Source organism: Zonotrichia leucophrys, chromosome Z (genome assembly GCF_028769735.1).
Source record: "Zonotrichia leucophrys gambelii isolate GWCS_2022_RI chromosome Z, RI_Zleu_2.0, whole genome shotgun sequence".
Classification (NCBI taxonomy): domain Eukaryota; kingdom Metazoa; phylum Chordata; class Aves; order Passeriformes; family Passerellidae; genus Zonotrichia; species Zonotrichia leucophrys.
The window spans coordinates 2,580,529-2,713,622 of NC_088200.1; the positions used below are offsets into that span (position 1 = coordinate 2,580,529).

At 45.6% G+C, this 133,094-nt stretch overlaps 5 protein-coding genes across 8 annotated transcripts; 3 read left to right on the forward strand and 2 right to left on the reverse strand.

Annotated features, from left to right (window-relative positions):
* Positions 1-2,637: 2,637 nt before the first annotated feature.
* HAUS1 (HAUS augmin like complex subunit 1) lies at positions 2,638-12,636 on the reverse strand. Its single transcript, XM_064735580.1, has 9 exons — positions 12,501-12,636; positions 11,291-11,465; positions 10,174-10,309; positions 8,715-8,849; positions 7,633-7,756; positions 7,010-7,075; positions 5,765-5,836; positions 4,644-4,691; positions 2,638-3,736 (listed from the first exon to the last, which is right to left on the reverse strand). The coding sequence occupies exons 1-9, from the start codon at positions 12,552-12,554 to the stop codon at positions 3,680-3,682; spliced, it is 867 nt and encodes a 288-aa protein (XP_064591650.1). The 5' UTR covers positions 12,555-12,636; the 3' UTR covers positions 2,638-3,679.
* A 4,233-nt stretch (positions 12,637-16,869) lies between these two features.
* On the forward strand, positions 16,870-24,358 carry ATP5F1A (ATP synthase F1 subunit alpha). The gene is made up of 12 exons (XM_064735857.1): positions 16,870-17,034; positions 18,144-18,222; positions 19,197-19,366; positions 20,118-20,291; positions 20,369-20,535; positions 20,665-20,813; positions 21,730-21,881; positions 22,011-22,235; positions 22,343-22,450; positions 22,978-23,122; positions 23,311-23,461; positions 24,125-24,358. The coding sequence occupies exons 1-12, from the start codon at positions 16,975-16,977 to the stop codon at positions 24,204-24,206; spliced, it is 1,662 nt and encodes a 553-aa protein (XP_064591927.1). The 5' UTR covers positions 16,870-16,974; the 3' UTR covers positions 24,207-24,358.
* Positions 24,359-27,142: 2,784 nt separating this feature from the next.
* Positions 27,143-50,020, forward strand: PSTPIP2 (proline-serine-threonine phosphatase interacting protein 2). The gene is made up of 15 exons (XM_064735704.1): positions 27,143-27,253; positions 35,744-35,844; positions 37,428-37,505; positions 38,416-38,450; positions 39,926-40,032; positions 40,690-40,752; positions 42,219-42,317; positions 43,194-43,239; positions 43,631-43,710; positions 45,463-45,561; positions 46,049-46,145; positions 46,445-46,526; positions 47,223-47,257; positions 47,555-47,612; positions 48,115-50,020. The coding sequence occupies exons 1-14, from the start codon at positions 27,221-27,223 to the stop codon at positions 47,602-47,604; spliced, it is 1,005 nt and encodes a 334-aa protein (XP_064591774.1). The 5' UTR covers positions 27,143-27,220; the 3' UTR covers positions 47,605-47,612; positions 48,115-50,020.
* Positions 50,021-51,945: 1,925 nt separating this feature from the next.
* EPG5 (ectopic P-granules 5 autophagy tethering factor) lies at positions 51,946-107,355 on the forward strand. 4 transcript variants are annotated; one of them, XM_064735574.1, is made up of 44 exons: positions 51,946-52,040; positions 55,626-56,543; positions 58,729-58,972; positions 59,781-59,917; positions 60,481-60,588; positions 61,561-61,634; positions 63,359-63,467; positions 63,776-63,890; positions 64,387-64,537; positions 65,407-65,562; positions 65,916-66,073; positions 69,538-69,692; positions 70,239-70,379; positions 70,571-70,735; positions 71,985-72,107; positions 73,902-74,164; positions 76,020-76,160; positions 76,564-76,708; positions 77,513-77,710; positions 78,446-78,556; positions 79,446-79,565; positions 80,978-81,144; positions 81,336-81,560; positions 83,403-83,526; positions 84,422-84,563; positions 85,623-85,794; positions 86,956-87,118; positions 87,713-87,855; positions 89,129-89,285; positions 90,299-90,493; positions 91,404-91,617; positions 92,407-92,567; positions 92,685-92,892; positions 93,650-93,725; positions 94,534-94,637; positions 94,836-95,011; positions 95,530-95,715; positions 97,201-97,410; positions 97,559-97,703; positions 98,692-98,934; positions 101,000-101,219; positions 102,797-103,012; positions 104,098-104,212; positions 105,291-107,355. In XM_064735574.1, the coding sequence occupies exons 1-44, from the start codon at positions 51,993-51,995 to the stop codon at positions 105,471-105,473; spliced, it is 7,725 nt and encodes a 2,574-aa protein (XP_064591644.1). In that variant the 5' UTR covers positions 51,946-51,992; the 3' UTR covers positions 105,474-107,355. The 4 variants fall into 4 exon arrangements, with proteins under 4 accessions (XP_064591644.1, XP_064591646.1, XP_064591645.1 ...); XM_064735576.1 differs by having other exon boundaries at positions 94,537-94,637; XM_064735575.1 differs by having other exon boundaries at positions 71,988-72,107.
* Positions 107,356-109,228: 1,873 nt separating this feature from the next.
* On the reverse strand, positions 109,229-117,571 carry SIGLEC15 (sialic acid binding Ig like lectin 15). The gene is made up of 5 exons (XM_064735940.1): positions 117,520-117,571; positions 115,151-115,534; positions 112,371-112,730; positions 111,345-111,375; positions 109,229-109,301 (listed from the first exon to the last, which is right to left on the reverse strand). Exons 1-5 carry the CDS (start codon positions 117,569-117,571, stop codon positions 109,229-109,231), a joined length of 900 nt encoding a protein of 299 aa, XP_064592010.1.
* Between the last annotated feature and the right edge of the window lie 15,523 nt (positions 117,572-133,094).

Consider the following 133,094-nt stretch of genomic DNA (forward strand, 5'->3'; position numbering starts at 1 on the left):
CTGGAGGTGGTACCAAATGCAACCAACTTACTTTTAAAATAAATCTTGAAACTTTTAATATTTTTAGCTATTTTTAATTAAGGTCCCATCTTACTATCCTACATCTACCAAAGGAATTATATAAATGAAAGGAGATTTCTGAATACTTTCAATCAAAGAAAGACTGGAAAGGAATCACCATGAAGTATTTGCAACAGATGGAGTATTTCTATGGTACTAGCTAAAAGATACAGCCAAAAGAGATTCCAGCCCCACCTTTTGATTCAATGCATTTGAAGTTAAAAGACACATATGTCAGCTCATAAGCCTTAAATTTGCCTGATGGATTCTGTATTTCTCCAGCATTTTACTTTAGTTATTCTGGGTTTAGTATCTGAATGTTTTCTTTTAAATAGATTCACAATACTATGCTAATCTGCAGATGATTCCTCTTTTTTTCCCAAATGAGTTATTAGTTTGCATATTGGCCTGACAAGAACAGTGCATCAATTTGTAGTAAAATGTGTATGAGTTTTCGCTTGAGGCTGATCCCCATTTTTCACATTGAATTCACAATTTTAATCACTCCCTTTTTTTTGTGTGTGTTTTTGGTGGGGTTTTTATGGTTTTTTGTTGTTGTTGTTGTTGTTGTTTTCTGGTGGAATTCCTCATGCTTTCCAGGAGGAGAAATGAAGCGCGCAGCAATAAAACACAAACACCTCCTGCACGTTGTTGGGAAAATGGAATGTCTGCAGCTCAGCCTGGCCCTGCAGCTGCTCCCCTCTTGCAGGTGTTAACACGGGTGTCTCCAAAGCTCAGTCTGGGAGCTCACAGGGGAGCAGCTGATGCGCCCTGCGGGGACAGTGAAGCAGCGGAGGCTCCCCAGTCCCTCTCACTTGGGTGATTGTTCCATACCCTCGACAGCCGAGGGTCCAGCTGGCACCCACCCGCTGTGACTCCCACGAGAACACCCAACAGCTGCCAGGGCACAGGGGGAAGCCCAGAATCAGGGGTTTTCTCAGCCAGCATGGTGTGCTGCTGTCTCAGCAGCAGTTCAGCGAGCCGTTCCTCCTCCAGCATCCCATCCCCACATGGGAAAAGCCAGTCTGTCCCCAAAGGAAAGGGTTCCCTTAAGGCACTCTGACCAAAGAGAGCTGAGAAACCTTCCCAAAGGGCTCCGCAAATCTCGTTTATTTGACTTTTCCCGATTTCCAACCGAGAGCTGAGCAGTCAGACCTGACAGCTGCCTGCTGATTTACGCTGCGTGCGCCAGGGACGGCTCAGCTGTGACACACGGCTCGGATGCAGCTGCTGGGGATTTTTTAATTTTTTTAATTTTCCTCCTTGAGTTTCCAGTGCTAGGAAGCAACACGTGGCTGTGTTTGGGCAGCTCTCCAGACAGTCTGGCCCTGCTGCTCTCTGGATTCAGGCTCTTCATGCGCTGTGAAGCAGCAGCAGCAGCCGGGGAGAGGCGCAGCTGCTCCGTGGGCGTGGGGAGGGGAGAACAGCCCCAGGCTCCACAACCGGTGCAGCATTTCATGGTGAGGTGGAGCTATGGAACTGCCACAGCCCCAAGCCTGGAGTCATGGTTACACGTGCGAGATTAAAAGTCTTCTCCTAATGTTAGCCAAGTAAGTCTTGAGGCTCTCGTTAAAAAGCAGGGCTGGCATCACCCTCAAGCCCTCATCTATCACATCTTTGTATCCCAAAGAGTGATTAACACTCTCTCACATTTTAAACACTTGAGCAAATAATTTGTAATTTGCTTTTAAGAGCTTCTAGTGATTAAGATTCCCTAATTGCCAGGCTATGACCTCCAGTGCCTTACACTGGCTTTCTTGTGAGATCATTCTTTGATGTCTACCCAGCCATGTTCTGATGTCTTCCAAGACTACAACTTCTTTCCCCTACCACAACAGGAAAATCAGATTATATTCTTGTTCTTTCCATGTTCAGATACCATTCCCATGGTTTCTTTTGTGTAGGTTTTATTGATAAGCAGTAGCTGTACCTGTAATCATCCCTGCACTATGCTGACTGCTCCAAATTTCACATCAATGACCCCTGAGGTGATTTCTCCTCAGCCAGTTTATCCTATGAACTTTCCACTTGCTTTTGCCCTCATTTCCTACCCCAGAAGGAGTGAAGATAAATAGCCCTAAAACTAAGGCAACTCCTGCTTGGAGGAACTAAACAGCCACTCCTTCTGCTCTATGAAAGAGACCGGAGATTCCCATGGGCAGTAGCTCTCTGGGCATTCCTCCCTTCTCCCCATCACAGCAAAAAAAAGGACAGGACAGAGGTTACACTTGTGCTGTTTTATTGACACCGGTGTAACTTTGAATGTCTCGTCCTGCAGATCAGTGGAAAATCAGCTTTTGCAGTGAAGCAACAGCTCTCATGGCCATATTCTCTTGCAACTCCAACTGCAAACAGATTATCACTGAAACCACTATTTGCCTGGTTGCCTCCCACAACAAACAGGCCCGTGCTCAATGTCCTCAGGTGCTAACACTTTTTCTAGGTATTGCTTTTTCCCTACTGTCCTGGTTTAGGGCAAATTTGTTAAAGAATCTGCAAAGGAGGGCCCCTCCAGAAAGCAAAACCCACATGGCCCCTCCCCACAACCGGTTCGGGAAAAAATTCCTTGGAGAGAGGTAGAAAGAACCTGTTTATTTGACTGGCCCAGCACACAAAATGAACAATATCAGATGACACCGCTCTGAGAAAGATGGCAAAATCAGAAAGTCTCTTTCGGGGGTGGTTGCTCTGTTCTCAGTCCCTCCGGCGCTGGGGCAGCCGCTGCAGCCGAACCCTTGGTGTTCCCGGGTCCCAGTCCGGAGCAGGTTCGAGATGGTCACAGGAACAGGAGAGGAGAAACAGTCCAGGAAGCAATGTGGACTGTTTAGCTAGAACTAGCTAATAAGCAGAGGCGAAAGCAGAGCAAAAACAAGAGCAGAAAAAGAGAGCAAGCAAAAGCAGCAAGTAAGCCAGAAGTGACAAAACAGCCTTATGTACCACTTGTCTCTGTGTCCCTGATAAGAGAAACCCAAACAAAACTTCCACTCTTCAGAGCCGGTCTTAAAAGCACAGAACAGGTGAATGGGGATACAAGCATCATAATGTCACCCCAGGACACATACCCACAGGAGATTTTCTGATTTTTGGCTTTTGGAATCAAACAGTTTCTAAAAGCTGGCATATGTAAAACACTTCTCAAAGTGTAGAAGGCTGGTGTGGTGATGGCATGGAAATAACAGAGCTCAGGGAACCCTCATGGAAGATGACGTTTGAGGTAGAATTGTTAAGGGCAATCTGACTTCAAAATCATCATGTCCCACAGGGGTTCTGCAAAAATACTGGTTTTAGACCTAGAAAGGTCTTACTGTGTGTTTTTGTTTGTTTGCTTGTTTTGTTAGAAAACTATGCCTGCCTGCACTATCCATAGAGCTGCTTTACAGGTGCGTATCACAGAGGGAAAAATAACTCATAAAGACAACAGCAAGTTTGGATGCTATTTAATTAAACACAGGTGAAGCTTAAAAATACAAGGCTGACAGAGAGAACACAGCAGGAAGCTGCCAGGGTACAGGTAAGAGTTCTGAAGTGCATTGCTAGTGCAAGTAGGTAGGCAACAGAAGGAGAATCATGTTCCAGGCAGGCAGGCCCCTCCAGGCGAGCTGGCGTTTGCTGGGCTATGTCAGCTGGAAAGACAGAGATCCTCAATCTCCTTTGTGAGCTCTTCATCCAAGGCTTTCTACCAGGAGAGAAAACCAAGAGGGATCAGGGACCACGAGACAGCCTCCACGTGCTGCTGACAAACAAACACATCTGCAGTGATCAAACCCTGGGAGCCTGTCAGCAGTGATGGAATAACTCTGGCGTTGAGCTGGATGGACTTGTCCTCCAAACGGAAGGCTGGACAAGCTCAGCTGCCTTCACGCTGTGCCCCAATGTGATTTTGAACACATCCCAGCTCACTGGTCCTCCCCAGAGGTGAGCATTCTGACCTCAGAACAGCTGCAGGCTGGTAAGGGGAGCCTGTACTCCCTGAATCAAAAACCCAGGCATTCTCACCTGAAAATGTGCAAAATGCTCTTACCTAGATGTGATTTTTGATCACAGGTTAAAGGCTTACCACTTGTGCTTTATGAGCAAGCAGGCAGTAGCCCAAAGGAACAAAAACATGTTTTATGGGGCTCAAACGTGGCTCAGCTCACTCAGGAAAGCCACATATGAACTTCCCAAACAGCTTTATGGTGTTTGGCTCAACAGATTACACCTGCATGGAGGACATGGGCACTGTGTTTTACAGGGGAACGTCCTCATTGCAGTCTACAAGGCAGATGTTGACTAAAACAAGCCTGGAGCCCTCTGAGAGTTCAGGAGGAGCAAGGAAGCTTCTGTAATATCCACTACCTACAGTGTAGTGGATAAACATCCCAATAGGCAAAATTCATGGGGCTACAGCCACCTAATCTGCACTGATATCACTGTGCCAAACTGCCTTTGCAGCTCAGACATCAGTCCACCAGTTCCCCTGATCAGTATCTACAACTTCTGCCTCACCACATCCCCCCATGAGAACATTCTGTAATAAATCTGTAAATAAATCTGTAATCAATTAATACATGTAGCTCCTGGAAAGATAAAAGATCTCTTACAAGTTCTCTTCTTGCTTCTTCAACCTTCACCTGTGCCAGGGGAATGCTCTAATGAGAGAAAATGGCATAAAAATCAGCATTTCATCAAGATACAAGAGTCCCTGCACCTTTACAAGAGTCTAATGATGAGCCTCAGGTAAATCAATGGACAATTAATGAAGTTTTGTGTAGGCACTTCACATGCAGGAGATATTGCCATTAAAGGTCATTGCCATTGGTTTAGTTGGGGCAATCACATATTTTTCAAAAGTCTAGTATGGCCTAAAGTCTAAAAAAACCCCTTCATTTTAAGCAATTTCCCAAATCTACCAACCAAGGGACTTGATTTCAACAGTATTTGTGCAAGACTTTTCCAAAGCACAGTACGTTTGCAGGGAAAAACCTCCTTCCCTTCCTCCTGCCTGCACCAGGGGCTCTCCCAGTCTCCACTGACAGCAAGGCTGGAGGTGGGAACTGGAGAACCTAATCAATCCCATGTGAATGTCCTGTTCCACCTGAGAGAAGGAGAAAGCTGCCTCTTGGAGGAAGATGGACTAAACACAGCAGCAGTCCCACATTTCTAGCCACAGCCTTTTATTTTCCCTAGGAGCAAGACATCAGTGTTTGTATGAGGGAGAAAACTGCATTTTCATAGAGCACACTCAAGAGAAATCAAAGAAAATGATGGAGCAGCCAGTTCAGGGGACAAAACCTACATTTGGCTATTTCTTCAGGATCCTTAAAATCCTGTTCAGAGCTCCAAGCTCTACAACACATGCTGTGTCCACCAATACGGCCTGACGAGCATTACAGCTAAAATAGTGGTAAATCTCAAAAAGTTGGTTATACTAGGGGATTCCTTTTCTTCCATATTTCTTTGTCCAATTTCTAGATAATTCACCCGAATACTAATTTACCCAGCAAATCTGTCTACTTTGCTAGAACACAGTTTGCCTGACAAGAAGCTTAATTTATTGGCTTTGATTAATAAATACAGATCAAGTCTTTGGTTTGCATCATTACCAGACCTGTAGGACATCTGCCTGTCCACCAAAGGCATCACAAGGATACCCCTTACATTCTGAAGGCCACTAAAATTAACCTGATGGTAAATACAACATAACAGTGGAACAAATAGTTACAAGAGGTAAATCAAGATAGGATGCCAGTTCCATCTTCAATGGCTCTATTTCTTCACGCAGTGCAGCCAGCTCCTGCAGAAAGAGAAAGGCAGATCATATTCTAGGGAATTATTTGCAGAATTGATGGAAATGGGTGAGATAGATCCACAGTTACCTACAACATTTCAGAATTTGAGAGATTTCATCCTCTATAAAACACATGGAAAACCAAAGTTTTGCACATGCAGCAGCAAAAAGACTCTCCCATATGCTTATCAAGTGGGAGTAATTTCTTTTTGGGACTGCAAACTGAGTACCTTCCACAGTCCCGAACTCTTTTCAAATAATCAAAGTTAAATAAAAAAGATAAATCCATTTGTGCTGCCCATTTTACTGATGTCCGGGCAAAGCAGTTCCATAAATGTCAAGGAGTCAAACCGTACCTTATGCTTGGGCTCTAGAAGATGACAAGCCCAGAAAATTTGCCTGTGGCTTTTTGGATGCAAAATTCCAACAAAAATTAGACCTGGTCAGTACCCTCGTCTAACACTGGGCAATGTGAGCACTGCCACCCAGTGCTGGTTGGTGAGAAGCACAGCAGAGAAACCAGGAAACCTGTTTTCACTGCTCCACTCGAAAACATAAAGGAAAAGGCAGCAAAAGTAATCAGGAGAAAGACTGAGTTCCCACGACAATAACAGCAAAAAATATGAAGATGTGTTGAATGCAGAGGACAAAGATGTAAAATCTGTAGTTACAAACTCAAGAAATGTGCTTTTTCTTTAAGATGTTCCACTAGGCTTACAATAAAGCTGAAAAATGTTATGTTTAAAGACACAGGGGAAAAAAAAAAAAAGCACACAGTGATTCTGAATTTGGGTTTCTTTTCACCTTATCTCCTTTTTTTTTAAGTGTTTGGAAGAGCTTTGCCTCACATAATACACAGGTAGCCAGGTAATGGGATACAGTCCACAGAATATCCACTCTGTTTATAACACAGATCAGAAATGAAGGAGGCAGATCTGTTTTCAGTGCCAGGCAATTTATTCTGTGGAAATTCTCCAGTGGATGCCTCTAGGAGAGACAAACCCACCCAAAAGAGCCCAGTTCATGGGAATCCACCTACAGGATTTTTATTTGTGCTTCCTTTGGCCATTAAGATTTGTTCAGGCAGCCAAAGAGCAAACTACTATTCCTGAAAGCACCCAACAAGCAAGCCTGGCCTGTCCCACTGTAGCAACATCCCTCCTGTATCCAAAAACCTACCTCAGATGATTTCACCAGTGCCTCATGTGTCAGGGATTGGTCCAACCCCCTGCCAACAAGCTCAGCCTGCAAACAGGAGAGAGCACAAAATGCAACAAGGAGAAAGATTTCACCACTTCCTTCTGTTTAAACAGGCAGGGAAGAACTCAGGTTGCCCATGGCAGAAACGTGTGCTATTGGAGCCACAGCGGTAGCTGGTGTACAAAATGAGGTGGTGCTAAAATTTGTATTAAGAATAACAAGTCTTTCCAGAAAAGCAGTGGGAGAAGGGCACATGGCAAGGCTGAAGAAAGGCTTCTCAGGAAAATGTCAATTGTAACACAACACTTTCCATCCCGTGCTTGTCAAGGCATCAGGTATGGCTTTACTTTAGCCATAAAGTAACCTGCCAGAGTTTCTCAGGGAATGAGGAGACAGCACTGTACTGATCACAGGATGCACTGAGGAGAGATCAGCACGGACAACTGAACTATATTCACATGTTGTCCTGTTAGCTCAAGAGTCCCCAGTACTGGAGTTCAGGAAGCTTATGGAATGTCTCTGTAACTACAAATTTGGGCTCAGCCAACCACGGCTGTGTCATCCTATCACAGTGTCATGTAAGAAAAACTCCTTCCACCTACCTGAGCATCCGAGATCCTTATTTTCAGATCCTTAGATTTGTTTTTCAGGAACTCCAGGTTCTTGAATTGAGTCTCTTCTTTGGCCTGTTGTATTCCTTGAGATTTCTTCAGGTCTTCAATATCCCTTAAAAAATAACACAGAAAGAAAAAGCTGTTACATTCAAAGATGTATCAGTACACAAATACTGTTACTTACCTATGCTCAAGCTAAACTCTGCAATACAACAAACACATGAAAGAAGAAAACTGAGAAAACCCTGCATTTCCCTGTGAGATTTTCCAATGGAAACCTATACAGTGTTACCTCCAGACGCCACAGACCAGGGAAAATAGAGGCAAAGAAGAAAGCCATATGCCTAAAGGCAAAGGGTAATAATCTTGTGCATAATTCCCTAACTCACTTAGAAACCTGTTACACGAGCTAAACCTCAGATCACGAGGAGGCAAACCTGCAGAAAGCACATGGGAATATCGTTTACAAGGCCAATTGCCACTTTAAAAGACAAAAAAAGAAAACATTCTAGAAATAATTAGACTGGAAGGGAGCTGTGGAGAGCATCTGGGCCAGCTCCCACCAAGGCTGGGGTTGATTGTGCTGTGCTTTGCAAACCTCTTCAGATTACATCCTCCAGGGAATGACTTGAGACTGATTTTTTTTAAAGTTATCACTATTATTACGTCTTCTCCATACTGGTTAAGAGAACTTCTTGCCTGAGAATGGCTTTTGTCTTGCCTCCCTTAGTCTGACTACAGAGGCCATGCTAAATGTGCTAAGAAAATCAGATTTGTCTTCAGCCTCAGACAAAAGTAACTGGTGGAAGATGGAAACTTGCATCTGAAAACAGCTTGTAGATCACTTTTGCTTTAAAATAATTGGTTTGATGCTTTGCCAGATCTGTTTTGACTACTGAAAGTATCCATAACACATGGGTTTTGATAGATACTTCCAAATACTTTGAATTGGAGATGTGTCAAACCCCTAAAAATTCAGTTTTCCTTGTTAGTTACCATAACCAACATTGCCCAAGATAGAAATCACCAGTATTACTTTAATCTTGTCCTCTTCTTCGTCCATTACTCACTTCTCTAACTGCTTTTCCACCATCAGCGCTGAAGTTAGCTTTTTCGTGAGGGTCCTCAATTTCTGTTCCATTTCTTTGTTTTTTGATTTTGTTTTATACAGTTCCAAGGTCATGTCATTGATGGCACTGTAGAAGCTGGTGAAGAGAGAATCAGTGGGAATGCTTAGGAGTCAGCTTTTCTAAAAGTCAGAGTTGTTGTTATTCTTTTCTCCGCACCTTAAATGAATGACTTAAGTTTCCTCTTGATGTTATGGCAGGAGTAAATTTAAGTAAGATATACTAAGGGAATTTGCTTTCCATAACTAACACAGATTTCCACGTGGAAGGGAAAACAGCCCAGCAACCTGAGTAAGAGCAAGTGAACAACACAACTGGCACTCTGGTGAATAAAACCACCACCTTCTCCCCTCCTGGCTTGCCTCACTGCCTTTGAGGGAAACTGTATTCAGTCCCTGAAAATGCACGGTCACAAGATGTGCCCGGCAGCATCTGAGTACCCTCCTCTTCCCAAGCGGCCCAAGGCTCTTCCCCCTCCAGCTCAGGAAGAGAGAAGTAAGGTGCAAAGATCCTAAAAATCACATAAAAATTGGTTTCAAAGTAGACTTTACCCCTTCTTTGCTGCAAGTGTTGCAGTGCCACGGGCCAAAGCCATGCTAGGGAGAGAGGCCCAAGGAGACCAGACTAACAGATGCCATTTCTCCATGGCAGAGGGAATCTCCTTGCATGAACTGAGGCCAGATGAGACAGACACGGATGAGGAGCTGAGGCTGGAGGAGCAGTCACAGTTCCCCAGTCCTTGCCTAAGCAGTGTGAACGCTCCTGTAGCCCGGGATACCTGGCACAACAATCCAACTGGCAGCAGCCTGCAGCCACTGACCACAAAAGCAGGAGAAAAAGGAGGGATTTAACTCCATCCCAGGCCCCTCTCAGGCTTCAGAGATTCCTGTGCTGGGATAACCTAGAGCTAGGAAATTCAAATGTAGTGTTCACTTCTTATCCGTCCTCACATAGTACACCCAAGACCTTGGAGCACAGGCGCACCTCTGCTTGCCAAAAGAAAAATTCCTCCCTCCCTAAATGACATTATTGCCACTTCCCTCCACTGTGCTGAAAAGGACCACAAGGCTCTCTGTAAGAGGGAGAAATTAATTCCAAGAGCATAAATGAAGCCTAAACAAGACTTATGAAATATATATCTATTGCAGATGGGTGGGGTTTTTTCCAAGTTCAGTTTTGGATTTTCACCCCTCTCCTCCTCCTATCACATGTTGCTTGTTTTGGTGGTTGGCAGGAGGGTGCTAGCACTTTGTGCTCAGTTCCTATGCACTCCAAAGCTGCCCAAGGGGTGAAAAATAAGCCTGACAAAGAAGATTCCTAGCGCCGAGTTTGGAGCTGCCGATGTGGAAAAGCAGAGGAAAACAGCACAGACCCTCACCACGAATGCAGTGTGAAGAATTACCTGGTAAGAGACGTGTCCTCCACGTTGAGTTCTTCTGCACTTTGTACCAGGTCAGTGAGGTCATCGTTGGCCTCTTTGGACATATTGCCTTCCAAACATCCCAGGCTTTCTCCAAGAATATTGCGCCAGTAGCGAGCTGGAAAATATACACGAAACAAAGCAGTGATTTTTTTAACATTACCACTCTTTTATGGAACTCTTCAAAGTTAGAACCCAATCCCACACTGGGAACTCAGCTACCTGCCTGTTGTTGGAGGAAAAAGACACTTTTAAAACAGGATCAAACATACAAAACTGCTGACATATCTCCATTTGTCACACAAATTCGGTGTATAAAGGGAGAAAGCACTGCTCCACTCTGTCCCTGATCAGTCTGTCTGACATCAGACAAACAAGAGCTCACCCTTGTGCTACAGCAATGAGCACATGCAGGTCACCTCCTCACAAAGCCCACAAGGCTGAGCCTTGCTCATGGCAAATCCAGGAAGTCTGTCTCCATCATTTTTTGTTTGGTGGCAAGGCACTTGATAGAACAAAAACATCTTCATGTGTACCATGCCAGCCTTTGCACAGAAAAGCAAAATTCCTTCCTGAGAAAAGCCTATGAAGTGACAGTCCTTTAGTATGTGTTTTAAAAACACACTATGGTCCCCTGAACCACTCACTTGCTCAAAAAAAAACCAAACAAATTAAGAAATAGTCACTCTAGGCAACTTCAGCACAAGATAAGTATCTCAATGTTGTTTCAGGCTCCCCCAGGGCTTTCCTTAACAGTGGCTTAGCACCAGCTCAGACTCTTGAATGAGCTGCAGGGATACTTCCCTCTCTATCCAGGCAATATTTCCATGCTGTGCTATCCAGCCCAGCAGACTAGGAGGTTTTAGCAATTAACCTGCTTGTCCACATTTATGGCCTGCTCAAGATGGCTTATAAAATTGTCCTTGAGCGACCTTATGTCGCTGTAAATTGTAATAAAAATCGCATTAAAAAAAAGCTGAGTCTGTTTCAATTACATGTATTTATATATATATTCCAAAGTTTTCAACAAATACAATCTTCAGGACCACTCAGAACAGCCTGACTCAGGTGGAACTGAGAAATGGAGCTTCAAACTCACTTTCTGCTTTATATTTGCTTGTTCTGTCCTTCATGTCCTCTATCAGCAACATAACATCCTTGTCTGCCTCTTCATTGCTCTCCATAATTTCATGTAAAATATCCACTGTCCTTTCATTCACCTCATATTCCGGAATAGGCACACTCCCATATAATTTCTTTAACCATAAAGTAACCTGCCAGAGAAGGGAGAGAAAAGAGCAAGCAATCATGTGAAATAACAGAAAAAAGCTGATAGACATGAAGAATGTAAACCACTGCAAACTCTGTATTCCTGAAGAGCAACTCCTACATCAGTCCAGGAGGCGTGGGTGGGAAAAGGGGAGACAAATTCCTTTCCCTCTTCTTTAAACACCCTCTGTGGTCTAGAAGACTATATTATATACTTTTTAATCTCCCTCATTTCTTGGAATACCTGCTCATCTCCATGTGATAAAATTTTACCTTTTTATTCACATGACCTCTTGGCTACAGACACAGTAACAACCCAATAGATGTTAAATAGGTGTTTGGAAAAATGGTGAACACTGTGTTAAAGTGTGTGGGACAAAAGTGCCTGAGCCATCACTAGGAGCAGTCTCTCTGCAGGAGAACAGGAGTCACCATAAAGCGAAGCCACAAGCCCTGCAAAGCAGTTGTACCATCAAAAACAAGGTCAGAAATAAAAGATCAACACAGTGCTCTCAGGCAGGGCTGTGATCGAGGAACCATGGAATTGCTTGGGCTGGAAAAGCCCTCCAGGATCATCCATTCCCCCAGCACTGCCCAGCCCAACAATGACCCACGTCCCCAGGTGACACATCCACACAGCTTTTAAATCCCTACAGGAATGGGGACTTCACCACTGCCCTGGGCAGCTCTGCCAGGCCTGGACAACTCTTTGAGTGAAAAAATTTTCCCTAAGATCCAACATAATTAGATTGGAAAGTTTAATTATGACCAGTAATAACTGAAGAACAAGGAAGTTCTACAGCATGTAACGAACCTAAACTCTTGCATAAGCCTGCCTAATAAATCTGACGGAGAATGGACGCAGCCGTATAATTTTAAGTGTATTTTTTCTCGCCCCTCATCCTGCTGCTGTACGCGTAGATGAGCAGCGATGGAGAAAACCACAGCAGCATAAGGCGCAAAAAGCACGAACTGTGTGTGTGTGTGTGCGCGGAGAACTGTGAAGAAAAGAGAAAGCGAGCCCTGCCGGCCCCCGTTACCCGTGTGAGCTTCTCCTGGAAGGAATCGCCACCCGGTGTTCCCGCCGCCGCCATCCTGCCCGGAGCCTGTCGGGAGTGGGCGGCTGAGGGGCGGCGCCGCCGCGGCTTACCCCGGAGCGGGGGGAAATAGCGATGGAAACGTGTTTTAACAGTTAATCGGAGCGTTAAACGCCGTCTGTCCGTTAAGGGAAGATGTTAAAAAAAAACGCCAAACGAACCCCAGCAACAGAAAAATGAAACAGAAGAGATGCAGGAGGAAGGCGTCGCTAAGTACAGCAGAAAGATGTCTGGGGGTGCGGCTGGACATGAGCCCACGGTGCCCGTGTGGGTAATGGTCCCTGGGCTGTCCCAGCCAGGATGTGACACAGCCCCAGGGTTAAAAATAGGTTAGAAACTGTTGTAAAATAGTTGATAGAGTGTTAAGCATGCACTGTTAGTTTGGTTATTGTAAAAGGGGTTAAGTTATAGGAAATACGGTACTCAGCGTACCATATTACACCTAAGTAAAGTGCACCAGGCAGGCCCCAGGCGAAACGAGCCAGCCTGGACAGAACTGTAATGGGTCAATTAAGCCATTAAACGTTCATGCAAGTGAAGGATCCAAACAGAAACCAATATAAAGGGGGAAAAAAAAAAAAAAGGTTAAAAAAGGGGGTTCTGACCCAGTGAACCTGTGCCGCCCCATCTGGGACATCGGGGCCATCGCTGCTGAGCAGCCCCAGCGCCGGCGCTGCAGCACCCCCGACGGGAGCGCTCCCGCTCAGCCCGCGGGCCCCCTGCTTTAGGCCTTTCTTTTTATTATAATAAATGCTAAAATCACTCTAGTACCAGGAGCTTGCTCTCGTTTTAACACCAGGGCAGGGCCTGTCCCCTGTGCCGGCACTGCTGAGGCACCTCCAGTGCTGGGGACAGCTCTGGGCCCTCAGCACAAGAGAGACACTGAGGGGCTGGAGCGTGTCCAGGGCAGGGAACGGAGCTGGGAAGGGGCTGGAGCCCCAGGAGAGGCTGAGGGAGCTGGGAAGGGGCTGAGCCTGGAGCAAAGGAGGCTCAGGGGGGCCCTTGTGGCTCTGCACAGCTCCTGACAGGAGGGGACAGCCGGGGAACAGGGCTGTGCTCCAGGGAACAGGGACAGGAGCTGAGGGAACGGCCTCAGGCTGGGCCAGGGTAGGTTTAGATGGGATAATCAGAAAGTTATCTTCTTAAAACGGGGTGTGAAGCCCTGGGGGTGTTAAGGCCAGGGGGAGTGGTGGTGTTAGTTCTTAACATCCATGTGGGTGGTTTTTTTTGGGTTTTTTTTGGGGTTTTTTTGTTTTTTTTTTTTTTTTTCCAGGAAGTTTTACAGAAATTTAAGTGATATCCGAAATAATCAGCATGGAAAGAATTGGTGAAGAATCACATTTGGTACAACATATGCCAAAGGAGCTGAGGATTTTTCACCTACCCTTTTCAATTCCCAAAAGGGGAATCCACTGGAATCTGTGGCTTTACCAACCTCTCTGGATTACCAGAGGGACCGATCACACTGTGCCTGAATTTCAGCACTTCACCACTGCAGACCAAATCCTGTTCCACATGTGAGACATAAAATCATCCCCAAGTGCAGACTGAGGGGTGTGGGGGAGGATTCTGCCCCTGGGCTCAGGTGAGAGCCCACCTGCAGAGCTGCCCCAGCCCTGGCTCCAACAGCACAAGGAGCTGGAGCTGCTGCAGCCAGTGCAGAGGAGGCCACGGAGATGCTGCCAGGGCTGGAGCCCCTCTGCTCTGGAGCCAGCCTGGCACAGCTGGGGCTGCTCAGCTGCACCAGAGAAGCTCCAGGGACACCTCAGAGCCCCTGCCAGGGCCTGCAGGGGCTCCAGGAGAGCTGCACAGCCCCTGGGGACAAGGCAGGGTTAGATGGGATATTGGGAAGGAATTCCTGACTGTGTGGGTGGGCAGGCCCTGGCACAGGGTGCCCAGAGAAGCTGTGGATGCCCCAGCCTTGGAAGTGTTCTGGCCCAAGTTGGACTGGGCTTGGTGTGGTGTCCAACCCTTTAGGGGAATGGAGCATCCAAGATTCAAACGTGCTTATGGTCAAAAGGAACAACAAAATTCAGAGTGTTCACAAAAGTTTTCCAAGTTAAAGTACACACTTGGCATGGAAATTAATGTTGGTCTTTGACCTCTTCATATAAGCCCAGGGCAGTGAGTTTTGGATAAAGGGGTAGGGTGAAAGGGAAGAAAGGATACAAGAGGGGAGAGAGGAAGAAAGACATCACCAGGCTTGGCTCCAGTGTTGATCTGGCTGGTGGAGTGTCTAGGGTCCTGGGGTGCCTGTACATAAGGTCTTGGTGGGGGCACCTTTAACAGATGACTTTCCCTGCCCTGGAGGTTACTTTCTCACTTTCTATGCAAATTTATAATCTGCAGTTCATTCTTCATTTCTTTCTGATAATGAATTGGAGGGCTTCAAGGGTCTCTGGTGGTCTTAATTCCCTGTACAGTCCTAGACTGTTTCTAGGCTTCATTGCTGGGCTGTGCTCTGTTTGTCTCCAGGAACTAGAACAAGGATGTTTGTCCCAGAAAAATGCTGCCCAATCTCGGAATGGCCCATTTTCCAGCCACATCCTGTTGTTCCTCACAGCTGTGTTTTTACCAACAAACATTGATTCTTGTTACCAACAATCTGTGGTTGGCTTTACAATTATCCAGCTATTGGTGTTTGAGGCACACAACCTCTAATCTTCTGGGCTTCTATACTCAGGCCAACCAGATTTAATCCATGAAACAGAGAGCAGCTAACAAGCAAGCTCTGAGTAATGTCCATGTGTTAGAGAAAACAAATTACTTGTTGGTGGAATTGCCTTGTCAAGCTTGATACACTTCAATAATCTCAGACCCAGAGGGAGATTAACAAGAAGAAAGGATGTAACACTGATGGCAGGCACAGAGAATGCAGAGTTTACAGGCCACAAGGACATCTGCTTGAACTTCCAAGATGAGAAAGAAACTAATAAAGTGAACCCAGCACCTGTGCTGAAACCAGCTCTGACTGGGTAAACAGTCATTCTGGCAGGGGGAATCTGTGACAACTGACCCAAGAAACCCACCGACCCAAAAGAAGAGAAAGACTGGGCATGAAAAACAGTAGAATCATTAACCAATACTAATTAATAAGAGAATTATGTAACATAGCCGGTGAACACTAGTTCCTTTGTATGCTAAAATGTATAAATTGTTAAGCATCTTGATTGTTCTAGAATACCACTAAGCACACAGTCTTGCACAACCCTGCAATAAATAATCAATGTCTCCCTGGTGTGTCTAATTACTGGCTTATTGCACAACAGGTAAGGAATCAAATTTTTGCAGACAGCATTGTCACTGTCCCATCCCTTTTCCTGCCCGATACTGAGCCCCACCGGCTTTGCACCCCTCAAGATTTAATCAGTAGCTGTAACAGGACAGCTATGATTAAGCAGCTGCATATTGTGAGCTTTGCTTTTTTAAGGAAATCAAGATGATTACAAGAGGAATGGCAGTTTGGATGAGAGCCACGAGGATTGAAGTCAGCAGGACTGAGCAGTCAGAACCTGGGAGAAGAGTAATTCTGGCAGCGGGAGATTGTGGCCAGCATCTCATTGACCACCAACTCAAAACAGACTAAATTGAAAAGTGAGAGGTTTAACTAGGAAAGTAGGGTAGCAGTGGTAATTAATTGAAATGGTAGTTAATAGAATAGTACTAACTAACCGAGAAGTTATGTAACTTGTAAGCAATGAATGCTGACGCCTTTGGTTGTAGAAATGTATAAACAGAGTAGCGTTTTGATGACGGATAACCTCGACATCCAACTACCTGCTTTCTGCCAACTAGAAAAAGACAGAAATACCTCGCCTCGGTGTGTGAAATGGTGCTGCACACCGGGGAACGAGCCCGTGGGGTAACACTTCTGTCCCTGCTCCTGTCCTTATCCCCGTTCTCTTCCGTGCCCGTGTCCCTACCCTTGTCTACGTCCCTTTCCGTGCTCCTGTCCTTGTCACTACCCGTGTCCCCGCCTCTGTTCCGGTCCGTTTTCCTTCTCGTGTGCCTGCCCTTGTCCCTATTCCTTCCCGTGTCCCTGCCCTTGTCCCATCTCCGGTCGCCCCTCACTCCCCGCCCCTTCCGCCCGCTCAGGGCCATTTCAAGGACACATCCTGCAGCGGTTTTTTTTCTAAAAGCCTCATTTAGTGTTTTACTTTGTTAATAAAAATTATTTCTATTATTTTTATTGATCATTCTACATATTCGTGTATAAACGGACAGACAGGTAGATATACACACACGCATCCAAACCAGGGGCACGGGAAGCAGTTCCCTAGCGCGCCCCGCCCCCTGGGCGCGGCCTCGGCGCCAAAAGGGGCGTGAGGCGCCGCGGCCATTTTGTGTGCAGAGCGCGCGGCCGGCAGCCCTCAGCGTCCGCCAGCCTCAGCCTCCCCCGGGACCTGCCGCCGCCGCGATGCTCTCCGCCCGCGTGGCCGCCGCCCTCGCCCGCTCCCTGCCGCGGCAGGCCGGCCTGGTGAGCGCCATGCCCGCCCCGGAGCCGGCGGGGCCGGGGGGACGCGGCGCCGCCGCCATCTTGGGGGCCGCTGTGACATTGAGGGTGTGAGGGGGTGACTTCGGAGTTTGGGGAGGGAAGCACGGGGTCTGCTGTCAGCGCTGTGGGACAGACCCCGCTGAGGAACAGGGTGTCCCTGCACGGGCTCGGGGTAGTGGTTTAAAACTGTCAGGGCAAGGTCAAGGTTGTGGGGGTGAGGGGTTTATCTCTCATGCCCTCAGTGTTTGTGAGGAAACGGAGGGTGGGAAGAGCCGTGAGGAACCAGTATTTCCAATGAATATGAATGGGGAAGAGGCCTGCTCGGGGTGCAGGTTAATAAATGTCATCACCGTTGCTGCATGCTTTTGCATTGGGAGCATTGCTTAAAATGCTAAAGCGTGATACAATGCATTATCACAGATTTTTTTTTCCTTCTTTAGTGTTCAAAGTCGGCCATGAGAAGAGTTTCTTCTCAGGGAAGGTGATTAGACATTGCAAGGGGCTGCCCAGAGGATGATGGAGATAGCAGGCTCAGTGGTGTTTAAGGATATAATGCACTTAGTGCCGTGTTCTAGTTGGCAAGGTGGTGCTTGGGCATACGTTGACCTAAGAGCTCTTTTCCAAAGTAATTGTGATTGTGAGGTATTTCTGTTGTAGTGCTTTGTGGGTTTTTTTTTTTCCATATGTGTTTTAACAATACCGAAATCACTGCAGTCAAATTTGTGTTAGGAGGCACAACCTTCTCTCTCTGCAGAGCACTGCAGTGCAGTGATTTCTTTATGCCCCAAGGTTCTCGTGTTCAGCACAGAAATGACAAGTATGAGGAGGTTTCTCTTTGGGAGCTGCTGCAGCGATTGATGGTGACATCAGTGCACTGCAGAAAAATGCAGCGAGATACTTGGAGCAATCTCCTTCATTATTTGTCCTTTCTTAGTGGTGCTGGAATTGGTTCCATAGCCGTGAATGGGGTGCTGTGGTGCTTAGCTCAAAGCTCTAATGCACGTAAGCAGCCCAAGATCAAAGATGTGTTAATCTCTCAGCGTTTTTTTGCACGGTTAAAGGAATCTTACTGAAACAATGGCTTATTTTAGGTTTCCAGAAACACCCTCGGCGCAGCATTTGTTGCTACAAGAAACCTCCATGCCTCCAAAACATGCTTTCAGAAAACTGGTGAGTCTGAGGAAGGTCTTGAGTGTGGTTTAAGAATTTGGTCTGTCAGACAAAAAAGGAATTTGAATATGATGAGTGTTAGTTGACAACACTTCGGGACATTTAAATGCTGAGCCGTTGCATCCAGCAAACTGCACTTTAATACCTTGAGAATGCCCCCGGAGCAGGGAGTGGCTGTGTGTCAGCTGGCTTACATAGACTACCTGCTTCACCTGCAGCATTATTTGAAAACTGTTTGAAAAAAAAAATAGCCCCAGACTGGAGTTGCCTGCAGCAGAATGAAGGACTAGATGAATTCCCCAGGCCTGCCTGGGTTTGACCTTGTGTCCTTGAGCACAACTTTATTTTGCTGCCAGCAGTCTGGTGTTTAGAGAAGACAGCTGCACTGTGTGGTATGTGTTTGGCAGTGCTTTATGCAAATTTTTTTTAAGTGGTTTAAGGTGATTAAGGACATTACTAATAAATAAATTTTACAGTGTTACTTACTGTTTCTTAGCTGAGGAAATAAGCTGTTGGAAGTCAAACTGAAGTATGGAGAATATGTTTCTATATCTTACATCAAACGACTTGCTCCTGAAACATAATGAGATTAATTTACATATGTGTGGATCTTGGATCACAAATCATTTGGCAGGGTGTTCTGGTGTATCCAAGGCTAAGTAGCTTCTCTGCCAGCAGGCCTGTTCTGCCTGGGCTTGGGCTGATTAATTAATCTAATTGCTTTCTAGGGAGCAAGAGCATAGGATGTAATCAGGGAAGTGGATAACTACCAGGCCTGTTTTGGTTGAAGCTGGCTGGGGATGATGAGTTGAAGCTGCTTTTATTTGCAGTACACAGACTGGTATTTATCTTAGCCTGAGTAAAGGTGTTGCTAGCTAGACTTGGGAGAAAAGGGCACCTTGTGAATTCGAGGCAAGCTTGCTGATTGCTTATTGTACCTTGCAATGCTAATCTGATTTCAAACATCTCCCCAGGTACTGCCGAGGTATCCTCCATCCTGGAGGAGCGCATCCTGGGAGCCGACACCTCGGCCGAGCTGGAGGAGACGGGCCGCGTGCTCTCCATCGGTGACGGCATTGCCCGCGTGTACGGCCTGAGGAACGTCCAGGCAGAGGAGATGGTTGAGTTCTCCTCTGGGCTGAAGGTAAGCTGCCACTCAGCACAGTGTCTCTTTAGCACAGATATTAAAAAGACAGCTTTTTAAGGAGAGCTTGAGAATATGCTTGGAGGCACCACCATGAACATTGCATTAGCTTCATTGCAACTTTAATATGTAGTAACTGGTGATTTATTTTTTAATTTATAACACTGCTTTTAGTATCAGCATCTGATTCTCAGCCAGCATTTGAACATTTGAGCTGTCTTTGTCTTCATTTAGAAAGTAAAAGGACTAGGTTGGCACTGGATTTTTTCTTTGGTTTCAGGGTGTCTTTACTGTTTGCTGTTCAATAATGACCTCCCTGCTTCAATACATTATGCAGCTTGCTGGTTTGTTGTAGTCCTATCATTGAGTTAGGGTTAAAACCTGTTTCAAGAATACTGTAACAGCTCTCTGAGCATTTTTAATGGCCCATTTCACCTTGAGCAGAGAAGAAGCCAGTCCTTTTCTCTTGTCTAGCTTCTAGGCAAGGGAGTAATGTACTTGCCTGTCTGTTCTTTTTAGAGAAACAATTGACTTGAGTGCTAGGCTGCTGGGGTATAACTACCTGGTAGGTTGAAAACTTAGGCAGGTTCTGTAGCCAATGTGGAAGGAAATAGACATTTGTACATAGCAGCAGAACATTGCCACAAGGTTGAGGTAGATCATGTAGGATTTGTGAAATGATCATGTCAATATGAAAGTTTTTATGCATGTCAGTATGGCTTTTCTCAGAGTGGTGTGATCTCTGTCCCAGGGCATGTCCTTGAATTTGGAGCCTGACAACGTCGGTGTTGTCGTGTTTGGTAACGACAGACTGATCAAGGAGGGGGATGTTGTGAAGCGGACCGGTGCCATTGTGGATGTTCCCGTGGGGGAGGAGCTGCTGGGCCGTGTTGTGGATGCCCTGGGCAATCCAATTGATGGGAAGGTAAGTGTAGCTGGGTGCTAAGGACCTCTGCTGTTATCTGTATGATACAGACCTCAGCAGTTTTTTCTCTCTTTTAGGGCGCTATTGCATCTAAGACACGTAGGAGAGTTGGCTTGAAGGCCCCTGGGATCATTCCCAGGATCTCTGTGCGTGAGCCCATGCAGACTGGGATTAAGGCTGTGGACAGCTTGGTGCCCATTGGCCGTGGCCAGCGTGAGCTGATCATTGGTGACAGACAGACCGGGTGAGTGTAGTGCTCAAGCCTAAAATGTTCCTTGAACAGAGACACAGGTGCAGCGGAGCTGGACACAGGGTTGGGGAAGGGCTGGGAGAACCTTGGGCAGCTTAACTCACCAGCCTCTCTATTGCACAGGAAAACTTCAATTGCAATTGACACCATAATCAACCAGAAACGATTCAACGATGGCACGGATGAGAAGAAGAAGCTGTACTGTATCTATGTTGCAATTGGCCAGAAGAGATCCACTGTTGCTCAGCTGGTGAAGAGGCTCACTGATGCAGGTATGGATTTTGGGAGATGGTTGAGCCTGGCACCGAGTGACATCCTGTTCTCATTGTAATGCTCTGACCTCTCCTGGCTGCACGTGTCGACAGACTTCATATTTCATGAGTGAATTACTTAATTTTATGAACAAGAAATCTCTATACCTGTCTAGTGGAAAAAACCTCATTTTTGCTGTATCACAATTAGGAGGACTATTTTGAGGTGCACAGACTGCTGAATTGCTTCTGGAAAAGTCGCCCTGTGGTTTTAGGTTGTTTTCAGCAGAGTTGAAAGCTTCATCTTGGCAGTCAGGCAGGCCTGGTGATAAGCTGTGGCCTTCAAATAGTCATTGACTTGGCATTTGTTCCATGTGCCAGTCAGTGTGAGTGGCAGCTGGAAATGCTGTGAAGAGCTTTTACTGCCCAAACGCAAGGCGTTAAATAATAGCATCTCATCAGTCAGTGATTTCTGTGACCGAGGCTCCACATTTAACAGAGCTTGCAGGAGATCAGGCACTTTGACCTCATGCCTGGTGGTCCTGGCAGCTGTCATGGAAGAACCCACATGTTAAGGACAGTAATTTGTTTGGGACTGTCACAGAGAGTTGTACTGTCTTACAGCAGCTAGGAAACTGTGGACTTTCAGTATGAGTTTTTTTAAGAAGAAAAAATTGTCTTCGTCTTAAGCTTTGTTTTAAATGGGGAAGAAGTCTGTGAGTGTTAGATGTTAGCTGCCACAAAGTTGCCCTTGAGACTTCCTGAGTCAGTTTTGCTGACAGGTGTGTTTAGCTACATCTGGTGTGCTGGGCTTTCCTGTAGCAACAGTGACACTGCCTGGCTGTGTTTCGGCACTGGTCCTTCACATGCTTGTTGTGTTTGCTGATTTTGGGCACGATGACACAAGGCACTCAGAGGTGTCTCCAATCCTTTGCAGATGCCATGAAGTACACTATTGTGGTGTCTGCCACAGCATCCGATGCGGCCCCCCTGCAGTACCTGGCTCCCTATTCGGGCTGCTCCATGGGGGAGTACTTCAGAGACAACGGGAAGCACGCACTCATCATCTATGATGACTTGTCCAAACAGGTCAGAAACTTTGGTTTTGGGCCTTGTGCTGTGGCATTGGTGTTTGTAGCCGTAAGAACACCTCAGGTTTAGAACTGTAAAATGTTGAGTGGCGTGCAGGGCTCTGAAGGCTGTCTCTGCTCCACGCAGGCCGTTGCCTACCGTCAGATGTCCCTGCTGCTGCGCCGCCCCCCTGGCCGCGAGGCCTACCCGGGGGATGTGTTCTACCTGCACTCCCGGCTGCTGGAGAGGGCAGCCAAAATGAACGACTCCTTCGGGGGCGGCTCCCTGACTGCCTTGCCTGTCATCGAGACTCAGGCTGGGGACGTGTCTGCTTACATTCCAACCAATGTCATCTCCATCACTGATGGACAGGTAGGGCTTCCTCACAGCCCAGCATCTCCGTGGAGCTTAGTGGCTGGTCTCTGTGGAGGCCTCCAGGCTTCTGAACAAGATAATGATACTGCAATTCTGTCCTGCAGATCTTCTTGGAAACTGAGTTGTTCTACAAAGGTATTCGTCCAGCCATCAACGTTGGTCTGTCTGTGTCCCGTGTGGGTTCTGCTGCTCAGACCAGGGCTATGAAGCAGGTAATTGGGAAGTGGCTGTTCCTCCTCGTGCTAGAGATGAGTGGTGTATAGGTGTGAATAAAGAAGGATTAAAGCTTTGCATCTATCAGTGTTACACAATTATAAAAGAGCAAACTTTAGATATCTCTTTAATGCTTCCATTGCCTGCTGAGAAAGGTATGGGAAAAAGGCAAGTAGTGTCTGCACAGAGATGCTGGATTCAGTTTCGATGTGTTGAACTGGGTAGTGATTACATACAAAGTAGAGAATGCTATTAATTGCAGGCTTTTTGTCCAGACTAAATTATCTAGAATTAGACTAAATCTAGAATTAGAGAGATGTATATCTTGCTGTTTCAGCAGATAAATAGTGTCGTTATGGTAAAGTGTTGGATTCTTGTAATGTTTGTAATCATCTGTTAGTTTTTAAATTGACTTTTATGGAGTGCAAGGCAGAGCTGACTTGTAACACGTGTCAGCTGCCAGCTAGCCTTCAGACTCCTGGGCGCAGTTAGCGGTGGTGTCAGTGGCTGTGGCTGTGCCCTGCAGGTGGCCGGTACCATGAAGCTGGAGCTGGCTCAGTACCGGGAGGTCGCCGCCTTCGCCCAGTTCGGCTCTGACCTGGACGCAGCCACGCAGCAGCTGCTGAACCGCGGCGTGCGCCTGACAGAGCTGCTCAAGCAGGGCCAGTACGGTGAGTGAGCGCCCCGGGCTTGGCAGGGCTGCCTGCACTGGGCTTGGTTAGCATTTGTGTCTGTTCTGTGCTCATGGTGATTTGCTTGCACTGAGCTGTCCGTGTGAACTTGGCGTTCCAAGGATTCTGTAGTCTGATATGTCCTGGTGGAAGAGTTCCAGTGGTGTGAGTGCTGTTTTTTCATGCAGTTCCCATGGCTATTGAGGAGCAGGTGGCAGTCATCTATGCTGGTGTAAGAGGTCACTTGGACAAGCTGGAGCCCAGCAAGATCACAAAATTTGAGAGTGCTTTCCTGGCTCATGTACTGAGCCAGCACCAGGACCTTCTCTCCACAATCAGGTATGGTGGTTTACCTTGATTTATCCCAAGGGTATTGATGTCTGTAGTGCAGATAATGGTCACTGACCTGTTAGTGTAATGTGTCCTAGAACATCGGGCATTCAGCTGGCTGTATCAAAACTGGGGGTTAAATCAGCCTTCCTACCATCTGCCTTCCTCAGCTTCAGCTCTTAGGAAAAGCAGCTGATGCTTAAAGTGAGCCTTCTTGCAATGTGTCTCCTCTAACCTGTTCCTGAAGTCTTGATTGATTCAGTTCCCATATTGAGGACATCTTTGAGCTGTTGGGGTGCTGTGGGTTAAGTGCTCCTGAGTGAACTGTTGGGGATTGAGTGTTTCCATAGTCCTATCCTGGAAATTGGTCCTGGCTTTTTTTGTCATGAAGACAATCATATGCTTTCTGTCTCTGGGGACCAGCTCTGTAGGTTTGCGCCTTGTTGGAATTCATATGGCTGTTCTGAAAGAATTTGTGAATTAAACAGGACTGGCTCTTTCAGGAGAAGGGATACTCTGTCAGTGGTTTGGCTTCATGTACCAAACAAGTGTGTTCATTTATCTACTGAATTTGTTAGGAATGGGAAGGTTTGTTGTAAAGCTTCTGTGTTTGTCTTGGGGTTGACCCTGTTTTGATTGCTGTGTCAGAATTTAACTGAACTCTTCCCACAGGACCGAAGGGAAGATCTCTGACCAGACAGAAGCAAAGTTGAAGGAAATAGTCACAAAATTCCTGTCTACTTTTGAGGCATAAACTCTAAAACTAACAGACCAGACCAGGCTGGTTCTAGCAGACCAGCCCAGGCTGTTGTGATCCAGTGTTCCAGCTCCGTCAAAGACGACAAAAGCATGTGCGACTTGAATGTACAGATCTCGGTGAGAATAAAGGTTCCCATGTAAAAAGGCTCTGTTCTGAATGTAAAAATAACTGTGTTCTGTGTGATTTCTTTTTGTCCGTACTTCTGGCTCACTCTTGCACCTGTGGAACCACAGGTCTGAACTTCCCTGGACGCAGCCCTGCTGGAAGAACTCTGGAAATCAGGGGTATCCTTAATGCTTGAGTGGGCAAACTCCCCTTACAGGAGCCAGGAGAGTGACAGAGCTGAGGGACCTTCAGTGTTCATCATTTGTGCCAGGCAGCTTATCCTGCAGAGGGGCAGTGCAGCTGGGGTCACAGGGATAACCCACTGGGCTTCACAGGAATCCCTTAACTGTGACACTGACAGAGCATTTCTTGGAATTGCTATCTGACCCATCCTAGTGCCTGGCCTTTGGAATACTGGTCTTTGTGTCTTGGCACTATTGCAGGTGTAGCTGTCAACAGCAGTAATACCTGATGACTTAAATCTGAGAATCCCAGAATGGTTTTGGAGAAGACCTTGAACATTGTCTCGCTCCACCCTTCTGCCATGGGCAGGGATACCTTCTGCTATCCCAGGTCACTCCAAGCCCTGTCCAGCCTGGCTGTGAACACTTCCAGGGATGATGCAGCCACAGCTGATCTGAGCAGCCTGTGCCAGGGCCTCAGCAACCTCACAGACAAGAATTTCTTTCCAATATCCCATCTAACCTTGCCCTCTTTAAGGCTGCAATTGGCTCACCCCAAAGCTGCCTGTTCGCAGGCTGAACAGTCCCAATTCTCTCAGCAGAGCTGCTCCATCCCGCTGATCATGTTGGTGCCTCTGGATTCCCTGCAGCAGCTCCAGCTCCTTGTGCTGTTGGAGCCAGGGCTGGGGCAGCTCTGCAGGTGGGCTCTCACCTGAGCCCAGGGGCACAGGGGCAGGATCCCCCTGCCCTGCTGCCCACGCTGGGGTTCAGGCTGGGGCAGGACTGCTCTTGATGTGTGTGCTGTCCCAGGTTAGCTTCTGTGCAGCAGTGTCCACCTCCCAGTCCAGGTGTGGAGCTACAGGCAGCTGCAAACACTCTCATGCATTTCAGGCTGACAGGCTTCTCTTGTTAACGGCCTGAGTGCTTTAAGAGAGTGGGCTCTGCAGTACTGGGCAAAAATAAGCACACACTTTAAATCCAGGGATAGCAAATACCTTTTTGGGAACAGTGCTGTGCTCCAAGAGGAGGATCTTGTGTTCCTTCACCATCTTGTTTCTTTAACCCTACAGCCCCAGAGGAGGTGTCTGGGGGGCCTCACAGGTGTGAGGGAATTCAGCTGTGGAACATTTCTACTCTGATCTGCCCAACATCACGTTCCTTCCAGGACAGCTGTAAAAGCTTGTGACTTTCTGTCCAGTGACTAAACCCTCGTTACTACTTGATGTTGCTGTGCCATGCTTCGTGTGCTGCTCTAGTTGGAAAGTCCTGAACTCAAAAGTGTCTCGGTCCTAAACAGAGATCTATTTTTTTCTAGTAACATAAGATAAATGTTCCTGAGTGGTGCCAAGGGCTGGGAAGCTGGGAAATGGTGAGTGGATCACAAAATCACAGTGGTTTGGTTTGAAAAGGACCTTAAAGATCGTCTGTGTCTACCTGCTGCTGTGTGCGGAGCACTTCTTCCCAGGCTGCTCCAAACCCCCTCCAGCCTGGCCTTGGACGCTGCCAGGGGTGGGGAGCCACAGCTGCTCTGGGAAACCTGTGCCCTGGCCTCACCATCCTCTCTGGGAAAAGTCTCTTCCCAATATCCCATCTATCCCTGCCCTCTCAGTGGAAAGACAGTTCTCCCTTGCTCTGTTACTCTGCGCCCAAAGTCCCTCTCCAGCTCTCTTAGAGCACATTGAGGTGCTTGGTGGAGGGGATTCATGGTAGCGGTTTGTGCTCTCTTTTGTCTAGAGGCTACACACAGTCTGCATAAATTAGCCTCAGGTTACAATTGAGCAGACATTTCATTAAGTTGAAAATGCATTTTTTTACACTACTGAGTGTTTTAGCTGTCCCTGTGTTCAAGCAAAAGCCTCAATTTGAGTGTGGTGGGTGTGATTGAGCCATTTCAGTACGCAGTGTCCGATCTTTGCTTTCATATTTTCCAAGCGTTGCTCAGAGCTCCCTCATGGAGTGCCTTGTGTTAGGCAATGGCCCCTAATAAACTGTGACACGGGATGTGTGTGGTGAAGGGGAGTTGTGCGTGTTCAGGAGCGGCTAGGAAAGGAGCTGAGCCTGGAGCAAAGGAGGCTCAGGGGGGCTCTTGTGGCTCTGCACAGCTCCTGACAGGAGGGGACAGCCAGGGGCGTCAGGCTGTGCTCCAGGGAAAAGAGACAGGAGGAGAGGGAACGGCCTGCAGGATAGGTTTGGATTGGATATTGGGAAAGTTTCTTGACCTGGAGAGTTTTCCTGCCCTAGCACAGGCTTCCCAGAGCAGTAGTGACCTCCTCACCCTTGCATTAAAAAGTCCTGTGGATGTGGATGTGTGGGACATGGGCGGGCTTGGTAGCGGCCGGGCGAATGGTTGCACTCGACCTTGGAGGGCTTTTGCAACCAAAGCAATTCTCTGATTCCATAAAACCGTCCCAAAGCATTCCTGAAGCTCCGAGCCGGGCGGGCAGGGTGCTGCAGGTGGCGTGGGCAGGGCTGTGCAGCCGCCGGCCGAGCCGCTCCGGCTCCGCTCCCTCTGTCTTTGGGGCACCGCACCGGTGGGTTCGTCCCGCGGTGCCGGGCCTGCCTCCCCCCGGTCCCGCCCGCCCGGCGCTGCACGTCCCGCTCCTCCACCCGCGGGCATCCCGGGGCGGGAGCACCGTGCGTGGGAGGAGACTCGGCGGGGCGGGCCGGACCGGGCGGGCCGGGCAGGGAGCGGCGCAGCGCGGCGGCGGCGGCAGCAGCAGGATGCGGGAGGCGCGGTTCAGGGACAACTTCTGGGTGAGTGGGAGCACGGCGGGACCGGCACAGCGGGGACACAGCCAGCCGGGGCCGGGGGGCGCACCTGGAGGTGGAGGGGTCACTGCTCTCTGGTTGGAGTTGCTCCTAAGCCAACCATCGTGGTCGTGGAGTGACTTTACTGAATCCTCTCCGTCGATAGAACACTGGCACAGGGTGCCCAGAGCAGCTGTGGCTGTCGCTGTATCCCTGGAAGTGTCCAAGGCCAGGTTGGACGGGGCCTTGGGCGCCCTGGGATAGTGGAAGGTGTCCCTGCCTGTGGCAGGGGATGGAATGAAATGTGCTTTAAGGTCCCCTCCAACCCAATCCATTCTGGGATTCTGTGATCCCCAGCAGGCACTGCCCACCATGCATGTCTTGAGAGTTGTGGCTTTACAGCCTGCCCCATGCAGCTCCAAAAGAATCCCAGCAGTGGCTGCTGCCTTGCTGGAGGAAGTCAGTGCCAGGCTGAAGGGTTTGATACCATTAATTTGCCATTAGTGAACTACTTGAAGACAGCATGGTGAAAAATGTTCTCCTCTTGTGGAGATAATCCTGGAGAGGAGCAAGTCACTTGGTATGATGCTGCTGCCAGCTGTTGAGCCATGGAGGAAAACCCACAGTTCAGGGAAAACCACAATTTATTCTTTTCAGTCAGAATTATGCTTTTATAAAAGGAGAAGTGCAGGAAACCCACGTATCTGCTGCAAAGCTAAAACTCTGTGGCTACTCGGTTCCACTTGTGGTGGATCTTCATTCTAGGTATTGGTGACCAGGAAGTGAATTACAAAATTTGGTCTTTTGAGGGTGAAAATCTTCATCTGTGAATAGTGCTGCTTGGGGTTTCCCAGATGTTGCCTGGAAGCATCTTCCATCTTGTAGGATGTGGGAGAGAAGCACAGGCCCCAGGAGGAGCTGGCACCAGTTTGGGGCTCCTGAGAGTTGAGGAATCAGTGCGGAGCCTCACCCAGCATCATTAACGAGTTAACTGGCATAGCGTTGTCAAACACGTAAATCCCACACAGATGTCAAACCTGTTGTGGAGAATAAAGTCAACTCTGCACCTGGCAGCTGCTTCCCAGCTATTTGTTACACAGAAATTTTCCACAGTGCTCCCTTGGCTTTGCAGACGTGCAGAGGGGAGGTTCTGAGGGTGCTGGAGGAACCACTGTGATGGCAGAAAGGCTGAGCAGGCAGGGTTTGTTGTGCCTTGGTGGCATGTGGGATTGAAGAAGAGCTCCTCACCACAGGGCTGACTTTGGCTGTTTCTGCTCGCTTTGTTTTTCTCCTGCAGTGGTGTGGTGCTTTTTGAAGGAGGATCTTGGAGGAGGGGGCTCAGTGGGAGAAATCGCAGGACAGGAGCAGTCTCCAGCTCCCAAGATAAGGAGGACCTGGGGTGTTGTGTGGGGCACACTCCTGCTTGACCACTTCCACTGCAAACACGGCTATTTTCTGAATAATCCCAGTTTCTTGCTGAGCCCCAAACCACTGGTGCTGCTAGGGATTTTCCCAGGGTTTTGTCCTTTCTGAAGCCTGTGTGCTCCAAGCCCCCTGACTGAGGCTGGATGGGAGCGTGATGGAGGTGACTCAGTGGAGAGACTGAGGCCCTTCTGCGGTCGTTGGGCCCATGGAAAAGGCAGGTACCACCCCAAAGCAGCTGCCACACCACGTACTGGTGACTGTGCCTCAGCTGTGAGGGCTGGGGAGGAGGGGTGAATAAGGATAGGAAGGGAAAAAACCAAATGAAGATGAAGTGTGGAGGGCTGCAGATCCAGCTTCCACCTGCTGCTGAGTGCTGTGAGTGGGCAAGCACTTCCTCCTGCAATTTTCCTCTCAGATTGGTTTGCGTAAGGCGAAAAATAGAAGAAGTCTTTGCTGAAGCAAGTGATTTCTTAGAATCACAGAAGCATTGAGCAGTTTGGGTTGGGAAAGACCTTACAAACCATCTAGTCCACCACCCTGCTGTGGTCAGGGACACCTTCCGTGAGACCAGGTTGCTCTATGCCCTGTCCAGCCTGGCCTGGAATGCTTCCAGGGGTGGTGTACCCACAGCTTGTGTAGGTAACCTCTGCCAGTGGTTTAATACCTTTACTCATAAACAATCCAAATAATTCCTTCCCTGTATTTAATATGAATCTCCCATCTTTTTGTTTAACAATCCAAGCAATTTCTTCCCCGTGTTTTATATGAATCTCCCATCTTTTTGTTTAACAATCCAAGCAATTCCGTCCCTGTATTTTATATGAATCTCCCATCTTTTTTTTTAAAACCATAATTCCTTGTCCTATCATTACAAAGAGCTTGGTGAGGCACAATTTTTGTCTTCTGTATGTTCTTCACTTGTCAGACAGGGTGACACCAAGAGGGCCATTGCTGCACAATTGTGGGCAGGTGGCAGATGCTGCCACACACTGTTCTTTAGTGGTGATGATGGCTCAGCTTCAGGTCTGCTAGTCCAACAGAATGTGCATGTTAATTTTCCCCCAAATTAATTCATCATCCCATTCTACCTGCAGAATCCCTAAATACTGGGAAAAATGTACGGTACTCCCGTGGGAACAAATTTCTTGGTGGTTAGGACAGCCTGATGAGAAGGAGGAGAGTTTGGAAGTGCTTCAGGGGAAGTATGCTCCAGCTGATGGGACAAAGTCTAAAAAAATGTGCAAACTCTCAAAACCTAGGCCGGTTTTGGAATTGGATCTCCCAGTTTTGAAATGTGACTGGTTGTGAGTGATGACCTCTAGATTTGTTTGTGGGGATTGGATGGTAAGGGTGAGGGTGGGCAGGCCCTGGCCCAGGGTGCCCAGAGCAGCTGTGGCTGCCCCTGGATCCCTGGAAGTGTCCCAGGCCAGGCTGGATGGGGCTTGGACCAACCTGGGATAGTGGAAGATGTCCCTGCCCATGGCAGGGAGTGGAATGGGATGAGGTTTAAGGTCCCTGCCAACCTGAACTATTCTGGGATTCTGTGATTGCAGGCTGAGCTGCAGCCCACCCTTTGCTCTGTTGGAATAGCAGGGCTGTGCTTCCAGCCTCACCTGGAGACTGACTTAGTTTTAAACCCCAGCAGTTGTGGTTCCTTCGGTGGGTGCTGTGTCTGTTCCTGCACTGGCTCCTGTTCCCTGTTGGAGCTGATGGTGGGATATTTCTGATGTGCCCTGGTGGGAAAAAACAGGCCCATTGGCTCTGTGCACTGAAGTTTGCTTGTGCTCCCAGGTCTCAATACAAGATGATGAATTTCCATGAATAAAGATGTTTGCTCCCTGGCACCCCACTGCAGCTCCTGCTGCTCAGGGACTGAAGTCCAGACATGCCTGAAGCTGAAAACATTTTTTGCCCTGCATGCTCTGACTCCCATGTCACTCACTCCCACAGGCCTCTGAGTGAGCTGTGCAAAAACAAAAATACCCCAAAACTCGTGTTTGTTTGCCCCTGTCCTGCCTGTAGTGATTGCCACAAGTTGGGCAAGACTGACATTTTGTTTTCATTTGTTTTTGCAATCTGCTCTTCTTCTTTCACTATGAGGTCTTTTCTTTCACTTTTTTTCACTTTCTTAAGTGAAAACATGCCTTGTTTTCCACAAGCCTGTTCTTACACACAGTTCAGGTAACCCAACAACCTTGGGTCTCATCGTGCGATTTGGTGTTGTAAAACCATATGGTAAAAATAGAAATTACATTAATGCTAAGAACCACTCTAATTCTGATCTCTGGGCTAAACAGGTTGCAGCTTGGAGAATGAAATTTTTGTCATTTTGCCTTCAACGAGGTAGTGCTCTGCTCGCTCCTGTGTTTTTAGCAATTTTGCTAAAACGGCCCATGTCTGGGGGGATGCAGCCCTGGGTTCCTGGGTTTATTCCCTGGCTGCTGTCTGATTATGGCTGTTTCACTTCCCCTTCCCCCTGCCTGTCCTTCTCTATATGGGCACTGCCTTGGTGGAACTTGGCAGCAGCATTGTGAAATCCCCAGGTCGTTGTTTCGAAGGAACAAGGTGGGATTTGTGGGAAGAAGAAATTGCATCAAGATGAAACAGTTCATTGGTTTGGTGTCTCTGGGATGAACAGGCTGACGCAGGGGAAGGAAACTTCAAATGGAAAATTACTAATCAAAAAGCTGCTTTTTGCAGGATGCTGGTCCCAGGTGGGCGGATTTGCAGCGAGGCCTTTTCCTCCCTGCAGTGAGTTTTGTCTGTCCTGTTGTACCCTCCTGGTTGTGGGGTGGGGAGGAGCTGCGGCCTTGTGCAGCCTCTCCTCGCCCTGCTCCCTGCGGGCACCAGCATGAAAAAGCACTTCTCTTTGTCTCAGTAACTTCTGCAGGCACTGACTGAGCAAGGACAGCACAGCCAGCTACACTTGCACAGTTTTTGCAACTACTAAAATAGTCACCAGCTTCTGGTGCGTTTCTATAAGCACACAAGGCTGAAGAAACATTCTGGGAGCTTGGAATAAGTACAGATCCTTCAGGAAATGGTCTATGAACATGTGCAGTGCCCCAAACCTTTCAGTTTGGGAAGGTTGGGACAGACAGATGGAGGGCAGGAGGGCTCTGCAGAGGGGTCTGGGCAGGCTGGATCCATGGCCTGAGGCCAATGGCGTGAGGGGCACCAAGGAGAAGAGCTGGGTCCTGCTTTGGGTCTCACCATTCCCTGCAGCTCCAGGCTGGGCAGAGGGGCTGGAAAGGCCCTTTGGGAAAGGCCCTGGGGGTGCTGGTGCCAGGTGCTGGACATGGGCCCAGGGTGCCCAGGGGGGCAGGAGGCCAATGGGCCCTGGGCTGTCCCAGCCAGGCTGTGACACAGCCCCAGGGCAGGGCCTGTCCCTGTGCCGGCACTGCTGAGGCAGCTCCAGTGCTGGGGACAGCTCTGGGCCCTCAGCACAAGAGAGACACCGAGGGGCTGGAGCGTGTCCAGGGCAGGGAACGGAGCTGGGAAGGGGCTGGAGCCCCAGGAGAGGCTGAGGGAGCTGGGAAGGGGCTGAGCCTGGAGCAAAGGAGGCTCAGGGGGCCCTTGTGGCTCTGCACAGCTCCTGACAGGAGGGGACAGCCGGGGGGTCGGGCTGTGCTCCAGGGAACAGGGACAGGAGCAGAGGGGAAACAGCCTCAGGCTGTGTAAAGTGATGTTTGGATTGGATATTAGGGAAAATTTCTTCATGGCAAGGGTTATTAGTCCTAGAAACAGGCTGCCCAGGGTAGTGAGGGAGTCCCCATACCCAGAGGGATTTAAAAGCCATGTGGCACTTGGGGAGATGGGTTAATGGCACTTGGGGTGGGCAATACTGCGGAGTGGTTAACTCCCTCTAAGACTTAAACGGTCTTAGAGAACTTTTCTAATTGAAACATTTCTCCACTGTCATTTTCTTCACAGGGTGTATGTCTGCAGGGGTTTTCTCTGTAAATTGGGGTAGGAGATGGAAGCGTCAGGCTCAGCAGCTTGCTGTGACTCAGACAGGATCATGACGTGCTTTCCCATCCCCAGCACAACATTTTAGCCCCTGTTTTTGGCTGAAAGTGTAACCAAACCCCAAAACATCACAAGCAGCGCACAAATTCCTTCTTGTTATTGATTCCATTGGATGCAAATCCAGGCAGCAGATCAGGAAGGGAGGGGGTTGCATGTCCTGTGAGCTTGGGAAACATCAGGTGCTGCTTTGTCACTTTGAAATCATCTGTTTGCAGTTTCCATGGGCTGTGCTCTGAATAGCACGTGGGCTCAGAGCTGTGCCCAGCAGGGAGGACCAGGACAGATGTGTGCAGGAGAATGGCAGGAGAGATCCTCATGCTCTGTTTGAGCAGGGCTTGGTGCAGCTCCCCATCTTTCATACTTGCCTTTGGCTTAGTTTATTATGGTTTTAAATAATCTTCTCTGTGCCTGTGGCTTTGTGCTTGCCATGCTGCACTTCCTCTTCCCTTGCTGTTGCCAGCCTTGCCTTTGCAGTCGCAGAGTCTCAGGATGGTTTGGGTTGAAAGGGACCCTCAAGACCATCCAATTCCACCCCCTGCCATGGCAGGGACACCTTCCACTATCCCAGCTGGCTCCAAGCCCTGTCCAGCCTGGCCTTGGGCGCTTCCAGGGATCCAGGGGCAGCCACAGCTGCTCTGGGCACCCTGGGCCAGGACCTCACCATCTTTATAGCCAGCAATTTCTTCCCAATATCCCATCTGTCCCTACCCTCTGGCAGTGGAAGCCATTACCCGTGTCCCTGTGTCCCCCCACTCCTTGTCCCCAGTCCCTCTGCAGCTCTCCTGCACTCTCTGTGGGCACTGGACAGGGCTCTGGGCTCTCCTTGGAACCTTCTCCAGGCTGAGCACACTCAGTCATGCTGGTCCTTTTGAGTCTTTCTGTGCCAAACCTGCCCAGAACGTTTCTGCAAAAGCTGATTTGGGACCATAAAACCCTGCCCATGTCCATCTGGGCTGGGAGTTCCTTCCATGGAAAACTCACCTGGAGGAATTTAAAAGCCATATAAATGTGGCACTCAGGGACGTGGTTAGGTGAATGGTTTGGCATTGCTGGGGAATGTTTAGACTCAATGATCTCAGAGGGTTTTTCCAACTTAAACAATTGTGTGATTCTGTGTTTCATATAACACCTTGAACCCCGAGATCTGGTCCTGCCTTGGGTGCTTAGGAAACACATGTGCTGGAATTAAATCCTTCTACTGTAGGAGGAAGAGTGGTAAAACAAGGAGCTTAGTGCACATTATTTATGGGTATTCCTTGACCCTTCTGCTTGGCACAGAGAGCCCAAGAGTGCCAGAGCAGGATGCAGGAGCCTCTGGGTGCTCCTGGATGTGCAGTGATGGGTTCTGAGCCTCCCCTGGACATGCACTGGTCAGTGATGGGCTCTGAGCCTCCCCTGGGTGTGCAGGGATCACTGATGGGCTCTGAGCCTCCCCTGGACATGCAGTGATCACTGATGGGCTCTGAGCCTCTCCTGGGTGTGCAGTGATCACTGATGGGCTCTGAGCCTCCCCTGGGTGTGCAGTGATCACTGATGGGCTCTGAGCCTCCCCTGGACATGCAGTGATCACTGATGGGCTCTGAGCCTCCCCTGGGTGTGCAGTGATCACTGATGGGCTCTGAGCCTCCCCTGGACAGGCAGGGATCACTGATGGGCTCTGAGCCTCTCCTGGGTGTGCAGTGGTCACTGATGGGCTCTGAGCCTCCCCTGGACATGCAGTGGTCACTGATGGGGCTCTGAGCCTCTCCTGGGTGTGCAGTGGTCACTGATGGGCTCTGAGCCGCTCCAGGGTGTGCAGTGGTCACTGATGGGCTCTGAGCCTCCCTCGTGCCTGGGCTGGCAGTGGCCAGCAGCTGTGCTCTGCATCCCTTCTGTTACCTTTGAAAGTGGGGACAGGAATTCAAGAGAGGCTGATCCTGTGCTTTGCAAATGTGATGAAGCCTGACTCAGTGCATTGTTTCCTTTTCACAGACTCGGTTCGTGAAGATGTGAACCTGAGAGCTGTCTGTGGGTTTATCAGTACCAACCTCATTTTGGAGGGACATTTGTACTTTGCAAAGGAAGTTTGGTTTCTGCCTAGGTCCTGCTCCACAGTCCTGTCTTCCCATGCAAAGCTGGTCTGGGATACCTGTGGATTTTCTGCCAGTCCCACTCCGCCACATCTCCCCTTCACTTCTTGCTTTCTGGTCACTGACAGTCAAGTACTTAAATAAGGAATTACACTTAATTAAACTGTTCCTTTATCACAGATACCAGCCCTGTTCCTTCTCCTTTATTGCACCAGGAATAAATTCTCGAGAAATCCCCTCTTCAGCTGCCCACACTGTTATGCCAGACCTCTGCATGCTCTCGTCCTGGCTTTGAACCATTTCTTGAATCTCTCCATCCTGCCACAGGTTTCTTGAGGTTTCAGGTTTCTTGATAACCTCTCGTGGCTTTTGTTTCCTGTTGCTGGGTTTTCATACCTGCTCCTGCTATTGCTCCCTTTTCTGCAGCCATGCATAGGAATGGGGAAAGAATGGAGTAGAGTAAGTCAGCCTACAGCATTGCTGCATCTTTTTTTTCTTTTTCTTTTGGTTTTTCTTTTGGTTTTTCTTTTCTTTCTTTCTTTTCCTTTTCTTTTATTTTTTTTCTTTTCCCTTTTCCCTTTTCCTTTTCTTTTTCTTTTTCTTTTTCTTTTTCTTTTTCTTTTTCTTTTTCTTTTTCTTTTTCTTTTTCTTTTTCTTTTTCTTTTTCTTTTTCTTTTTCTTTTTCTTTTTCCATACATCCATGCAATATATGTTTTTAAGGAATAATTTGGAAGAAAATGACCCTTCAGAATCTATGGCAAGTGTGGGTGGCACAGATGTACCTTGTCTCAAATTGCCACCATTGTTCTCATTCTGGAGCCTCCCCCACCCCTAAAAATAACATATCTTATTTCATAAAGAGGCACTTGCACGCTTTCTCCCCCTGAGCCATGGCCTGTGCAAATGCCTCAGGAGGTGGCAGTGTCCATGGATTGTGCTGGCAGGGACATGACTCCTGTTCCTTTATTTTCAGAGCACGGACCTGACCAGCACAGTTGGCTACGACAGCATCATTCAGCACCTGAACGATGGCAGGAAGAACTGCAAGGAGTTTGAAGACTTTCTGAAGGAAAGGTAGGGAGCTGCCTCTGGCGCGGGCTGGGTGGAGCCTGGGAGCGCTGCTGTGGCACCGCTCCTTCTCCTGGTGTTCCCAGTTTGGTTTGTGCCGTGTTTAACTGATGATAAAAGGCTGTCCCATGAAGTTCACCTTGCTGCTTGCCTTGCAGAGGATCAGGTTAGAAGATCTTGGCCAGGAGAGCCATGGATTTGTCCTGTCTTTGTGCATTATGAACTCCCCACAGATTCAGTGTTGAGAAGTGGTAGGGTTAGGTGCTGCCGTTATTAATCAGAGGAGATGGCATAAGCAGAGGTTCTGTACCAGGTGATGATCTGACTAAAATCTGATGTATTTTACCTTTATGGCTCACCTGGTTAGCAGTGGCTAAATATGAAGAGCATTGTAGAACACTCTACATTGAATTAATGTCATTTTGGTAATGACAGCTGGACAAAACCAACCTCTGACTTCACAACTCAGTACAGAGCATCCTGGAACAAACAAAAAGGGGATGAACAGGAGGAGAGCTGCACTTAAAAGTGTCTAATGCACCCACATCTGTTCAGGCTGTAATCCCACGTTCTAGGAAATTTTGTACCTTCCACATGAGGAAGTGGACCCTGAGAACCAAGTCTCACTCGTCAGTGACAATGCAGAGTGCCAGAAGCCTCCTCTACACCCTGTGCCCTCTTTGGCCTTCAAGGAGGTGTGGGCTGCCACTGAAGTGTCTGGCCAGGAGGAAATCAGAGGCTGGGCCTGGATTTGCCACTCTCTGGACTTGGCCCAATTGTCCAGCACAGTTCCAGATATGGAAAATGTTCCTGCTGAATGTTTTGTCTCAAACAAAGTTCATGGGAATGTTGCTAGGTGTATTAAAAAAATCAATCTATGATTCCTTTTTATTTCAATTTCCCTATTAGCTTCTGGTGTTTTTAGGGTTAAGGTAGGTGAATTTCATTGCCAGACTCCAGAAATCAACCACACAGGGGTCTTCATCTATGTTAGTAGATAAGGCATTTTAAAAAATTATTTGTTTTATCCAGTGGATGTTTTAATGGCAGCCTCTAGCAATACTTGTTCCTTTCTGCTGGCCACACAGAGAGAACTACATTTGACCAAGCAATTTCAGCCCTGGTTGTCTGTAGTGATTTAAAAAACAAAGAACTGGTTTTTCTTACACTGCAACACAGGAGCTCTCTTTTCCTCCTTCCTTTCTTCCAAGAGGGGGAGATAATATGATCTCTCAAAGATGTTATTTATGTCACCTCATGAGGTTTGGTCTCTTTTTCAGATGCTCTCCCTAAGGATTAGTGCCAGGTGCAGAGAGTACTTATTGCCACACATAGATGGGATGTAGGGAAGGAATTGCTGGCTGTGAGGGTGGTGGGACCCTCTCTGGCACAGTTTGCCCAGAGCAGCTGTGGCTGCCCCTGGATCCCTGGAAGTGTCCCAGGTCAGGTTGGACAGGGCTTGGAGCAGCCTGGGTTAGTGGAAGGTGTCCTTGCCCATGGCAGAGGGCAGAACTGGATGAGCTTTCAGGCCCCTTCCATCCCAAACCAATCGATGGTTTCTCTCTGTGGTGTCTCTTTTTCCTCAACAGAGCAATTATAGAAGAAAAATATGGCAAGGAGCTCATTAACTTGTCGAAGAAGAAGCCCTGTGGGCAGACAGAGCTGAAGTAAGTTCACAGTTGCTTTTATGGGTGTCCCTGAAGGAGGAAGAGAAGGAAGGAAGCTGTGAGACAAAACAGAATTGAAACGTGATTGAGACATTCGGAAGACGAGCTGAAATCGTTCTCATGAATGAGCAGTGCTCAGTTGGGTTCTAATTGGCTTTGAGCTGGAGCCCACCAAGTTCCCCTTAGCCACAGATTAACCAAGGCCCTGTAGATGCTCAGGGGGATGTGGGCTGGTGGGTCAGCACAAGGCTGGGGATCGTGAGACCTTGGGTTACCTCCAGGCAGGGAAGTACAGGTACTTCCCATGCACATCTTCAGAGCCCAGCATGCTGTGGCCACCACAGCTTGCTCCATTTCCCAAGTGATCCTCACTGCGTTCTGCTTCCTCCTTTATTTCTGCACTTCATACACGCCCTGGTCATTTACTTACAGTTTCATACTGAGGTGTCACTTAAAATGTTTTTACCATCTTTACTGTGCAATATTAATAGGGAGAAAATTTTTCCTGTTTAGGAATAATAGGGAATAATAATCTCCCTAATAGGGAGAAAATTTTTCCCTAATTTTCCAACTGCTGGCAGTGGTTGAAACATTTTCAACAATGGTTGGGACAATTTCAAACCATGTTTAAATTGCCCCAAAATTATGGTTTTAGGAGGTTTCCAGAAGCATTTGTTGTGAAACTTTGAATTTTTAATAGCATCCAGCATTCAGAAAGATGTCAAACCAAGTGAACTGTGTTGTACCTGCTGAGAGGGGAAAAAGCTGGAGGTACTAAGGGAGTAAATAAATGTGCTTTAAGGCTCTTTGGGCATTGTTGAGTGAGTTCTGTTTTGGAAGAGGTGCTCTGCTGTGCCTGTGCCTGACTCTGCTTCTCCACCCTTTTTAATGCCCTGCCTGTGTTTTTCAGCACGCTGAAGAGATCCCTTGATGTTTTCAAGCAACGTAAGTAATTATTTGTATTTGCCAGGACACTAAAGTTTTCTTCCCAAGCAGTTGAAGGCAACTGCTTGGGAAGAAAATAGCAAAGAAATCTCTAAAGCTGTGCAGTGCTGAGGTCAGGCAAAGGCTGAACAGCTGGCCTGGTTCATCCCAGTGTGTGGGGCTTCGGACAAAGTGAGCCAGGACATGTGTGGGACAGGAGACCCTCAGGGCATCATTTTGGGATCTCTTGGGCTTTCAGGTCTGGCTGCAGCTCAGAGGTCATGTTTGTGTTGTGCATAGGAAGCTGTGCATGGGAAGCTCATCTGGAGTTTGCTGGACAGGCTTGTCCTCTTCACAAACACACTGCAACTCACACCTTGAACGTGGGGACAGCTCTGGGCCCTCAGCACAAGAGAGACACTGAGGGGCTGGAGCGTGTCCAGGGCAGGGAACGGAGCTGGGAAGGGGCTGGAGCCCCAGGAGAGGCTGAGGGAGCTGGGAAGGGGCTGAGCCTGGAGCAAAGGAGGCTCAGGGGGCCCTTGTGGCTCTGCACAGCTCCTGACAGGAGGGGACAGCCAGGGGGGTCGGGCTGTGCTCCAGGGAACAGGGACAGGAGGAGAGGGAACGGCCTCAGGCTGGGCCAGGGTAGGTTTAGATTGGATATTAGGGAAATTTTGTCATGGAAAAAGTTGTCCAGGCCTGGCACAGCTGCCCAGGGCAGTGGGGGAGTCCCCATCCGCAGAGGGATTTAAAAACCATATGAATGTGGCACTTGGGGACATGGGTCTGTGGTGGCCTTGGCAGTGCTGAGGGAATGGTTGTACTTGAGACTGTTAAGAGGCCTTTTCCAACCTAAATGATGCTGTGATTCTAACTGGAGCATCTACAAGATGGTGCTTTGGCCACTGTACATTGTCACTGTCACATCCTGCCCTGGTCCCATCAGACAGCACCTGGAGGGTGAGCACTCTGCTGTCCTGTGCCCAGTCCATCCCCTGCCTGATCCAGGTTTCTTTGCTGCCCCTGTGGACCTCCCTAAAAGGGCTCTGCCCTCACCACTGCTGACAGTTCTCAGCTGTGAGTTTGGAGCAGCTTTGGGGGCTGAATCAGGAGCTGCCATTTGGCTCTGCTCCCTTGGTGGATCCTGAGGGTGTTTCACAGTGTGGCCACCTCGCCTTCAGCCAGAGGAGTCTGAGGTTGCTTTAGCCTTCATTTTTCTGTGCTCCAAGCTGCTGCCTGCTGGCCTGGGGCAGTGCAATGTGTTGAAGCATGCCCAGATTTACCTGTGTGAGGGGGAGAGTTTTCTCAAACTGGAGAGCAGGTCCCAGCAGGACTGATCCTTACACTGGTGAGCACTGCTTGGAGGCTGCTTCAAACAAGCTGGAGCTTTTCATATTTCTGAAAGGGGATGTGTGGTGTGCTCTAAGCTGACTTGAGAAACAGTCTCTTTAGGAATTTATATATGTATTAATAATGAATTTGTTTTCTCTTTGCAGAGATAGACAATGTGGGACAAGGTCACATCCAGCTGGCCCAAACCCTTCGGGAGGAGGCAAAGAAGATGGAGGATTTCAGGGAAAAGCAAAAGCTGCATCGGAAAAAGGTGAGGCACGGTGGGGAGATGTGCCTTCTTGCAGGGTGCTGATCCTGCCCCAGCAAGGGGCTGATCAATGTCTCATGCCATGTCCCACCCCCTGCCACGTCCCAGCCCCTGCTGGGAAGTGCTGAGCTCCTTCCTATGTGTTGTAACTGTGTAGTAACCTCCAACTTCCTTCTTCTCACTTCCACATCTTCTTCGTGTGTGTTTTGGGGCCAGCCACAGCATTGGGATGTTTTTAAAACATTTGTTTATAGGGATGTGTGATCTCCATAGGGGCTGTAAAAGTGGCCAAGCCTTTTAACTTTTTCTGGCTTAGATTGTTTTGTCTGGAAAACCAGGGAAAACTGCTAGAACCAGGGACTGGTTTGGACCTAGCAGAGGGGAGTGGGCTTCTCAGTTTTGCCAGAGTCTGTGGAGATGATACAGTACTGTATATTGCTGGGATTTAGTTTGTAGAGCTCCTTAGCATACACAAAGGCTACAATTGCCTACAATTCAAGGCTTAGGCAGAAGCACAAAAGATGAGTTCTGTGAAGATGATTTGGGTGGATGAAGGTCTTTAAACACATCTCAGTGTGGTCTGTGGCTCTTCCACAGACAGTGTGTCCTGGAGCTTTGATGGTCAGTGACGTGCTGACCCCAGGTCTGTTGTCTTCACAGATAGAGCTGATAATGGAGGCCATTCACAAAAACAGGAATCTTCAGTACAAGAAGACCATGGAGGTAAAGCAAATACGCTGCTGTTTCTTGCCATGTGGGTTAATGCTCCTCACACACACACACACACACACACACACACACAGAGCACTGGGACAGGCTTAAATAAGAGGAGTTTCCTCCTCTGCTGTGACCCTGCTGTGTCTGTGTGAGTGGAGTGCAGGGTGTGCTCAGAAAAAGTGAAGAGCACAGCAAAGACAAGGTCAGTGGTAGCCGTGCAGGGTTGGATACAAATGGTTTAGAGTCAGAAAATTATTCAGGTTGGAAAAGCCTCTAAGATGCTTGAGTCCACCATTTGCCCAGCACTGCCAAGCCCACCACTAACCTGTCTCCCCAAGGGCCACATCCACACCTTTTTTGAACACTTCCATGGATGGTGACTACGCCATTGCCCTGGGAAGCCTGTTCCAGGACATGAAAACCCTTTCTGTGAAGAAGTTTCTCTGAATATTTATTCTAAACTTCCTCTGATTCAACTTGAGGCCACTTCCCCTCCTCTTATCTCTTGTTCTCTGGGAGCAGAGCCCAACCCCCATCTGGCTGTCCCCTCCTGTCAGGAGCTGTGCAGAGCCACAGGGTCTCTCCTGAGCCTCCTTTGCTCCAGGCTCAGCCCCTTCCCAGCTCCCTCAGCTGCTTCTCATCACCCTTGTGCTCCTGCCTGTTCCCCAGCCCTTCCCTGGACATGCCCTTGATTGCCAGAAGCTTTTCACCCCAATCCTTGCCTCGCAAGGCTTCTCCCAAGCTGCAGGGCACCTTTTTGCCATTCCCTGCTCTGCAGGCAGGCTGTTCCCTTGCAGGCTGAGCTTTTCCCCCCGAGGTGTGTCTGCATCAAACATCTGGTATTGGAATTGAATAGCAATATTGCCGGATGGAACGTCCCTGGGCTTGTCTGGCCTTGCTGCTTGACCAGAGGTGGCAGCTGTGGTGGTTTCACCTCAGAGACACTGTGGTGGTTTCACCTTGGCTAAGCTGGATGGTGCAGCTGGGTGCTTGGGACAAGTCCAGGCATGCAGGAGCTCAGGTTTGCCTCTGGTGGAGGAGCTTTAAGGTGAGGTGAAGGAAAAGGAGTCAGTTCTACTGGGGGGTTTGAACCCAGAGGTTTATTCCTGGCACACAGGCCTCTGAATGCAGCAAGAGCTCCAACAGAATTGAAGGAACCGTGTGGTCCTTGTGTCTTTTAGCCCGGAGAGAGAGGGACGGAAGTGGTAGGGATCCCACCAACCAGGTATGGGGGGGAAGTCTCAGGGGACAAATGACACCTGGATAGCCCAATGTCCCCAGGGCTGAGAGTCATCTTTTGAACTTCGCCAATCACACAACACCCTTGCTGGAATGCCAGGATTGACAGACAGCACTCAGCAAGAGGCAAAGGAAGGGGAAGGGAGAGGTTATTGGCACACCTGGGGAAAGAACCAGGATGGACAGGTATTCCATCACACCACAACAATCTGTGTGTGTGGTGTCTGTCCCAGGCCAAGCGTCTGTACGAGCAGCGCTGCCGCGACAAGGACGAGGCGGAGCAGGCCGTGCACCGCAACGCCAACCTGGTCACGCAGAAGCAGCAGGAGAAGGTAAGGGCAGGCATTCAATTCAGCCCTGCAAGAGCCTGAAGGAGGGATGCAGGACTCCAGAGGGCTCTCCAGAATGCAGTTTATTACATCCAAGGCTTTAGAGCAGTGCAGGGTTCTGGGTGACAAAGCCTGTGCCTACAGCTGTCAGCTCCAGCTGCAGGCAGGCCTGGAGACCCTTTGGTTTAGGTTACATTGCATTATATATTTTTCTTTTGGTTACAATGCATTATATACTTTTCTCTGCTGAGCATCTTAACACAGAAGAACCAATCTATACCTTAACTATTATCTATAGCCTATCATAACTACTATAATTACCATATTCATGTTACTGTTCTCCAGTCACTAAAAGTCAGTGCATTACAGTTTAAGCTAGAAGTTGTTTTTCAGTTTTCTTGTGGTGGAAAATTCTGAGAACTTTTTTCTACTTGCCACATTTGCTGACTTGTTTGCCTGTGCTATCTTTCTGCTTGGTAAAAACGTCTTTTTGTTTGAAGTAGGTTTATCCTTTGCTGTAAGTCATAAAAACCCCTACTAACTAACACACCCTTTGCCTCCTTGGTTATCCAGTAAGACTGGCTCAGCAATTCTTTTCTTCTTTATCAGAACTTGCTTCCATCTCTACTCCTTCTTCATATTCTACATTTAAAAATCTTTCTGCTAAACATACATATCTGTGAGACTTTCTTGTCAAACTTTCATCCTTCCCAAGAGGCTATGGTGTGGCTGGGAGAGGGATGTCTTTTCTTGCAGCTCTCATGCCCCAGCTCTTGTTCCAGCTCTGGGTTTGGGGTGAGATGGGGAGGCTGGTGATGCTCTCCAGTGGAGATGCAGTGCCATCTTCTTCACCTTCCTTGTCTCTCCTGGTTTTGGCAGCTGTTCCTGAAGCTGGCTCAGACGAAATCAGCACTGGAGGACACTGGTGAGTGTGGAAATGCCACGTTGGGAGGGCGAGGAGCAGGAGGTTGTGAAGCCGTGATGTGGCTCATGGATGAGCTCCAGCTCTTGGGTCAGGCATGACTCCTTGGAAACACATTCCCAAGATAGCAGCAGTGGGCAATGTCCCTGGAGAAACCTGCATGATCCCACTAAAACTATGTCCTTCTGTTTTATCCCTGATCTCCCACCCTTTTCAGCCTTTTTCCCAGCCCTAGAATTACCTTCTAGTGAAGGGATTTTTTTAATGAATGTTAATCATGGAATCACAGAATCATAAAATGATTTGGGTTGGAAGGGACCTTAAAGGTTATCTCATTCCAACCCCACTGCCATGGGCAGAGGCACCTTCAGCCAAAATATGATTTGTCTCACAGACAGGAGTTACCAGCAGAGTGTGACCACAATGGAGAAGATCCGGGACGAATGGCAGAACGAGCACATCAAAGCTTGTGAGGTAAATGCCCCTAAACACCTCCACATGGCAGCTTGTTCCTCTGGGTTTGCAGTCCTGGCTGCAGGGCTCAGGGACAGTGCAGATTTGCTGGTTTTGTATTCCCCTGGCAGTGAAGCACCAGGATGTATTGCAGCTAACCCTGTATGTGTGTCTGAAGCATGGCTTCTGGATTCAAGGCCCCATTGCTTCAAGTTTTCTGCTCTCATTTTATTATTTTCTCCACCAGCTTCTAAAATTGACAGAGTCAAGGTGGTGACATTTTTGCCCACTACCTGCTTGCAGGTGAGGCATGGCTGTCATCTTGGACAGCTGTGGTCACCTCTGCACACTCAGTAACCCCAGGCCAGTATGTCCTGGAGCCTCAACAACATCATTTTTGCTCAGAAGATTGTCTGAAACTCTGGAAGACTTTGCATGACTTTTCAGCAGAGGCTGGTGGTGGCTGGGGATGCAGGTGAAGCCACCTCCACATGCACACTGTGCCAAGAACTCTTCGCCTGGTGTCTCACAGACCATGCAGGAGTGTGGGAACCCCTCTGAGAGGGTGTATCAGCTGAAGCAGACAGCCTCACAGGGAAGTGGTCCAGCAGGGATTTCCAGCACATGCTCTGGGGAATTCCAGGCTGGTAGCAAGAGGGCTGAGCAGCTGCTCTGCTGCTGGCCTGTAATCTGTGACTAAGGGGTGGACAGAGACTGCAAAGATGGATTTTATCCCAGATCTGCTTCAGGCTTGCAACCAGCTTTCCCATTCCCAGCAGTGCTGATCCCTTCCAAGTTACCTCTCTTGTTGCCTTTTCCACACCTCTCTTCAGGCTGCTTTCCCAGTTTTCCCATTTGAGCTGAATTTTCTGAAGTTTTGTGTGGTGTGGGTGGGTGTCTCTGTGCTGGTGTGCTTTTGGTGTCTTCTCTGGAAGCCTCTAAGGTGGGGACACAGTTTAGTGGTGGCTTGGTAGTGCTGGATTAGTGGTTGGACTCAATGCTCTTAGACAGTGTTTCCAACCCTAACGGTTCTGTGGTGGGGAGTGGAAAGCAGCAGATTCACTTTTGCAGGTGGATGATGTGGCAGTTTTCCTCTCCATGTGTTGCAAAGGTCATAAGTGGTAACAAGTGTGGATGTTCATGGGAATGTGTAAAAACATGTGAAATTGAGGTGTACCAGACAGCAGATTTCAAAAGGTTATAATCTGCTTGGAAAAGGGCTAGGCAGGAAAGAAACAGAAACACCTCTGTTTTCATACATCCCCCCTTTTTTTTATTGCTCCATATCTGAAACATGGAAATGTTACAAAAAACCCATGTACGTGTGGCACCTGGGGAAATGCGTTAGTGGTGGCCTTGGCAGTGCAGGTGGGATTTGATGATCTTAGGGGGCTTTTCCAATGTAAATTATTCTGGGATTTAAGGGTACCTTGGTAAGTGAAATGGGCTGGGATCACAGGAGCACAGGACACTTTGGGAACCTGTACTGCCTTTAGGAAGCTGGCTTAGTCTCCCCAGAGGTCGAAATGTGCTGGGTGGTCCCCTCCACATTAGTCTTGCAGATTTTCCAAGCCTGGTACATCACCTGGATGCAGAGAGGGATTATTCTCCTCTGGACAAGCTGGAGGACTCAGCTTCCTGCAGATGATCAACACCAACTGCTCCTGGCAGTTAGCTTTGTTGTGGCACGTGGGGGTGGGAAGCAATCAGGACAAAAGAGATTTCCCCTCGTTTTGAAGATATTATGGGCAGTTTTTGTCTGTGTTGTTTCAGTTCTTTGAGACTCAGGAGTGCGAGCGGATCAACTATTTCCGTAATGCCCTCTGGCTCCACGTCAACCAGCTCTCCCTGGGCTGTGTTCAGAATGATGAGGTACCTCAACTCAAAACCTTCCTTTTTTGTGTGGAAAGCAAAGCCCAGTCTGTTTCCCTGTGCACTAAGCTTGGCCCTTGATTGACCAAAGACACCAGCATGAGTGGGCGAGCAGAAGGATTGGCCAAAACTCCTGCAAATGAGGTTTCCTCTGGGAATTCCACATTTTTGAGAGTGGTGAGGCCCTGGCACAGGTTGCCCAGAGAAACTGTGCTTGCCTCTGGATCCCTGGAAATGTCCAAGGCCAGGTTGGACAGGGCTTGGAGCAATCTGTTGTAGTGGAAGGTGTCCCTGCCTATGGCAGGGAGTGGAATGGGATGGGCTTCTAATTTCCTTTCCAATCCAAACCATTCTGGGATTCTGTGATTCCCCTGATGCTGGAGCTCTTGTGAGTACTGGGCTTTTACCCTGTCTGTGGTAAGCAAAGGGGAAAATCCTTGTTTTTTTGACCTGATGTATACAAATGCACTTTATTTCCCTTTTGCAGAAATACGAGGAAATCCGCAGGAGTTTAGAAATGTGCAGCATTGAGAAGGATGTTGATTTTTTTGTAAATTTACGCAAAACTGGAAGTTTGGCTCCAGGTAAGAGCTTAGTAGAATCTCAGAAAGTAGTGCTGACTGCTCTGTACTCCTCATGGAGCTGGCTGCTCTGGTCAGCATCATTTTGTGCGAAGAAAACACTCATTTTGCATTTCATTCACTGCCTTGCAGCACTAGTCTCTGCCACTTTTGACAGCCCCTGGAGATCATAGTCTCAAATTTTTTTAGTTTCCTATCAGGCATTTTCTCAGAGAGGGGAAAGACTTGGCAGCTGAATGCTGTAATTTTATAATTTTATGTCTGTAAGAGGCTTGTATTTTACTACTGTCAACTTTTCCTAGCTCCTGTTGTTTATGAAAACTACTATAATGCCCAGAGAAATGTGACTCCTGCAAGAAGTCCAGCTCCTGTGCCTATATCAAGGTAAGGTACAGCTGCAATTGTTATTGCAGATGATTCTCACTCCCCCAAAATAGACATAATTTTTTCCTTTCAGTCTATTGGAAACTGGACTTAAGGGTATTAGAGGACAATATTTGCTTTCATGGCTCATGATGTGCTATGTCACCATGACAGATCACAGGAGGAGATCTGAGGAGAGTTAAAAGCATTTGTGGGTGGAGGGAGGAACTGCAGAGCTGGATTCACTCTCGTGGGACAGAAGCTGGGCAGGGAGGACATGGTGAAGGGTTTTTCTGTCGGGGGCAAGATGATGGCTGGGGCCAAGACTCATGCTAAGGATGAATTGCCACTTTGGCTGCCACACTGAGAGAGGAGTCATATCCAATTAAGGCTTCCTGATGTCTCACTCTGGGCAAAGGCACGTACAAAGACAAGCCCTGAGGCTCACTTGTCAATTTTTCCCTGAGTCAGTGCTTTCTGGTTATTTTTTTCCTCCTCCCCACTCACTGTGCCAGGTTCAATTCCAGTGTTTTCCAAGTGGACTGTGGGTGGTGAGCCCACTGTGACTTGCCTTGTCAGGTCTCCATAAAGCCCAGGCTGGCCAAACCTCCTTCCCTCCCACAGCTCTGGGGGGGAGCTGGAGGGTGCAGAACCGGGGCAGAGGGAGTCCCTGAGCCATGCAGATCCTCAGCTCTGTGTTTGTTTCCTTCTGTGCAGGAGGGGACCTCTGCCCACCCCGACCAGTGCACCAGGTGAGTTTCTGCTTCATGGGCTTTCTGGACATGGGAGCTATCACTTCAGCCCTTGCCCCAAGTCCCTTTCCAGCTCCCTTAAACCCCCTTTAGGCACTGGAAGGAACTCTAAGGTCTCCTTGGAGCCTTCTCTTCTCCAGGTGAACACCCCCAGCTCTCCCAGCCTTGCTTGAACCTCATTCACTCACTCACTTTAACACGGATGGCCAGTGTGTGGTGCTTCTGCTCTGTTTAAAGTCACATAATGAGCACTTCTCATGGGAAACCTGAGGGGATTTTTTGTGCTCTGTGTTTCAGGGGAGCCTGATTATGCCACAGTTGATGGCTACAGCTTGGTACATTTCTAACAGTCACAGTGAGTACCCACTTTTGATTAAATTAGGCTTTAAAGAAAGGGAGGAATTTTTTACCTGGGCATACAGTAATATGATAAAGAGGAATGATTTATACTAAAAGAGGGTAGATTTAGATCAGCTAGAGGGGAGAAATTCTTCCCTGAGAGGGTGGTGAGGCCCTGGCACAGGGTGCCCAGAGAAGCTGTGGCTGCCCCTGGATCCCTGGAAATGTTCCAGGCCAGTTTGGATGGGGCTTGGAGCAATCTGGGATAGTAGAAGGTGTCCCTGCCCATGGAATTAGATGGTCCTGATGGTCCGTTCCAACCCAAACCATTCTGGCATTCTGTAAGAAAGGATTTAGTATGAGATGAAGCTACACAGAGGAGGGACAGTGGGGAAAAAAGCAATTGGTTAAGGAATGACATTTTGAGGTGACTAATTGGAAGTGATGCTTCTGTCAGCCCTCCCATTATTCGTCTGAGCTGTAGCTGTGGTTTAGACACTGCTGATCCTGTTCTCTAGGTTTTCCAGAATGCAGAAGACACTGTTGGTCTGACCAGCATGGCAGAGATGGTGTTTTCAGTTATTCCCAGACACCCAGAGCTGAAGTGAATCTGCTTTTCAAGAGAATATTTGAGGACTATGATAATTATTTGTACATTCAGAAAGCGCTTACTACAAACCTGTGCCTCTGATCAGCAAACTCCTTGGATGGATCTTCACACTCAGAGGAGGAAAAGGACCAGACACAGGGGTGACCTGTGTCAGAAGAATGTTTTGATTTGAAGTTATTCTGAAGTGTAGCCATCTAGAAAGTCTGGGGCCTCCCACTCTTTGTATAACTAAGAAGTTGTATGTGCAGGGAGGAGTGCTGCATGATGCTTTGGGCACACTGGCTTGTGTCCAGGGTATGTGCATCCCTCCCAGATCTCAGGTTTTGCCTGTTCCTAAAGGCTCTTGCCTGTACCTAAAGTCTTTCCTTAGTGGGGATTAAACTGTAGGTGAAATTTAGGTAAAATTTTAGGTCATTTAGGTGAAATTTTACTCATATCTCTCAGGAATCTTACTTAGAGGGGCACCAGCAGTTGCACCATGTGTCTGTCTTAGCTGTAGCTGTGCTCCAGGCTTAAGTGGAAGCTGCTTTGCATCTACCCAGGGAGGGGCTGTGTCGCATCCAACCTGCTAGGAGATCCCAGGAAGGTTCTAAGGAATTTATTCAACTCTTCCAGCCACCTCTCTGATGAGGGTCTTGTGGGCTTTTAGGTTTATCAGGTTGCCCCTGGTAAGCTCTGGAGACCAGGCTGGATGGGGCTTGGAGCCACCTGGTCTAGTGGAAAGTGTCCCTGCCCGTAGCAGGGAGTTGGAACTGATGCCTTTTTGGGACTACCTAAAAACAGAGTCCAGACGAAACTAAAGGAATAAAAAGTTATATTTATTGAAGGGCCTTCAGGTACATTTTGGGCAGACAAAGCCCCCCAATATATGGACAATGGGTCATGGGTTTTCACATTTTTGTAAGTTCGGTCCATTTGCATGTTGGGGGTTAATGTTCCAATTGCAGCTTCAGGTAATGAAGGCATTTATCCCAAGTTTTGCTGCCCTTCAACTCACTTTTGTTTATGTTTCTCAGGGCCTGAGACAGTAAGGAGTCCTTGATTCCCAGGCCTAGAGAGGAATTGTTTTGTCCGACCAAAATAGGAAAGCAGTAGCTAACACTCCATATGGAGTTTAGGGTTATACACTAAAGAATTACAAATATTTGAAAAATATGAAAGGTAAAATCCTAAAGGCATCAGAACTAGGTGGTCTTTTAGGTCCCTTCCAACCCAAACCATCCTGGGATTCTCTGACTGTATGATTTAATTAACTTCTGTGATTCTCTAACCTCTTGTTCTTACTATGCACCACTGGAAACAAACCTATCTACTGCTGGAGCCATGAAACCTGTTTTTCTGACCACTTCTCCTGAAAGTTCCTGCCCTTGTTGTTGCCACATAATCATAGATATGATTATGGCTTTGATTCAGAAGCTCTCGTGCCTCGGGGCTGCTGGTCTCTCTGATGTCCCTGTGTGCAGTGCTGCTCCTCTGCTCCTCGCTGCCTTATTTCACTGGACACAGGGACACAGGACATGGGGATAAACACACAGTTTACCTGGCTAAACCTGGTGCCAGACCACTAACCTGGAGCAACGGGATTTGCTGTTTTTATGATGTTTTTCAAGTTTAATCTGCATGGCTTCAGCATGTGCCTCAGCCCACCAGTCCTTGGGGTTTTCACTGGATTTATTTGTGTGGGGAGGATGACAATGAGCTCCAACATCTGCCCTGCTGCCTCACTGTGAGCTGTGCAGAGTGCACATGGCAAGGAATCAGCTATCCTATTTATTTCTGAAAGACCAAGGATACAAATACTCTTCTGAAGAAGCCTGCTGTAGTCTTAGTTCTATAAATACATATTTTAAAAAATAAGTTCTGAGTCTCGTGTTCTGGATATGTGTTCTTTTTTAAAGTTGTCGTGTTCACTTTCTGTTGGGGACGAGTTTTGGATCCATGCAAAGCATCGTAGTCTCTTCTGGATGGAAACCTACAAGATCACATCCTTTATTTTGGTCCTTGCACAATACCAACACAGCAGTGGGAGAAAAAACCCCAAAAGAGAATGGCATGAGAAGTGCTTATCATTAGCCATGAGCTGCAGACCATGCAGGGCTGTTTGCCTTGGAGGAGTGTTTGCTCTGCAAAAACTTGCATGGTTTCTCTTCTGGGATTTTTCCACTGATTGAACACAACAGATGCTGTTTGGCTTTTCTGGGTGTAGAGGTGCCCAGTGGGGCTAAAACTTGGCTCGCACTTTTACTAAAAGCACAGAAGTAATCCCAAAATCGGGGTGCTGCGGAAGGTTTCCCCCTACAGCCATGTCCAGTTTACCTTTCCCATATATACTACAAATTCCAGGTTACACTAGTAACACAGAGACTTATCCAGCAGTGCCTGTTCAAGGCCAGTAACGGGACTGTGATGTGCCCCTGAGCTTTGGGAGGGCTCATCCTCCTGGGCACTGAGAGAAGCCCCTCCTGCTCCGGCTGTGGCTCCCTGGGAATGGCTGGGTGCCACGACAGGGCTCTGGGGGACAGCATCTCCTACTCTGGGCTGAGCCAGCATTCCTGCTGTGCTGCATGGAGGGTGTCTCACGCCCTGGGGCACACAGAAGTGACCTCACACTCCCCATCCTGCCGGTGGGGGCTTGGCTTCTCATCCCACATTCCCTGTGGCAGGAGCTTGGGCTGGCCCTGTGGATAGTCTTTGAGTGCCTACAGCAATCTCTGGGTCACTGTGGACTCTCTGTGAGTCCCTCTGGGCAGTCAGTGTGTCCCTGTTTGTCCCTATGCATGCACTGGATGTCAACATGCACACTTTGTGTCACCCCACGGGTGCTCTGTGTGTCCCCATGGATGGCCTGTGTGACCCCATGGGCAGTCTAAATGTCCCCATGGATGATCTAAGTGTCCCCATGAGTGTCTGTGTGTCCCCATGGAGTGTCTGTATGTCCCTATTAGTGTCTGTCTGTTCCCACGAGTGTCTGTGTGTACCCGAGGAGTGTCTGTCCCCATGCAGTGTCTGTCTGTCCCTATGGAGTGTCTGTGTGTTCCCAAGGAGTGTCTGTCCATCCCCATAGAGTGTCTTTGTGTCCCTATGAGTGTCTGTCTGCCCCCATAGTGTCTGTCTGTCCCAAGAAGTGTCTATGTGTCCCCACGGAGCGTCTGTCTGTCCCCATGAAGTGTCTGTGTGTCCCTATGAGTGTCTGTCTGCCCCCACAGGGTGTGTATCTGTCCCGATGAGGGTCTTCTGTGTGTCCCTGTGAGTGTCTGTGTGTTCCCATGGATGTCTGTCTGTCCCTATGAGTGTTTGTCTGTCCTCATGAGTGTCTGTTCGTCCCCACGGAGTGTCTGTCCGCCCACACGGAGTGTCTATCTGTCCCCAAGAAGCGTATGCATGTCCCTCTGAGTGCCTGTGTGTCCCCACAGAGTGTCAGTGTGTCCCCATGGAGGGTCTGTGTGTCCCCACGGAGTGTCTGTGTGTCCCCACGGAGTGCCTGTGTGTCCCCACGGAGTGTCTGTGTGTCCCCACAGAGTGTCTGTCTCTCCCCACCGACGCTCTCTGGGCCCGCCCCCCCTCCGCTCCCTCAGCCCCCGGCCCCTCCCCCAGCCCCCGGCCCCTCCCCGTCCCTCCCTCATGGCCGAGGCCCCGCCCCACCCCAGCCGCGCCCTGTGATTGGCCAGCGCGGCAGGGGCGTGTCCCGCCGCCCATAGCTGTGTGTGATTGGGCGGCGCGGCGGGGGCGTGTCCCGCCGCCCGTACCTGCGCGGCCCGGAGCCGCCTGAGCGCGGGGAGCGGGGCCATGGCCGAGGCCGTGCGACCCCCGCGCCGCGCCCGCTCCCGCCCCAAGGTAACGGCACCGGCACCGGGGGGGGCTCGGGGCGTGCTCCGCCGCCGCTGGGCCGAGGGAGCGACCCGCGTGTGGGGGTGGCCGCGCCAGGCCGTGTTTACATCCGTGTTTGTGCGGCCTCTAATGGTGGAGGGTGGAGAGTGGGGGAGCGTATCTGGGTGATGTTGTTGTGTTTTTGTTGGTTTTTTTTTGTTTCGTAAAAAGATTCCTGCTGTTCTGCACTCCGTATCCGTGGGTTTTGTAGTGTTTGCCAGGCGTGTGAGGGTGGTGACAGGCCTTGTGCTGTAGCAGGATGTAAACAAGGTTTTTTCTTACCTTGTCCTGCGGCCTCCTCAGGGGTCCCGTGTCCTGTGGGAGAGCTGAGGGAATGTGCAGCGCTGGAGCTCACCCGCATGTACAGTGTTTCACTGTAGTGTGGGCAGACAGTCCTGCAGACAGAGCTGGGGCTGCTCAGCTGCACCAGAGAAGCTCCAGGGACACCTGAGAGCCCCTGCCAGGGCCTGCAGGGGCTCCAGGAGAGCTGCACAGCCCCTGGGGACAAGGCAGGCAGGGACAGCAGCCAGGCAATGGCTCCCAGGACCAGAGGGCAGGGACAGATTTTGGCCCATTGGGAATGAGGAATTGCTGGCTGGGAGGGTGGGCAGGCCCTGGCCCAGGGTGCCCAGAGCAGCTGTGGCTGCCCCTGGATCCCTGGTAATATTCAAGATCAGGCGGGACAGGGCTTGGAGAAATCTGGAATAGTGGAAGATGTCCCTGCCTATGGCAGGGGATGGAATGAGATGTGCTTTAAGTTCCTTTCCAACCTAGATCGTTTAGTGATTCTGTGATACTCCATCTTGTCTAAGTTTGGCTTTGAAATGCTGAGAACATGATGCTGTGTGTAACTCGTGATAGTGCTACTTCTTTTTAAGTTGGCACTGCAGTTTTTAAGTATCACTCTTCCTAGGTTTTTATTCTGCGTGTGTTTCTTGTTCATGATATTAGTACTGACAGCTTTCTGAAGGCTTTATTTTCTTTAGCCAGAATGTTTGTGGGAATGATTTGAACTACCTGACAAAGTGGAAATGTTTTCCTTGGTTCCTTGGCCTCTTTCTTCTTGTCCCTATGGACAACCATATAGAGCAAGGGCATTGAAGTCATGACTGTCAAAGCTCTTTGAAAACACTGAATTAATCGACCAGTGTTCTGTAAAACCAGAGTTAAATCTAAGTGTCAAGTGTGGGTGTGCTTCCTGAAGGGAAGGCAAGTAAAGATTGCAGGGAAAAGCAATCCCAGAAGAATTACTGTGCTGTTGTTTTGGTTTTGGTTCAGCCCCCTGTCGTGTGCAAGGCAGTCAGACCTTCAGAGTGCTGCCTAAGAGAATTGGTTCCCTGCAGGAAGGTGGTGAGTCATGGATGACACTGCTGTTTCATTAAGGACATGTGTGTGGTGACTGCAGTCTTCAGCCATCCCTTGCAGGTGAAATTCACTGAGAAACAATTCTCTGGAGGTGTCACATGTGAGAACCCTGAATTCTCCAGTGCTGCACACGACCCATTTCTGGTATTTCTGTTGCTATTACTGTGCTCACTTCTGTTAATACCCGGGCGTGCCTGAGGATGCAGTTTGCAGGTCAGTCACATTGAGGAGTTTTCCATTCCCATGCCACAGGAAAAGCTGTAATGCAATCCTCTGAAAAGCTGGAATTCCTGTGAGCTGAGAGAAAGGCTGGCTCAGCTGCAGAGCTGCCAAGTGGTGGAGTGGAGCCCAGGGCTTTCTGACAATGGTAGCCCCAAAGTTAAACTTGTGCAGCATCAGGCATGGGGCAAGGCTGAGGAGCAGCTGCCATTTTCCCATCCCTGGGAGTGTTCCAGGCCAGGTTGGACGGGGCTTGGATGACCTGGTCCAGTGGAAGTGTCCCTGCCTCTGGAAAGGTTGGAATGAGATGGTCTTCAAGGTCCCTTAAAGCCAAACCATTCTGGGGTTCTTTCATATGTGGCTTAAGCAGAATTTTCCTCTGTGTTAGTTCAGAACTTGATTTCTCTCATTCTTTTTCAGATGAAATCTCTTTCAAAAGTTGTGCCATTTATTTTGCCTAGGAGAGTGAGAACTGAAAGGCACATCATAAATTTTAAAAAAGAGCTGTGTCTGGCAGGGGTGCAGGGTGATACTGAGAGATAAAGGGAGTTTATTCTGTATGAGGAGTGCAAGAGGAAACGTTGAGATTGTAGAGGGAGAGGACCAGCATGTGTTTGTGTGAAATATGTGGATCAATACACTGAACAAATACGATTTAGTGATACAGTATCCTGTGGACATTATTGACTTTGAGGTAATTGTCAGGAGATGCTTATTATGACAAGTCCTGGCTTACAGAATTGCACTGATGTATTTTTAGCCTCTCACCTGCAGCTTTAGGTAGTGAGTCAGAGCTGTTTTATGATCAGAAGTGTTTACAGCTTTTAATACACCAGAAAGCAGTATGAAGCCCAAGCCAGAGTAATTTCTTTTTTTTGTAAAGGACCTATGACCATATGTTCAGAGTAAAATTAGCCTTGACATCAAGGTGTTCTTGATCAATAGTGCCTTGATTTGGGCTGTTTTCATTTATGCTTTCTCTTAAGGGAAAAACATACAGGTGTTTAGTAAAATTATATGTGATACTGCAAGCAGGTTTCCAGAACTGTGGTCTTTTTCCTATTATTATTTCCCCAAAGTTGAAAGCTTGTACTCATTTCACCTGTGTTCATTGTTACATTATCTGGGTCATCCAAAAGTGGAGCACTGTGACCTAACTCCTCAGTTTTGCTCCTAATAAAGTGCTAGATCTACACAATTTACAGATTGGCTAATCACTGTGCCAACGAATTGGCAAATGATTTACAGATTATCAAAATCTTAGTTCATTTCCTATGCTGTTGTTTTTGGAAAGGAAGTTAATCTACGTTTTAGATTAGATTTATGGGAATTGTTGAGCCTCAAACTAATTGCAATTTTAAATTGATTAACAGTTCTGATGGCACTGTTAAGTTTTTCTGTGTCTCCAGTGTGTTTTGCCTGCTGAAAATAGGTATTTCAGTAATTGTTCAGATGTTGCCATGGTTTTAGAATGTAGCTAAGGGTTACATTCTAGACTTGCTTTGTTCTGAAATTACTGTTTTGAAAATATTTTTCCAGTCACTAAAATATTATGTAAAACTTAAGATGGATCTGAATCACAGAGTAATTTCTTTTTCTTTTTTTTTCCTGTCAATAGGTGAAATTGAGTAACTCTTCTTAGGTGTCAGGGACCTGTTGTGTTGATTGTTTTCTGTGTTGATGAAACAGTCTGTTCTGTGATATTTATAGATTTTTGCTTAGAAATGTTGAAGCCTTGTGCAAGAGCACAAAACCACACAGTGGTAGACAGTCTTCATAGGGCCGCTAAAGGACAGGGATTTGTTTGGTATATTTATTTTTATCTTTAATATTATGAAAATTAATATGTTTAAAAGGGCTTTTGGAGTCATAATGCTGACAAATACTACTTTTGGTGTTGGTGGGATTTGGGATGCAAGATGAAGGGATTCACTTGGTAGTGACACTGTTAATTTTTTATTTTCTTAGGAAAAAAAGAAAAGAAGTAATGAGGAGCCCCAGGTACAAGAGCCTGATGATGTTTTCCTGCCTCCTGTGGCAGAAGGGTCTTCTCAAGCCGGGAGAGTGCAAGTGGAACATACTGCAGAATTCACAGAAATTCAGCTCAGAGATGAAGTAGAAAATAGAACAACTGTAACTGATGTGTCTGACACCCCCCAAAATCAATTATCCTCAGCAAGTGAAGGGGCTCTGGCAGTGGCTCTGGAGCCTCCCAAAGATGCAGAAGAGGTCAAAGCTGATCCTTCCCAGGAGGAATGTGTGGGGGGCGTTGAGAAGAGCAAGTTGGACAAACCTCAGAGCCCGGTGGAGGCAGGTGCAAGTGGATCTAGAAATTCTGACTTTCTGAGCAGTACCTTTCAGTCCAGTACTGCTCCCCCTCTGTCCGTGATGGGCTTTGTGCAGGGCAGAAGAGCTGAAAACCGACCAGACTTCAGAGATCCTCTCTCCAGCTCTTCAGAGAAGCTTCCCCCCAGCACGTCCCAGCGCCCCGAGAAGTGCAGGGCGCGCGTTCCGCGGCCGGTGTACCCAGACCTGTCCCTGGAGCTGTCCTACGAGAAGCCCACCATCATGGCAGTGAAGCCCCTGCTGCACCACGAGCGGCTGTACCCAGAGCTGCCCTCCGAGCCGGAGCTGGTGCCTTTCACCAGGGAGCAGCTGAAGATCTTTGAGCCCTGCTCCTGGCTGGAGAACGTCGACTCCTACGCCGAGGAGTTTGAGAGCGTGGCTCACCAGGACAGGCATGAGTTCTACGAGCTGCTCCTGAACTACATGCGCTGCAGGAAGCAGCTGCTCTTGGCTGAGGCAGAGCTGCAGGCCATGGCAACAGACTGCCAAAATGTGAAGGGGAGGTTATGGACTTTCAAGGAACAGCAGAAGACTGTGCAGGTGCTGTTGCTGAAGCTGCTTTTGAGCCCAAATTATTTGGAAGTTAACTTTACTTGCCAGGTTTATCATAGTTGAGGTGTTTTGTTGTAAAAGAATCACAGAATGTTAAGAGTTGACGGGGGGACTTAAAAATCATCTAGTTCCAGCCCTGCTTTCTATGGGCAGGAACACCTCACACTAGACCAGGTTGTTCAAGGCCTTATCCAACCTGGCTTTGAGCACTGCCAGGATTGGGGCAACCTTCCTGGGCTGCCTGTGCCAGTGTCTCACCACAGCCACAGTAAAGGGCTTTTTTTCTTAATAACTAGCCTAAATTACCCCTTGTTTCAGTTTAATCCCTTTAGTCCTTGGTTCCTTGACCTCTTTCTTGTTGTCCTGTTCTGTAGTAACAGAACTACAGTTACTGTTACTACAGTTCCTGGTGAAGAATCCTTGTCCAGCTTCCCTTTAAGCCCCTTCCAGATACTGGAAGGGGATGTGAAGTCTCTACACTCCTCCAGGCTGAGCAGCCCCACCTTTCTCAGACTGTCTTCATAGGGAATCCTCCAGTCCTCTTACCAACTTCTGTGCTTCCTCTGGACTTTGTCTGGCGCTAAAGTTCCATGTCCAGAGATTATTGCATTTGCTTTCTGTCTCTCCTCTGAGCCCCAGTACTTCAGAATATCATCTTCTTGAGACTTAAGACAGTTTGTCATTTGATTTTTGACCTCTGATGTGTGCAGGGCAGTGGGATATACATTGGTGATTTCTTCTGGAGTCAGAAAGGATGAGCTGTGTACACCCAGTTCTGTCCGTGGTGTCAGGTGAAGTTTCCCAGCACTCCAGGCAGATGTGGGCACAATGGTGGAGTGACTGTAGCACTGATGTCCCATCTGGCCTGCTGCCAAGTGTAGGGACAGTTTCCATCGATGTCATTCCTGCTGCAGGGAGCTCGAGTCGTGCTCAGGAGCAGCCCCAACTCAGAGGGAGCACTAGGGCTCCCTGATCCATTTGCAGTAACTTGTTCCATAAGTGTAGCTGTGGTTTTTCTTACCTCCAGAATGGTCTTGGTACTCTGTAACATTTTTGCCTGCAAACCAGAGAGGTTTATGGAGCTCTTTGGGGCACACATCAGAAAAGTTTTCCCCCAGACTCCTTCTGTGACACTTGCCTTTGGAGCTCAGCATTACAGTGGGAGTGAATGAAATTGTTCTGATGCTGTTTATAGCCCACACATCATCAGAATTGTCCAAAGGTGCTCTACACCTATGCATAGGGTAGATTTTACTCTTTCTGTGAGTGCAGTTCATCAGAGTTGAGGAACTGAACATACCTGAATTCTTTCCTTTTTCTTGGGGAATACCACTGAGCCTCACTGGATTCTGAGGTTTGCCCTGATCGTTTTCTGTACCAAAAGCAATTTTGGCTTCACTCTTGCGTCTTCTAATGCCACAATAGAGTTGTGTAAGATTGCTACTTGCTTTATTTCATCTCAATTCACTATATATTTATTTTGTGTACAGAATAATTTTTGTCTTTATACCAATTGAAAACTCTTACTCTACTAATTTAGGAAACACAGGGATGCTTTCAAGGTAAGCTTTCACAGTGCTGGCTCTTAGGAATGTTTCCTTATTGCATAAAAGATTAACAGGAATGTTATTTATTGTAGGAATAGCAGGAATGTTATTTATTGTATTTTTCTTGTGCTGAAAAAGTAGAGATGAGGCAGAGGAAAATATTTTGAACATGCAGTAGGGAATTGCTGGAAATTATTTGTCCTGGGAGTTTGGGAAATATTTATCTCATTCCGGTGAATGTTTTAGCTTTAAAATAACAGGTCCAAATATGTATGGACATCTGTAAACTAAGAAGCAGGTGCACTCACTGGGAGTGAGACACCTGGTTTTCTTCTCATCTCTCAATGCTGCAGGCAAGTAACTCCTGGCTGGTTCCAAACCGAAGTTACCTAGGGTTCATGAAATATTTTTTCTTCAGAAGTCAAAGATATGAATCTTCAGTGCTTGGCACCTCTCAGAAGCACATAGGATATTGCCAAATATTTGTCTTTTCCATTTATGAAATGTCCCCTTTTATGAAAGCCTTGAAATCTGTTTAAGAGAGGGTTATATCGTGATTGATTTCAGCTGGGCTGACCCAACAAAATGTCAGAGCTACTGACACAAAATATTTGCTCTCTTTTCAGGGTGTGTGTGCAGATCAGTGCAAGGTGACAGGCCACCACCGCTACCAGACAGTGGAGCTGAACGAGGGCGTGCTGGGGGAGCTGAGGAAGCTCTTTGAGGCCAAAGCAGAGCACGTGCACCAGACCCTGGCGCTGCACTCATACACCTCGGTGCTGTCCCGCTTGCAGGTGGAGTCCTACGTTTACAGGCTGCTCAGCAGCTCGTCCCTGCTGAGATCCGTGGCCCTGCAGCAGCAGGAACAAGGTGTGTTTGCTGTGCTCCCAGTCCTGCTCAGGGTGCCAGCACCTTGTGTGTGGATGGAGTTTTGGGCTCTTGTGGTGGAGTTTGTGTTACAAAAAACTGTTAGTCTTCTGTAGGGATCAGTGAAAGTTTTTTCTCACAGGAAAATGTCCAATTGTCTTGACTTTATCACCTGGGCAGTAAAAGCTGAATGCAGAAGTTCTGTCTGAGCTGCAGACTGACACTCATTACTGTTCTGAAACACTGTGTGGATGGAACACCTAAATTCTCAATATTTTTTTGTCCAAGGCAATATCTGATACAGTTCTTTTTCCTAATTCTAAAATGAGCTGGATATTTTTCCTACTTTACTTTCTCTTGGAAGGCCATTTGAAATCTTAAGCTCTTAATATTTAGAACTATCTTTTTGGTTTTCATCCTGAGTGTTTTGTTTGAGTTTGTGCCAATATAATCTTTTAGCTAAAGTATTTCTCCTCCTCCTGGCCCAGATATTTTTCTTTCTTATTGCTCCTCCGTTTGCACTCTACCTCTCAGATGGTTTATGTGCATGGTAAATGGTTCTTAAAAAGCTGATGTTGAGGGAAGGCCTTTTGTGAGAATAACCACAGTATATTCTTCTTATAATTAGTGTCCAGAGCTTAATTACAAGATTAAACAAAGTGCTCTTAAGTATTCTCTTCTGACAGATTTAGTGTTGAAATGTCTTTTTGTCTGCTCTCATACAGAGAGCAGTCTTATGTCCAGCCCCAAACCCATTTTTCATGCTGCTACTTCTTGTCAAAGCTTCATTAATTCTGTTTTTAATTTGCAGTTTCAAAGCAGTCAGAAAATCTCTCTTCAGACCTGAGCCATCTGAAGGAATGTATCAGTGTCCTTTTCAGCTTCACTCGCAGGGTCATTGAAGATCCTCAGTTTCACAGTGACCTTCTCATGTGGCTGCAGAGACTGGTGAGGGAGTAGGCATGGATATATCTGATCCAACACACAGGTTGAATTCAGGAATAATTTCTGGAAGTGTTACTGTTTCGCTTCCTGTCTTGTGGGCAATGTGTTTTTTTGATGGGGTTTGTTCTGTTTGGGGAACAGAATCTCTTAGCAGATCTTTAGAATTGATTCCCTTGTCTGAAAAAATCAAGTAGCTTTACTGAGGATTGGCACTTGAGCAGCCAACACTACTCACAGTGAAGTTAATAATACTCATTGTGCTTTTACTTATTTTGAAATTAGAGCTGTTCAGACTTGCCGTGTTGGAGAAACCTTTGTTCCTGCCAATTTCTAAATGAATTAGATTTTAATGCAGTTGTAGAAGAAATAGTTACTTAACACCAAAAAAATGGTTTGTGGCTCATAAGGCAAGCAAACAGATTTTAAATATTGTTCTACTGTAACATGCTCTGAAAATGCAGGTTTGTTAGAAAGGGTGAGAAATGAACAATGTTACTCTAGTTAGCAAGACTGTGAGGAAATGAACTTCAGGGTTATTTAGCTGATTTCAATGCATTTCCCTGTAGGTGTCTGTGCTGCAGAGAATTGGCTGTCCAGGTGACCATCTCTTCCTCTTCAACCACATCCTTCGGTGTCCAGCTGGCGTCAGCGAGTGGGCTTGTCCATTCATCCAGGTGTGAATGTTTAATTCTTTACTGGCAGCCGGTTGGAGTGGGACTGGCCTGGGTAGGGGAGGAGAGTGTCTTGTGCCTGCTTAATCCCTCATGACTGCCTTTCCAGATGTGTGCAATCATGGTGGCAGGGAGGGGTTTGTCAGGGAATACGTTTTTCCCTGTTAGGACAACCATGTGCAGGTTGACATGGGAACACACTTCACTCTTGACTGGAGAGATTCCATGAAAGGGAGTCAAGGCCTTATGGACCAGGATTTGGGAGTGTTCTCCAAAAAGTGGAAGGCATACTTAGACTTCAGCTGTATGTAAAAAGTGAGATTGGAGTCAGCTCTGTGCTGTGTAAGGGGTCAGGAGGAACAGATTTTTTTGTATCCTATGCATTGAAGTGGGACTGGTTTCCCTGGAAAGTTCAGGGACAAAGGAAAGAGTTCACTTTGTCTAGGTCAGACGGATTGTGGATATCCAAAGGCACCAGGGTGTTTTTCAAAGAACATATTTGCCCTTCTATGAGGAGAAAACATTGGAATCTAGTTACAGGAAAATTTAACTAAAAGGAAAGGCAAACAATGCAGTAGAAGTATAGAATAAATTAGCTTGGGAAAGACCCTTAATACCATTGAGTCCAATTAACCTAATGTGGTAGGATTTTGTCTTCCCCTGTGCTCAGTGTCTGAATTACCCCTGGTGCCCAGACCTACATGTGGCACAAAGAGAGAGGTTGTCTTTTTTTTTTTGTGCAGCTTTTGATTTGGGTTTTTCCCCTCCCACCCCTCCTTTAATTTTTCTCAGTAATTCTTTTGGACAAGTCACAGTATTTTGCCATGGCAATACTTTGTCCAGGGTGTGGATGCTGTCATTTATGGATTCTTCTAAGTCTTAACAAAAAGCTAATGAGAAATGTGAATTTCTCTGCTGAGAATAATTTGCCTTTTGCTTATTTACATTTACTTAGATTTTTGCATTTAATTTCAGATTAAAGTCTTGGGTAACCCATCGGGTGTCTTTCATTTCATGCAATCTCTTGCCTTGCTTATGTCTCCTGTCAAGTAAGTATGAACATGATTTTATAAATATGTTCTGATTATTTTAGAATAGAAAACACAACATACAATCTACTTGTAAAAGTCTGAAAGTTCATTGCAGGCAAAGTCATAAAAGTGGGCGCAAATAGATTCACAGTTTAAATCAAGGTCTTTTTACTCATTCATCTTAAAATTCAGCCTTGGCAGTACCTCCTTTTGCTGTACACAGTATGATGCAGCTTTCTTTCAGCTGTGAAGACTGACAAACCCACACATTTTGTTACTGTGGCTTCTGAAATATCTCTTGCTTTGCTGAGAACTGAAAAACCTGTGGCCTGTTTTTTATACTGTCTCCTCTTTTTATACTCTCTGCTGCAATAGAATCCCCTGAGTAAAGGTGTTGAGATGGTGTACACACTGATTGGGCATCTCGATATATTTTTCATCCTTTAAAAAAAAATTTAAAAAAAAAATCTAGTAGGAATGTGGTGCTTGGAGAAGGTAGTTAATGAAATCACTCACAAGTGAAAGCAATTATGTTCTCCAGATAAATTACATAACTTGCCTCTTCCTCTGCCCAGATTTTGAGGTCAAAGAATCAAACTGTGGGTGTTTAGGGTTGTCACTGTGCTCTTGATAGATTGGGTCTGGGTTAAGTGGGAGTCTTGTTATTGAAAGTTATTATTTTAAAGGGTTTTATTGTTACATTTAATTTCTAGAACTGCCTGGGAAAACCAGTGTATCTTGAGGGAATGTGTGTTGCCAGTGTGTTTTGACACTTGTGTTTGGAACAAGCGCCAACTTAATGTGCCTGGGGTGCTGCTCTAAATGCTGATACCAGAACTCAGAGCCTCCACAGGGTCTGCACTTACTGGTAAAAGAGCTGAGGCTTATCTGTTACAGCTCCTGCATGTCAGGAACCAGGTTATCCTAGAGTCATTTACAATCACAGGATTGTTTAGGCTGGAAAACACCTTTAAGGTTGTTGAGTCCAGCCCTTAACCCAGAACCACTGTGTCCACTGCTGAGCCATGTGTCCTCTGGTGCCACATCCACAAACCTTCTGAACACTTCCAGAGATGTTGACTCCTCCACTGCCCCAAACAATCTGTTGCAGTGCCTGAACAAGTTTCCATGAAAAAATTTTCCCTAATATCTAATCCAAACCTCCTCTAGTGCGACTTGAGGCTGTTTATGCTCCTGTCATTTGTAACTTGGGAGCAGAGTTTGACTCCCCCACAGCTGTCCCCAGGGAACACTGCACTCCTGTCAGGAGCTGTGCAGAGCCACAAGGGCCCCCTGAGCCTCCTTTGCTCCAGGCTCAGCCCCTTCCCAGCTCCCTCAGCCTCTCCTGGGGCTCCAGCCCCTTCCCAGCTCCGTTCCCTGCCCTGGACACGCTCCAGCCCCTCGGTGTCTCTCTTGTGCTGAGGGCCCAGAGCTGTCCCCAGCACTGGAGCTGCCTCAGCAGTGCCGGCACAGGGACAGGCCCTGCCCTGGGGCTGTGTCACAGCCTGGCTGGGACAGCCCAGGGCCCATTGGCCTCCTGCCCCCCTGGGCACTCTGGGCCCATGTCCAGCCCCTGGCACCAGCACCCCCAGGGCCTTCTCTGCCACGCATTTTTCTGCTTTACTTGCTAAATTCTTCCTCTTGCATCTGGATTTTTAATATCTTCCCTTAACTGAAAGGTTATTAAATTCAGAATTTTTAGTTTTCTAATTTTTTACCCTTGATTTTTCGCTTTAAACCAGAAATCGTGTGGATTTCATGTGCCATATGAAACCAAGTGAAAGGAAAAGTTCCTCTTCTTCTGGGAAGGAATCTGGGAACTGGACTCTGGTAGATGAAGGAGGAGAAGAGGTACAGAAGATGACTTCTTTTGCTTCTCTTTGTTTTGTCCTTTATGCTTTTGTTCAAGCTTTATCTTTGTGAAATGAGTGAAGAAAATCTGACTTGGTAAGTTAAAAAGCATGATTTGAATTTGCTTCTATTTTAGTCTCATTTATCTCTGTGGTATAACTAGAGTGGAGCTTCCAGTAATGAGTATTAGCAGAGAGAATTCAAATATTTCAGTTGCTCCTATCAAAACTATAAATTAGTACAATAGTGAAGCCTTTTACTACTGGTTTTACTGTAGAGATACTGAAAATACCTGCATTTATCTATAGGATGAGGATCCTGAAACAAGCTGGATTCTGCTCTTGGAAGATGACTTGATTGCTCTGTTGTCACAGTTCCCATTTCATGAACTCTTTCAGCAGTTCCTCGGGTTTACATCTGAAGGTAAATCACTTGCCAGAGAGTTATTCTTCATTTTGCTTATGCTAATTATATTAATGACTGCCACTGCCAAGAGTGCTACTGTACTGTGAAGCTCTCTGAGAAAAATAATAATGAACCTGTGCAGCAGCTCGCAGGCTATAGAGATGAGCTAGAAGTATATGCCATGTGTATGGGATAAATAAAAACCTCATTGCAATATGCAAAACATTGGAGTCTTTTCCCTTAGTTTGCGTTTGGATGTCAGTTAACTCCCAAAAGTGCTTTCAGAGCTATTTTTCCCCCTCACCTCTTAGTTGTAATTGCTTGCCAGAGGTCTTATTACCTGCATAGTTTATTTGCACTTTCATACTTAGCAGGTATTTATTGTTCATTTCATAAACAAAGCATACATTCCAGTTCACAATATGGTGAATTGTTGATTTGAATGCTTGTTAAGTTACTTAAAAATCCAAAATTCACTTATTTTTTTGGCACTTATTTCGTGTCTCTGTCTTAGGTGCTTATTTTCCTGAAAAAACATCTCCCCAGAAGATGATGAAGATTTTTGCCTTTGCAAACTCCTTAGTGGAACTTTTGTCTGTGGGACTGGAAACGTTTAACAGAGCACGGTACCGGCAGTTTGTGAAGAGAATTGGTCAGCTCATCAAGTAAGAGATTTTTTTTCTCTGTGGAGTGATTTAGTCCATTTTATACGTACATTAGATATTCAGAGCTGCTGAAAAATCCCCAGAACCAACCATAAAACAAACAAATAAGCCCCACCCAAATGGTTCTTAGGTAGGTTTTGCTCTGACATTTGGTCAGTTCAGCATTAGCCAGTCTGGGAGTCTGAAATGGGGAATTGCAAAATGTGAATGCTTTGGGTACAGAGGAGCCAGGTAAGCTGTGGGACATGAGGCTGATATATCAGTGATGTTGTTAGGCTTGTATTGTATACTCAATGAATCCCAACAAATAGGAATTCCTTCAATTTCTCCTATCTATAACCAATGTTACTGCTTTATTTCCTTTCTTACTTAGAATTGTTTTGGGGTTTTTAATTTTCTCCCTGCGAATTGTCCTAATGTTGCAGTAATGTATTTGAAGCCTAAATGCTGCTCTTTATTTTTAAATCTCTAGCATTTACTCTACATGGCTTCTATGAGTGTATTCTCAAGGGAGAGTACAGTCAAATCAGAAACAAAATCCATCTTTTTCTTTGTGTTATGGAGGCAGTAGCTTTCTCAGTGTAATTATTCCCATATGAACTTTCTGCCATTTCATTGTGTACAGTTACCTTAAGGCTCCAAAGGTCACACAGAACAGAATATTGTGCCTTGTGAGCTTGCAAAACCAAGGAAAGAGAACACAGAAATTTGAATGATACAATTTATATAGAAAGCTTCGGGACCCAGAAGGCAAAATGTTGGACATGTCTCTTGTGGCTAGACTCTAATCTGGTTGCCCTTGCCTGTGTTTTCCTGTGATGGTGACATACTTAATGATCTTACATTGTCTTGTTTGCTCTGCTGTGTAGGATGACACTGTGTCATGTGAGTGACCACTGGGCCCAGTATGTTAGTGGCAATAAACAATATGGATCAGTAGAACACCCCTACTCTGTGGAAAAATTGCAGCTGGAGTTTGATGAGCTGTTTTTTAGAGCTGTTCTACATGTTCTGAAGGCAAAAAGGTGGGTAATCTCTTCACTGGCTTAGTTTTGGAGGAGTTGAATACTTGAAAGTGGGATTTGGAGTAGCTTTAAATACTTAATGGTTTAAACAAGACTGAAATAAGTAGGATTTTTCAGTGCATTGGTAGCATCAAGGTGGGGAGGAAGTAGGCCATGAATTGTAGCACCTGACAGAAACTCTGAAATCTTGGTCAGTTCACAGTGAGGTTGGCTCAGAATCTGAGGTGCCAATACACATCCTCACATTCCTAATTCTGCTACATAGCAGAGGTGTGGGCCAGAGATGTCTCCTTTCCAAATGCTGGGATTTGTCAGGGTGGAACTGTTCCTGAGTGCCTCTTCAAATCCCACAGGTTGGGAGTCTGGCTGTTCATGTCTGAGATGCCTTATGGAACCTTGTCCAGCAGCATGCTTTGGAGGCTCTTCTTTGTTATGCACTGCGCTGAGAATGAGCACCTGGAGCAGCTCTGCTCTACTCTTCAACCTGCTGACTACAAGCAGAGACTCAAAGGTAAAATTCCCCCACACAGAACCAATTCTAATCCATTCAGCTGCTGCTGCATCACCTGTGGGTTTAACTCTTTGCAGCTGCATTGTTAAATGCACCCTTGGCAGCATGAGTGATCTGGTGGCTGCTGAAATGTTTTGGGCAGTTCATGGTTTTCCTGTACATGTTTGCCCAAATTGTCATTTAACAGCAACTGATAGATTTCCTGTCCTGGTTTTCTCTGTGGCTGCCTCAGAGCTGCAGGAGTGACATGCAGGAGGTACCTCTTGTGTATTTTTGTATGACTTCCCATCTTGACCTTCAACAGTATTTGGAGAGTGAGGCTTAAATCCTAAAGTACAGACTTCTGTATCACTTAGGGTTGGTGTGGCAATTTTTTTAATTTGTTGGGGTTTTTTTTGGGTTTTTTTTTTGGTGACTGACTGTTGAGCTGCTGATAGTTTTAGAGTCCTCCTTTTTTGCTAATTTTGACTTTAGTAACTCACATTGTGGGAGACTTTTTATCATCCTCACCTATATTTCCTTTATCTCAAGCCTTCTTTTCATGCATTTCTTGTCCTCATCGCACACTTTATTTTTATTTCCTCTTGACTTTTGTCCCATGTTGATCTGCACAGTGAACGTGGTGTCTTCAGCCATAGCAGAACTATTTAGAGGCCAGCTGGAATGCTAGTTTCCCTCTGCTGCTGCTGCATTCATGGATAATATTTCAGGACTTGATTGACAGGGGGCCAGGTAAACAAACAGTTTACTGCTCCCTGCTTTACAGCTTCTTTGCTGTCTTCAGGGAGAGCAGATCTCATTTTTGTCAGTTTCACTTCTCAGCTGGCTGGTGTCCCAGGTAGCTGTTACCCCATGTACCCAGTCTTGGTGGAGAAGCAGGAGAAAATGGTGATTCTGAGAGGTTACTGAGTATCTTGACTCTGTGCAATCTCAGGTAACATTTAAGGCAATTTACACGGAAAGGGAGAGAGATACCAAGATTGTAGTTGTGTGCACTTGATGAGGGGCTGATCTGATAAGCACTTGCCAGCCAAAACAGTAACTGTTACACTGTGTCAGTAGAACATCTTTATTTTTAGTTTTGCTAGAAAATTTTTACTGCATCTATTATGGGTTGCAGTAACAAATACAGACTTTTTTTTTTTAAATATAATTATCTTTTTCAGGCATTCTTTTGCTTCTAGCTAACTTTTATGTTTCAAAGTCCCTGGTATGCTGATTCAGGATTTCTTTATCCTCTTCATTCTCCTCAGTGAGTTCTGTCAGCATAATACTGTTTTTTCACCAGTGTCTAGACCTAGACAGGGAATATCAACAGTTCTTCCATGAAATCCATCTAATCTTCTGAAATATTGTCTTTCAATGAACACTTAACAAATTAAAGCTTAATTTCCTGTAATTTGTACCCTGGAAGATCATGACGTTAACATTCTCTTGGTTTTTTAGTGATTTCCTCTCCTGAATTAAGCATGAGAAAAGGGTGGTGAATCTGCAGGTGGAAGCAAACCTTTGTAATTGATGGAATCTTAGGGCATCAAGTCCATAGGGGTTGGGAGTAGTGCATTTTTGGGATTACCTAAAAAAAGAGGCCAGACAAAATTAAGGGAATAAAAAGCAGTTATATTTATTGAAGGACCTTTAGGTACATTTTGGGCAGACAGTGCCACCCCAGGGGCTGCACTCTATATATGGACAATGGGTCATGGGTTTTCGTATTTTTGTAACTTTGGTCCATTTGCATGTTGGGGGTTAATGTTCCAATTGCAGCTTCAGGTAATGAAGGCATTTACAAGTTTGCTCTCCCCCAATTCACTTTTGTTTACTTTTCAGGGTCTGAGGCAGGAAGGTTGCTTCCCATAATCCCTTGATTCCCAGGCCTAGAGAGGAATTGTTTTGTCCAACCAAAATAGGAAAGCAGTAGCTAACCCTCCATATGGAGTTTAGGGTTATACACTAAAGAATTGCAGGATTACAAATATTTGAAAAATAGAAAAGCTAAAATCCTAAGGCATCAGGAGCATTGTTGCTATTCTAGTGAGTGGCATCCCTGCCCATGGCAGGGATTTTAATCTAGGTAATATTTAATATACCTTTAATCCAAGGATACTATGATTTTATTTGTCATCACAGTTTCCTTGCTGCCAGTAACAAGGTTGGAGGAGTTTGATTTTTAGGGCATCATGAACTTGAGTTGTAGTGTGATTAGAGGAAAGGAATGGGGTCAAGTACCAAGTGGATGGTGAAGATGTTACTTCTCCACTATGAGAGGACAGGATTTAGGGGGAGTTTCTCTGTTTCCCTTAGACCTTGTCCCCATTTTCAGTCCCTTGCTATTGCCTGGTGTGGGTTTGAGGTCAGTGTGGAGCCCACAGCTCACCCCTTCTCACTGTAACCCTGCTGTGCCTTTAACTACAATAATGATGTGGTCTTTTTTAATGTCCTTCTGCATCAAGTTAGAAAAAACAAAAAACAAACCCTGAACTACAAGGGGAAGCAGGGAAACAGAGTTGTGTGTAACTTCTGCATTAAGGATAAAAAATAGCATTAGGAAATGGAGGTGAGTGGATGAGGCACCCCCTGTTTGCCTGCTGTATCTATCAGCAGTGTGGTTTCTCCTACTGTTTGGAAGAAACTGTTTTCTGAAATTGCACAATCCTCTAGCATGCTGTTCCATGAGCTGTTTTGCCTGTACAGGCCTGACCTTCTCAGGTTGGAGTACAGTTGCAAAATTCTTGAAAGCCCTTAAAATAGAATGTAACCTAAGTGCAAGTGTTTGATCACAAGCACGCTGAGCCACGTGTGTGTCCAGTTTAGGGAGCTGTGTGCACAATGGATGCTTTTTCTGTGTGTTCAGCTGCTATGACAAAATCACTGTAAGCAGTGTTTGTTGGCATGTTGAGGGTCAGAGAAGGCATTTCGCTCTGCAAAACTTTTTACAGCTCAAATGCTGCTTCCAGTGCTTGTTTTGCTGCACAGACTCTATTTCAAGTTGTTTGGAAGAAACAAAAAAACCCAAAACATTTTAAAACCCTGTACAGGTTCCTTTGTATCATTACCTTCCTGTTGTCCCACACCCTGAGGAATGGAATGTTTATTTGCTTTTAGCAATATCTCTTTTGGGTTTAAAGAGGAAACTTGCTTTGAATTTGAGTGAAAATATATCTCAGCCTTCCTGCTTGTGCAGGTTCAGTTCTCTGTTTTCAGAGATGGATTCCAAACAAGTGCATCCAGTGTTTTTTCTTGTATTGTATTTGGGAAGCTCAGACTGGCCTTTCTTTGTAGCTCTTGGGTATAATCAAGACCTGGAGCTACATACTTGCAGAATTTTTATTTGTAATTGGCATGGAATGGTCTCAACAGATCACTTCTCTGGGATTTTGAGTGAATAACTATGTAAATGTTGCTGATGTGTGCCCTGCTGCAATTTTACCATGTTTCTTTCACTTGACTTTTTTTTTTCCTAGATCCAGAGCACCTTGCGCAGTTTGAAAAGTATCTCCAGTCAATGAACTGCTCAGAAGAAATTTGTCTGCTCACCACATTTGCTCAGATGGCACAAACCAAACGGGCTGATGTTGATGAGGATTTTATCAAAATCGTTGTTTTGGAGATATATGAGGTGAGTAACGTTACTGGACCATTCACGAAAATGCTCTTTTTATTTGTAACAGTGGAAGGTGTGAAGCTTTCGTGGCCTCTGTGGTTTGTTCTTCCATGGAATTAAAAAAGTGCTGCTTTTTAAAAAAGCTGTGAATTACAATTGCCTGAAGTACTTGTTTTTTTCTGGGAAAAAGAACAACTTCTCTGTAAGCGAAGCCAGAATGAAACAAATAAATAAAAATACATTTATTTTGTTTCATTTTTCTCATGCAGGCCTAACTTGTAGCTTTGGAATTCCTTATGTGGTGTTTTTTCCATTGGTTTTGGTGGGATTATTTTTAGTGCCTTTGGCTGTGTTGTTCTCCTGTTTAGTTTTGGACATTATGTGGCAGTGTGACACAGAACTTTCCTGGTATTTTAGGGCAATCAGTTTCACTTTCCATATGGGCATTTATCAACTTTGTCTGCCATGCCCAAGGAGCAATTTGTTTTCCAAAAGACATTTTATTTCCATGTTAGTGGAGGTCAGCCAGAAGCAATAACTTCTCCCTGCTCATCTTCTCAGGTGTCCTATGTTAGTCTTTCCACAAGGGAGACGTTCTCCAAGGTTGGTCGGGAACTCTTGGGAGCCATTGCCAGCATCCACACACAGATCATTTCTGTGCTGCTGGATCGGATTAGAGAGACCATTGAGAAGGTGGGGATGGTAAGTGCTGATGTCTACAATTTAAATAATCTAAATCAGACACCCAGTTAAACCTAGAGGCCGTACCAGGTTGTTATGAACGGATGTGTTAAAGAGCTCTCTGGGGTTTTTGGTCATACCTCCCTTTGAGATAGCTGATTACTGTTGTGTGCTGAGTACTAATTTGCACTTTTTGCTCTCTTTCCTCAAAGGTTTCTTTATATCTGTTTAAAGAGCTGCCCCTGTACCTGTGGAAGCCTTCTTCATCCGAGATAGCCCTGATCCGTGACTGGTTGTTAAACTACAGCCTGACAGCAGTGGAGAATAAACTGGCTTGCATTATCTTGGAAGGGCTGAACTGGGGCCTTGGTGAGCATGTAGGTATTGAGAAAGGAGCCTTGAACCTTCTCACCTTTTCAGAGCAAAAGTTTAACTCAAATGGGGAGTAGAGCAGAATTTGAAAGCAGTTAATTGCATGCTTTTTACATTATGTCTGTACACCTAATGGCACAAAATGGGAATGTCATAATCATTTTACAACACTGAAGTCTGAAGATTTGCTTGTGCTGCTTTCTTATAGTGCTGCAGCTGAGTTTGAAAGAGATATTTAAGCAGGGATTTTTTCCCTCTCTAAAGGGGGAAATAGCTGACAGGACAATTTTTTATGAATCACATGATTAAAATGCTTTTAGCATTTTAAAAAGCAATGCTTTTTAAAAGCAAATGCTTTTAGCAGAAATAGAGGAATCTTCCAAAAATGTTGAGGAAACTGGTGTGACTGTAGTTTGCATCTAGTCGGTATCTAGGTATGTTTTTCACTGTGCAAGAAAAATAATGATTGAAATGAGACATTTCAAAACTCTGAGCATCATTTAAATGATGGGGAAATATTCCATAATATTGGGTTGCTCCAAGAGCTTTGTGAGTTCAGGGTATAATTGAGAGTGAATGCTATTTCAGAGAAAAACAAAAATAGATTGGGGGAATAATGTTGCCTGTGTTCAGTGATGTAGTTCAGCATTGCATTCTGTGCATTTGGTCATGCTGAACTCTTCTCTTTGCCTTGTTGATGGTTGTACATGACTGTGGACTCACTTTTTTCTCCCTCTTTTTTGTAGACATGTAAATAAAAATGAATGTTAGGGAAAATTACCAGAATTCTTTGCTGTGCAATAGCAGTGCCATTTCTGTGCCCTTTGATGTGGGGAAAAATGACTCTTTAATGTGGCAATTGATAGAGGAATTGCTGTGTTTTCATACAAAAAGCATGGTGATGGGATTTGGTTTTGTTTTTAAAGGCAAAAGTTCAAGTATCTGTATTACCTAATTTAAAATGGCATATATGGATTTTTCGATTAGTTATCATATGTTCATAAAATGCATGTGGAAAGTGAATGTTATGATGCCTTTTAAAAAAATAATCTAGTTCTTGGGCTTTGTATTGCTCAGAGCCTGGTACTCTTTAACATTGAGCTGAATTTTATTCACTGGGGAAAATTTTTGCCTTGATATTGCAATAATTAATTTGAACAGCCAGAAAATTTATTTCTCTGTGATGCAGCTGTGTGTAAAGCTGTAGAGGCCTCTTAAATGACCCAAGGTTTTGTGTTCTGACACTGTTTTTGGCAGAATACTCTTCACCTGGATCCTGCTGTCCATTCTGAAGTTGCATTGATGGTCCTGGAAGCGTATCAGAAATATCTCTCCCAAAAACCATATGCTGGGCTGCTTTCTGAAAGCATAAAACAGGTATCCTTTCTTCTTACTTACCAGGAGTAACTTATGGATGGCTGTAAATGGGAAAAGCTGCAGGGCAAGACCTTGTTTTCACTTTTTTTTTCCTTCTTTTAAAAGTTATTCTTTATCCAACTGCAATTTTGTAACATGCCAACACTCAGTGTAGTCTGCCCCCACAGAGCTGTTTGAAAATTCTGTTAGGCTTCTGTTGAGCATCAGTGTGAGAATGACAGAATCATAGAATGGTTTGGGTATAAAGGGACCTTAAAGCTCATCCAGTGCCACCCCTGCCATGGGCAGGGACACCTCCCACTGTCCCAGGCTGCTCCCAGCCCCATCCAGCCTGGCCTTGGGCACTGCCAGGGATCCAGGGGCAGCCACAGCTGCTCTGGGCACCCTGGGCCAGGGCCTGCCCACCCTCCCAGGAAAGAAATTCTTCCTAAGTATCAGATATGAATCTGCTCTCTCAGTTTGAAGCCATTCCCACTTGTCCTGTCACTCCATGCTCTTGTCTCTCTCCATCTTTCTTGAAATGGACATTTTAATTTTGACCCACTTGCACGTTTGTGAATAGTCCCAAACTGCTCCTGCTTTACCCATGCAGAGATAGACAGTACTTACTATAAAATAGAAAGACTGTTTCTCATTACTGCTGAGCATAAGAGAACTCACTCCAGCTCTTATCTTATTTGAAGACTCAAGTGTTAATCCCTTTTGAAGCTTTTCAGCAGTGGGCAATGTTATGTGACCTGAACACACCACAGACATTTATTAAATTGATTTTACAGCACACTGGATTCAGGAGGGGATAGCTCCAAGTTACAGAGTGCAAATGGAAGCATAAAAAGATCAAAGTTAAAAAATCCCTGTGTTGGATATTCAGTCCAAGAGGTTTTGGGATGGGCTTTGTCTTCTCAGTATTTTTTGTACAGTGTTTTCTCCTCCTCTGTATTTTTCTCCCCAGCCTTTTCTTCCCACACTCCAAATGTTCTTTGTTGTCTCTGCTCTGTTCTGACTTGCTCCTTTGCACTTAGCCATGGTTTGTTGTCTTGTGCCAGCCAGATGAGTTCTCTTTTTTAAGCCAGTGTCACCCCTAGTTGCCACTTGTGCTGGTGAATCTGTCCTGACTTGCATGAGCCCGTAACTAGAATTTGAGAGAAAATAGTGCTTTCTTGTACCCTACTCAGAGAGGATGAAATATCTGCATTGCCCTCCAGCTCTGCTGTTTACACTGCTCTGTCAGAACATGTACATATTTTTTTCTCCAGAGGTTTGTAATTCCTTGTGATCTAGACAGGGTCTTTGTGACAGTGGGCTCATACACATGTGACTGTGCCTGTCCATATACAGGCTTTTTTCTAAGGAAAGCCTGCCAGGTTTTAGGTTTTTTGTTGACAGATAATACTTTTGCATAGATTTTTCTGTTTGCTTACACTAGCAGTCTTAGATGTTTTAAACGTTATTAAAGGTTGTGCCTGGGTTTTTTTTTTCCAGTATTAACATTAAAATTTAATTCAAGGTCAGTATATAGCTTGGAAAAATTTAAGCAGACAGTGTAAGTTGATAGACTTTACTTAAAGGGATGGGGGAAGGAGAGGGAAGTAGAAATTGAGGCTATGGGAAGGGACTGTTTAGATAAACTACATGGTATGTCTAGTAATTGCTGTTGGTCTACTGATAGGAGGTTTGGGTTGGAAGGGACCCCAAAGATCACCCAGTTCCCCCTGCAAGGACCAAATCCCAGCCCAGTGCCACACGTGCCGTGTCATGGCTGCGCTTCCTCTCATTGCTGCTGCTCTGTTCCAGGTCTCCTACCTGGCCAGCATCGTTCGCTACGGGGAAACCCCAGAGACCTCCTTCAATCAGTGGGCCTGGAGTTTGGTCCTGAGGCTGAAGCTGCACAGGAACGACCGTGGGGTGCAGCAGAGCGGGCTGGCCGCTGTCCCCGTGTGCGACACCGCGCTGGACGCAGCCGAGTCGGTCACGCTGCACCCCCTGCTCAAGGCTGTCAAGGCAAACGTCCCCATTGGCTGCTACCTGGCACTGGCAATGACCACCCTGGGACACAGGTGAGGCTTTTGGGGTGTTTGCCTCGGGTGGGTGGCCCCAGGGACTGAGCAGCATCCCTAGTTAACAGCTTTGTGCCTGTTTAAAGAGTAAAGGGCTTGTGATGCAAGGCATCCAGCAGCTTGTCGTCTCTGTTAGGAGGAGCTGAGCCTGGGCAGTCTGGAGAAGACCGAAAGGGGGTCTCATTAATGCAGGCAGACATCTCAAAGGCAGGTGTCCAGAGGATGGTGCTGGACTCTTTTCAGCAAGCAATAGCCACAACTAAAACACAAGCAGTTTCATTCAACATGGGGAGGAACTTATATATGCTGAGGATAGCAGAGCCCTGAGCAGCTGCCCACCAAAACAATTACAAATACTAAAAATATTTAGCAGCTGCCCATGGAATTTGGATTCTCCCTCTGTGGAGACATTCCAAACCCACCTGGACTCATTCCTCTGTCTCCTGTTCTGGGTGACCCTGCCTTGGAGGGGTTTGGCCTGGATAATCTCAAGGTGTTTTCCAGCCCCAGCTTTCTGTGATTGTAGTTTCACAGAATCCCAGAATCATTTAGGTTGGGAAAGAGCTCCAAGGTCATCAAGTCCAACCTGTGACCAATTCCCACCTTGTCACCCAACCCAGAGCACTGAGTGCCACGTCATTCGTTGGACACCTCCAGGGCTCCCTGGACAGCCACTTCCAGTGCTTAATAATCCCTTTTTTGTGAAGAAATTTTTCTTGAATTCCTTCAAACAACCTGCTATTTCCTTTATTTTGCTAATAGTACTTTTTCTGCCTACTGCACTTTAGGGTTCAGTCATAAGAAATAGTACTGAAACTGGGGCTTAACAGTAATTTCTCTGGACAGGAATATGATTGAGCTACACTTACTGGAAGGGTTGTTGTAGAGATAATTTCATTTATCAGGGCAACACTGCATTCAGAAAATAGTGAAGAGAAAAAGCCCACTCACTCTGGGAATGGTGAATAAAAAGCATTATAAGAGCAGTGAACCTCTTAGTCCTGACTGTGTTCCAACAGAGTCTTTTCCAGTGCTTTTAGCTGGTTTGTAAGCTGGTAAGGCTTTTGGATGTAATCAGATGTTCCTGTCTGACATACTGAGCCACACAGAATTTGATCAGTTCTCACCAGAACTCTTTTCCCTGAGTCTGTGATCCCTTTGGTTATGTGCTGTGCTGTTCAATATTTCCACTAACTTTTTTTTAATGTATAATATTACGTTACTCTTTTAAGGAAAAATTATCTGGCCTTTCTTCTCCTTCCCCAAGGAAGGAGAAGAATCATTGCTTCATAATCTTATAATTGCTTCACGATAAGATTGTGCCACAGATACTTTAAAGCGCTGGAATCGTCTGAGATTGATATTAAGGTATTTTGGGTTGAGAGTGGAAATTTTCCCAGAACTTTGACCATGAAATAAAAAACCAAAGAACCTCTTTAGTCTGTTTCCCTGCACCTTCCCTGTTTGGCCTTTAACTCTTTTCCCTGGAGAGGGAGGTGAATTGTCCAAGTTAGGCAAGAATAGTGAGTTTAAAGAGATAAAAACTTGATGAAGACTTGCATCTCTAGTGATTTTTGGAAGGTGGAACACTGATCCCCAGAAAGGGATTTGTGAAGGAAGGAGATACTTAGTAAATATTTGAGAAGGAAATACTTGGCAAATCTGTCAGCTATTGAATGACACCTATAGCTGAAGAAAAGAACTCTGTATTTAGCTATTTATATTTTCAAAGATAAAGTGTAAAGTTCTGAATATATTTACATCTCAGTTAATAAAAACTAAATCAACACCTTGTCTTCCTTTCTGCTGATAGTGAATGTGTTTTTCTTAACTTTTTTGGTTTGTTTTCTGACAGCATTGAGAAATTTTGTGCTGAAGGAATCCCTCTTTTGGGTGTACTGGTCCAGTCTAGACATCTGAGAACAGTAGTCCATGTGCTGGATAAAATTTTACCCTTGTTTTACTCTTGCCAGTATTACCTCCTGAAGAATGAACAGTAAGCATTATATGTTCATAATATGTTAATTTTTAAATTTTATCATTTGTTTACCTAATTTATTTATAAAAAGGAAAGGAAAAGGAAAAGTTAATAATAATCTTCTGGTTTAGATGCCTGACAGTCTCCCAGACAAATCCTGAGTAAGATTTGGCTGTTGATGTAGATCAAGAACTGGTATTTATGATGAGCTGCCTTGAATTACGGGCTGGTGTGAAATGTTCATACTGTGCCCAGTGTATGGCTGAACTGGGGCAATTAAATCTGCATTGTGGTTGTGAATCAAAGCCTTTCTGTATGTGTCTCACTGATAATGTTGAACTGATTTTAAATTCTCTAGATGTAGGCTTTCTATTTAATATGGAGTAAGAGGTGTTTTAATTTCATTTGTTGACATCCCTAGGTTTTTATCTTATGTGGAACTGTTCCTTCATCTGGACAGTGGAGTGCCTCAAGGGGTGACCCAGCAGGTTACCCACAAAGTGACACAGCACTTGACAGGAGTGAACTATGGAGAAAATGTTAAGCTGCTCAGTAGTATGATACAGGTAAGAAGATTATTTAAAAAAGAGAGGGGGGAAGAGAGTGTTTAAAACCAAGCTTATTTGGCTGAGTTAGTGTTAAAGGTTAGAGAGGATACTGAACCTAGCAGTTCAGTCACAGAGTACCCTGTATCAAGCATTGGTTGGGTTTGGTTTCTTGAAATGCTCCTGCTTAAACTTGCCTAAATCTGGCAATGCAAGTGACACTAACAACAATATTTACCTTTCAGACTTCTTGGAAAATTCATTTTCCCATACCAGGTCAAAGCTGTTCAAAAAAGGAAATGTAAAATGCAGCACTCCTTTCTTGTCTGTGTTATTTGAGAAATGCAGCAGGGATATTAATGTCTGCAAGTTCTGCCTTTTACCATTAATTTAGGCCCCTGGAAAGGAAAACTGTTCTTGAGTTAGGGAGCAGTAGTGTTTTCTTAAATGCAGAGAGGTCAAAACCTTCTAACATTAGAGAGGGATAGTGGAAACAGACCTGCTCTGGGAAGGCCCTTTGCAGGAACAGCAGCTTGGACTTTGGAAATAGGTGCTGTTTATGCCTGCAGGTGTCCTGCTTAAGGCTTCTGTGTCTGTTTTTGCTGAATGCACAAGATCCTCTGCTCTTCAGGCTTCAGAATCTGCAGAAGTTTGGAGGCTGAAGATGACAAAGCTGTCCTTACTTGGGTGTAGAGAGTATTGTTGTAAATTATTTTAATTTCAGGATCGCTTTACAGCCCCAAGCAAATCAAACAATCCTCAGTAATTCTAAAGCTTTACTCAAAGCTGCAATGTGTTGACCAGTTTTCCCCTTTGATTTGTCAGAGTCACATTTTCCTGAGTGACCATCCGAATGGAGTGGGGCCAGCTGCAGTCCTGGAGTTCTGGGTGCAGGTGCTCACCAGCCAGCAGCTGTGGCACAGGGACAGGGCCACGCTCTGCCTGCTGGATGACTTGTGCAAAGCTGCCTTCCAGTACAGCCAGGAGGACTGTGTGCAAAAGCTGCTTTACCAGCAGCACAAGGTAAATAGAGAGCTCTGGTGTTTTGCTGTGGCCCTTGGGGAAATGGTCAGCTCATCTGTTGCACAGTCGGATTTTGATGGGAATGAATTTTCCTGAAGTGCAGCTGTGAAGTCCTGGGGTGGTTTGGCTTGGGAGGGACCTTTACAGCCCACCCAGTTCCACTGTCCAGGGACACCTTCCACTATCCCAGGTTGCTCCAAGCCCTGTCCAAACTGTTTTTCAGCACTTCCAGGGATGAGGCAGCCACAACTTCTCTGAGCAGCCAGTCATGATGATGAGTGATGCATGGAGTCATCTGATTTTTTTCTGAGTTGCTCAAGAAATTTTTTTTCTTGAGTGGGTCAAGATTAATGAAATGTCTGATACTTTAATAATAATGATAATAATTACTACTAAAACCAGTTGGAATCCAGTATTAATTTCATATGACTTCTATTGTTGTTTGTCTTCTTTGCATTTCAAATCTTTGATGGAGTGTTTAGGACAAAAATGGAGCTCCCTCTCCTGAAAAAGCCAGACACAGTTAGTGCAACAGGATTTTTTCACTGAAATAGGAAGTCCAAGCAGGCATTTCAGTGGTGCCTGGCTGAGCTGAGGTTGGAAAGTAGCAACAGGAGGTAGAAAGAAACCTGGATAAAGATTGAGTGATCCACTTGTAGCTTCTAAATCACCTGGTCATGAAAAAACCAGGTATGTTTTCTGAAAAAAAACCAGATGTTTTGTGTTTCTGTGCAGAATGCTTTGGGCTATCACTGTGACAAGGGAATGCTGTCTTCACTGGTCAGCTGGATTGTGGCAGGCAATGTCACACCATCCTTTGTGGAGAGCAGTGCAAACTCCTCTCAGGTGAGCCATGATGGTGTTTTGTGATGGAAAAGCAGCATACTGGTCTAGGGTTTGTTGTGGGGTGGTTGGTTTTTTTTTTTTGTCTGTTTTTTTTGCTTTTTGGGGTTTTTTTTGGTGGGTTTTTTGGTGGTTTTTGTTTTGGTTTGGTTTTGGGTTTTTTTGTGGGTGTGGTTTCTTTTTCCTGTTTGGGGTTTTGTTTTGTTTTGTTTTGTTTTGTTTTGTTTTGTTTTCTGTTTTCTCTCTCGGTCACTTTTTCTTCCTGCCCCAGAGTTTTCTTGTGATAAAACCCGAGTTTAGCCTAAGAGAATGCTGTGGGTTTATACTAAAAGGAACATGGATATTTTGCACATGGAGAGTTGGTCTAATCTGCATCCAAGAATTCATATAATAGGATTTATTAGTTAAATTTTCCTCTAATCTACTATTGTACTTTATCTGTTTAACAAGACTGTAAAGCCTGACTTTTCTTTCAGGTCAGTCTTTATCTGATAAATATTCTGAATTCAATTTACTTTCTCTCTGCTTAAGTGAGCTCCTTATTCAAGCAAAAAGGAGGAAAAAACCTCTAAGTACCTGAGACAGAGATGTGTAGTGCTGGTGGAAGAGGGGAGATCTTATTTTCCTGAGTTTGAGAAGGTTGTTTCCTCCAGAGTTCCCTGGGTGATTCTTACAGTTTTGTCTACTTTTTCCCTTCTTTCCCAAAATTGTACAAAGGGGAAGTTAGAATTTAAGGATGAAGAAGTTTTGTTGTTGAGATGTGATAGTGCTTTTTGCAACTCTGCCATGAGAATCCATCAAACACTTACTCCTCTTAAGAAAGCATCAAGCTTCCTGATCCTGCCCCCTGCCATTTTGTTATCAATGTTTTTGTCATTTCTGTGTTGTCCAGGTCTGGTTTGCATGGACAGTGTTAAATATGGAATCAATATTTGAAGAAGATTCACAGCTTCGCAGAGTTGTGGAGGGGGAGCTGGTTATCAATGCTTTAACTCCTGATCAAGCTTTGAAGGTGAGAGAGCTGGTCATCTCTTTTCATTAAAATCAGAGAGAACTGCTGGAGAAAAGTGTTCTCTTGTATAATTTAATTTTTTTCTTATGTACTGCTTCCTTACCAGGATAAATGTATAAATAATTCTTTACTTGGCTGAGCAGGGGCAAATATACTGCAAGGAAATTTTCATTGACATTTTGAGTATATTTGAGTTTTTTACATTTAAAAGCTGCAATGGAAATACCTGATTTTACTATATCAATATTTACAGAAAACTAATTTGTGCTTTTGCATAATTCTCTGAGTCACCTAATGCCTCACAACCTTCAGTGCATTTATTCTATACCCCTGATATGGAGAGTGCTTATTTTTCAGGTGGGGAAATGTGTCTATATTTTAAACAGATGATTTCTCAGATTACCTGAATTGTGCAGAAGACTGGCCTTTGCTTTTCTCTGCTTTCTGAATTGTTTTCCAAAGCTTTCAAAACTATTTAGGTCTCTCCTTTAACAAGGCCCCTAATCAGCTGTACTTCAGGCTACATTGCAGCCTTTTTCAGCTTCTTTGCCCAAATTCAGTTAGAAATTCTGGAGAGAAGCAAGTGGAAACCAAAGCTGTCCATTCTCAAAGTGTGTCTTTTGGCACATCCTTCATCTCAGCTGTTACAGTGTGTTTCAATAAAGGAGGTGGCCCTGTGAAAATAGGTTTTCTTGGCCATGTACATGTACAATCAAGTACATATCTTACATCCTTGAATGTGGTCTGGAGAGCATTTGTTCTATGGCTTACATGTCTTGATTTAGCTGGAAAACAAAAAGAGTGTGGGCAGTGTGTGGAAAAGAGGTTTGGTGTAGGGGATGAGGAAGGGCCAGGGAACTCAGAAAAGCCTCCCATTCCCCTGCTTTAGGCACAGTCCAGGGGAGCTTGGGGTGAGACTGTTTAATGGTTTAGTGGGTCTGTGGTGTTGCTAATATGGGATACTGCTACTCATAGTTTGCTTAGATTTTGTTCTGCTTTTGCTTCTGTGTTCCTTCTTCACATTAGTTACACTGCGCATTTTGAATTTTCACTAGAGCTGTATTAAATGTAATCTGGAAAAAGCTAAAAGTAGCATGCTGGAGATCTAAACCAGGGACATCTACTTCTGTGAGGAGGAACAGTAATTAACTGTAATTAACAGCAGGGCCCATATGTTTGCCTTGTGCCAGAGCCATCACGCTGGGGGTTTGTAAGCACCAGAGATGTAGTTCTGCTCTCCAGCATGACTGTGGGATGGGCAGCTCATCCTTCAAGGCCTCTAACAGATGTGTGACTGCTTCCAGAGCTTTCTCCCCTGTAATTACCAAGTGTTCACACTGTGTTGATCTGCTCAGTTGCCCCGTGACAGCCTGTTACAGCACCACACTTGTGTGGAAATGTTGTTTCTGCAGAAAGCCCAGGCCCAGCTGAAGCTGCCCATCGTCCCTTCCCTCCAGAGGCTCATGATTTACCGCTGGGCTCACCAGGCCCTTGCTACCCCTGCAGATCACCCTCTCATGCCACTGGTCTGGCAGAAATTCTTCCTCCTGTACCTTCACCGACCAGGACCACAGTATGGGTGAGTCTGACCTGCTCCAGAAGATTATCAAGCACTAATTAAGTGCGCAGCAAGCGAGAGTCAGTGCATTACACTGACTGCTCCCCAAAGCAGTGGGTACCAGCGGCTTTTCTGGTGAGCCAGTTTGCCTGCAGAGATGCTGATTTGACATTTGCAACAAGATTTAGCAATGTTTTTTTGTTCATTTTTAGATTACCTGTAGATGGCTGTATTGGAAGACGCTTTTTTCAGAGTGCAGCTCACGTTAGCTTGCTCAATGAAATGAAGCAGCGGCTGACAGAGGTGGCTGACTTCCACCACGCTGCCAGTAAAGCCCTGAGAGTGGAGAGTCCTGAGGGCACTGACAGGTCACCAGAGAAAGCCAGCTGCTCACCTGATTACCTGACTTCACCTGAGCTGCATAAGGAACTTGTCAGGTAAAAAAAAACCCCACAAACCTGCCCTGTTTCATGTTAATCAGTGCAACTGCCTGAGTAACTGCTGCAGCACAGTCATGGCTGTGTGAGGAATGAAAGGATGTGACCTCAGATGTGCTGCAGGCACTTATTAAAAGCATAAAATCATAGAACATTCAGATTTGAAAAAGCCTTTCAAGATCATAAAGTCTAGCACTTAACCCAGCCCTGTCAAGGCCAGCACTAACCCATGTCCCCAAGTGCATAGTTGGGCTCAAATCCATTCCTCTGTTTGCATAACTTGTTTAGTTTGAGAGGGGAGTGGGAGGTTTTACTGCTAAAAATAAAACATTGTTGATAGGTTTCCTTTTAGGGAATAGCTTTGCTTTTTAATGAATGATAGCCCCATGCTGGCAAAATATTTATTATTTAGGCATATCTGCCACTCATGTATATCACTAGCTATAAATGTAAAAGGCTAGTTGGTGTGTATATATGTTTGTCACAGACCATAGCCTGAATTTATGTCTGAGTAATAGACAGATAATCAGATAATTTACTGTTGTCTTAAGCACATAGTTCAAGCAGTTTGCTTGGTTAGTGACCTAAAGGTTAGCTCTGCCAAGTGTGTTCTGTGCCACCTGAAAAATGGTAAATCTGCTTACCAAAACCTCACCACAGGGCTCACTTTTTGTCTTGGAGTAGGCTAAGAAGGGAAACACTGTCACTCACTGCTACTCAACTGGTGAATGCTCACTTTTGTGAGGGATAGTAGCTCCTAAGAGGTATCTATACCTCATGTACTCCAAACCTGAGAAAGTATATGAGTATTGCTAGGAAATGGTTGAAAGGATTATTTGAAATATTTGAAAAGAGTCCCTTGTTCAGGGGCCCTGGATGTGTGGAATTGGAGCTCCTGCTCAGTGCTCCCCTCAGCAGTCAGTAGGTACTGTAGAAACAAATGAGGGAGATTGTAAATCCAACTTGATTGTCTGTGAAAAATAATCCAGAGATGGTCACAGGGTGAACTTGATTAATATTTTCAGTCTTTGATTTCAAATAAGTTTCCTCCTCCAGCAGAAAACCAGAGTACTCTACGCCCAAATAAATCTTACACTCAGGAAGTTTAATGACCTGTCTAGTTTCCTAGACAGGAGGGAAATTATTGGTAGGGTTTATAGGGGCTGATTCTTGGAGTTGGTCTGCTTCCATTTTTTCACCAGTGACACTGATGAAGGAAGCAGGAGTTTGCTAGTGATATTTAATACCACAGTGTGAAGATTTAATGGCATTCTAGTGCTTCCTTGTCAGGATGGCTTGGATGGTGTGACTGTGAAAATGGTACCAGTTGGTGTCAGCTGAAGAAAAGGTGTATTTATGTTAAAGTCTTAACAAAGAAGGAAATGAGAATGAACTAGTCATGAATGAAACTCTGAACAGAAATTAAAAGATGTGACTTAACTCAAGCATGACTTTTTGAGCAGGCACTGCAGAGAGGTTCTGGGGTGAGGAGCCAAACTTGCTCATGTGTACTCTGTTTATTCTCTTGGTCTTCTGAGTGGGATTGTGGTGATACTTTCTGACCTAAGAGATTATTCCAGTCCTGGATATTATGCTAGTTTGCATAAATGTATTCAGAATTTGTCTTCTTGGTCTTTGTTGATGTCCTTCATATTTTTCTAAGAACCTCCTTTCCACTGTGGGTCTGTAACTTGGCAGTAAACAAGTGAAAATGACCCTGAAATATCTTTTTTTGACCATGCCACCTTGTAGCATTATTGGTTGCCGTAATTCTAACTTCAGAAGAATCAAATTCACACTGATTTTTTTTCCTTCTTTTCTTTTTTTTTTTTTTCCCCTCAGGCTTTGTAATGTTTTAATTTTGTGGTTGGAAGAAGAGAGTTTCCAGAAAGGAGATACATACATTCCCTCTTTACCAAAGCAGTATGATGCACATAGACTTGCTAAAGTCATGCAGAATCAACAGGTGGGTTGCTGATAACGCTGAAAATCTGAAATCTAAAGTTCGCTTGCTAAAATGAGTCTTTGAAATCAATGAGAGTTGTGTTACTGGTCTTTAATACACATACAGCATGTATGATAACTTCATAGTTCTAACCTTTTTCCTAAAAAATGGTGCTATCTCAAACTGCCTTTCTGTATGTTTGAAGTAGGACTCAAATGTGGATCCTTTGCCAAAATCTGTACTTTTTTGCAACACAATCTTTTTTCTATACTGCTCTGTAATGCTTTTTATGTTTTAAGTTAGTGTTAGAGGACTATTTAAGTTGCAGCTTTAAATAATGAAAGACTGGAAGCCAAAACCTGCTTGTGTTGGTAGTCTGTAAAATGGCAGGTTCAGCCATAAGTTAGTGAGTGTGTATTATCCTAGTCTTCAGTTATTTTTCTATTATTCTATTCTTCAAGCCTAAAGACTTATTTTGGAAGGGCGTTTCCTTATACTTGCTTTGTTTTCACTCCTCCAGTGTCTGTGACTACTGGAAATGCAGCCTCCTGTAGGCTGGCTGCAGTTAATCATTCCATGATGTTTTAGACTATCTTGGTCTCTTGTATTCCTTTTTTTTGGAGCAGATTTTTAATAATCTATCTTTGTCTCTTATCTATTAGAAATCATATCATGTGTCAAGTTTAATCTCAAAGTCTCACAAGTGCTTTTCAGTAGATCTCTATATATGGTATAAAAATAGTTCAGTGTTTTTCTTCAGTTTAATTTTTTGCCCTTAATAATAAATTTCCTGTGACTTAAAACTGCAGGGTATATATTTTAGGTAGTTACTTTAGTTTCACAGCTACTAGAATGGGTGGACAGCACACGGTGCTGACCAAAACAGAGATGATAATTGAATTCTTTTGTACTCCAGGATCTGTGGATGGAATATGTCAATGTGGAACTCATTCACCATGAGTTTCAGGAAGCTCTGAACCTTTGGGTGCAGGTTCAGCTTGAATCACATCCAACCTGTGCTTCTGCAGGGGAAACAGATTTCACCAACCCTTTGTCAGGTAAGAGGTAAAAATAAGGAAACTGTGCCTTAAAGAATTACTGTGATGTCAAAGCCCTGGTTTCTTTAGGAGCTTGATGATGCCTGTCAGTTAAGATATTAAAATGGTTTGTTTTCTGTGGGTCCAATATTTTCCATGAAGTTGTCATGGTTTTCTCACTCAGATTTTCATGATGACATGAAAATTATGACGTTGATGCTTTTTGGCTTCAAGTTTGCCATGTCACACAGCAGAGCTAGGGCATCACGGGTGAGCTCCCCAAGAGTTCCTCTGCACAGAGTGTGCTCCAGATATTTTCCCAAAATTAGAGAGAGATAGGTAAAAGCAAAAGTAAAACCAACTGTACTTGAAAACATATTGTCTCTGGTCTTTTTTTAGTTTAGTTTAGTTTTTTTTTTTTTTTTTTTTTTTTTTGTGTTGTTTTTTCCCTGTGTGTTTTCTCTGGAATTTTGGCATAGTGAAAGGGCTGTTCTAGCACAGAAGGGGTGATGGTCACAGCTGATACATTAAGGATGTGGAGAGATTGGATTTGGAGCTGATCCAAAGAGGAAGGAGTGAGGGAATAGAAGGGAACTGGAATAGTTTCATAACGGAAACTGAATGGAAATCAGCAGGAGGAGAGGGCTGACCCAGAGAGAGGCTGTGCTCTGAGAAGGAATTGACACTGACAAGACTACTGGTGAGGATCAGTTTAGGGAAAGGAAGATGAATTTTGCTTAGAATTTTGTCTGGGTGCATGTGTCAGATGTAAAATAAATGGAGTAACAGGAAAACTGGAAGATAGGACTGTTTGGGGAAAACAAGGAAACCAGCAGGTCTTTTGGTCCTAATCTTTGTCTGATGGAAGAGCTGGTCATGAAAATTAGCTGTGTGAAATAAAGTTTGACAAAAATAAGAATATTAGTTGAGTGATTTTTTTTTTCAGAGGGGGAAACCTGAGAAATATTTGCCTGCAGTTAAAAATGCCTCATGCAAGAAAACGAATGTTTTTGTTCACTTTCTCATAACTTTTCTTATTGACCAAACTTGCTTCTGCTTTTTTAAAATCTTTTTTTGTAGCCAAAGTGAGGATCATGAATAATTTGAAGAAGCTTGACACTCCCAAGCCCCCTCTGCCTCTGCAGACGATGAAAGCTCCTGTGCCAGTGATTTCCTCGGCCACCCTGGTGAGCCAGAAGGACGCGATCCAGCTCATGCGCAGGGACCTGAACATCCTGCAGCAGCACGCCAAGTGAGTCCTGTCTGTGCTCCCTGTGCCTCTCCCGTGGGTCCAGCACTGCCTTGAAGTTATTGTGGAGTCACAGAATTGGGTGGGGAGGCGCCTCAGAGCCCAGCCCATCCTACCCCTGCCATGGCAGGGACACCTTCCACTGTCCCTGGGTGCTCCCAGCCCCATCCAGCCTGGCCTTGGGCACTGCCAGGGATCCAGGGGCAGCCACAGCTGCTCTGGGCACCCTGGGCCAGGGCCTGCCCACGCTCCCAGGGAACAATTTCTTCCTAAAGATGCCCTTCACAGCCGCCTCATTTATGATATTAGCACAAGTCAGTACTTCTGCTTCTTGTCCCATTTGTTTCCTCTTTCTTCTGATCTATCAGGTCATTAGTCTACTTCTTCAACTGACATAAGAGTGCACAAGTCTTACCTAATGACTGAGATTACATCAGATGGCATCTAACTTATTTTCTTATTTGGCGTATTTCCTGTCTAAATTCTCCTTTTAGGCTAGATTTGTTGACAGTGAGTTTCTTAACCCTTTTACACTAAGGTAGTAGTTGCAATGTGAAGCACCCAGGAGAGAAATCTGAGTTCTGGTTTTGGTAGCTTTGTTAATGAAAGAGACTTTCTGTTTTTAATATTCCAACTCAGATAATCCAGTTGAATTGTTTTCAGTCACAACTGGTCAATCTATAGCTGTTCTCACCTAATTTAGTAATTTAATAACAGTATTTTGAGCCAGACCAAAAGCTACTAAGCCCATGAGAGGCTGTGTCTAAACAATTCCACTATCAATTTTAGGTGGGCTCTCTTTTTAGTGTTTTCTGGTTTGTTTTGTTTTTGTTTTTGTTTTGGTCTGGCAGAAAATTGCATTTCTTGTAGAGATTATTCTGTTCAGTTTCCTTCCAGGTTGTCATATCAAGTAATTCAAGAGAACTCACACATATTTGAGTAGTTTTGTTCTTATGAACCTGGTTTGTTTTTTTTTTTTTTTACTTTGAAGTGCTATTACTTTGAAGTTTTAGCTCAATTTCATTTGATAACCTTTTATGTTTTCCAGCAGTGTGTCATGAGTCTTTGCACAGCACATTAAATTGAAGTCTCCTCTCTTAAAAATTCTCAGCATTGCTGTTTTCAGGAAAGATTTTGGTAATTTTATTAATAAATGCCTTTCAGAACTGCAGCTCTCTGGGAGTCTCAGCATGTGGCTCTGAACAGTGAGATCCTGGACACGGTGCCCAAGCTGTATGTCAACAGGGAGGAGCAGATCACTCTCCACCTGGAGTGCCGGGGAACTTCAAATAAAGGCTGCCAGGGAGCAGCTCAGCTCACCATCCAGGTCAGAGGCATGGCACCACCTCTGTTTTGGGGCTGGTGAACACAGAGGATGAGTGTGAAATGGCTGAATTATTGTAAAAGTGGTAGCATTTGACTGAATAATCCACACACATATTAGTGATCTGAAATACCTCATGTAATGCTCAAAAGGACAAGCAGATCAACAGCTGAAGAATAAGTTGTTGCATGATTTGTTTTGCTCATGGCATCCATTCTAAACTGCTTCCCAGTGTATGGATGCGGGAATTTGCTTGCTGATAGGAATAGAAGCATGAAAATGTTTATGGAAATACTACCATGTTGCTTAGTAAATTAATTTTTTGATCCCCTCTAAGTTTCAGTCCCTGTGGATTAAAAGCCTTAGATAAAAGACATGAATTCTCTTAGTGTGTGTGATAACTAATTAGGAACATGGCCAAGGATGTGTGCTTGGGCACTATGTACTAAATCTGATGAAAGCTCTCGGGGGAAAACCATCCAAATTCAGAGTTCTCTGACTGGACTCTGCTTAGTTTTTGGAAATAGCTGCAACGTGGAAGAGTTCTAGCAAAATCATGTTAATTCTGCAACGAATGTGTGTCTTTTTGTCATTTAGTTTGAAGGGAAGCACAAAAATGAAGCAGTGAGCCAGCAGCTTCATGCTTTGCGTAAAGAAGTGAGGCAGCTGCAGGCAGAAGCCATGAAGCCACCTTCCCTGGGTGTTGTGGAAGCAGCTGTGCACGTGGAGAATTTCATAACGTAGGTTGCTCAGATGCTGCTCTGGGTAGTGGTGTTTGTGCTTCCGTTTTGGCGTGTTAAGAGTTAAAATGTGGAACCTGTTTGTGTGTTTTCCCTGAGCTCATCAGCTCAGGCCAGCAGCAGAGCTGGAATCCTGAGACCTGTGTGTTTGTGACACAGTGATTCTTATTGTGAGAGGGTCACTCAGGCTCAGCAGGGCACACAGTATGGTGCTGTACTTCTGTTTATTGTTTTCTACTTCTTTTTATTGTTCTGTGCCTCATAATAGCCCTCCTAATGCTGTAAAAGGACACTGAGTGATGACAAGGATGCTGTGCTAAACTTTAGGAAGTGGCAAACTTGCACCACAGCTGTCTCAGCCATGGCCTAAATTACATGATGTGAATATGACTCTCTATGGGTTTTTCTTCATTATAGTGCAGGACATAAATCTTTATTAGAGTGCTAAAATTTGAAAATGTTTTTCAATACGTGAAACAAAATGGTGCTGTGAAATAATACCTAGATAATACCACTTTTTTTTTTGGGGGGGGGTATGAATAAAATGGGATCATCCAAGGTCCTCTTCCTCACTTTTACAGTTTATCCCAGAGGTCCACTTTAGCAACTTTATCCTCAATCTTCCAGATTTCTGCTGGGATTCTCTCCGTGCAGCTGGTTTACTATAGAGTGTAATGATTGTACAAGTAAAAGTGTTTATGTACTACTTCTTGTTCATTCTTCATCACTAATCTGAAAAATTCTGTGGATGAACTAATTCTTGGAATTTACGTCTGTGGAATTGCATATTCTTCACCTGTTTTAATTCACATTTAATGAAGACAGGGGTTTGGTCTCAATGAAACATTTATTTAGCAATGCACAAGAAAAGATTGATTCTGATTTAGTTCCTTTATTGTTGAGCCTGTGAAATAAAATGGGTTAGGTTTCCTTGCAATACAAAGGCAGTTGAAATACCATCAGAATATGGGGAGTATATGATTAAAGGGAGAAACAATGCATTGGAATTATGCTTTGGATATTTTTCAGTGTTCACTTTCTGACTCTGATTATGGAGACTGTAAGGTTTGGAAGTATCCATTTCAGGCAGCAAAATTACATGAGCTAAATCTGTGACTTTTCATTCTGGATACGAGAAGGAGGGATAGGGATACTCAGGGAGTATCACAAATACTGATCTCAAGGCTATATATTGACAAGAAACCTTTCTTTATTGTCACAGGTTATTTTCCGTACATAAATTTAATTTGCCTTTTTAACTTAATTTTTTTAGGGCCCTGATAAATATCTACAAGGTGCAGCCTATGCCTGCAATCAAGAAAGTTGGAATTGGTTTGTTTTTCACATTGGTAGAATATGTGTGTGATGAAACTCAACGTAATCCTCCCACGAGGCAGTTCTTCACATCCTGCATTGAGATTCTGGGCCAAGTGAGTTATTTCTTGAATCTGAAAATATTTTCTAAATTTTTAAAATTTGATTTTTGGTGCTTATTCTTTCCAATTTCACTGCTGTTAGTGGGGGGGAGGTGGTCCTAAATGTGTTCAGAAGTTTTAAAGTTCATTTTTGAGCTTCTATCCCATTTTGTTTTCAACTAATTGTATAATGTGCAGTCTTTAGGAGAGGTGAAGTTTATATTTAAGCAAAATAAAAACTTGCTCTGTGGTGTCTCTGCTTAGTGTTAATAAATTGTCATTGTGTGAGTTAATTTAAATGCTGGAGTTTTGGGCAGGTAACTAAGGTTTGGATACTTTCAGTTCTTAGAAGTGTTTCAGCATAGACTTTGCTTTTACCTGTTGCTTTCTGGTTGATGCACATCTTGTCAACCTCTGTATTTAGACTAAACCTTTCTTCTACAGCCTTGCTTTGTTCTCTGTCTAGTGAGTTGTATCAGAAGTTTGCTGGTGGAGAAGACAAGTGCTTGGTGGTGGTAATGTGTGCTGTGCTTGTGCTCTGAGAAAATCATTAGCCTCTGCTTTGGGTCCAGATACTTACTTTTATCTTAAATATAGCTTATTTCAGTGTGCAGCTGTCCTTGAGCTCCTCTAAAAGCCGAAGTAGTGAGAAGTTCTTCAGAGCTGTAATTCTGTTAAATTTTTCCTATTATTAAGCAGGGCTGGTGAAATCAGGATTCATTTTCTTATGCTATTCAATCAGAAAAAATAGTATTTCTGGGTATTTTAGCCAACATATGTTATCACAAATACTGGTATAAATTGAGCAAGGAAGACATATTTTGTGTTATATCTTGTGGAATAGCAGCATTTAGATGATGTTAATCTTATAATCTCAGTCTCTTGTTTTTGAGGAAAACTTCTTATAAAGTTTTCCTTTTTATAAAAGGACCAAAACTGTGGGTGTCTCATCAACAAGCTAAAGAGGTGTATTTTCCAGTTGATTGATATTTGGCTGATATTTTTTCCACCATTCCCACTTCTCTCAGGTGTTCATCAGTGGGACCAAATCTGAGTGCAAGCGTCTGCTCCAGACCATCCTGCACAACCGGAGGCTCTGTACTCTCCTCTCTCCTTACTTCACTCCTGTAGCCTCTCCCAGTGAATTTGTGACTTTGTATGAAAAAGTCGTGGCCTTTCTGAGTGAGGATAACAGCGATGTTGTCTTCATGCTGCTGACAAAGGTGGGTGTTCTTTGCCTGAGGACCATGCCCTTAAGCTAAAGAGGAAGGAGATACAAATCTGGTACTTTAAAATAGCATTGATAGATTCTGTAGAGCTGTGTTGGTCATACTGGGTGTAAGTGTTACATTTAAGCTCAAGAGGGGCTGGAGTGAAAAGCAAATAGTTTAAGTAGCCTTTTCTAGCCCAGATAGTATCAGTTTGTGCCTCCCAGGGCTTAGTGCTGAAATTAAAACCATCTCTTGATGACTACTTCTGCCTGGTATCTCTGCAAAGACATTCATTACAATAGCTAGTGCATGCCAGGTATCTAACAATCAAAACAAAATTTGGGACAGTGTCTGCATTTTCCAGCTCTCTTTGGTACCCGTGTCCTTCCTGCCTGTCTTAAAACAGAGTAAGGTAATAGCAAGATGTGATTTGCATATCTCATGATACTGCCAGTGGAGAAATTAGTGTAACCCTTGGCCTTTGATAGTGCTCTGATTTTCCTCTTCAGTTACAGGGAGGCAGCAGGCAGTCTGTCCTGGGCAGGACTCTGAGCTGTGCATGGTGGCAGTATTGACCCTGCTGACCAAGGTCTGAGCTGCTGCTCAAGGGCTACAAAAGCTTTGCTCCTCTTCCTGAAAATATATGGACTGTGGGCATCAGTCCGGTTTAATGCTTGTGTGGAAACTCTGAGCCCCTCGGGAAAGGGCTGTTCCATAGATCTAGAGACTTCTGCAGTGTGCTAAATCATGGCCTTTGAGAGTGAGGTTGGGAGTTCGGGCTAACAACATGCAAATTCGTGATGTTTTTCTTAGATACATAGAAATATCATTATTTAATTTCCCTGGTGGCCTCTCCCTCCTCCCAAAGGTGTTGTGTCTGCTGAATCTCCCGCTCACAGCTGCTCCCTGTGCTCTGTTGCAGTTTGACCTGACGCAGTGGTTGAGCGTGGCCAAGCCGCCTCTCGTGGAGCGCACCCAGCTCCTGGAGTCCATTCACCTGGCCCTCAATGCATGTGGCCTGGAACCTGAAGAGGATATTTTGATGCCATTTAATATCTTCTGCAAGCATTGGACTAACCTTCTCCAGTATCAGTTCCCTGACCACTACAGTGATTTCTTAAGGTTGTTCGTGCAAAGTGAGTATCTGAGCTGATGTGTCCTAAGCCTTTGTGCAGAACCCCTCTGGCTTAAAAACATGAACCCTGTGCAGTAGAGTTAAACTGCAGAATGTTTTACACTTCCTTAGGTTTCTGCCTTGGGTGTTTTTATGTGCCTTGCTATGTAATGTGGTTTTTTAGGACATATTGTAGTTCTTCTGTGGGTCGAGGCATACACATCAGTGACAACATTTTCATCCCATGTAACAGGAAAAGGATGGAGGAGAGTCTTCTGTTAGTGGACTATTATTCCATATTTAGCACCAAAATTAGCACCTATTTATGATGATTATGCTATGGTCTGTAATGCAGAACCTTTGTTTTTGATTACCCTTCAATGTCAGGTGGAGAGCTGGAATTATGATCATGTGTAACTGATGCTGAAATCTGCTGAAAATGTCCTGGTTGACATTTGATGCCACTCATATTCTGATGTGCCCCTCAAATGAGAACAAAAGTGCTTCTCCTTGTCAAACCATGTCTGTTGAGGGAGCAGCTGTCTCTTAGTGGGTATTTGCAGCCAGGGATATACAAAGTGGGAAGCTGTCTAAGAAGAGAAACATGTAGATGCCAAAAGGAAATGTTATGTTGATTACATTTGCAAGCTAGAGATGATCTCTCACCCTTAAACTTGGGGCTTTCAAGCTCCCACTTCACCTAATTTCTTATGAAGCAGGGAGCTCTAATTTCAACCCTGTTTGATTTGTTTGGAGAAAGGGACTAACATCTTTCTGGTTTTCACAAATGCATTCCCTTCCTTCTCCTAAGGCTCCTCAGAGCAGCTTCTGAGCCCTGACTGTTGGAAGGCATCACTTCAGGCTTTGGGGTGTGATTCTGCCATGGCTGAGCAGGGCAGTTTCAAGAAAAGCGATTCTGCTGAGGGTCCTGTGGTGAGGGATGCTGCAAAAACTCTGCTCTCCACAGAACAGGTGGGTGCCCCTTGGGTTGGTTTGGGTTTTTCAGGTGATACAGCTGCCCTCCAGTGACAGATAACACTGCTGTGCAACTTTTTCTGCAGCTGATTCGTAGCTTCCTTCTTTTTACAGGTCAGAGAGACAATAGAATGGCTTTCTACATCCTTCTGCAAACTCCGGCTGGCCTCGGTGGACTTCAGGACTTTTGGGCTGTTTTCAAAATGGACTCCTTATGTGGCTGCAGTGAACACATTCCTGGAGTACCTCATTAAACGACTGATTGACACTGAAGTTGCTAATTTAGCCCAAGAGCCTGTTGGCAGTAGCAGAATTTTAGCAGGTAATGTGTCTTAAAAGCAAATTACTTAAGAACAGACACCTGATTTCTCCAATTCCCTCTGTTAAGGTCCATTTAAATATACAGCAAAATCTTACTTTGCATTTGTGCAGTAATGATAATATTAAAATACGGATGGGAAATGTTGCTGCTACTTCATGGCCATGTAGGACTTTATGCTTTATAATTTGAGAGGAAGCTTTTTCAATATTTGAGCTTCCTTCAAGATTATTTTATGAGGCAATTGTACTTTCTTAAGAAAAATAGAGTCTTTTGTACTGAGCAGAGGTTTGTAGGGCAACACTACTGAATTTCATTGTGCATTATTTAAATCTGGAAAAAGTCAGCTTTTACTTTTTTTTTTTAAACTAATTTTAATTTAAATATTAATTACCACATTTTAATATGTGCAAGTTTAAAGCATGGATCGTTACTGCCCCCACAATCTCTGGTGTGTTATAAAAAGTGTATTAATAAAACATCTTAACAATGCAAAATGCTTACAATGGTTGTTAAGACAGCCCTATTGTTAAATTAAGCTATTATTAAGCATATTGTATTTTAAATTTTTATTTCACCAGAAAGAACTGATTGAATGGTTGGACTCAATGATCTTAGAGGTCTTTTCCAGTCTTGATTATTCTATAATTCTGTGAATGTTAGAGTGAGAAATGGATATTATATCCACATTTAGAAAAGTGTAAATATTCACTGGTTTTGATTTGAAGGAAAAAAGCAACTTTGTTTTGTTTCCTTATAGCATTGCAGTCCTTGTACTCAGTGATTGCTGGACTCTTTAAACCATGGATACTGGTCCTGGAGAAAGAAGATGCAAGGTATATATTGCATTTTAAAATGAAATGAATTTTTGCTGAAGTAGACACTTTAGTCCTTTAAGAATGGCTTTCATTATTACCTGTTTTTTAATAATTTGTGACTGTCTTGCCTTCCATTTAAATAGCTCTCACTTTGTCATTTCCTTAATAATTACAGAACTATTTCATGACCTACATCAATTTGCCAAGGTTTAGATGGAATAATTATTTTAGATATGAGAAAGACCTTGTAATACTACGAGCAAGGCTTGATTATTTGAAGAGTTTCACTCAGTTTGAAAAACACTGAAACTTGAATTTCAGATTCCTGTTTTTTAACTTCCATAATATCTATAATACCTGTTTAAAAGAAAACAAAAAAGCCAAACAAATACAACCCCAAATGCCAGTGGTATAGATAAAGAAATTTAGGCTAAATGAATGCTGTGATCATCTATTGCCCTGTGTACCTCTGTCTTTGCATGAAAAGTTCCTTATGCTACTATGCATTTAAATTCTGTTTTCTTTCAAAGTTTAAAGCTTTTGGAGTTGTGAGTCTGGCCTTCAGCACTGAAGGTAGAAGGTTGATAGCAGTTGGTGAATAATGTTATTGAGAAACTGTTATTTAAACTCTGTTATGAAATATCAAACAAGTAATTTATGCTTACTCGGTGGATCTTCAGTGGGATAGTGAAAGGAAGAAGAGTCCCAAAAAGCTGAAATTGGGAGGACTGCTGATGCCTATCCTTCACTGCTTTAGAGTATTTAAATTGCACATATTTATGCACAGGTAACTGAACACTGCAATTTGTGTTGTGCTTCTTTTCAGTAGCCAGCCCTGCTACCCTTGGCTGGAGAGTGACACTCCTGTAGCCTCCACCGTGGTCAGTCTGTTTGCAGATTGCATCATGCTTTTGCATGAGAGCTTCAAAGGTGAGCATGAAATCCTAAGCCTCCCCACTTGTTGATTTGGAGGGAAAAAAATACTAAAGTTTGGTGTGCATTTTTTTCTTTGGGTGTATTTTAATGTAACTTACAAGTTTTTAATCTGCAAAAATAGACTTTATTCTGCGATCAAGTTTTATCTGAATTTTTTTCTGCTGTTAATTCAGCCATTTTCTTTGATTCTAGAAAAGCTGTTGCCAAGCCACCATGGGGCTCTCTGGTTGCACCTAATGCATTACTGTGAGTGTTGCACTGCCCCAAAAATGCCAGAGTTTATTCTCTACGCTTTCCACACTGAGTTCAGAAGGCTTCCATGGAAGGAAATGCATCCAGACCAGATGCTTATGGAAGAATTCTTTAAAGTGAGTTTGTGGCATCCGTTGAATTAAGTTCATAGTCAGTGCTGCCCTTGAAAATAGCTGGAGAACAGTTCTGTTAGCAAGCAGGCTTTTAAAGTTTGTTTTTAGCATTCACAGCTGCTCAATTTGTGATGGATTTTTGTGAAGGAGTGCTTTTGAGTCTTAGACAAAGTTGTGGGGAGATGTACAGCTCCCTCTTTATTGATCTGTTGGAGTGTCTCATTTATTGCATATGTATTTAATGTTTTTATTAGATTTAATATATTTTGCTATTGCCATGTTCTCACTTCCAAGTCATCTGAGACAAGGTAAATGTCTCAGACGACTTGGAAGTGAGAACATTTACAAAGGTAAAGCTGCAAGAGGGAGAATGAAATGATGGAGAAAAGACATTTCTCTACTCTTCTGCTGACCTAAAATGCTGCTGTAGATTTACAGCTGGCTAAGGAACTGAAAAGCATAAAAGTACTTATGTCCTACATCATTTTATGCACCTGTCTTTTCCCCTTTCTCTTTCCTAGATTGAAAGAGGCAGCCCCAAGAGTTGTTTCTTGTTCTTGGGTTATGTTTTATGTGAAGTAAACTGGGTCAGTGTCCTCTCTGATGCCTGGAATCCCAACCCTCACCCTCAGACCCACAGCATGATTGTCTGTTTGCTGTACATGATGGTCCTGCTGGCAAAGGAGGAACAGCTCATAGGCGAAGAGGTAATTTTTGTGACTGTTCATACCCATCTCTTAAAAGAAAAATAATCCTTTACTAGAAAGGACACGAGATCTTGTGACTAAATCCACTTCATTGCTTCTGGAGGGCTCTTCAGAGGGTCTTGATCATCTTAAAAAGTCCCATTTCGCATCTGCTAGCTTTCTTCCACTTGCAGAATTTTCTGCTCCCCATTTCCTCTGAGGCAGTACAAGATGCTGCACCAAGATGTCACTGGCAGCCTTTGACCATCATTGTATTTCAGTTTAGGAAAATTACCAGCATGATGTGCTTTGACCTGAATGTGTTTGCTTATCAGAAGCTTCTCAAGCTTCAGAAGACAGCTGTTTGCACATGGTGTGAGTCAGCCTCAGGAATTCCCTCCTTCCCTCCAGCAGTATGTTAAACTGACCCACTGTCAGGAGGATTTTTGCCTCCCAGAGCACTCCTGTGACACCTTGATCTAAATCTCAGACTTTCTCAACCCTGTGTTCCAGGGCATGGGCCACCTGAGGAGTACTTGTTGTACCAGTGTCACATTCCTGTAGAAGTAGTGTAATTTGGGTTGGTTCTGGATTGTCCCCTCAATTCCAGCATTTCTTCTTTCTAAAACCTGTAGAAACATGGAATAGAATATAGAATATCCTTAGTTGGAAGTAATCATTGAGTTCAACTCCTACCTCTGCACAGACACCCCAACAATCCCACCCTGGGCATCCCTGGCAGCGCTGTCCAAACCCTCCTGAGCTCTGGCAGCCTTGGAATGTGCCCATCCCTGGGGAGCCTGGGCAGTGCCAGCACCCTCTGGGGAAGAGCCTTGCCCTGATATTCAGTCTAAACTTCTTACAAAGCTCCATACCAGTTGGTGTTTCTCTGTGTCCAGGGGGCTCTTTATCCCTGCAGATGTTTAAGAATAGATGGGAGCTGCTCATAGACAGAGAGGCTTTTACATCTGCTGACTGGCACTGCCTGTGTGAGCTGTGGGGCTGCTGTGCTGTTCAGGGTGGTATTTATGAAAACAACAATATGAGGAGTGCCCAGGTTGGTGGATGACTCACTAAATGGAAAATGAGGGACACGGTTTCTCCTGTGAACTTGCATTGATGTATTTTCAAAAATAATATTTTAATGCCTCTTTAAAGCCTGTACTGAAGTGACTTTAACTTGAAGGGTCTCCATATATTTCCAGCTGTCTTTACATGTTTACATGTCAGATCTTAGCATTTTTCACAGACTTTTGTTAGAGCTGCTGCAACAGACTGGATGCAGTTCTGCAAGTGCTGGAGATGAAGTAGATGTGTTAGCTTACTGCTTGAATAAGGAATTGCTTTACAGACACACTCCCTAAGGTCATCTATTTCTGTGGGTTTTCAGCTCCATCTCCTTCAAATTCTCTGAAGCTAGAGCTTCCTTCCAATATTGAGTATGGTGAGTATGAATTGAAAACTGCAAAGAAGGTGCAGCTTAAACTGATGTCTTTAAATCTGCAGGAATCTCCACTCATAAATCTTCTTGGACAGACCAGCTCCCTTCCTTGGCAGCTTGTGGGCATTTCATCCTATGAAAGCATCATCAGCTACTGCAACAGTCACTACCCTCCCTCTGTTATCCTTGCTAAGGATGCTGGAGCTGAACTGATCGTGAAGCTCCTGAAAATCTCAGCTGGCTTTGGGGCATCTTCAGATAGTCACATCCACCTTGTGAGTTGAACTACTTTTGAAGCATCTCCTTGCTGTTCTTGGCTTTTGTGAAGTTATGTTTGTGTATATTATAGAATACGGAAAGAGTTCTAGGTGTGATTTTTTTAAAATTTTTTTGCCCCTAATTGTTTTTAATTTTGCTTGACAGGATGCAACTCTGAAGTGCCGAGCGTACATTCGCCAGGTGGTTCAGTTCCTCAGCACCTTGGAACAAAGTGGAAAGATAACCCTTGCAGTTTTGGAGCAAGAAATGGCCAAGTTGCTAGATGATGTAGTCATCTTTAATCCCCCAGGTTTGTGTTGGGGAAATGGCAAATTGCTTCAAAGGTGTCAAAATCCTTTATTCCATGGAGTGGATTGATGAACTTGTTTGATGGCTTAATTATTTGCATTATGTCAAGTCTCCCTTATGGACAGCAGGGCATGGTGTTTTGGTGATGTGTACATAGGTGGTATATTAGCACAAATCAAAAATATGAATCTTGCCCTACAGAGATGTCAAGAGTGACAGAACCAACATTAAAAATGGATTAAGTTTGTGAGTAAAACTGGCTGACATAGAGGAGCTTGGGTGATTAATTTCTTTGTCATCTGGTGGTTTGGGGTTTTTTCTAATTTTTACTTGTCATTTACCTCTCTTTTAAAGGGAAAAAGGGCATGAATTCATTCTCCTGGTCCTGAGGGATTAGGAGCAATGGGTACAAACTGAAATTGGGAAGATTATGTTAGGTATTAGGAAGAAATTCTTACTGTGAGGGTGGTGATGCACTGGCACAGGTTGCCCAGGGAAGTTGGGGGTGCCTCAGCCCTGGCAGAACTCCGGGCCACATTGGGTAAGGCCTTGAGCAACCTGATTTCGGGGAAGTGCCCCTGCCTATGGCAGGGGGGTTGGAGCCTAGATGGTATTTAAGGTGCCTTCCAACCCTGAATATTCTGTGTTCTGTGACTCAGAAATGGTTCCAAATTGTAAAACCAGGAAAACTTGACAGTGTTGAAGTAGAAGAGGCATACTGGTGTACCATAGTGGTATAACACGTCCAGTCATCCAGGATTGTGTGGTGAGATCATCTAGGTCTCATTTTTAGTACTTAGTACCATCTTGAGGTTCCTCCATCAATCTGAGTTCAGGTGAAATCCGTGTCTCACTGTATTCCACAGAGATGGTTATGAGGGGTTGTGTCTCTTCCTGCCCATGGGTGTGTAACGAGGAGGAGGCTTTCCCAGTGGTAATCTGGGTTCCAGTGTGTGTCCCTGAAGGGATTCTGTGGTTTCTCCTGGCAGACATGGACCTGCAGACGCGCCACCTGGCCCTCAGCAGCCTGTTCACGGAGACGCTGATGATGCTCAACAACTCAAGCATCACCACGGCCGAGTCCTTGCGGGGCAGCCTGCGCCGCTGGATCGAGGGCAGGGTGCAGGGGCTGCTGGCCATGCCCCTCCTCACAGCTGCCTGCCACAGCCTGGCCTCCGTGCGCCACATGGCCGAGACCACCGAGGCCTGCATCACCTCCTACTTCAGCCACGGTATGGGCCTGTCCCTGGGGCTGGGGGAAATGGAGTTGTGGAGAGTTCTCGGGGCCTGGCTTCTTACTGTGAGGGTGGTGATGTGTCACAGATATCTTTTGTGAAAAATCCTTTCCTTAGGATTTTTCCTCCTGAGAAGCTGAGGGCCTCAAGAACAAAATGTAAACATTGATTATTTGCTGCTGTGGAATGCAACAGGTGGATCTTTGATTAGCCCATGTTGGTTGTTTCTAATTAATGGCCAATCACAATCAGCTGGCTTGGACAGAGAGCCCAAGCTACAAACCTTTGTTATCATTCCTTATTATTCTATTCTTAGCTAGCCTTCTGAGGAAATCTTTTCTTCTATTCTTTTAGTATACTTTTAATGTAATATATATCATAAAATAATAAACCAAGGCTTCTGAAGCATGGAGTCAGATCCTCGTCTCTTCCCTCAACCTGAGACCCCTGTGAGCACCATCCCAGTGATGCACTGGCACAGGTTGCCCAGGGAAGCTGGGGGTGCCTCAGCCCTGGCAGGGCTCCAGGGCACATTGGGTAAGGCCTTGAGCAGCCTGATTTAGTGGAAGTGTCCCTGCCTATGGCAGGAGGGTTGGAGCCTAGATGGTATTTAAGGTCCCTTCCAACCCTGAATGTTCTATGATTCTGTGACTCAGAAATGGCTCCAAATTGTAAAACCAGGAAAACTTGACAGTGTTGAACTGATGTACCATAGATGGCCCACACAGTGTGCATCTGTATGCAAACCTTGAGATAAGAAATGCTGACTTAGAAATGCCATGGAATAGAACAGACATTGTTGAGAGAGAAATGGAGCTAGAAACAAGTTTCAAAGGATGGCCTTGCAAATAAGACTGGCTACTTTGGAGAAATAGAACTATGAAAGATGCATTGGACCCACAAAGGGTAGTTTTAGGTGATTGGCTTTAAGGCATTTACAGCATGATATGGCATAAGCTGATAGACCAAGAAACACTTATTAGTGTACTGTAATTAGGAAATAGTTGGCTTCTGATGGTGATGGCATGAATTATAATATCTGTATTGTCTCACCCTTCACAGGAGACTGAAAATAGAATAAAAGTTTTTAAAATGCCTCTCAGTTGCCCCATCTCTGGGTCAGAAAAGGGATTCATCTGACATGGGATGCCACTGAGTACAAATTGTCTGGAATTATGGACTGGTTTGGCTTGGAAGGGTCATTTAAAGATCACCTTGTTCCAGCCCCTCTGCCACGGGGAAATGCTTCACAAGGGTAGATGGGATATCAGAGAGAAATTCTTCCATTTCAGGGTGGGGAGGCTCTGGAACAGGTTTCCCAGAGCAGATGTGGCTTCTCCATCCCTGGAAGTGTCCAAAGCCAGGTTGGATGGGCCTTGTAGCAACCTGGGATAGTGGAAGGTGTCTCTGCCCATGGCAGGGGATGGTATAAGATGGTCTCCTATGTCCTTCCAACCCAGACCATTCTGGGATTCTGTGAATGTGGTTTAAGTCTTACAGCTCCCCTAATCGTGTGTTTTATTAATATCCATACCCATCTCTGTGAAAACTGATTTGCTCTGTGTAGTATTGCCATTTTTCCAGATAAAGTGGTTTTATTAAAAAAAAAAATCACCCCAGGAGAACTGAAGACATTTTCCCCCTTCTCTAGTGTTCTGTAAGCTAATTTAACAAAACCACTCTGGTTTGGTAAAAGTCTCAAAGTGTGCATGATTTTTTTTTCTTTTCTTTCTGTTTACATAATCCTTGTAGAACTACATTTTTATTTCTTTCACTGTGTGGAAGATTTCAGTACACCTGAGGGAAATACTTCTAATTCCATTGCTAGAATGTTCAAATTTTAGTCCTGGCTGAATGCTGGGAAAATATCTCACCTTGACCTCAAGGAGGTGCCCTATGATAGTGGAATTTTCTGTTCTCTCCATCAGAGTTGCATAGCATGCTGATTACCTGAAAAACAGCTTAACCAGCCCAGATTCTCTTAACTAGGAGTGCTGGTTTTTAGGTTTTATCAAGTGCTGCTTTCTCACATGCTTTCTGTTCTTTCCTTCTTTCTTCAAAGATTCCCCTCACCACCAGGAGTTGGGCTGGGGCCCAATACTTGCTTCCCTCCAAGTTCCTGAGCTAACCATGGAAGAATTCCTGCAGGAGTGCCTGTCTTTAGGGAGTTACCTGACCCTCTATGTGTACCTGCTGCAATGCCTGAACACTGACCAAACCCTTATCAATGAAATGAAGATCCTGCTGACCATCAGCAAATGGCTGGAGCAAGTGTACCCCAGGTGTGAAACTTGGAGCTTCTGAATGTGCCTGGACTTATGGATTATTATTATTGTTATTTAGATTAAAGTTCATTTAGGGTTTATTAGGTTATATAGCTGGTATAATTAGATAGTATAGCTGGTACAGTTAGCTAGCCCTGGTTAAATAATTAGAAGATACAGCAGGACAGGCAATTTCATCCAGAGTGCTGAATGAAATTGCCTGTCCTGCTATATCTCCTAATACAGGGTCTGTCCATCTGCAGTGCCAACTGAAGGTAGTTGTGGTGGTTAAATGGAAGAAGGAATTCAATCTGCTAGAAAATTAGTGAGTTCCAGTCATTTTTCAGTCAGATGAGCTTGGTTTCAGTGACAGCCTGGATTTGTGTTTTGTTAAAATGACTCAAAACAAGCCCTGAATGATTGTGGGTTACACTTCCCAGTGTGTCCACAAGGTGGGATGGGTTATGTGCTGGATATTCAGTCTGGCACTCTGAGAGACCTGGTGTTGAAAGCTGCTGGGATGGAGACTGTGCAGCAGCTCTGAACCAAACCTGGAGCCAGTGCATCTGATGGGGTGCCCAGGGTTAGCAGCCTGTGCTGCTGCAAAACATCCTAGATAGCTGTTATTTAGATTGTTAGTGTTATTGGGTTCTGAGGGGAAAGGATGCATAACTTTGGGGTCAAAATAAAAATATTTGATACATGTAGCAATGGTTTAGAGTTGCTCTGGTATTGCCAGGATTTAGTAAACCTGATTATTATTTTTCCATGTTAATGTTGATAATGTTCATATTTTCTGTAAAAGAACAATTTGGAAAAATGTATGTTCCCACTGTTTCTTGAAATTCAAAAAATACTTTCACTGTGGTGGGTGCTGTAGTAATTTCATTGCCAAGGTATGAAGGAGACAGCAAAGCCACCATATAAAGCAGATTAAACCTTGCTCTAAACATCAGATGTGAGATTGCCTGTGATGGGAAATGACTGGGAGGAGGAATGTGAGGATAGTCTGATGCAGGAAACTCGTGATGGTGCTTTATGTGGAAAATCTGAGCTTGTTAACTTAAGCTGCCAACTGTTTGGGGAAAGATTAAAAATAGCATAGGGGGAACTTCACTTTGGGCTTTACTCAACAAAAAGCTTCAATGTTTCCTTTTCTCAATGATCATATTAAGCATCTAAGTTGTTGTGGTAACAACATCCAATGCTTCCTAAAATCTTTTATTGGTAAGTAAAGAAAAGAACAAACGAGTAGAGATACAGCTTCGTTCCTTTTGTGCCAAGTCTTAGGCAAGTTTAAATCCACTTATGACTGCAGTATCATTTATTTCCAGTTGTAAAGCTTAAAAGGAAGCACTGTTCTTTGTCCAGTTACAGGCCTTTAAAACCTGCTAGCTGGTGGATCAAATCCATAACAGTAGCAGTATAATAACTGGTGGGGTAGTATAGTTATGCTATCCTCATGTGATAAAATTAGCTGCTATTAATTAACAAGCTTCACGGACCTAATGGGGAGGGGAATAAACTTCTTAACCTGTGCTCTGATTCTTAAGTTTTTATTTTCTCTTACGTTTTTCCTTAAATTTTACCTAAAGCTCAGCAAAGGAAGAGGCAAAGCTGTTTCTGTGGTGGCACAAAGCCATGCAGTTGTCCTTGGTGCAGCTGGAGCAGGATGACCCCGTGCTGATCGAGTCTGTCATCCGGACCCTGCTGTCCATCCAGGCCCGGCAGAGCCAGCTGGCTGAAGAGAGACTCACCTCTGGAATACTTGGTGCTATTGGGCTGGGCAGGAGGTCTCCTCTGTCACCCAGGTGAGGGCTGGAGCTCTGGGGAATTCATTGGTTTGAGTCATGGTGTTTAAAAACCTGGCTCCAGCATGCCCAGTCTGGGCCCAGTGCAGTGTTGAAAGGGGATCAGAATCCACATTGCCCCCAGAGCTATACTGTTCTTTGGGCCTGTCACAGAAACAGCACGGTGAGTGTGTTAATCAGCTTAAGAAGCAAGTATGAACCTCTGCAAAGGTTGTGGTGGAAAAGGAAAGAAAATGCAGTTCTGAATCTGACTTAATGTCCCCTCAAGCAAAGTTTGTAGGCAGAGTGCTGGTTAGAGGAAGGTACTTCCACCTGGTCTATAGAAAACTATTTCACTTCCCAAAATTTTGTATAAAAACAGACACATTGGAATTTCTGTCTTAACTTTGAGGTATTGGAAATGTTAAGTGATGCACAAAGGACCATTGTGATTCACTCTACCTTCTAAACAGAGACAACAAGTTTGATTGTTAGGAGTCAAAATCAAGTTCACTCTGGAAAAAATACTGAGGAAAAACCCCACTAATGTTCATGGAACAGCAGCTCAACCCTGCACCTAAACGTAACTTCATGTTTTTAAAGACCTTCTGGGATGCATTGCTGTTCAAATTGCCCTGAATTCTTGGTGTCATTCAACTCATCCCTTGATTTGGGTAATAGTAATGTTTTACATTCTGTCAGCTGAGGAGTATTTCAGTTAGGCTTGAAACAGATGCAGGATTTCCTATAAAGGTATTGCATTATCTTCTAGTATGTACTGTGTCCTGTTGTGTGTATACCCAGAGAATTCCTGGGATCCCCTTCCACCCCTGGAAGTGTCCCAGGCCAGGCTGGATGGGGCTTGGAGCAGCCTGGTCTTGTGGAAGGTGTCCCTGCCATAGCAGGGGGTGGAACAAGATGAGCTTTAAGGTCCCTCCCAACCCAAACCATTCTGGGGTTCTGTGATACTGAAGTGGTTTCTGATGCATTGGAATAGATCCTCTCAAGTTTACTTCATTCCTCATGCAAGAGGTGCCTCGTGGGTAGCTTTTACAGTTGAGAGTTGCAGATGTGGTGTCACGCTGTCCCTCGGTGTCCCCGTGCAGGTTCCGCGTGGTTGCGCGCAGTTTGTCCGCCTTCCTGCTGGTGCAGATCCCTGCCGAGAGCCAGGTGCGCCTCAAGGCCGGCTCGGAGCCCCGGCTGTCTCAGAAGGCTCAGCAGGTGAGGTGTGCCCATCTCTGCCTGCCCTCTCTGTGGGCTCCTTTAGCTTTTGGGGGAGCTTTGTAGGAGTCACAAGTATTTGTGACTCTTACACGAGAGTCGCAAGTATTTCTTCAAGGTAAATCCTGCTCTCAGTTTGTTGCTAAACTTTGGCAGCAGGACTGTGTGTTTGACTCTGTCCTAAGCGTGATCCTGGGTACAGCTTTATACAGTGTTCTGTGTTAATATGAAGAATTCCTTCTTTTTCAAAAATTTGAATCTTGCACATTTAAAAGGGGCAGATGAACTTATGTCTGTAAAGCCCGACTCAGAAAGTTTGGAGAGTAGCAGGTAGAGGGAATTTAAAACAAACAGGAAAAAACAGTGCTGCTGTGATTTGCACTGCTTTTCAGTGATAAAGCAGGGCTACGCTCATGCTGACATTTGTTTATGTGAGGTCAGGGCTTAAAAGGCCTGTGACAAATAAACATTCCCCCTTTAGCATGTGCACTGACCATGGTGTTCTTTCAGTTAGTTCTTGAGAAGAAGAAGGAGGAGTTGGTTAGAAACCAAAGTAAAGTAGCTTGGTACAGCTTGTTTCTCTAAGAAAAGAACAAAACTTGTTCAGAAATATTTTCTACATTTGACCTTGCTAGTCCTGCCAACATATGATTTTTAACTTGACAGTTAATATTTAACTTTAATACTATTAATAGGAGCAAAACAATACTTCCATTAAAGTCAATATATTCATAAGAACAACATAAAGTGAAGATTTAAGTGTGTTGCAACCTGTAGTTTGACATAATTTCTGTGAAACCGTGTCTTGAGTTCATGAAGTAGATATTTGACAATATTTGGTTTACAGAATATTAGGAAGCAATAATAGGACAGTTTTTGTGTTGATCTTGGGGAGAGAACAGCTTGAAAAATACAAGTTGACTTGAAACACTGTTAGGAGATGACAGTTTCCAACTGTTTTGTTCTGAGTACTCTGTGTTCTGCAGTAGGTGAGGATCCTTCAGGGGAATCGTGCAGATGGTGTTGTGTTATGGACCAAAATACACAAAACTAACAGAGTTTTCCCTTTTCCCCGTAGGCACTGAGTGCTCTCGAAGCCATGCCATCCAACAAACAATACATGGATTACCAGGAGCAGCTGTCCCAGGCCTGTGTGTTCATCAGGCACCCCGAGCACTGCCTTCAGGATGGCAACAACCTCCTGTCCCTGCTGGTGAACACGCTGTACCCAGAAGTGCATTTTTTGGACAGCATTCGGTAGCGGCGCCGGGTGGGCAGTGGCTCTGGTTTACAAACAGTGTCCTTATTGCACAAATTATTTTACCTTCAGAGTTCCACTTTAATTAAGTCAGACCTGCGAATAAGAACAACTACACAGTGTCAGTTTTCTCCACTTCAAGGTTTTCTTGCTTTCCATTTGAGTTTTAGGCCTGTGGAATTGCTTAATGGTTTGCAATTTGTGGGTTTTTTTTGGTTTGTTTTTTTTTTTTTTTTTTGACTGAAAGCACTTGAATATCTTCTGTGTGTGGTGCCCTTTGGAGAGAAGGGTGCCTGGGGATAGGTGTACAAATCACTAGTCAGCACAGCTCACTGTAGTGTCTGAAGTTATTGCTTGGTGCCTTTTTTTATTTTCCAGTGTGTCACCATTCAGGCCAGTTCAAAAATGAGTGGAGGATTGTGTGTACAAGAGGTTTGACTTTCTTAACCAGGATCCCTCTGAGTCTTACCTGATGAGTGTGTGTCTAGCGATTTTTGTGAAATCCCTGTATTTGAAAGGATGGTATTTTAAATCTTGACTTTTTTGCTACCCACAGAAATCCGTAGTTTAGAGGCATGCCTACAATCTTTACCCACTTCTGTAAATATCAGCACAAATGGGAACTAGAGAACATTGTTTTTTCCTGTTTTCTAAACATAGTGTGTCTGCATCTATATTGCTTGATTAAATACAAGTAACTTCTAGCCAAGTTCAAGGGGATTTAAATCCAGAGACATATTTTCTGGATCTCCAGTGTCTGAGAGGGGAGCAGTCAGTTAGGATCATGTTAAATAGGATTCCTTAATTCCTTAGTCTGATTGTTTAGGAAATGTTTAACCACCACCACCACTTAAGCTTATTTTCTTCTGCCTGGCTGGACATGACATAACAGGATTTTAGATGACACTGTGAAGAGGTATTTTTGTTGTATTAAATTTGGTGATCACTTGTTAAAATTCTGTTGCCAAAGCATGAACCATGAGCCTGTAAATCCGTTGTTTCAGCTGAATGATCACTGGTTTTGTTGCCTTGTCTGATCATAAGATGCACTTTTGTTTAGGAAAAGCAGAAGGCAAATTTTTCCTGGTGCTTGTTTGATGTCCCTTTAATCACTGGTGTGTTTGAGCTGGCCCAAGGTCCTGCAGTCCCAGTCCCTACAGCTCTGTGAAGGAACTGATCACTTTTTCTCTTCCTCCATTAATTGTGCCTTTGTGTTTTTGACATGGTTGCACGTTAAAACATGAGTTCTGGTCAATAGGGGATAGAAATGTGCTACCTACTGGTCAATGATGCTTTGAGCTGTTGCTCTTAAACCATGGTTCTGGTGCTAGAGGACAGATCACCTTTTCCTTCTCGGCAGATTCTGCTAATAAAGCCAGCTGGGTCATTAGATCACCATCATTTCAATGTGGTCTTAGAGTTCTTTGCTCTATCTGCGAGCCTATAAATAAATATATATATGTACATCCCTCTGTATAGTAACCAGATACCAATGCAGCATGGTTTTTAACAGACTCTTTTGGAAAATTCATGTCTGGAGAAATACATTCTGCTGCTTTTCCCCCCAAAGACTTAAAAGCACTGGGTTTATTAGGTTAAATGTTATTGATCAGTTGCATATAAATGTGAAGAAGTCAGAAGTACGTGTTTGACATGCACTTTCGAAATGAGGAATTGTTTCAGCTGTTGAGTTTTTACAAATGTTGTATTTATAACATGCTCTGTCTGCAAAGACCATGCAAAATAAAAACGGAAAATCAAGCAGTTGGTGACAGACACTGTGATGTTTTCAGCCTGGTAGAAGGATCCACACCAGACACCACATCCTGGCTGGATGTGCCCCTGCAGACCAATCTTGTGGCAGTGGCTGAAGCCTGAACCTGTGTTGCACTTCTGTGTGCACACGTGAACTCCAGAGCTTGGGGCCTCACTTTCCAAGTGGTGCCCAACTGATTGACTTTTTATTCCTTCTAGTTTTCCTGGAAGGGCTTTGGCATTCCCTGCATTTCCCAGATGAGTTCAATACCAGAAGCATCCTGATGGGTGCACTGCTGTGTTTTGTGCCTCCAGTTTGTACTGGTTTGAGTGTTTGATTCTCCCATGAGGACCAGGGGGAACCAGTTGGTGTTGGAACACGAGGTCTGATGCTTCTATTTGGACCCAAACTACTTGAGTGAAAGAAGTAATTTTTTAGAGAAAAAATTCAGAAAGCCAAGCCTAAATCCCATGCACAGGTAGAGTGAGTTCTCATTACTATATGTCTGTAAATCATAAGGGCTCAGAAATGCAATTCAGTTTGTCCAACTGATATCTCTGAGGTATCTTTCCTCTGTGACACCTGTGAAACTGAGCTTACAGGTCTGTGACTGCAGTGTCTGCTGTAACTTCCCTTTTCTCTTTGCATCTCTTTATATTTTATTAAATCTGGCTTTGTCATTGCTGGAATTTTAATCAGGGATTTAAAAGATCAGGTTCAAATATATCCTCCCATTTATTTTTTCTTTTCCCCCCTTATTGTTCTGGCCAAGTAATTTAAAATTCTGCTTGCTCTCCCAGTGCAGATCTTATGAAGAGGTGAACTTTAAAATAATGATTCCCAGCCTGGGGTTGAGTTTGCAAGCTTGATGGTATTTCAGTAGCAGTTTGGTGGTTGTTACCAGGAGCAGGATTGTTTGGGGAGCAGTTTTGGAGCTGCTGCACTGGGGTGGTTGCACAGAGCATCAAATCCAGCAGTATAAATGTGAAAGTAAGGTCAAGCCACCTGCTCTTTCTTAATTCTTTCTCCTGCTTCTCATCTAAGCCAGCCTGGTGCTGTCTCCAGCCCTGCCCTGGGCCTCTGCCTGCCTCTCCAGATTGACCCACCTTGCTCTATAGCATAAGCTGAATTTGTTCACCTGATTTTGGAGGATGTTCACAGTTGGGTAAGAGATTTCTCTGTGGTTGGCCTTTGTGACTTTGTGGGCTTTGTGATTTTGCAGTAGTGGCTTCATCTCAAAAGAGAGAGATTTAAAAAGGAGTAGTCAGACCTTAAAGAAACTCCTTTGTGCAACACAGAGATGGAAATGGTTGAGAAATATTTTTTTAGCTATTAAAAAGAAAAAAAACCAACAACCCAACAATTTGTGCATTGGAACATTTATCACAAAGGTCTGAGTTTCAGGAGCTGAAGCAGAGTTAGAACACAGACTAGTTTAGACTTCTCATGTCCTGCTTTCAGTTTGTGGAAAATGTCTTTTTGTTTGGAGTCCTCTTTAAAGTTAAGGTTTCCTTTAAAATAAACTCTCCTGGGTGTTTAGAAATAATAATTTTAAAAAAGGAACAAGCCCCTTCAGAAATTCCAGTAGCGTTTTGCCACAGCAAGGATTTCCATCATGTCAGTAGCCCACTTGGATGCGGTTGGAGAAGCAGAGTGGTAAAAATGCTTTTCAGAGCAATGTTTGAAAAACGCCAAAGCAAAAAGCTCTGAGGCAATTTTATACTATTGTATACTGTTGCCTGCTTGCCTAAACTTTTGATAGGGGCTAAAAACACAGATAGGTTACAACTGACCACATTTTGCCCTTCCAGCTCCATCACTCTTCTCTTTTCCTGATAAAGGCTGCCGTCACTTGTGAGGAGAAGCAGGGCTGGAGCTCAGAGCAGCTGGAGCTCACAGCATGGTGGAAGGGACCTTGGAGATGCTGGAGCTCCATCCTCGCCGAGGCTGGTGAGTGTGGCCCCTTGGCTCAGGCAGGGCTGGCTCTGTGCTCCCTGGTGCCTCAGCTGCGCCGGGGCCGGCTCTGGCTGTGCCTGTGCTCGCAGTTCTCATAGGTGCACTCCGGCTGCTGGGGCCTGGCAGGGGACAGGTGGGAAACGTGAGGGCATTCCAGGGAACAGCGTTCAGGCTGCTCTGGGGTTTGCTGGAGTCTGTGGCACTCCGAGGCAGAGCCTCTTCTGCTTCACAGTAGTCTCAGCTGCAGCTGCTGTTTCACACCGTAAAGCTTTGACATCCTAAAGCATGCAAAGCAATCTCCTGCACCTTTAGCATCCACTGTGCTACTGTCCTGCCCAGAACCTTGTGACGTTGTGACAAGCCAAGCTGCACCAAGGAAAATGTAGGTTGGATATTGGGAAAAAGTTTTTTACAGAAAAAAGGGTCATAGAGTTCTGGAATGGCTGCCTGGGGAGGTGGTGGAGTCACCATCCCTGGATGTGTTTAAAAAAAGCCTGGATGTGGCACTGGGTGCCATGGTTTAGTTTAGGTGTTAGGGCATGGGTTGGACTGGATGATTTTTAAGGTCTCTTCCAACCCAGTCATTCTGGGAAACCTCTCCTGAGCAGGATCTTCTCATGTAAGTGTTGGCTTTAAGCCTTCCTGTCTGTGTAGGTTTCTATGCAAATGTAATCAAGGGTACAATGTAGTTTAGACCCTGATAAATCAGCAAAACTGTGGGTTTTTTGTAAGAAATTACAGATTTGAATGTAGGATTAAATTCCTCGTTTCTTTAGCTGTGGCCTGTACACTTGATTGGAATGACTATTGTTCTTGGAAATGGTCAGGGAAGGACACGTGGGGTAACTCAGGAAGGAGGTATCACAAAAAATGACTCAGACTGAGTCGACCCTTGCAGATGTAATTACCCTTGACCTCAGATAAATCTTTACCATTAGGTCAAGGATTGGTTTTGGTGGGATTTGGAATTTTTTTTGTTTTGTTTTTAATGTTTTTGTTTGCTTTGGTTTTGTTTTGTTTTCGTTTTTTTGTGGTGTTTTTTTTTGTTTGTTTGTTCATTTTGTTTTAGTTTTTAATTTTTTTTTTGCCATCCCAGAGGTTTGGCCACCCCAGCTGTCAGAAGTGTCCAAGATCAGTGTTATGTTGGGTCATGGGAAACACCAGGGGTTTGTGGGAGCATGGTGTGAATGCCAGCCCAAGAATCAGGCCCTGTCACACCTGAGCTGGGATATTTGCTGTCTCTCCATTCCTTCCCTGCACACTTGGCTGAGCTCATCAGCTTTGGTGTGGCAACTTTTTCTACTCCTTCACAAACTGGGTAGAGAAGGAGGGGAAGATTTCTGTTTCACAGTGTCAGCACAGACCCCATCCCTTTCCCTTGGGTGGGTGATCCATTGTTGGTTTAATGTGGCACCACAGAACCATGAAAGGGTTTGGGTTGGGAGGAGCCTTAAAGATCATCCAGTGCCGCCCCCTTCCATGGGCAGGGACAGCTCCCACTGTCCCAGGCTGCTCCAAGCCCCATCCAGCCTGGCCTTGGGCACTGCCAGGGATCCAGGGGCAGCCACAGCTGCTCTGGGCACCCTGGGCCAGGGCCTGCCCACCCTCCCAGCCAGCAATTCCTCATTCCCAATGTGCCAAAATCTGTCCCTGCCCTCTGGCCCTGGGAGCCATTGCCTGGCTGCTGTCCCTGCCTGCCTTGTCCCCAGGGGCTGTGCAGCTCTCCTGGAGCCCCTGCAGGCCCTGGCAGGGGCTCTGAGGTGTCCCTGGATCCTCCTCCAGGTGATCACCCCCAGCTGTGCCAGCCTGTGTGCAGCCTTCCAGCCATGCTCTGGGCCTGTGGCTCACCTAAACCTCTGTCTGCCCTTTGCTGGTGCAGCAGCCATGTGCTCTGGTCTATCCAAATTGCTGCCCAGTCCCTTCTCCTCACTCCTCTGGGGTCTCCTCTCAGCTGTGCCCAAGCCAGAACTCCTCCCAGCAGTGTCCAGCCCTTGTTCCCTCACCCAGGCTCACCTGGCCATCAGCTGAACCCTCTCCTTGCCCCAGCAGCCTGCCCTGAGGCCAGAAAATTGCGACCAAGAGCAAGGACACGCTGCATTTCTCACCTGGGCCATCCTCACTCTCCTGAAGGATAACACGAGTAGAAGGCAAGACATCCTTACCTGGCCAGGCTGGGTGGAGCAGAGTGGGGACCTGTGAAGTGGAAATGATGATGTGGGTTAGCCAGGATTGACCTAGAGCTGCACTGGAGGGTTGTTGTGACACTACAATGAATGGGAAGAAGCTCTGATGTCTGGCATGTGGCCCTCTCCGTGTGCTTGGGAATTTGGCACTGGAATATAAGGAGCAAAGCATTTTTGGTTGGACTGACAACTTCTACTGTTCAAGACAAGTGGTGGCTTCCATGAGTGTGACATCAGACTGTCCCTACCATGAGTCACAGTGATGTGACATCTCACTCTTCTCAGTCCCCTCCTGCCCGTGCCACCACTCAGCAGCACTGGAGGGCTGGGGACCAGTGACCTCCTGGCTGCTTGGGATGTGGTATCCCTGAGTCCATGGGCTGATTCCCATCTTCTGTGAGCTGGGCACTCCCTGCTCTCACAGCCTGGAAGGTGGGATTTCACAAATGCTGGTGAAGTACTGGCTGCTGAGGCCCTGGGGGACTGACAGGGCAGGTCTGTAAAATGAGGATCTCCATCCCAGGAGATTAAACTTGTGTGGGATGCAGCAAAGGTAAATCCTGGCCGTGGGCTACAAGGGAAGAGAACCTGCTAATTAGCCTGCTTCAAGGGAAAAAATAAAATCAGGTTATGTAGGCAGTAGTGTCTCCACTGATTTCCCCTCAGTTGCTTTATTAATATTTCTCCTTGGGCACAGGGAAACTTCTGCTCCCTCTGAACTTCCAAAGGAAATTTCCAAATTTCCTCTCTCAGCAGGCTGTGACCAGCCAGCCAGGAGCTCTTGGCTCTTCTTGGGTTTCCTGCTAGAACTGTCCTTCTCCTAGGGCAGAAAATCATGAAATCATTAACACTCCCTCCCCCAAACAAAGCCATTCCCTGTTTATCGATGGTTCTGCTGTTTCTAAAGCCTGCCTTTTGCAGCTTTCTCAGAACCCTCTAATTTCACAAATTCGCTGGTTTGTCTGCGCATCCCTCCCTGGGATGGAGGCGCGTCAGGACACCGACCTTCTCTGGAGAAAGCAGCGAAGCTCAGGATCACCAGCAGGATGACCACCTTGATTGCCAGCGGGACGAAGATGAGGATGAGGAAGGCGGAGCTGTCGGAGGCCCTGAAGGTGTAGAAGTAGACGGCCCCCTCTGCGCGGCCGTGGCTGTTGACGGCGGTGCAGGTGTATTTCCCGTCGTGGGTCAGCGAGCGCAGCTCCTTGGTGACGCGGTGGCTGGAGCTGCTGCTGGAGCTCAGGTTGCTGTAGGGGGGCCCTGTCCAGGTCAGGGCAGGCGCTGGCTCCCCCTCGGCCGTGCAGCGGGCCTGGAAGGTGTGATCCCTGCTGGAGCTGACCGTGATGTTAATGATCCTGGGGGCGGCTGTGGGAATGGCAACGGGAGAGGGAAAGCGGGTCAGGCTGCACAGGCAGAGCTGGTGTAAAACAGCTGCAATGAAGATTTGGTCTTGGTGGAGCCTCAGGGTTGTTCTGTCAGGGTAAAGCTGGGTAATGGTGGGTGAGAGCTGGGCCTGCCGTGGGCTGATCCCCCAGTGTGGGCAGCAGGGCAGGGGGATCCTGCCCCTGTGCCCCTGGGCTCAGGTGAGAGCCCACCTGCAGAGCTGCCCCAGCCCTGGCTCCAACAGCACAAGGAGCTGGAGCTGCTGCAGCCAGTGCAGAGGAGGCCACGGAGATGCTGCCAGGGCTGGAGCCCCTCTGCTCTGGAGCCAGCCTGGCACAGCTGGGGCTGCTCAGCTGCACCAGAGAAGCTCCAGGGACACCTCAGAGCCCCTGCCAGGGCCTGCAGGGGCTCCAAGCAAAATGGGGACTTTTTGTGACAGAGCAAGGGTTCATATTTTGAACCCAAAAGAGTAGAGATTTAGATTTGATGTAAGGAGGAATTTTTTTGTAAAGAGGGTTGCTGTGGCTGCTCCTGGCCAGGTTGGACAGGCTTTGGAGCAACAACATGTAGCGGAAAGGGATAGAGGTTCTCTTTAAAGGTTCTCTTCAACAGAAACTATGTAGTGACTCTATGGATGTTGGGATCAGCCTCCTCCTTCCTTGTTTTTCTTGGCACTTTCTTCTAGATTTCCCCACCCAGCCTGTGCTGGATAGAGGGGCAAAAGGGTTCACCCAGCAAAGCCTGGATGCAAGGATGTGTGCTCTGTTTGTTCTATCCCAGCAATGGCTCACACATTTTTCTGAACTTTGCCCAACTTCAGCTGTTGTGCCCTTCCTCATTGGCACAGGGCAGAGAAGTGCCACCCCCCATTGTAGGCACAGGTGCAGCTGGTGACATTTCTGCACTTGGCTGCATCTCCATGAGGTCCAGGACATGTCACCCACAGTGTTCTGCAGAAGCTTTTTGTGGCCGTTCCTTTGATCTCTGACCTACAGAGGGCACGTGGATGGACCTGTTTGTGTGAGCCCTTTGCTCAGTGCCTGAGACCTGCCAGATCTGGCAGGTTAGTTGTAGAGAAAATATCTGCTTCTGGCCACAACCTGTTTTTAATTACTTTTTATTTCAGCCCCAGAGTTACCAGGTCACTTTCAGGCTGGACATTAGGAAGAATTTCTTCACAGAAAGGATGATTGGATATTGGAAGGGGCTGCCCAGGGAAATGGTGGAGCCCTCATCCCTGGAAGTGTTCAAAAAGATGTTATGGAAAGTGAAGGGCACTAAATGAGTGTCCTCACAGAGAAGGAGCAGAATTTGTTATTTTTTCAGACTAGACAACAAAAACAGAGTTTGCAACCACCTACTACAAGTTGTCCTCTTTGTGCACATGAGTGCAAGAGTAATCTGAGGCTGTGTGTCATGGGTCTGTGTGTTTTGGTGTTTAAATTAACCTTTCAAGCACTAATTAACCCCTCCCAATCAGAGTGTCAGGGCCCATTCCCAAGCAGGGTACTGCATCTCTGTGTGTTATCATTCCTCTGGTGTTAAAATCCAGGCAGCCCCTGAGAGACAGGTCCTGCTGCCCTCCTGCCCTGGTCCTGTTCTGTGTGGGTGTCAGGAGCTGGTGCAACTCAAGGAGAGCCTCAGCTGTGCAGAACTTCTCAGGAAACCAACCAAGTTCATCCTCAGGTCCCATCTGGACACCCACACCACACAGCAGGCATAAGGAGCTTCCCTCTCAAAACCAAAATCATCCAACCTCGTGGCCTGGGTAAGATCTGAGTCTGCTTCTGAGGCTGCCTGTGTCTCCTAGCTCCCCCTTGATCTGTGAACTTGCCCTGGAAAGTGGGATTAGCATTGACATTTGTTGCTCTGAGCTGGTTTCCCAGGAAAAAAAAAGTGTTTCCAGGTTTGTGTTTCATGCTCCAGAGGATTCAGTATTTATGGGCACCTGGGTACCAGGTATCTTGTCTTTCCAATCCCTGTTACCACCTGGGCCCTGTAGTGCTAACACCAGTGCACTTGTGCTCAGCACCTGGGCTGTCCAGTTCAGGGTCTGATGGAGTTTTAACAGATGTCTTTAACCTCAGCTTGCCTCTGCTGCCTCCCCTGACCCTGTGCTGGAGGGATAAAGAGGGATGCACAGCTTTGGGTGGGATCTCACCCCAGCTGCCACAGTCTCACCATTTCCTTATCAGTTTTGTTCCTATTCCCTTCCTTGTGCTCATTGTCTTGTGTTGGAAGCCTGAGGAGGACAATGAATTTTCCCTGTTATAATGGAGAAAGAAAACCCAGCCCTTTGGAAAACCGCCTCAGGTAAACTCCTGCTGCCATATGTCATTTCCCACACCCTGTGGCTCTTTCCTCAGGTGCCTTTGCCTGCTGTGCCTCTCAGGCCCTCTTACCAATCACGTGCAGCCTGATGCCGTTCCTGCTCTCATACTTGTCCTGGCTGTCTCCAGCCAGCTCCACCCGGCAGAAGTACCTCTCGCTGTCGCTCCAGGTCAGGTTGTCCACCCTGATGGACAGGTCCTTGTGCCGGGGGTTGCCCAGCAGCTTGTACTTGTTCTTGTGGCTGATGGCAGTCCTGCAGAGCTCGCTGCTGCTCTGGCTCACACACTTGAAGATCACCGTGCCGTTATAAGGCTCCCTGATCCTCCAGATGGCCGTGAGCGCCCGGTCAAAGGTTTTGTAGGGGTGAGTGAAGGTGCAGGGCAGGATAACCATCTTCCCAAGCTCTCCAGTGACGTCAGATGGGACGTGGACAGACCAGCCATTGCACTGCACACCTGGAGGAATCATGGAATTGCACAATGGTTGGCTGGAAGGGGCCTTAAAATTTGTTTCATTCCACCACCAGGGACAACTTCCACTAGCCCAGGTAAAGGCTTGAGAGGATCTACTCCAATGCATCAGAAATCACTTCAGTACCAGAGAACCCCAGAACCCCTTTGGGTTGGAAGGGACCTTAAAGCTCATCTTGTTCCACCCCGTGCCATGGCAGGGACACCTTCCACTGTCCCAGGTCGCTCCAAGCCCCATCCAACCTCGCCTTGGACACTTCCAATGATCCAGAGCCAGTCACAGCTTCTTTGGGCAGCTTATGCCAGGGCCTGCCCACCCTTATAGCCAAGAATGTCCTCCTAATATCTAATCTAAATCTCCCCTCTTCAGTTCAATATATAGACATGTCTGCCTACCCACTGTTCTGCTGCTGTCAACAGCTGTAGCAGCAGATTTTGGCTTCAGAAACACATCTGTGCCTACATTCCTGTCTCATGAAACTCCATTAGATCAGGGGCTCTCAGTAGCTGAGAATACCTGTAAAATGTAAATGTAAGTATTTCCACTCATCCCTGGTCTTGTTGGCTCCACCATACGGGCATTCAGCTGTCGGATTGCTCCTGCAGACTCAAAGATCAGATTTGGTTTTTGTTCCTCTATCTGTGGCCCATAACACTTGACAAACACCTGTGTGGCCACAGCTGTGTGGTACAGCTTGTATTCACCTATTGTGTGTTACACAATGGACAAAGGCCATCCCAGGGCCAGTTCCCTGCTCAGATATTTACACAGAGTCAGCTCCAAGCCAGTATTTTGATTACTGAGATCTGGAGTCGTGCTGCCCTGTCATACACAATAATGGTATGGGCACCTTTTCCAGCCCAGGTAATCTAATAAACAATGCTGCAGCACTGCAGGAGCTTCATGAAGCTCATGGGCATTGAGCACAAAGATCTGGCATGGAAAACAGTAATTGCTATTGCTTTCTAGCTTATTTGCTCTTGTTTTAGTTATTTTGCAGCATGTCACTGTAACCTTTACTTTAGGAGAATTGTAGATTGTGTGCTTTTGAGTATGACTTGCTTCTCTCTGCCACCCCTTTGATTAGCTTTTCTCTTTTTTTTGTTTTCAATCTTAAGCAAAGAACACTTTTTTTTTAGCACATAATCCTCCCTTGCCTTCCAGATGAAAAATAATGTTAAAAATAAGTGCTTTTAATGTTAGCATCCCCGCCCATTTCCATGGAAACACAGTTTGCCTAGTTATGAGTGGAGGGAGCTGTCAACTTTCCCTGTATAATTTACCCTTAACTCTAAAGCCTCATCGTGGCAGGTCTTTCACATTCCTTTTGTTAATATCCAGCCTCCATTTGCTAATGGAACTGAAGCTCTCACAAGGAAGAGAGAGGCAAACAGCCTGCACACCTTGCAGAAGGTAACTCCCAAAAAGAATTGTCAGGTCTGTGTTACAGCTGGTGGTCAGTGGAAAAGGTCATGAGGACCAACAGCAGGAGCTGGGGACCAGCTCACAGCTACCCTTGCTCTGGCCAAATGCTGTTTGGCAGTGAAGCTAAGCAAACCCTATGGAGTTTAATGGAATTTAAGCACATATTTGAAGCAATGCGAGCTTATGTGCTCCGTGGAACTGGAAAACATTGTGTCTGTTGCACAATATGACACAAGGAATATGGAATATGAAGCAGGGCGGGGATGAAAACGCTGCATCCACCCGACAAAGCTGGGGAAAAGTCAGATGGACTTCCTGCTCAAGTTAGGAAAACAGAAAAATGCCAAAAAACCCCCAAAACTGAGGGCCCCTCTGACAACTGCTATGCCTGATTCTTCCCAGCTTGTCACGTGCGCTTGGAATTTCAGGATACGTTTAAGAGAGTGCAATTCCTGTAGAGCTTGCCATGGCAGGCAGCTCCCTGGCACTAGGGCTGGGGTGAGAGGAGGAGCTGTGAGCAGACAGGAGCAGGCTCGGGACTCACCCTTCCTGGAGATGCGGAGCAGGCACAGGAGAACCAAGCCGAGCTCTCTCATGCTGCTCGATGTCCTCCCCTGAGGGGCATCAGCACAGCAGAGCCATTTCCTCACATCTGAGCTGCTGGCCCTGCAGTGGCAAAAGGTTTTTCCAGGGGTAGGAGAAGTTGTGGTTTTCTTCTCCCCGGAGGGAATGAGTTGTTTAGCTGAACCAGCTCTGGGCTCAGGTATTAATAGTTCTGCGGTCAGTCATATGAAAATTACACCAGAAGGAATCACACTGTTAACCACTTTCCAGCTAAAGGGAGGGAATTGCAGACTGGAGCTGCAAACATCCATGTGTGTGATGGGGCAGGAGGGGCTGGCTTTTGTTACCCACTCACTCAAGGATTTCCTAGAGGAAATCCTTGCAATCTGCCTGAGGCTGTGACAAGCAAGGCTCTTACTGTCCTGTCCTCCTTCTCCTGTACCTGGAGCCTTCAAACCAACTGTGCTTTACCCCTTGTCATCCCTAGGTATAGGAAAAACCCCAAACCACTCTTCTTTTGAAGAAGAAGTGTGTCTATTCTGAGGTTCACTGGTGGATCAGTGGTTTGGTGTCCCCGGGCACCCCGCTCTGTCCACACTCACATGACCCCGATGAATGATGACTCATTCCCTCCTGAGAAATAAGTTAAATTCCAGCTTTTTGCCCAGCACCTTTGTGCAAATGCTTGCTGCTTTCCTGCTGGATTTAGTTTTAGCAAATTGACTCTTTGCTCATCTGCAGAGCTTGTGGGGACCTGATTGTGTTTTCCCCTCACCCATTCCCTTACGGTGATCTCGTGCTAAGTTTAACAACCCTGGGGTGTGAATTCCCTGTCTGGATTCACCTTGAGGTTTGTTGCCTTTGCTTCAGGTCACAGGTGTGTGCCTGGACGATCTCACCTTGTCCGGGGTGCTGCTCTAGGATGCTGACAGGGACAGAGCACGCACAGGACTCCCTTGGGCAGGGCTTGCAGCATCCTGGTCCAGCAGAAGGTGTCCCTGCCCATGGAGGGATGGGGTGATGCTCCAGGCGCCTCCCATCCGAAGCATTCCGTGATTCCCGCTGCAGCAGCCGCTGGAGGGCTCCCAGAGCCAGGATAAGATGTGGCTGGGTCGCTGCTGCCGCTGTCCCTGAGCCCGGAGCCAGCGCCCACCCGCAGGAGCCACGGCAAGGCTCCCCTTGGCCCTTCTCCCCTTTTCCTGCGCCTCTGCTCCCCTCTGAGTGAGAGGAATAGCGGGCTTGTCTTTACAAACCTGGTAGATAAAACCAGCACTGGGAGATAAAAGAAACAATCAGAAGGATTCCACTGATTGATGAGTGGAAAAAGATAGTTGCTTTTACAAATAAACTTTAAGTTTGCTGAGAAATGAAATTAGACATTGAAAGATGGAAGAAACAATGGAGAAGAAAAAAACCCTAAATTCCATAAGAATTAAAAATTGAAAGGGAGGGTTATACATTAGAGGGAAATCTTTGGTATCAGTTGTTTTAGGAAGTCTGTACCTCTCAAGTACTTCAGCCAGTGGGAAAAGAGAGAAGGGAAATATGGGATTTTAGGATAAAAAGGGAGGCTGCGTCCTCCAAAAATTTGAGAGACCCCAGAGGAATGCCCCATGGCCTCTCTCTTTATTTGAATAAAGCAAAAAGGACTCCTCTGTCTTTTTGGACATAATCCTCTGATGTTTGTGGATTAATTTTCCTAACATGAGCTTGAGTAAAATCTCCTGGGGAGGAAACCCTGAGGTGCAGTAGTGTGCAGTGTGTTTGCTGCTTCCTGATCCCTTGCTTCCTCCTGTTTCCAGTGTTTGTGAATGGAGAGATTTCTGTTTTCCCCAGGCTTTTTGGAGGAGGCTCTGAGAGTACCCAGCTCTTATTTAGGGCTGTTGGCACCTGTTGCCACTCAGCCAAGGGTGTTAATTTTTCAAATACCCACTTAGATCCCTGCCCTGTCCCCTCTGCATGTCACCCTTGAGCAGGAGCATCAGGACCAGTGGTCTGATTTACAATGCAAACTGCCCTTAGTAGCTGTTAAACATAATTCATGCCACCAGCAGCTGAGAAACCTGAAGGTGAAGGTGATGGAAGCAGCAAGTAAGAGACCTGTAATCCCTATCACATCTGTGATATGTGCCTTTTCTGTGTACCTCCCCCTTCCTCCCCTATGTGCAGTTTGATTTCATCTATTTGAGATGTAAAGTTTTTGGTGGTGTGACTCTTTTTAAGCCTTTCACCACTCATGGCACAGTGGGACTCAGTGGATTGAAGTAAAAGATTAAAGTGAAATCCATGTTAAAAACATCTTGTTACAGTGAGGCATAAATGATTCATGTAAAGAATAGCTGCAGTTAACACCAGTATGATCCTCTTCCTCTTTAATGTTTTACTGCAGCATCTCCTAGAAAAATATCTGGTAAATCAGAGCAGAACTACAAATCCTTTGAGTTTTATCTGTGGACTGATTTTCTTCTTGGACCATGGCTGTTGTAACAAAGCATTTTAATGTTTAAAATACAGACTTGGTAAGGTATAGCTGAAAAGATTTACATTTATTTGAATCCGCCAAAAAATTTTGTAAACTAAATCCTCCATGGCTATGATGATCCACAGACTCTGTGACCTTTTTTCCCTTGTCTGTGATTAAATAGTACGTAAGATTTCAGTATGGAAGCCTGCTTCTGGTCCAGTACCAAAACCAGGATGCTGTCCGTATTTATCAAATACTGGTTTTAGTAGTAGTAAATTTAAAGGCTGCAAATAATGACATTTCTCCTGCCTCATTAAGAAATTCCTGCAGTGTTTTGTGATGAACTGGGTGGTTTCAGAGGGCTTTTCAGCCTAAATGGGTTGGGTGGTGATGATCTGCATCCAAACTGCAATGTGTGGATGGAAATGAGCATGGCAGAGTTCATCCCTCCTGGTCCCAGGTTCATCACTAAGGACCAAAACAAAGAGTTATTTGTGTAGCTGTTCCTGTGCTGACAATTCACCCACTTATTCAGGGGCCAGAGTGAGGACAGGTGTTCCCCCTCCCTCCCTTCCTTTAGGTCTTAGTTTCAGCTCCAAGGTTTTCCACTTCAATTATTTCAGCATCATGTGTGTTCCTAGTCCTCTGAGAGTGCCAGCCTGCACACATTCAAAACAAATCCTTGTATTTTGTCACATCTGGCTCTCCTCCCTGAAGGGATTGGTGTGACAGTGTTCACAGGGGTCTCAGGTTGAGGGAAGAGATGAGGATCTGACTCCATGTTTCAGAAGTCTTGATTTATTATTTTATGATATATATTATATTAAAACTATACTAAAAGAATAGAAGAAAGGATTTCATCAAAAGGCTGGCTAAGAATAGAAAAAGAGAGAATGATAACAAAAGCTTGTGGCTCGGACAGAGAGTCCAAGCCAGCTGGGCTGTGATTGGCCATTAATTAGAAACAACCACATGAGACCAATCACAGATGCACCTGTTGCAGTCCACAGCAGCAGATAATCAATGTTTACATTTTGTTCCTGAGGCCTCTCAGCTTCTCAGGAGGAAGAATACTAAGGAAAGGATTTTTCATAAAAGATGTCTGTGACAGGATTGGCTCTGTGAAGTACTGAGGAGTGGAGCTGGGAGGACAAAGGGGTTTTCCCTCTGTCTGGTCCCTGTCAGCAGCAGAAAGTGGAGCCATGCTCCCCTTTATGTGAAGCTGCTGTGGGCTCCCCATCTTTCCTCTGCATCCACTTCATCGTCACCAAGCAAGAGGCAGAAAAAAATTAAAAAGTTATGGGTGATCCTACAGAGCAGGGAAAGTAGAAAGAGATGGAGGATGTAAAATGCAGGCACCATTATTGCTGGTGACACTGATGCTGTTTCCTGGCTTTGAGTGTTGCTGCAGAACACTGTCACCACTGTCTCAAGCTCCTGCTGATCTGTTTTGAAAGTCTGCAGGTTCAGTTTCTTGCCTGTGGTGTCTGCTCAGCCCCTGAACAATGCTCCTGACCTGGGCAGCTCTCCTGCCTGCAATCCCATTGCTCCAAGTGTGAGGCTGTTGCAGCACCAAAGCTGGGTTGGCAGGCTGATGGAGCTGGAACACCAGTGCTGGTGAACCCTTCTTGCCTCTGGTGAGCATCAGCCAAAGCAAATTAAGTGTATAATTGGGTAATTTGCACCTAGTGGGCAATTACTGCATGAAAACCAGCTTGTGTTGCGGGCAGTGCCTGGCAGTGGAAAAAGGCAAAGGAAGTGTCTCTCTCCAAGCTGTTTGTGGATGTAGTTGGATGCAGTCACATCCATGGAGGTGGATGAGCTGCTCTGATCTCCCAAATTTCTTCATTCCTGCTGCCTGTGCTCATCCTGTGCCCTGCTCTGAGTACGGCAGACAGGCAGTGCTGTGCTGCTCCCTGCCCTGCCCACACCAAGGCACGGCAAAGCCATCAAGGGATGATCCAGTTCCAACTTTAACAGAAAGAGAAAAGAAACAAAGAACCAACACTCATCCTCGTTTCTTCTTTCATTCAGAGGCGTGAGCAACAGGCAAGATTTCAGTGATTCAGTTTGAGTCTGCAGTAAACAAAAGATAATTCCTCTTACCTACTCCTAAGTTAGTACCAGCTCAGGATCACTGGAGCGGGAAAAAAGCTCCACTGAGGACTGTGGTCCCAATGGTTAATAGACATCATGAAGTTCCACACTCATCTCCTGGTTTCCACAACAGGGCTGCTGCTCCCTCCTGCAGGCTGATCCTGCCCCCAACCCAGCCAACAACCACAGCTTTTTTGATGATGTGGCCACTCACTGCAGCAACCCCAAGAGTCCTCTGACCAACAAGGGAACTGTATTGACTTGTTAAATGTCAGCTGTGGAATGTTTTAGGACTGCCAGCCCTCCTCAGACCCATGTCAGCTCTCCATGAGGGGGCTGAGTGTCCCCTCCTGGCCTGGCCATTCTGCCACCCAAGCAAGCACAGAGGGTCTGGCTTGGTCTCTGTGATGCTGGGATCAGCCTGAGCCAGCTGGCAGGGCAGAGGCACCACACATCCCTGTAGACTAATCCAAATTATGTGTCTGATCAAAGGCACTTGAAATGCCACCAGAACAGAGGGGCCTGCCTACCCTTCCTACTGAAAGCGAGCCTTTGGGGATTTATTCATGTGCTCTGTCTCTCCCTGCTGAATGGGCACAGCTGGTGATTTAAGAGATTTATGCTCTCCTAGTTGTACATTTCATAGCCCTTCTCTGGGATGGGAGCTGCTCTCCTTTGGGAAGCAGTGTGGGCTGGTTTTTCCCACCAGGCCACACAATATCTGAAGCACATCCTGAACTTTCCCTTGACAGAACCCTCTTGGCCAGTGAAGGGCTGGGTCTGATCTTTGCTGCCTCACTTCACAGGCTCCAAACAGATTCAAAAGCACTCAGAATGAGATCTGTAGTAATGAATGTGGCATCTCTCTAGGATGTGCCTCTGGAGAATAACTCTGCACCTCCTGTTGTCACTCATCCCCCCACATTCTGCCTTGCCTGAGATCCTGTGCCCTTTGGAGTGGCATTTATTGTGGCATCTTCTCTGAGAAATGTTCCATCCTCTTGTCCGTTGTCCTTCCTAAGCCCTGATAGCTCTGTAGTGTTTTCACTGATTTAAATGCAAAGTTTAACAAGAATACTGTCACGGTTTTTGTTTGGTTGGTTTTTTCGTTTGCTTGTGGGATGTTTGGTTGGGTGTTAGTTTTTTGTCTTTTTTTTTTGTTGTTTGTTTGTTTGTTTGTTTGTTTTGGTTTTTTTTTAACCTTGGTGGTTAAACCTGGACTGTTTAGCCATTTCCCCTTGCTGGTAAACTTCAGCTGAATTTCTCCACTTGGCATTACCTGCTGCTGTGTGGCTCCAGAAGTGCTTTGACTGCTCCTCAGCATCTGTCAGCATCATCCACAGGTTTCTCACCACGCAAGCGTACCCCACTATGACCTCTACTCTTAAATATGGCCCAGCATGAGTTTGAAACTAATAAAGACCAGAGGATACCACTGTGTTGGCTAATCTGTTCTGCTATGTAATTTCTAGCATGGCACAGAGGGTTTTCATCCATTTTCTCCCGAACTGAATTCCAAACCTTGGATTTGAGCTGGGTGCTGAATTACCACAGCTCCCAGAGCCCCTGCTGGGCCAGTGTGGGGGCAGAGCTGCAGCTCTGGAGCCAGGCTGTTGAGATAATAAACGAGGCAGGCCTGAGTGATCACTCTTCTCCACCAGCTGTGTCCAGAGGCAACATTCACTGACAGCCTTGACCTGATTGTCCCAGGATTGTCTGTGCTGCAGTTAAATCTGCAGCTGAGTTATAGGCAGAGGCAAGAGCGTTTTAATGGCATTGTAGATACTTGTGCCTTTAAGGAGACCACAACAAATAATTTCTGTAGGTAGCACATGACCTGGGTGAGGAGCAAGCAGTTCTGAACTGCTCTTGGAACAGGAGACCTTGACTTCAATTCTTGGCAGAGCCTCTCAGTGCAAGATCAGCTCCTTTCTAGCTGGGACAGGAATTAGATGAGAGAGATGAAGGCAGCAACTTCCCTTGCTCTGATGGAGGAATCTGCCCCTGGCAGAGCCAAGAGAAGGAGTAATTTTTGCCCTGTGGCAGGTTCCCCAGAAAGCAGTTTGGTGGTGGACTTTTCCTGCAGTTTAACTTTCACTGGGGCTGTTCTTAGAGTTTGGTTTTCTCAGTGGGTGGGGATTTCTGACTGATGCAGGCAGCAGGGTTTACAGAGGATTTGCTAAATCAAAATCACAGAAATGCAGAATCACAGAATCAGGGTTACTGCCTGTGTGTTTACTCTTTAGCCTAACCTCCACAGAAAACATTTCTGGTAGAGAATGGAACATTTAGTGGCAATAGGTGGCAAAATACGTGAAAGTGTCCCAAACCTGCTGTTTCTGTGCTGTTTGTCTGCTGGATCAGAAAGTACCAAAAATGGAAGTAACATGAATTGTAGCATGTAAAGGAATGTGTGGAATCATAGAATGGGTTGGGTTAGAAGGCACCTAAAAGGTCACCTATTTTCAACTTCCCTCCCATGGATAGGGACACCTTGCACTATCCCAGGTTGTTCTAAGCCCTGTCCAGCCTGGCCTTGGACAATTCCAGGGATGGATGGCTGCAGCTTCACTGAGCACCCTGTGTCAGTACCTCACCACCCTCTCAAGGGAGAATTTTTTCCTAATATCTAACCTAAACCCACTCTCAGTTTGAAAACAACTTTCCTTTTTTACTTTTGCTTCTTCTGATTTCTTATAGCCCAGAAGCGTTCCCAAAAAAGCCGGTGCTAACCCTTTCAGGCCAGTGTAACCTTTACTTAATTGCAAGAGTGACATAACCTCATGTGGCTCTGAAGACGCAGAGTGAGATAAGGCCCCTGCCTAGGGGAGCTCGCTCTCATTAACAGTGATTGATGGCGGCATTGACTCCTGGGATTAAGATCAGGGGCTGATAAGGTGGAGGAGAGGTGCTATGGGGAGTGCATTGTTCATATCAGCTCTCCCTCATGCGGGTTGGAGCACACAATCGATAATTTACATTCCTCGGTGCTCCCCGCCCACAGCCCCGTGTGCACGTTGCCGGCTCATTGGCAGGGCCTTGCTGGGAGCCCAGCGTTCCTGTCCAGGCAGGATTGGAATGGGAAGCTTCTCCAGAGGAGGGAAGATGCTTGACACAGGGCTGGCCAGGGTGAGGGAAGCTGAGGAATTGTGGTGCGAATGGGGGATGGAGGAGAGGGGCAGCCTGGGCCTGGTGCAGGTGGGCCTGGGCCACTGCAGCATACTGCATGCTGCAGTGTGAGGGAACAGCAGAGCCACGGAGCTGAGGGCAGGAGGGACCCTTGCATAAGGATATTTTATAGAATATCCTGTGCTGGCAGGGACCCACAGGATGATGGAGCTCACAGCCCTGCACAGACACCCCAACAATCCCACCCACAATGACAGCATTGTCCAAACCCTCCTGGAGCTCTGGCAGCCTCAGGGCTGTGCCCATTCCCTGGGGACCTGGGCATTGCCAGCACCTCTGGGGAAGAACCTTTCCCTGAGATCCAAACTAACCCTCCCCTGGCACAACTCCAGGCCTTCCCTGGTGCTGTCCCAGCAGATATTGCTGCCTGCCATTTCCATATAGTCATTTATCTTCTCTCCAGCCTTGAGCCTCCTTTATGGATTGTGACCTTTGTGGAGAGACTGCCTTAAAGCACAGAGGGATGGGATGGAGCCAGGGCATCAGCACAATGGCATTTGGTCAGGTTGCAGGGCAGATAAAACACTAGTGGACTAAAGCTGGGATCAGGCAGAGCAGGTGGTGAAAGGACTGTGCTGGTTGGGAGTGGACATGATGGATGGAGAGAGCATTAGTGGCACTTCTTGGCAGCCAGGGCAGGCTGGCTTTGCTCTCACAGAGCTCTGCTTCTCATGTGACATCCTCAGAGATCTGGGGCAGCTAACTGAGAGGCTCTGCAGTCCCTGGAGGCAGACTCTTTCTGGGCTTTCCACAATCCACAGGGCTGGAGCTGGGCTGACCCTGGGGTGTTTGAAATTCACCCTGCCGTGTTCGTAGCGTGTCCTTAAGCGTGCAAAGGGTTAAAAAAACGTGGCCCTGGATTGCCCATGTTGTAGTTCCCAGCATGTAAGGTGGAAAGGAGGTTTCTCTTTCTGTTGGGGTGACTAAGGCCATCCACAGGCAGGCTTGGAAGGAGTGGAATGCAGGTCATAGCATCAAAAAAAGTTTGGTTTAGAAAGAACCTTTAAACCTCTTCCCATTTCACCCCCTGCCATGGGCAGGGACACCTTCCACTATCCCAGGCTGCTCCAAGCCCCATCCAGCCTGGCCTTGGGCACTTCCAGGGATCCAGGGGCAGCCACAGCTGCTCTGGGCACCCTGGGCCCAGTATTGTCATAGAGGGAATTTCTGATTAAGCCCATGTTGATGAAACAGAGCCAATTTCTTGTAGACAAAGAGCATTGTTTTGTTACAGATATTCACACTGTGGGAAGATTAGCCTATGATTTAGCAATGAGAGGAAGAGCAGACATGCACATCCTCTGAGGTACAATCACTCATTTGTCTGTCAGGTTCAGTTATTTTGAATAGTCAGGGTTTTGCCCCTTTTCTCTGAGTATATAAACAATTCCGAGTTATCTTCTGAATGCTTTTGGATAAGTTCCCAGGAGAACTTAAATCTCGTAACATGCCTGTAGGCAGCTGTCTTCTACAGTCCTGGTTTGTGGTTAGCCCTCCTGTGACCAGTGGAAAATCTGGTTATGTGTACATGAGGAGCACTGGAAGCAGCCCCACGTGTCTAAGCCAGGCTGTTTGGGTGCTTTCCTTCTCTTGCTTTCTCACAGCTTCATCTAAAAATCACACACTTCTGCAAGTCTTAGAAACAGCCATCATTCTTTGGAAGGAAAATGGAACAAAGGAATGTGCAAAAATTGCTGGCATGATTATCAGTCACATCACAAATGGGGCTTCTGTTGCCTCCCTAGATTTATTACCTAAACCTGCAGCACACAAGTTAGCAGGCTCCTCTGGGAGAGGCATTGTTGTGTGGACAGTGTGACTTTCCTGCATGGCATTCCTGTGGACATTCCTCCTCAGCTGCTTGGGCTCCCAAATCCCCTGGCCTGCCACGTGCTCCAGCTTGGAGGGTGGCGCTGGTTTTGCCTGGATGGAGTGTGCAAGCCTGGTGGGTTGCCTGCAGAATTCCCACCCTGGCAGGCAGCGATGTGCTTACAGCTGAGATTTCCAGCACCGGGAAGGAGCTGATGGATGGCTTGATTTGCTGTGAAGGACCATCCCACAAAGTCTCAGCAGAGTTTAGGCTGGAGCTGTGCAGATTGCATCCCTTGTGTGTAATTCCTCTTTTGCTGAGGAGGAGAGACAAGTTCTGCTTTCAGCAGGTACGAGTCAGGGGGAAAATGTTCTTCTGGAATTTCCATTGCAGGCAAAATATGAAAAAATGAACTCCTCTGTGATAATGAAAAAAGCCTTAGATATTCAGTGGGTGAAGCCTGGGTGTCCCAGTCCCACTCAGCCTGTGTGTGGAGCAGGACATTAGATGTTAGATGTCACTGATTTCTGTGACACCTCTTTGCTGCCTTTCAGCGCATCAGTAAACCCTCAGGGATAAGCACAAATCTCCTTTTCTGCTCTTATTCCCCAGCAGGACTTGCAGCTCACAACATAAAATCATTGGCTCATTAAGGTTGGAAAAGAACTCTGAGATCGTGGAGTTCAGCCCTTAACCTGAATTAGCACTGAATTCAGCACTCAGCCATGTCCCCAGGTGCCACATGCCTTTTGAACACTTCCAGGGTTGCAGATGCCACCACTGCCCTGAGCAGCCTCTTCCAGTGCCTGACCATGTTTTCTGTGAAGAGAATTTTCACAATATGCAGGCTAAACCTCCCCTGGCACAATTTGAAGCCATGTCAGACATCTCTCATTTTGTTTTTTAGGGTAATTTGCCCTTTCAAAACTATTCTGTTTCCCCTCTCTGCCCTGAATCAGCATTCACCCTTGTCTTAATAAAAAAAAAACAAACTATAACATGGCAAATTAATCCCAAAGCTGTATCACTCATGTTTGTAATCTTGTGCTCTCTTATTTAAAACCTCATTATGTTTTGGTCTTTTGTTGCACTGCTGTGTGCATCCTTTCTTTCTTGAATCTGGTGGGGGTTTTTTGTTGTTGTTTTTTTTTGGTTTTTTTTTTTTGTATTTTCCACTTAAATGTAATCTAAAGGTGTCTTCTCTGTCATGAGATTGAAAGGCAGTCAAATTACACATAATCTGCCCTTTCTGAATGCCTCACTGATGGTTTTGTTGATTTCCGAGATCTTTGGTGTTGACCCTGCACCTGGATGGAGTAAGTTGCTGGAGCTGTGGAGCCTTTTGTCAGGTTACATGTATATTATTATATTATATTATATTATATTATATTATATTATATTATATTATATTATATTATATTATATTATATTATATTATATTATATTATATTATATTATATTATATTATATTATATTATATTATATTATATTATATTATATTATATTATATTATATTATATTCATAATAATACAATGCAATACATATTTATTATTCTCCATCCCATAGAAATATAGAAATGGAATTCTGCGTCTTTAGGGGTTTTTTCATGAGACAAATGGATGGTATGTACTTTCCAAGAAGCTGCTGAGGGCATCTGGGCTGGGGTGAGCTCCAGTGAGGGTCCTGCTCATGGATGACTGCAGATGGACAGTGAAGGAATGGGGTTGCAAGGAGACACTGAATAAGCTCTGGTAGAAACTGGAGGTGCTGTGGATAAAAAATGTCAAGGATTAGTGGATTTGTAATGTTTAGAGGTGTGGAGAAGTCAGAGTTCTTTCCCAGCAGGGTTGGTGACCCTGTGCACCACGACCAGTGCACTGTGAGCAAACAGAATTGGGGAAATGGAAAAGGGAGTGATGGCTCAAAGAGCCATTCACGATGGGACAGACAAAACCAGGAGGTGTATCTTGGGGCAAAGAACAGAAATTCAGTGTCCCTCTGGGGATTTGTTTGGTCTCTGGACAAAACTGTTTAGTTTGTGTAGCAAGCTTGCTCACTGCTCATGTGCCTGGCAGAAAAGCTGCACAGAGCTGCCTCTGGCTGCTGAGCCACCACCACAGGACGCCTGCTGCTGAGTGGAATTTCTCTCTCTGGGGAAGGAGAGTTTGTGTTTTAAGGTATTTTGTGTGTGGGCAGGGCGGAGTCACCCACGCAGTTCAGAAAAGGGTGAGTTGGAGATAAGTGATGTGTTGAGTTATGCTGTGAATCCAATGGGGCAGACCATCCTGGATCCTCCTATGGCCTGAGCACTTCCAAGGCTGGGGCCGCCACAGCTGCTCTGGGCACCCTGGGCCAGGGCCTGCCCACCCTCCCAGCCACCAATTCCTCATTCCCAATGGGCCAAAATCTGTCCCTGCCCTCTGGCCCTGGGAGCCATTGCCTGGGTGCTGTCCCTGCCTGCCTTGTCCCCAGGGGCTGTGCAGCTCTCCTGGAGCCCCTGCAGGCCCTGGCAGGGGCTCTGAGGTGTCCCTGGAGCTTCTCTGGTGCAGCTGAGCAGCCCCAGCTGTGCCAGGCTGGCTCCAGAGCAGAGGGGCTCCAGCCCTGGCAGCATCTCCGTGGCCTCCTCTGGATTTGCTCTTTCCTACAGTGTCACACTCTCCCCCCACCAAAATGATATATTACAATGAATTTTGTAGCTGCTTTGTGACTGAGGCACCAGGACTGTTTGCTGGAAAATTCCACTTGAAAAAATTCTTTCCTTTCCTTTCCTTCCCAGTGCACCATTCCAGGGCCACGCTTTTCCTAGAATTATTTCTCTAAGTGTTCTCATTAGCAAATCTGATCCTTAACCTCCCACTGATCCCAGCCTTATCCGATTAAACTGATGACCAATCCAAGAATGTTTAATCTAAAGTGAAGGGATTTGTAGTTAGTCAGTTTCTTAAGACCATGGCTTCTATCCATTTTCTTCTAATCTATATATTGTCATTAGTAGTAAAAGGGAAAAAAAATACACTTGCTAAAAATCTGTTTGTGTTTGAACTTCCATTTTTGCAACTGCACATATGTACTTTTATTTTACTGAAAAATTACTCTTGATGACTTCACTGGTTCTGAAAATAAAAGCAATAGCTCCAATGTTCCAAGTGTAACTGGGCTGTATTTTCCCTCACACGTGCTTCTGTCTGTTCACAGGATTGATTTTGTTGCTCCCTTCTAAGAGTTTGAATTTGTTGTGGGAAATCCTCATGCCAGTGATCTTAGAGGTGTATTCCAACCTAAATGGTGAAGATTATGAGGCTTTTAAAAAAAATTTTTGTTTTGAGGAAACAGCCTCAAGATGTACCAGGGGGAGGTTTATGTAGAATATTAAGGAAAAATTTCTTCACTGAAAGGGTTATGCAGTTATGCACTGGGTGGTCCTGCAATGGTGGAGACCCCGTCTCTGGAGAGATTTAAAAGCTGTGTGGATGTGGAATTTGGAGACATGGGCTAGTGGTGGGCTTGGCAGTGCTGGGGGGAACTTGATGATATTTTCCATCTTTAACCATTCTGTGATTCTGTTTTATGATTCTGCTGTGCACTGGAGTGTAATAGCAAGTCAGGGGGCCTCAGCCTCAAGGTAAGTAATTTAACTTTCTCAGCCCCTTTGCAAGTAAATCACCTTTGGGGACCTAAAATGATCCTTCTGACCCACATCCCTGAAATATTAAGGCCTCCAACTCCTGTTTAAGCAATTTCTGTTTCAATATATGTGAAATTAATTGCCATGGTCTATCTGTGCCTCTGAGAATGTGGAGAGTGAGGGCCCTAAGTCGTGGAGGTGTATTTGCTTTGAGATTTGTACAGTTTCCTCATCTCATTCCAAATCTGGAAAAAGCTCAGCTGCTGGTGACAAAGCAGGCCTTACTACCTGAAGGCAGTTTTCCATGGCAAGACGAAGAGAAACTTCAGAGAGGTGTTAATTTGTGCCTAACAATTAACTTGTCATGCAGTGAATGAGGGAGAGGGAAACAATCAAGCAATAATCAAGAATAATCTTTTCAATGCACAGTCCTGCTTCCTCGTGGGTAGCATCTTTCTTAGCAAGTGAATTATGCCCAGCTATGGCCAAATTCTGTGTCAATTCATCCTCACTTAGTGTCAAGATTCAAAAGATTAGATAACTATCAACACCAGCATTCTTTATACTGTTTATATTTCATGTGCAGCCCAGTAAAACCAAACAGAACCTGCAGCAATCCTGGAGGATCAGATAGGGGACATTGCATTGTTGCATTTCCCCAGATTTGAGCACTTGACATCAAACTGGGAGTCTTGGGGGAGAATTATGCACATCAGACATCATCAATGAGAGCAGCTTAGGAAGTGGCAGTCAGGCAGTTCTTTTGAGTCAGACTTTTGGATAAAATGTGACTCCCAGCAGATGTTTCCCAGTAGTTAGGGGTTTTTAAAACTTTACTTTTCTTATTTATTTATTAATTTTTAGGCCTTTATTTATTTATTTATTTATTTTAGTTTTTGTGGGGTTTTTTTTAAATCTGTTTTTACTAATTTCTCCCCCATGAATTACTTTTAATAGCATTTACTTATTTTATTTATATATGTATTTCTTTTCAGAACTGTAAACACTGCTGGCACTGGGAGGAAGGTAGTCCAGGAAAGTACCCCAAAATTTGTGCTCTGTGTGTTTCTTGTAAGTCTGGCATCACCTGTGTATCAGAAACAACGCTGAAAAAAGAATGCTTGGAAAAGAGGGGTGATATGAATAGTATTTATTTGATGTAAAAAAAAAAAAAGCAAAAGCAAAAAAAGCCAAAAAAACCCCCAAAACCCCTCAAAAAAACCAAACAGCCAAAAAACCCAGTTTCAGTAATAAGACAAATTAGTCCTGTTTGCAAATACAGTTCTTTGAACGATAATGGGAAAAAGCATAATATGCATGTTCTGACTGACTTACATGTCAAATTTCCAAATAGCTGTTATTTCCTGAGTGGTGATGGGAAGAATAAATTCACTGTATAGTGTAAAATGTAGAATTAATTCTGAATGATGTGCAAAATCTTTCTAAATGGCTGGGACATAGCCTTCATCTTTTGTAGTTTTTCGGTTCTGTGTGTATGATTTCTTTATGGCGCTGCCAAAATGTCCCTGTTGCTCAGCAACAGCAGGCTGGAATAGCACCAGTCAGAGGAAATCTGCTGATTTACGCTGGACATAAACTCTGTTCTCATGCTCAAGTGCATATTTTGACAGAAGGGTGAAAGCAGCCTCTGTTGGTTTGCCTCTCTGGGGCACTCATGGTCCTGGGTGGGGAGATCTCAGTTCAGGCATTAAAATACCCTTTTGCACTACATTTTATAAATCACAGAACCAGGGAATGGTTTGGGTTGTGTTGGACACCTGAATGTCACCAGCCCAGCCCCCTGCAATGGGCAGGGACATCTCCCACTGCACCAAGTGGCTCAGAGACCTGCCCAACTGCACCTTGGCTTTTTCCAGGGATGTGGCATCTGTCGTATCTCTGGGCAGTGAGCCAGTGCCTCACCGCCCTACCCATGAAAAATTCCTTCTTTTTATCTGGTCAGTGTCAATCCTCTTTTACTTTAAAACCATCAACCCTCTTCCCATTGCAATGGGCGCTGATAAAATTTGTTCGCCTTTTTATTAAAGAGATCTTTAAGTACTGAGAGGCCACAAAAAGATCTCCTCTGGCACCTTCTCTTCTCCAGGTGAGAACCTCCAGCTCTCCCAGCCTGGCTCCAAAGCAGAGGAGCTCCAAACCCCAGGGCATCTCCATGGCCCTCTGTGCCTGCTCCAGGAATATTCTAGAAAAAACCTGACCTCATCTAGCCCCATCTGGGGCCTGTCCAGCATCTCCCCTAGGAATAATGAATCCCTGCCTGGTCTGGAGGAGATTTCTGTAGCTCTGTTGACCCAGTGCTGTCACTGTCTTGGGCTGACTGTGCCTCCTGTACAGAGCCAGGCTTTGCA

Excerpts from the sequence above, each read along its gene's own strand:
- PSTPIP2 (XM_064735704.1), top strand. The coding sequence starts at position 27,221 with ATGCGGGAGGCGCGGTTCAGGGACAACTTCTGG. Across the intron at positions 42,318-43,193 it reads CGCAGAAGCAGCAGGAGAAG|CTGTTCCTGAAGCTGGCTCA; the intron begins GTAAGGGCAGGC and ends TGGTTTTGGCAG. Across the intron at positions 47,258-47,554 it reads CACCCCGACCAGTGCACCAG|GGGAGCCTGATTATGCCACA; the intron begins GTGAGTTTCTGC and ends TCTGTGTTTCAG.
- HAUS1 (XM_064735580.1), bottom strand. The coding sequence starts at position 12,554 with ATGGCGGCGGCGGGAACACCGGGTGGCGATTCCTTCCAGGAGAAGCTC. Across the intron at positions 10,310-11,290 it reads AAGCAAATATAAAGCAGAAA|CTCGCTACTGGCGCAATATT; the intron begins GTGAGTTTGAAG and ends TATATTTTCCAG. Across the intron at positions 8,850-10,173 it reads GAGGACACGTCTCTTACCAG|CTTCTACAGTGCCATCAATG; the intron begins GTAATTCTTCAC and ends TCTCTTCACCAG.
- SIGLEC15 (XM_064735940.1), bottom strand. The coding sequence starts at position 117,571 with ATGAGAGAGCTCGGCTTGGTTCTCCTGTGCCTGCTCCGCATCTCCAGG. Across the intron at positions 115,535-117,519 it reads GCTCCGCATCTCCAGGAAGG|GTGTGCAGTGCAATGGCTGG; the intron begins GTGAGTCCCGAG and ends TGATTCCTCCAG. Across the intron at positions 109,302-111,344 it reads GCTCCACCCAGCCTGGCCAG|GCCCCAGCAGCCGGAGTGCA; the intron begins GTAAGGATGTCT and ends GTCCCCTGCCAG.
- ATP5F1A (XM_064735857.1), top strand. The coding sequence starts at position 16,975 with ATGCTCTCCGCCCGCGTGGCCGCCGCCCTCGCCCGCTCCCTGCCGCGG. Across the intron at positions 18,223-19,196 it reads AACATGCTTTCAGAAAACTG|GTACTGCCGAGGTATCCTCC; the intron begins GTGAGTCTGAGG and ends ACATCTCCCCAG. Across the intron at positions 21,882-22,010 it reads ATGATGACTTGTCCAAACAG|GCCGTTGCCTACCGTCAGAT; the intron begins GTCAGAAACTTT and ends TGCTCCACGCAG.
- EPG5 (XM_064735574.1), top strand. The coding sequence starts at position 51,993 with ATGGCCGAGGCCGTGCGACCCCCGCGCCGCGCCCGCTCCCGCCCCAAG. Across the intron at positions 90,494-91,403 it reads TCTTCATGCTGCTGACAAAG|TTTGACCTGACGCAGTGGTT; the intron begins GTGGGTGTTCTT and ends GCTCTGTTGCAG. Across the intron at positions 97,411-97,558 it reads CAGATAGTCACATCCACCTT|GATGCAACTCTGAAGTGCCG; the intron begins GTGAGTTGAACT and ends TTTGCTTGACAG.